Source organism: Rhinoraja longicauda, chromosome 4 (assembly GCF_053455715.1).
Source record: "Rhinoraja longicauda isolate Sanriku21f chromosome 4, sRhiLon1.1, whole genome shotgun sequence".
In the NCBI taxonomy this organism is placed as follows: Eukaryota; Metazoa; Chordata; class Chondrichthyes; order Rajiformes; family Arhynchobatidae; genus Rhinoraja; species Rhinoraja longicauda.
Window position 1 is genome coordinate 56028161 of NC_135956.1, and position 144179 is coordinate 56172339.

At 41.4% G+C, this 144179-nt stretch overlaps 1 protein-coding gene across 1 annotated transcript; it reads right to left on the reverse strand.

Annotated features, from left to right (window-relative positions):
• Nucleotides 1-20352: 20352 nt before the first annotated feature.
• On the reverse strand, nt 20353-110466 carry fer1l6 (fer-1 like family member 6). The gene is made up of 39 exons (XM_078398434.1): nt 110401-110466; nt 110166-110297; nt 108423-108485; nt 105737-105815; nt 100707-100866; nt 99588-99774; nt 98356-98548; nt 96896-97230; nt 94397-94505; nt 91054-91231; nt 90627-90710; nt 89125-89245; nt 88227-88327; nt 87115-87199; nt 85001-85117; nt 82485-82637; nt 79403-79583; nt 75526-75650; nt 69087-69221; nt 67549-67698; nt 65047-65157; nt 59976-60137; nt 57716-57890; nt 54254-54369; nt 52399-52515; nt 48588-48639; nt 47727-47842; nt 44363-44494; nt 43614-43727; nt 42769-42896; nt 40938-41108; nt 39890-40044; nt 36006-36148; nt 34913-35001; nt 33717-33815; nt 30327-30568; nt 28755-28918; nt 24346-24446; nt 20353-20608 (listed from the first exon to the last, which is right to left on the reverse strand). The coding sequence occupies exons 1-39, from the start codon at nt 110464-110466 to the stop codon at nt 20428-20430; spliced, it is 5322 nt and encodes a 1773-aa protein (XP_078254560.1). The 3' UTR covers nt 20353-20427.
• Nucleotides 110467-144179: the final 33713 nt, after the last annotated feature.

Consider the following 144179-nt stretch of genomic DNA (forward strand, 5'->3'; position numbering starts at 1 on the left):
ATTATTGTTGCTAGTTAGTTCTTTAGTGGTTGGATGTTCTTTTGTGATGCAGCTGGTTCTTGGCTGATCCACCTTGTATTGGGATGTTCAGTACTGGATGAATAATCTGCAGTCCAGAAGTGTTGGCTTTTATAACAGGATGTCAGAATAATCAGCTTCTGCAAAAACTTTTTGCCTGAGAAGGTGGTGCAGGCAGGTAGTTTCACAACATTTAAGAACCATCCAGACCAGCACCTGAATGAATCACTGAAGCTATGGACCTAGTGCTCATGAGGTGCTGACGAATGGAATTAGTATAAATGGCGACTTGATGCCCAGCAGGCACATGGTGGGCTGAAGGGCCTGTATCTTAGTTGTATCATTTTATGACTTTGTCTGCCCTTGAATGATAAAGACTCCCTGCCTCAACTGTTCACCATATGAAACAACTCCAATGCCATAAACACCCTGCTCACCACTTTCCCTGCTCACTGAATGGCATTTAAATTGAAGAACACGTCCCTTATTTCATCTACTTTCCCCAAACAGAGGGAATTACTTTGTTCTACTCAGTAAGCCATTCGTTATTGTAAAAGCCTCCATTAAATCTCCCGTGGACTTCACTTTCCTAGTGGAAACTTTGCTCTCCATTAACCTGTGTTTAATCAGATGTAGAATTGGACAATAAATTGGTTACAAATGTCTGATTCATAGCTTTACACACAGTCAAGCATTTGAGAGACCAGTGGGATGGATTTGCTTGCCGTTGTTGGACTGCAGGCTTCTTTTTGCTGTGTGTGAACTCTGTTCCTGGCATGTCTAAATGGTTGCGTTAAACACCTTGGTTTAACTACACGTTGCCCTTGCTTGGCCTATGTTTTTATTTAAATGCATTACTGGGATGCCGCATTTCCAATTTATGAACTGTTTGGGTTACCAGACATAACCTGGGTCGAGTCATAACCTTGGGAGGACCTGAACACTCATAATTTGATGCAGTTTCAAGGAGCAAATGTCTTCAGATAAGCATTAGACCCCACCCTCTGTTTTTTTATTGGACAGGTAGAAGATTGCAAAACCATGAGTTATTTTCATTATATGTGAGTGGTGTACTCTCTACAATTTTTCTTTCAATCAGTGATTTTCTTAACCCTTTTTGTAATGAAATGTTAAGCCTGGAGAAAATTGCAGACTGCAGATGCATAAAGCAGAAGGGAGACAGGTATTCAGCAGCGGAAGAAAATATCAATGTCTGCAATTAGATTAGAATATAATAAACTGTGAAAAAAAGCACTGTGGGGTAGGATTGGAAGCAAAGCTAACGAAAGGGGCAATGTTCTCTTCTTATGTTTGTCTCAAATGCTGGCTTGAAAGAATGTGCTTTGTAAAACTGAGTTTTAAAATGTGCATCATGTTCTGTCATTGAATACCATCCAGTATTTTCAACCATGCATCAGTGTTGATAAATGCCACACTTCGAAGACAACTATGTGTATTTTTTTTAAAGGGCATGTCTAGAATTCAGTACTCTCTAAAACTAAGATTGTGCATTTATCATCACATCTCCATCATCATTGGCCTATCTGCATTATTATCCAACAAAAAGGTATGTCGTTCTGGGTGTATACTTTGATGCCATGGTCACCTGAATGTTGCTATCCAACCTGCAGCAGAGATTTAAAAACAAATTAAAGTTGCACTGAATCTTCAGATGGAGTACAAGGACATCATCTCAATTGCATTGAGAGGGGCCATTGTGCCCAAATCAAATTGCCTACCTACAAGTTTACCCAGTAGCAGATCTTGGAAGATCTTTCAGCAGATTTACCCTATTGATTTGGAGACAGAGAACTCAGACAAAACGTGTGAGAATTTGAGAATTTGACCTCATTCTCCATGTGAAAAAAAATCAATTTGTCACTGATTGCCCTAATTATGACAACTTCAAGATACCTTGCCGGTTGATGACCACATGTTTTAATTTAATTTGCTGCGTTTACATTTAATTTTGAATATGTATATACTTCTGTTATATGTACATAAATGTTAAATCTAATTTTCACTGGCTTGGTTTCAGACATAATGTGTTAAAAATCTATCAAAAATGGAGCTTAATTTCAATTTCATCTCTTGTACATAGTCCTGTACATGGACTGATCTGGAAGGTTAGATCACATGTGATCCAGGGCGAGCTAGCCAAATGCATACAAAATTGACTTGAAATTAGGAAACAGAGTTGTAGTAAACTATAGTTTTTGATCTGGACACATTCCTCACTGTGATGGAAGGCGAAAAAAAGTTAAATCTCTTCCTTCTTTGTCCTCCAGCAGCCAGGAGCCTCTAACCTTCCGTTGACAGGACGATCTTGACTCCCTTAGCCGGCGGCGGGCCTTCCTCATCGGAGCGATCAAGCTCCTGCATCAAAAATGATTTGGATGTGAATCAATGATTTGGATGTGAATGTGGGTGGCATGGCTAGTAAGTTGGCAGATTACTAGTGCATGGGGTGATCGATGGTCGGCATGTACTGAGAGGCCTGTTACAACTGCATAAGACTATATCAAATTATGAGGGGCATAGATAAAGTGAATAGCCATCGTTTTGTTTCCAGGATTCAGGATTCAAGATCTCTGCCCTGGGAGTTACCCCGAACAATTTAAACAGTTTTACCCGAATAGACATTGAAAAGCAAAAAATGGAATATGATGGAAATTTGGAATAAGATCAGTGAATGCTAAAAACATCCATTAGGTCAGTCAGCATCTGTGAGAGAGAAAAGAAAAGTAGGAATAAAAAACAAACTGGACCAATATCATAAATAGGTGATGGATACAGGCCTGAGAAAGCAAATTACCTGTAGTTGTAGAATTCAATATTGACTTTCGACTTTTCGATTTAGAGATACAGCGAGGAAACAGGTCCCTCCGTACATGCCGACCAGCGATCATACCGTGCAATAGCACTAGGGACAATTTACAATTTATACTGAAGCCAATTAACCTACAAACCTGTAAATCTTTAGAGTGTGGGAGGAAACAAGGGCACCTGAAGAAAAAACATATCGGTCACAGGGAGAATGTACTAACACCATACACTCCACCCATAGTCAGGATCGAACATGGGCCTTGGGTGCTTTAAAGCAGTAACTCTACAGCTGTGCCACTGTGTTGCTCTGAAGATCACAGTGTGCCCAGATGGAAGATGCCATGCTGTTCTTCAAGCGTGTTTGGTCTCGTTGTAACAGTACAGGAGGTCAGAGACTGAGCTCAGTGGGGATGGGGTGAGAAATTAAAAATGCCTGCAATGGGATGCTCAGAATCTCCCTCACACACCAAGTACAGGTGTTCCACAACACTGTCACCCGGAATGTGTTTTGTTTCTCCAATGCAGGGCAGCCCACATTGTAAACACCAAACTGTGAATATCCGTCTTTAGAATTAGTCAGAACAGAATCGTGGTATCTGATTCTAATAAAAATGATTGAAAATTGATCTATTTTAATTGTCTTAAAATTGAGTGAATCACTAATTATAAAATGCTTTTAATACCATGTGCATTAAACTCAATCATTCAAAGATTTATTTAATCATGAAACTCTGAACTAAAAAAAATACTGAACTTTTTCTTTTTACAAGTATAAATGAATTTATTAGAACTTTTAAAATGAATTACATTGAGCTGGATCCTTTTCTTGATTCTGATGACATTTGAATCCTAGGTTAAATTCACTTTTGCTAGTTTTGCAACAAATATAAAACATGCATTGCTCATGTTAATGGCCACCTTGAATTGCTTGAGTTCTCTGTTCTATTTAATTATCAGCATTGTATCATCTTCCAACAATTGCCATTGGGGATTGATCAAAATAACACATCTGCAAAGGAATGTGATCTCTTCTCTTAGTCATCAGACGTTTCGACATCTCCTCCCACAAGTCGTGGGAAGACTTTTTTTTCCAGCTTTCTCCCCCCATTACAATCAGTCTGAAGAAGGGACCCGACCTGAAACATTGCCTGTCCATTCCCTCCACAGATGCAGTCTGACCCACACTGAGTTTCTTCAGAATTTAGGGTTTTGCATAAGTTATGGGAGTTGTGTAAATGATTACACCACACATTCACACTCAACAGTAGCAGCAAACGTGTTTATAAATAGAATCACTATGGACAGCTCACTAATGCCATAGAATTAACACATACGTCAGGCTGTTGTTCATAGACTACAGCTCAGCATTCAACACCATCATCCCCTCCAAATTGGTTACCAAGCTCACAGAACTGATCCTTTTGCATGCCTCTGCAACTGGATCCCTGACTTCCTCATCAACAGAACACAATCAGTATGAATTGTGTACTGATTCATACACAATCAGTACGAAACACTTCCTGTTTGGATAACCATTAGCATAGAGACACCTCAAGGCTGTGTGCTCAGCTCCCTACTCTACTCACTCTATACTCATTACTGTGTAGCTGGACACTTTTCCTGCTCCAAATTTGCTGAAGACACCATCGATGTTGGAAGCATTATGAATGATGACAAGTCTTAGTATATGAGGGAGATCGATCTATTGAGCAAATGGTGCCAGTACAACGGCCTTGCTCTCAAAGTCAATAAAACCAAGGAACTAATTGTTGACTGTAGAAGAGGAAGGATGAGGATCCACAAACCTGTCTTCTTGGACGGGATGGTGATGGAGAGAGTCAAAACCTTCAAATTCCCGGGTGTGCATATCTCTGAAGATCTGGACTTAGTACATTTATACAATCATAAAGAAAGCTCATTAATACCTCTACTCCCTAAGAAGATTGAGGAAATCCAGCATGTCAACAATACTCTCTTACAGGTGTGCAGTGGAGAGCATATTGACTGGTTGCATCATGGCCTGGTTTTCCCAGGAAGGACGAAAATTGCAAAAACGTGTTGAACGTTGCCCAGTCCATCATGGGTACTGACCTCCTCACCATCGAAGGAATCTACAGCAGTTACTGCATCAAAAAGGCATCATCATCAGAGATCCACACTACACTGGCCATGCTCTCATTTCACTCCTATCATTGGGAAGAGGGTATAGAAGACAGAAAACTGTAATGCCCAGGTTCAGGAGCAGCTTATTCCTGACAACCACCAGGCTATTAAACATTACAACCAACTAAGCTCTGAACCTCAGAGACTTGGGGGCATTATTTTTGTCTTTGCACTATTATTGGTTTTTTAAAAATATAGAGACTGTACTTCTTGTTGTTCATTATAGTGTTTTCAGAGTACTATGTTTACATATCTGCTGTGCTGCTGAAAGTCAGAATTTCATTGTTCTGTTTTGGAACATATGACAATAAAAACACTCTTGACTCTCTCTCGATCTCTTGTTTAAAAATCTCATACCCTCAGAATTCATAAGCCAGAGACAGTGGTGATCTGTCAAAGTGCATGTTGGAGATGAGACCTGACCATCTGAGGCCAACTTACATCTTGGAGTCTGGGCATGTCTTGGGTATGGAGGTCAGCTTGTTCAGCATCCAGAGAGGTACATCTGTTTAGGTGGGTGGTGGATGCAGCACAACTAGGCCTAGAGTCATATCAAGACCAAGTCAAGTGTGTCCAATTGTCATATGCACCGGGAATGAAACAATGACATTGTTACATGCTGCAACTGTACAGGCACATTAATGTAACAACAATTAAATATATAATGCACAATAATATAATGAATTATCAGTTATACTAGGTGACCAGATCATAACAGTGCAAGCCAAATAACATTGTGCAACTCTTATACGAAGTCCTTAGTAGGCGTACTGTGGTTCAAGAACCTAATGATTATGGGGAGAAGGCAGGAGAATGGGGTTGAGTGGAGTTGAGAGAGAAAGATGGATCAGCCATGTAGGCTCAATGGGCCGAATGGCCGACTTTAGGTCCTATAAACTTATGAATGGTTGATGGGAAGATGCTGTTCTTGAACCAGGAGGGCACTGTTTTTCCGACTCTTGTACCTTCTTCTTGATGGTAGCAGCAAGATGACAGAGTGGTTAGGGTGGTGTGGGTATTTGATGATATTGGCTGCATTTTTGAGGCAGCGTTTCCTGTAGATCTATTAGATTACTGCATTGCACTTAAATTGTAATAATTATAACACACTAACATTGAGAACTTGCAGAGCATGTTTAATTAATTTAAACATTACCTGATAAAATGATATATTAAACATCTAATTACTTATCCTAACTGAGCATGACTCCTAAAAGGAATTAGTGAGACTGTTTGCTCATGCAATGCAAACATGACTTTTTGTCTACTTCATATCCCCTACAGGTTTTGGATTGAGCTGTAACACAACTCATGACCGAGGAAGCTAATGAGCTTTCACTTGTGATTTTGTGGAGATCCCAGCTAATCGCAAATTGAGCACCCTGAAACCACAGTTGATGAAACTTCTCTCTAATTTTTACCCGAGAATCTTCAAATGTCTAAGAAGCATTCATGTCCAGAGACTGTACCCTCAGGAAGCTGCACAGAATTAGTGCCACTTATAACATGTGGTCAAATGTGGCTGTTTCACTACCAGAATATGCTGCATCTTCCAGAACAAGCTGAAATGAATGAAAGTAGTTCACTTTGTAAACAGCTCATAATATATTCAGTCATCCTTTACACCAGCAACCAGGCCATGTCTTATGTGATAATTTCCTCTTTTATTTGGCATTTTTCCTGACTTCTCGCCCCCATATCTCATGGGAAGAATGTCAATGATTGCTGCAAAATAGCACTCAACAGCAACTGCATATATAATTATAAATAGAACTAACACAGATACCCTGATATTCTCACGTCACTTGTCGTCAAGTCCTGGAATTGTTTTTTTTTTTAACTACTTCAAGAGTCAGCAGTGTTTATTATTACATGCACCACACAGGAACAAGCAACAACATGTGTAGGAAGGGAGCTGCAGATGCTGTTTTAAACTGAAGATAGATACAAAATGCTGGACAGGCAGCATCTCCGGAGAGAAGGAATGGGTGGTGCTTTGGGTCGAGACCCTTCCTCAGACTGATGTCAGGGGAAAGGGAGATACATGGATAAGGAAGTATGCAACAACATAATACACAATAAATTGTATATTTTGGCATTGTCAATAAATTGTGCCATTTAAGATTATTTTAGATAGGCACGTGGATATGTAAGTATTGGAGGAATATAGAAAATATCTAAGCAGATGAGATCAGTTTATCTTTGCATTATCATTTATTTTGACCAATAAAACAAACACAAACACAAGCATTGCACTGGATTGAAAAGCGAACTCTTTTCATTTATTTTGACATTGCACTGCATTGGGTCTCTTCAGGGACAAGGGCTTCAACCACACAGACCTGTTCTTGGGCTTCTTCTTCCCCATTCTTCTTGTCCTTCTGTCTTGCAGAATTTTAAGCATGAGGGCCGCTGCATGCAGCAGGGCTTGCATTTGATGTAAGAGCAATGCCATCATATGTTATTTCCTGGCAGTCATGATGCTGAATGATCGGAGACCCCCCCCCCCCAACCCATTTTTGCACAAAAAGTACGTGAAATAGCTACCCCCGTTGTCATCAGTTGTGACCTGACAGGGTCGTAGCTTGTCGAGGGTGGAGGTAGGTTGATTTCGGTTGTCGTAGCTTGTCGTAGTTGCTGTCGTAGGTGGACGTCTTAGGTCACGACGACTGAGTCGCCGGTTGTCCGTAACTTGCCGTCGCCTAAGTGGTAGGTTGTTGTAGCTTGTCGTTGGCATTGTTGTAGACATTGTCGTAGACATTGTCATAGGGTTAAAAAAATCGACGGTTTTTTCGGCGATCTGCTACGACTTTGACAGTCGCCGGCAGTCGCATTAAAAATCGCCGAAGTGGGACAGGCCCTTTAATGGAGGAGTGAGTAGTGGAGATATGCTGGGAGTGAAGTGCACGACATAGATTTGTGAAAACACTAGATGGCTAACAGATGCTGTGCGGACTAGATAAACATCCTGGAGGAGGTTTCAAAGGGACATGATATTTGCAGACAAGGTAAAGCCAAGAAGGTCAATGAGAACAGAAGTATTGGGGCAAGAGGACAATGTGAACATCTGCAGCAGAGGTGTGCCTGTGCTTGAGTATACAACAGAGAGTAGTACCTGGGGTTAATCAAAACATAAAAAAAGGATGTGGCGTGGATAAACTAGAGGGATCTGGCACACAGGAGGAGTTGAGGCATGGAGTCAAGCAGCCATGATGACATTAACTGGCCGGGCATGTTTGAGGAACCGGGTTGTCTCGTCCTGCTCCTATTTTCTTATAAAAACTACCTGAGTGAACAGATGCCAGAAATGAACCTGCAGATGGATGATGATTAATCTTTGAAAATACACCTAAAATCAGCTAGTCACGAAGAATTTGATACGTGTCACATTAAAATGATTTGGATTGTATGATACCACATGAACTTATGTTGACACAGAGCAAGGAACAAACCCTATTAGTCGCAGGATCATACATTTATGGCAACATATGCTCACCTGATTGGTTGTTTATGGTCATTACATTAACCTGAATCTGAGTTTTCTTGAAGGGACTGGTTGGTACTAAATGCCTTTATGGCATAATGGATGTGAAGGATCAGCAAGATCTCAGATCCAAAGCAAGAAGTCTGCGGACTTGGGTAAATCTGGAAGATTTTATTCATCGTTATATCTGTAGAGGACAAAAACATTAAAAAAAGGTGTGAAATGAAGAAATTGACAATGTCAAGAGGACTATGAAAACAAAATGCTTAAAACAGAATTTAAAGAGCATAAAGTTTGATACTTTGTGCTGTTACAGTTCACACTGAATGTGAGGGGGGAAGGTGTGGGAAGTTTTCTTTATGCGGTGGTACCATAGGTTCACTCTGGTAAAGCTTGTAAACACTGACAACACAAGGTTATTCTGGTCTCTAACTTCAAATGACTTTGATCACCTACATTGTGACGTGCGTGTGTGTGATTAGCAAGTTGCAGTTTACTACACGGAACAGAAGGCAAAAGAGTTCATTGTATCACTTGTGTGCAAAAGGAAGACATGCAACCCATTGTGCCTCTGACAACTCCACAAAATTGCTGGACAATCTCCTTCCCCACCGTCTTGCCAAATGCTCCTATTTTGTTCAGAGCTGCAACATGTATTATTCAGTGTCTATCATTGAAAGGCTGTGGCTAAGCTCATTGCTATCTTTTCCTCCTGTGAGCTCGGATGTAACTCAGACTGGATTATATTTAATAACTAGCCCTTAACCTTTTATTTTAACCAACTATTTTTGTAATATTACCTTATCCACCATGGCTGATGCTCTCTCCTTTGTTGTTCCAATACCAATACTTATCTCACTGATGTAACTGTACATACAACATCTCAGCCATCCAAGGCAATCTACCATAGACCCAAGTTCTCCCTGTAAATACCAGCACCAACCACCCCCCTCACAAATCTGGTCTCGGACTCTCTACTGTTCCTTTCTTATTTTCGTATAACCCTTGTAAACAAAGCTGTTGTAATGGTGACACCAGAGCATTTAAAATGCCAACAGGTTTAAGATTGCCTAGTAAAAATCATTGTGGCAAAATGCAAGAAATAATTAGATATTTCACGGTCATGGTTACTTTTAATATCATAAACTTATTTAAGAGCTTTTGAAATGAGGTGTTTTTAAAAAAGTCTTCCAGCTTTCAGATTGCATAAATTGCACGCTTCTGTGATACATTCTCAATGCTGTTTAAAAATAAGATACTATGGCGAGTCCGAAACTTGTTGGTTGTAGACGAAGTTTATTGCAGCCGCAATACACGAATACAGAGTTAAACAACAAGGTACAGGACAACCAATACAAACTTACTGTCTTCCTTGAAGACTTCGCCAAACTGACCAAAACGGGCGCCAAACGCGCACATGACATCGCTGGCCAATCAGCGATGTCGCTCCCTGGACCAATCCCCATGGTCGCATTCCCACGTGACCTCGCTGGCCAATCCGAGGGTTCGACGACCTGGACCATTCTCTATGGTCGCTACATGACCCCCCCCAGAACCCGAGGTGCGGAACCTAGCAGGGAGCCGGATTTCGCGACCATAACGAGTACGGAGAGGGACAGCCGGAACCACAGGAGCCGGAGGTTCCGGACTTGGTGGAACGGCCGGAACGAGAGGTTCTGGAGGAACTACCGGCACGGGGGGTCCTGGAGGAACTGCCGAAACGGGGGGTCCTGGAGGAACTGCCGGAACGGGGGGTCCTGGAGGAACTGCCGGAACGGGGGTTTCCGGACTGGGCGGAACTAACGGAGGTCGGCCTCTCCTAGGGGTTTGACCGACCAGGACTGGTTGATCCGGGTCCAAATGGGCCGGTTTGAGCCGGGACACCGAGACGAGTTCACTCTTGCCGCCCATGTCCAAGGTGAAAGTAGCCGTCCCCTTACGTAAAACCCGGAACGGAGTAATAGTTGCAGTTTTCTGTATGTCCTCCGGTCGCACCGGAATCTGATGGTATCCTCGCACCAAATCGATTTTGGAAAACACCACCGCTCCTTCCAGCCCAGATGAAAAGTCCTGTAGGTGCGGTATGGGGTAGCGATCAGCCGTGGTGACAGCATTGAGGCGCCGATAATCGCCACATGGCCTCCACCCCCCAGATGCCTTGGAGACCATGTGTAACGGCGAGGCCCACGGGCTGTCAGACTGACGGACAATTCCCATTTCCTCCATCTTCCTGAACTCCGCCCTTGCCACCACCAGTTTGTCTGGCGGTAGTCTCCTGGCCCGAGCGAAAACGGGAGGGCCTTCGGTGCGGATGTGATGGACCACACCGTGCTTAGCCGAAGGTGCGTCAAAACGTTGGACGAGCAGCTCTGGGAACTCTGCCAGAATCGCAGCATACGAGTCGGGGGCCGCGACGACGGCCTGGACAGTAGGGCTGGGCGAGGAGGCGATTGTCGGAGCGACGTGCTCATCTTCGGCAGAGGGTCGGAGGTCGTTACCGCGGACATCAGGAACCAGTGAAAAAGCCCAGAGAAAATCTGCGCCCAGGATCGCTTGTTTGACGTCGGCTATGATGAATGGCCATTCGTACGTGCGGAGGCCTAACACAAGGGACATCTTCCGTGTACCGAAAGTGCGAATTGGGCTGCCATTAACCGCGATGAGGGTGGGACCTGTCTTACCCGATCTGGTTTCGAGGTCGGTCGGCGGCACTATGCTGACGATGGCTCCCGTGTCTACCAAAAATTCTGTGTCCGTGAATCGATCATGGACATAGAGGCGCCGGTTCTGGCCAATCGTAACTGCCCCTATGTACGATCGGCCGAGGCATTTCCCGCGAAGGTACAAGGCAAACGACAGTTGCGGGATTCGTTACCCCATCGTAGGTGATAATAGCACCAGCCGCGCTTGTGCGGATCTTTTTGGCGGGCTTTCGAAGAATTGGCGGGAGACGTGGCGCCATCTTGCCGTCGCTGTGGCGTGGTCACCGATGTCGAGACTTTGTTGATTGAACCACTTGCCTTGTTTTTTGCCGCTATGAGCGCGTCCGCTTTCGCTGCATATGCTTCGGGGTCCTTAAAAGAACAATCCGTGAGCAGCAGTCGGACATCCTCGGGAAGTTTCTCGCGGAATGCCTGTTCAAACATCGGGCAATCCGTATGCTCACCGGCTAGCATCATCATTTCGGCCATGAGGACGGAAGGCAGTTGGTCTCCAAGATCCGGTAGGTGCAGAAGTTTTGCCGCACCACCATGCTTATTAAACCCGAAGGTTCGCAGTAATACCTTCTTCATGGCCTCGTACTTGTCTTCCGCAGGTGAATTTACGATGAACCGCATCACGCGCTTGGTTGTGTCCGGCGATAGAGCGCTGACGAGGTAGAAGTACTTTGTGGATTCGTCCGACACCTTCTTTATATGGAATTGAGCCTCGGCGTGGATAAACCAAGCTTGCGGTGCGTACGTCCAAAATAACGGAAGATGGACGCCCGCCGCGCTTGACTCCGGTGTGCCCTGCTCGGTCATCGTCAACGAGGCGTCGGGTTCCTGCTCAGTCGGTGATCGTCCAGATCACGTCGGGGTCACCAATATGGCGAGTCCGAAACTTGTTGGTTGTAGACGAAGTTTATTGCAGCCGCAATACACGAATACAGAGTTAAACAACAAGGTACAGGACAACCAATACAAACTTACTGTCTTCCTTGAAGACTTCGCCGAACTGACCAAAACGGGCGCCAAACGCGCACATGACATCGCTGGCCAATCAGCGATGTCGCTCCCTGGACCAATCCCCATGGTCGCGTTCCCACGTGACCTCGCTGGCCAATCCGAGGGTTCGACGACCTGGACCATTCTCTATGGTCGCTACAATACAAGGTTATTGACCCACACATTTCCAGATCTAAGGGTTCTATGCCTGCTCCAGTCTGGGTGCTTGGTGATCTCTGACTTAGATATTCTACCTTAATGCTTCAGGTGTAGGACTTAGCCTTGCAATATTGGTCATTAATGATTCCCATTTTTTATCTGAAAGGCAGTGGAAACTGTGACCAATTTCTACTTTATATATTTATTGGTTTTATGGTTATTTCACTAATTTAGTTAGGGCATATGGATCTTCCTGGCAAGGCCAATATTTGATGCCCTGATTATCCCTCGAATTGAATTACTTGCTAGTCCGTTTCAGGAAACAATTAAGAGTCAACCACATTTACTGGTCACCAAGTCAAATAAAGACCGGACTGGTCAGGGTGACAGAGTTTCTTCCCTAAAGGATGTTCATGAACTAGGTGGGGTTTCATGATAAGTAAGTAAATCTTATGGTTGATGTTACTGAGATTAATTTTATTCCAGGTTTATGTAATTCTGATTACCAGTTGTCATAGTCTCCTGATCAATAGCCCAGGATTGAAAGGACTAGCATTATAATTTGTACATGACCATAGCCTGTTGTTGATACTATTACCTCTATAGGGTATCAACTGACATGTCAAACAAGAGACTCTAAACCAAGGTTTAGTACAACTTAATCTTTATTAGCACTCAAGTAATTGAACACGCATGCAAACCATTGACTTTGAATAACTTCTCATTTACTTTACTATTTCAACTTATCATTTCTTAAACTAAATTATAAAAACATGACTTGCACTCAGATATTACCCATATGAATGAATTTGCCAGGCCAGAGAGTTCTTAATTGTGTTGCCTGTTCATATCTCCTTCTCATTATACAGTTATTTTGGAAAATATCCGTACCAGGCACCTTATCTTCTCAAGGCCACACTGCCTAGCCACGGTTACCTTCAGGTCTGCTCCCACCAGATATCAATCACATGGCTGTTTTCACTGTGTTCCTTTGTTCTCTTTGCTCCAGCATTTCGCTCTGTCTCTCTGTAGCTAGTAGCATCCTCCCAAAGCCCGTTGGGACACTTGACATCCAGTCTCTTGTGTACTGTGTACACAAGTATGCTATACTGTAAACCATAGTAAACCCTTGACTTATTAGGACTATCACGGACTACAAACCCCTACCACAGACCTGTGACAGTGACACCTCTCTCCTGAACGACCTCAACGGCTTCTTCGCACGCTTTGAAGCACAGAGCAACACACCTGCGCAGAAAACAACTCCCCCCCCCCCAACAACCAGGCTATTTGTCTGTCTCCAGGCAGTGTGAGGAGCACACTGTTAAGGATTAACACCCGAAAAGCTTCTGGACCTGACAACATTCCTGATCGTGTGCTAAAAGACTGCGCAGCTGAGCTCACAGATGTCCTCACAGACATCTTCAACATCTCCCTGAGCCAGGCTGTTGTTCCCTCATGCTTCAAAGAAACCACCATCATACCTGTGCCCAAGAAGTCCTCTCCATCCTGCTTCAACGACTCCCGCCCTGTAGCACTGACTTCAACCATCATGAAGTGCTTCGAGAGGCTGGTCATGAAGCAGATCAGATCCAACCTCCCCCCCTCCCTGGACCCGTTTCAGTTTGCATATCGAGCTAAGCGGTCCACTGAGGATGCCATCTCCTCTGCTCTACACCCAGCCCTCACCCACTTGGACACTAAAAACTCATATGTTAGGATGCTGTTCATAGACTTTAGCTCAGCATTCAACACCATCATCCCCCAGCAGCTGGTTTGTAAACTAACAAACCTGGGCCTCAGCCCCCTTCTCTGCAACTGGCTGCTGGACTTCCTCACTGCCAGACCCCAGTCTGTACGGGTCGGCAGCAACACATCGGACACCATCACGCTGAGTACGGGGGCCCCACAAGGATGTGTGCTAAGCCCCCTGCTCTTCACCTTGCTGACCCATGACTGCACACCCACTCACAGCTCCAACCACTTCGTCAAGTTTGCGGATGACACAACCGTGGTGGATCTCATCAGCAACAACGACGAGACCCACTACAGGAAGGAGGTGAACCAGCTGGCCGCGTGGTGCACAGACAACAATCTCTTCCTGAATGTGGAGAAAACAAAGGAGATTGTTGTCGACTTCAGGAGAACGCACACCCAACACCCCCACCCACTGACCATCAATGGTGCTGCTGTGGAGCAGGTGAGCAGCACCAAATTCCTGGGGGTGAACATCACCGAGGATCTCTCCTGGAGCAACAACACCACGTCCATCGCCAAGAAAGCCCAGCAGTGCCTCTACTTCCTCCGCAAACTGAAGAGAGCGGGAGCCCCCACACCCATCATGTACACTTTTTACCGAGGCGCCATTGAGAGCATCCTCAGCAGCTGCATCAATGTGTGGTTCGGAAGCTGCACAGCCTCCAGCCGTAAGACCCTGCAGCGCATAGTGAACACTGCTGAGAGGATCACTGGCGCCTCACTCCCAACACTCCTGGTCCTTTACACCACCCGCCTCACCCGCAAAGCACTGAGCATTGTGGCTGACCCCTCCCACCCGTCCAACAGCCTCTTCACCCTCCTGCCTTCAGGGAGAAGGTTTCGCAGCCTGAGGTCGAGCACCACCCGACTAAAGAACAGTTTTTTCCACCAGGCTGTCAGGATGCTGAACTCTCTCCCCTCCCTCCCTCCTCTCTCCCCTGCCCCCATTGGACCTGGACTTTTAACACCCCACACACACGCACATCCAGCACCAGACCCATTTTTAAGGCTGCTATGGACAGGCTTTGCACTATAGTTCATTATTTTTTATTGTAATATATTCATCTTCATCTTTTTTTCATTGAAGTGACTGTATTTTATTAAACTGTATATATTGACTGTTGTTTGCTGTGCCTTTTTAATTTTAACTTAATTTAATGCACTTTATTCCTCGGGATTGTGGGAAACGGTATTTCGATTTTCTGTCTGTGTAAACTAACTGAAAATTGACAATAAAGTTGACTTTGACTTTGACCCTCAACTTAAATGAAGCTTATTTGCTGGACGGTTTATTTCACAATATGTCCATTTACAGAGGCATGCCCAGCTTCAAGCCTCCCCATTGTCTGGTGTGAGGTACTATTTCCGAGGAACTAACCCTGGGAGAGGTTTTACTGGGGCTCTCTACTCAAGGAGAGCACAATTTATTTCTTCCTGAGCAGAAAGCAGAAGGGAAAGCAAGTGCCATGATTCCCAAGTTTTGCAAGTTTCACAGTGGGGCGAAGAGGTATCAGTTGCACCCAAATCATGTTGACAGGCAAAAATGGAATCTGGCGATGAATAGAACTACAGCGATCTGCAAATCCTGACAATGAGTGCCCGATATTGGGCAGTAGTCAGGATTCACTCATCCTGCAATTGTGCATGTGACACTCAATATCACGCATGCAGTGCAAGTATGAACAGTAATTGTTATTAGTCAGCAATAACGTGCACACGTTGATCCAAAGCTTCGGATGTCTCCAAGAGATTATTATTGATGGCACTAACTGTAATCTGTGAGTGATGCCTTTGAAGTGTTAATTAGGCAAACTCATTGCTGCATGATGTAGAATGAATGGTATTTTCGTCATTACCAGACCAATATATGGAGCGACTAGACTAGTATACACTGGAATTTAGAAGGATGAGAGGGAATCTTATCGAAACATATGATTATTAAGGGGTTGGACACGTTAGAGGCAGGAAACATGTTCCCAGTGTTGAGGGAGCCCAGAACCAGGGCCCATAGTTTAGGAATAAGGGGTAGGCCATTTAGAACGGAGATGAGGAAAAACTTTTTCAGTCAGAGAGTTGTAAATCTGTGGAATTCTCTGCCTCAGAAGGCAGTGGAGGCCAATTCTCTGAATGCATTCAAGAGAGAGATAAATAGAGCTCTTGAGGATAGCGGAGTCAGGGGGTATGGGGAGAAGGCAGGAACAGGGTACTGATTGAGAATGATCAGCCATGATCACATTGAATGGTGGTGCTGGCTCGAAGGGCCGAATGGCCTACTCCTGCACCTATTGTCTATTGTCTATTGTCATATTGGCTTTGCTTAGAACTATACACGTTCTGAGAGAAATACAATGAATATTATTTTAATGGAAATGTACTAACATAGCATACGACTACAGTTGGAAGCTCTATTTTCTGGTTCACAGAGGACCACCAACAACAGTGTACATGCCAGACCAGAGGATGATTACATAGAAGCAAGGAAAAATCTTTGAACAAAGATGACACATTACTCTTTAAACCTGTGCACCAGGTGCAATACTCCTGTGACAGGAACCATGCTGTCACCCAGAGCATTATGGGACAAGACATTGATGCCTGATACCAATGATTCCATGACATGGACCACAGGGCCACTGTCGTGCATTTGAAATATAAAAAAATGTTTTTATCTATGGAGCACTCCGCAACTTGGAAATTGTGTTAACTCATTGCTTACAGCATCTGAGAAGGAAGAGGAGTAAGGAGGGTGAGCAGCAGGACAAAGAAGGGAGGAAAGAGTCAACATTGAGAAAGAACAAAATCCTAATTCCATTTGAAACTCCTCACAAAGTTCAGCCCACCGAGTCTACACCAATCCATACACCACCTCTATCCTACACATTAAGGACAATTGGAAGTAGCCAAATAACCTACAAACCTGCATGTCTTTGGAATGTGTGAGGAAACCGGAGCATGCAGGGAAAACCCACATGGTCACAGGGAGAATGTACAAACTCAGCACACACAGCATCCATAGTCAGGATTGAACATAGGTCTTTGGCGCTGTAAGGCAGCAACTCTACCGCTGTGTCACTGTGCCACCATATCTGGGCCCCTTTTCCTGCACCCCTCCATCATGACTTGGAGAGGGCAGAGCAATAAGGTCAGCTTTGGATTGCTCAAACAAAGACCACCGTAGGCACGATGGACTGAACATATTGGAATTTGTGTAATTCTTTGGGTGTTGTGTTAATGTCCTTTGCTCTTGTCTTTACGCTCATTTTCATACCACTTTTGGACAGAATATTGAATGTTACTACTGAATTATTGCTATGAAACACTAATTTATTCAAGCTTGAGAGCAAAGATTTTGATCATATTCCACTTAGCCTTCAGAACTACATGTGAATGCATCGAGGATGCATAGATCAACTTGTCAACAAGATAATTTAAATTTCAATCTCTGGCAACCCCCAGACATCATAAAAATAAATGATTTCAAACAGTGTAATTGTGACCATGTTTGACCAAGAACTTAAGGCTTTGACACAAATGATGGATGAAATTTAATGAATGAATGAATAAGTTTATTGGCCAAGTATGTGCATATACAAGGAATGTGCCTTGGTGCTCAAGTGTCACCATCACTCACCACCACAACCCTTGAAAAGAATGCCCTGCAATTCATTTTAGAAGGCAATTAAGAGTTAACAATAAGAATGTGTTTCTGGAGTCATGTATTCCTCAGATGGGATAATAAAGGTAGATTTCTTTCGCCGAGGGACTTGATTGGTTTGGACAAAAATCTACCAATTTCATAGTCAACATTATTGACACAAGCTTCTATTTAATTTCCAATTTGTTGAACTAACTAAATAAAAAATTCTTCAGCTGCCATGATGAAATTTGAACTTATCCCTCTACTTGATACAACTAGGCAATTAGTAAAATAACCACATTGCCACCCTTCCCTAAATTTAATTGTGACGGTGTAATTTCACTTCTGTATTTCAGCAGTTGGTTTAACATTAGTAATTCATACGAAAATAATCCCATACCTGTAACTTTTGAATTTCATAACTGAAAATGAAATATTATCATTATTATCAAAGACCTGAAGAACACTTGTATACATGTCTGAATTTTAATGATTGAATACATGAACTAACCAGTAAAGTACCAAGCCACCATAAAGCTTTCTGATAAATATGCAAAATACAGTACGTACAAAACAAATTAGGAAGATGAACTTCATCATGAAAATCGCCATCTGCTTTATTTAAAGTCAGTATGCAAACAATACAAATAAAAACTTGCCAATGTTAGAAACTTTAAAAAAAAGGAAATTTGTTGGCAACACTCAGTGGGTCATGCAGCATTTGGGAAGAAGACAATTGGGCTAATGATTTGGGTACAAATTCTACAAGTTATTTGCACACATGACATTGTTTGGTCTGCAATCATGAATATACTTCTTGATAGGATGAGTAGCCCTAACATTTTCTCTGTAAACTTGAATCTCATTTGTTAATTAAAACTAACTTCTCCAGCATCTCTCAAAAAGACAGCCAATATCTACAAAGACCCACATCACCCTGGCCAGGCTCCCATTTCATTCCTACCATCGGGAAGAAGGGATAAGAGTATGAAAACTGTGACCATCAGGTTCAAGATAGTTTCTTCTCAACATCTATCGACTCTTGAACTCTACACAACTCTTAACCTTAACTATGAGCCTCTTTAGTCTCTCTTTGGTTGCACTAAGGACTATAATGAGGTGCATTCCTCCAGTTCGCATGCGGCCTCACACTGGCAATGGCAGTCACAGGAGGCTCAGAATAGAAAGGTCAAGATGGGAATGGGAGATCCAGCAGGCCTTGGTGGACAAAGCACGTGTTCAGCAAAACGGTAGTAGAGTCTACCCTTGGTCTCGCCAATGTACAAGATTAAGCTTAGTGAATGCACTCAGTTTCATCTGCGCAATCCAACTCTTTCACTTTAAACCCTCACAACAAGTTTGATCAAGTTACTACATGGAAAAGAGATTGCGTGTTTTTCAATTACATTATTACATGTTTTGTTTCATTCATTAAAAGCAAGAGAACACCTTAATGCCCTTTTATTGTCTCCTCTGGTATTCAGCCAGCTTCACTCAGGCTGAGAACCATTTTACATTTTGATTGTCAGCGCCCGTTAATGAGAGTAATTTAACAACTTCATTCCTGTTTATTGCTTTTCGATTTTAAATTTTCTAAATTTCTAGTATATATCTTGAGTTAATTATAATATTTTAAGCCTCAGTAGGTTCCTCAGCATATGCTCTTGTTTTCAATATTTCATAATTGCTTTTTGTTACATTTCTCTCAATGTTACACTTTCAACCCAATTTTGGCCAATACATTTGCTACTTCAGTCAAATGGTTCCTGTCAGGCCGATAGATGGTATTCACAGACAGGACAGACTTTAATACATAACTAGATTGGCCTCCTTGCAATGAAAGAGAGATACATCAGTCAGGTGGCACAATGCTACCATTGTGTCTTACAGCACTTACAGCGCCGGAGACCTGGGTTCGATCCTGACTACGGGTGCTGTCTGAACGGACAGCCGTCTGTTCGCCCCGTGACCACATGGGTTTTCTCCGACACTCCAAAGACGTACAAGTTTGTAGGCTAATTGGCTTGGTATAAATGTAAATAGTCCCTAGTGTGTGTAGGATGGTGTAATGTGCGGGGATCGCTGTTCAGTGCGGACTCAGTGGGCCGAAGGGCCTGTTTCCGCACTGTATCTCGAAACTAAACTAAAGTAAAAAATAAAGATGAGCTTAAGTCAAACTCAGAGTTGTTGTCACTGGAATTTTCCAATTATTTTGTTTTGCTAATTCTGAAATGCAGCAACTCCTGTACTTTGCTGATTCTTTTCCACAGTAATCTGTAAAATGTGGGATAATTTGAGTGACCTATTGTCAATGGTTCATCACTGAGCAATCACAAGTTGATGTGAGAACTAACAGCAAAATGAGTAGGTTGCTGCTCTGCTGTGCTTTGTGAACAGGCCTCTCAATAAGTTGCAGCTTTAAGCTTTCCCCTTGAAATTTAACAGACATAGCTAAGACCATAGCTGTATATCCATTTAGGCTCCTTCGTATAATTTAGTAAACTGGGAAGATTGCATCATAGTAAATCATCACATAAACCTTGCAAAGACAATTATAATTTAAACAGCCTTTTGATGATGTGAAACTAAAACAGAAAACAGTCTTAGTTTAATTTAAATAATATGTGGGTGAGTATTTTTGGGGTTCTGCAATTTCATTTCAAACAGTTTCCAATTCACCCATTCATTATCCGTGTGCTTATTGCAGCAGGCAGTGTGTAGATCAGCAATACAATAAACAAAGTTATAATGAGCAAAATGAGCCCAATAATGATGTACTTCTTGTAGTTCTTCCAAATGAAATAATAGACGAATTTCAACGGCTGCATAAACCAAGTGAAGGAAGTATCAGGACGGCTATGGAGAGAAAAAAATAGCTTAGTAAAACAGTTAAAACCATTGCAAGTACATTATTGAAGATCTTAAATTTAAGAAGCTGCCTATTACCAGAGCATTTGCTTATAGGAATAAAACAAGTAGCATTAAATCACCAAATATGAGGAAAGTGGAAAGATTTGCATTTGAGAGTATACAGTATTTCATATGGTTTTCAGGATGTCCCAAAGAACACTACTGACAAAGGAATATGCAGTTGCTGTTTTAATACAGGCAATCCAACAGCTAATTTATGCAGAGCAATCTCTCACAAAGAATTATATAGCAATGACCAGATCATTTGTTTGGGGAATGTTACTTGATAGATAAATATTGGCCACAAAAAGCTCCTTTACTTTTCGTTGAAATAGTGTAATGCACTCTTTTACATCCACCTGAACGGGTATGAAAGTCTTTGGTTTAATGTCTCATTCAATAAATGGCATCTCCAGCAAGGTTATTGATGCTCTGGAGTATCAGTCTAGATGTTGCTATCTGCATCTTTTCAAGCTGCAACCTTCTTACTTAAAGGTAATAAAGGTTCAACCAGAACAAAGCAGCAATAATTTTATAATCAAAGTCAACAATGCTTGAAAGTTCACAATGTTTGGATCCAGTTAAGTCGGCAGCATCATACACACTTAGAAAAATGCAGTGATATTTATTTGTTAAGAAATTCAATGGGTTAAAGTTGTAGCAAAGCCCACATGATGGTACTACATTTAATTTAGCCCAATCCAAGAGTTCATTTGACTTTGCCAAATTTGTTCCAGTATTCGGTATGGCACAGTGGCTCAGCAGTAGAGTTACAGCCACATAGCACCAGAGACACCGGTTCGATCCTGACTATGGGTGTTTGGCTTGACGGAGTTTGTACGTTCTCTCCGTGACATGTGTGGGTTTTCTCCGGGATCTCCAGTTTCCTCCCACACTCCTAAGATGTACATGTTTGTAGGTTAATTGGCTTGGTATAATTGTAAATTGTCCCTAGTGTGTGTTATGGTGCGGGGATCGCTGGTTGGCACGGACTTGGTGGGACGATGGGCTGTATCTCTAAACTAAACTAGACAAAACTATTCATTGTTAATACAATATTCTATGAAACCACATTAAACCTAAGCTAATGTAATATTCATTCTGGAACATCATATCAACAATGAATAGTGCAAGGTAAACACAAAATGCTGGAGTAACTCAGTGGGACATGTAGCATCTCTGGAGAGAAGGAATGGGTAATGTTTTGGGTCAAGATCCTTCTTTAGACCTTCTCTCAATCTGAAGAAGGGTCTCGACCTGAAACGTCACCCATTTCTTCTTTCCATAGATGCTGCCTGTCCCGCTGAGTTATTCCAGCATTTTGTGTCCATCTGCAGTTCCTTCTTACACAATGAATAGCAGGGAAGACGGTAGAACAGCAATGGCAGGTATTCCTGGGAATAATGCAGAGGTTGCAGGATCAATTTATTCCAAAGAGGTGGAAAGACTCTAAGGGGAGTAAGAGACACCTGTGGCTGACAAGGGAAGTCAGGGACAGCATAAAAATTAAGGAGAGGAAGTATAACATAGCAAAGAAGAGTGGGAAGACAGAGGATTGGGACTCTTTTAAAGAGCAACAAAAGTTAACTAAAAAGGCAATACGGGGAGAAAAGATGAGGTACGAGGGTAAACTAGCCAATAATATAAAGGAGGATAGCAAAAGTTTTTTTAGGTACGTGAAGAGGAAAAAAATAGTCAAGGCAAATGTGGGTCCCTTGAAGACAGAAGCAGGGGAATTTATTATGGGGAACAAAGAAATGGCAGACGAGTTAAACCGTTACTTTGGATCTGTCTTCACTGAGGAAGATACACACAATCTCCCAAATGTTCTAGGGGCCGGAGAACCTAGGGTGATGGAGGAACTGAAGGAAATCCACATTAGGCAGGAAATGGTTTTGGGTAGACTGATGGGACTGAAGGCTGATAAATCCCCAGGGCCTGATGGTCTGCATCCCAGAGTACTTAAGGAGGTGGCTCTAGAAATAGTGGAAGCATTGGAGATCATTTTTCAATGTTCTATAGATTCAGGATCAGTTCCTGTGGATTGGAGAATAGCAAATGTTATCCCACTTTTTAAGAAAGGAGGGAGAGAGAAAACGGGTAATTATAGACCAGTTAGTCAGACATCAGTGGTGGGGAAGATGCTGGAGTCAATTATAAAAGACGAAATTGCTGAGCATTTGGATAGCAATAACGGGATCATTCCGAGTCAGTATGGATTTACGAAGGGGAAATCATGCTTGACAAATTTACTGGAATTTTTTGAGGATGTAACTAGGAAAATTGACAAGGGAGAGTCAGTGGATGTGGTGTACCTCGACTTTCAGAAAGCCTTCGACAAGGTCCCACATAGGAGATTAGTGGGCAAAATTAGGGCACATGGTATTGGGGGTAGGGTACTGACATGGATAGAAAATTGGTTGACAGACAGAAAGCAAAGAGTGGGGATAAATGGGTCCCTTTTGGAATGGCAGGCAGTGACCAGTGGGGTACCGCAAGGTTCGGTGCTGGGACCCCAGCTATTTACGATATACATTAATGACTTAGACGAAGGGATTAAAAGTACCATTAGCAAATTTGCAGATGATACTAAGTTGGGGGGTAGTGTGAATTGTGAGGAAGATGCAATAAGGCTGCAGGGTGACTTGGACAGGTTGTGTGAGTGGGCGGATACATGGCAGATGCAGTTTAATGTAGATAAGTGTGAGGTTATTCACTTTGGAAGTAAGAATAGAAAGGCAGATTATTATCTGAATGGTGTCAAGTTAGGAGGAGGGGGGGTTCAACGAGATCTGGGTGTCCTAGTGCATCAGTCAATGAAAGAAAGCATGCAGGTTCAGCAGGCAGTGAAGAAAGCCAATGGAATGTTGGCCTTCGTAACAAGAGGAGTTGAGTATAGGAGCAAAGAGGTCCTTCTACAGTTGTACCGGGCCCTGGTGAGACCGCACCTGGAGTACTGTGTGCAGTTTTGGTCCCCAAATTTGAGGAAGGATATTCTTGCTATGGAGGGCGTGCAGCGTAGGTTCACTAGGTTAATTCCCGGAATGGCGGGACTGTCGTATGTTGAAAGGCTGGAGCGATTGGGCTTGTATACACTGGAATTTAGAAGGATGAGGGGGGATCTTATTGAAACATATAAGATAATTAGGGATTGGACACATTGGAGGCAGATAACATGTTCCCAATGTTGGTGGAGTCCAGAACAAGGGGCCACAGTTTGAGAATAAGGGGTAGGCCATTTAGAACGGAGATGAGGAAGAACTTTTTCAGTCAGAGGGTGGTGAAGGTGTGGAATTCTCTGCCTCAGAAGGCAGTGGAGGCCAGTTCGTTGGATGCTTTCAAGAGAGAGCTGGATAGAGCTCTTAAGGATAGCGGAGTGAGGGGGTATGGGGAGAAGGCAGGAACGGGGTACTGATTGAGAGTGATCAGCCATGATCGCATTGAATGGCGGTGCTGGCTTGAAGGGCTGAATGGCCTACTCCTGCACCTATTGTCTATTGTCTATTGTCTATATCATGATTGAAGAAGACAAATTCAATTGAATTTATGCCCACAGGTCAGAACATAAAATTGCCTGTCAGTATCTTAATAAGAAGTGAAAGATACAAGCAAGTTTGAAGTGCAGATGAGGTTACAGGAAATCCAGTAATCATGACACAGATCTGCAGTGAAATCAGACTTACTTGGGTTTTTCCAAAGGCTCTGGTTCTTTACGACCACTGCCAACTGGATTCTTCTCGGACTCTTTGGCAGTGAGCAGATGGAATTCAGCTTCAACCTTTCCCTAATTAGTGGGGTAGAGATTATGAATTCCACACATGAGCAAGGATAATCCATGGATAATAAAATAAAAACATTTTGATTGACCTTTGATCAGAGCAGGAGTTGTATTACAACAGGTTTTTTTTACAAAGATGCATTTCCAGCATCGCGCTGCTTGGCTGTTTAGTAACCCACTTCCACCATGCACTTATTAGAATCATAGTCATAGAGTTCATTTACAGTCCTCCTTTATTTCAATCAATTGCTCCCCAGTAATACCTTTGAACCATTACATCTGTCATTGTAAGTGTTCTTTCCCTTCCCTACATACTCACTGTATCAAATGTATCAGATTAATCTTTGGAGTAAAATTGTGCCAGGATTAGACAACAGAAACATCATTCAATTGAAAGGTGAGGAAGGGCCATAATTACAATGTTTGCAAAGTCTAGTGATCATAATGCCATTAGTTTCAATATCATTATGGAGAAGGTCAAATCTGGACCAAGGGTTGAGATTTTGGATTGGAGAAAGGCTAATTTTGAGGAGATGAGAAAGGATTTAAAAGGAGTGAAATGGAAATTGTTGTTTTATGAAAAGGATATAATAGAGAAATGGAGGATATTTAAAGGTGAAATTTTGGGAGTACAGAGTCTTTATGTCCCTGTTCGGTGGAAAGGAAAGAATAATAATTTGAAAGAGCCGTGGTTTTCCAGGGAAATTGGACACTTGGTTCGGAAAAAGAGGGAGATATACAATAAATATAAGCGGCAGGGAGTAAATGAGGTTCTTGAGGAATATAAAGAATGTAAAAGGAATCTTAAAAAGGAAATTAGAAAAGCGAAAAAAAGATATGAGGCTGCTTTGGCAAGTAATGTAAAAGTAAACCCCAAGGGGTTCTACAGATATGTCAATAGCAAAAGGATAGTGAGGGATAAAATTGGTCCATTAGAGAGTCAGAGTGGACAGCTATGTGCTGAGCCGGAAGAAATGGGGGAGATATTAAACTATTTCTTTTCTTCGGTATTTACCGAGGAGAAGGATATTGAATTATGTGAGGTAAGCGAAACAAGTAGAGTAGTGATGGAAATTAGGAGGATTAAAGAAGAGGAGGTATGGACACTTTTGAAGAATATAAAAGTGGATAAGTCTCCAGGTCCTGATAGGATATTCCCTAGGACATTGAGGGAAGTTAGTGCAGAAATAACAGGGGCTATGACGGAAATATTTCAAACGTCATTAGAAACAGGGATGGTGCCGGAAGATTGGCGCATTGCGCATGTTGTGCCTTTGTTTAAAAAAGGTTCTAAAAGTAAACCTAGCAATTATAGACCTATTAGTTTGACGTCTGTGGTGGGAAAATTAATGGAAAAGATACTTAGGGACAATATATATAATTATTTGGATAATCAAGGCCTGATTAGAAATAGTCAACATGGATTTGTGCCTGGAAGGTCATGTTTGACTAATCTTCTTGAATTTTTTGAAGAGGTTACCAGGGGAATTGATAAGGGCAAGGCTGTGGATGTTGTCTATATGGACTTCAGTAAGGCATTTGACAAGGTTCCACATGGAAGGTTGATTAAGAAGGTTAAATCGTTGGGTATTAATAGTGAGGTTGCAAGATGGATTCAACAATGGCTGAATGGGAGATACCAGAGGGTAACGGTTGACAATTGTATGTCAGGTTGGAGGCCAGTGTCTAGTGGAGTGCCCCAAGGATCTGTGTTGGGTCCACTGTTGTTTGTCATTTACATTAATGATCTGGATGATGGTGTGGCAAATTGGATTAGTAAATATGCAGATGATACTAAGATAGGTGGAGTAGTTGATAGTGAGGTAGATTTTCAAAGTCTACAGAGAGACTTGGGCCTTTTGGAAGGGTGGGCTGAAAGATGGCAGATGGAGTTTAATGCTGATAAGTGTGAGGTGCTGCATTTTGGTAGGACAAATCAAAATAGGACGTACAGGGTAAATGGTAGGGAATTGAGGAATGCAGTGGAACAGAGGGATCTGGGAATAACTGTGCATTGTTCCCTGAAGGTGGAATCTCATGTGGATAGGGTGGTGAAGAAGGCGTTTGGTATGCTTGCCTTTATAAATCAGAGCATCGAGTATAGAAGTTGGGATGTAATGTTGAGATTGTACAGGGCATTGGTGAGGCCGAATCTGGAGTATGGTGTGCAGTTCTGGTCGCCAAATTATAGGAAGGATGTCGACAAAATGGAGAGGGTACAGAGGAGATTTACTAGAATGTTGCCTGGGTTTCAGCACTTAGGCTACAGAGAGAGGTTGAACAGGTTGGGTCTTTATTCTTTGGAGCGTAGAAGGTTGAGGGGGGACTTGATAGAGGTTTTTAAAATTTTGAGAGGGACGGACAGAGTTGACGTGGGTAGGCTTTTCCCTTTGAGAGTGGGGAAGATTCCAACAAGGGGACATAGCTTCAGAATTGAGGGACAAAGGTTTAGGGGTAACATGAGGGGGAACTTCTTTACTCAGAGGGTTGTGGCTGTATGGAATGGGCTTCCGGTGGAAGTGGTGGAGGCTGGCTCGATTTTATTATTTAAGAGTAAATTGGATAGGTATATGGATAGGAGGGGATTGGAGGGTTATGGTCTGAGTGCAGGTAGATGAGACTAGGTCAGGGAGAATGGTCGGCGTGGACTGGTAGGGCCGGACAGGCCTGTTTCCATGCTGTAGTTGTTATATGTTATTGTTATATGTTATATGTTATATCTGAAACAGGGAATTCATAAAAAGGCAAGCTTCATGTACAACCATGTAGACCTGTGCCATGCTTTGAGATTTTTATGATTTCCTCTCCAACAGTCTTCACACCTATATCAATAACCCATACCCTTTCTTTGTAACCGTGACAACAACCTCGGCATAATTATTGGCTGAAGGTCATGAAATAAAAATGTACAGCTTTTAAGGAGGGTTTGTGATATCTCATTCAAGTTGCTTTCACCCTTCATGTGGATATTTAATTGGTGTCTGCTTTAAAGGGTGATGTCATTAAGGTTTGGATATGGTGAGATTTCATGTTTTATGGTTAAGGAAACCCCAATAATTCAGGAAAGAACTTACGAAGATTTTCTTAACGTAAATGACTGAATTTACATTGTTTTTGGCTGCTCTTTTATACCTATCACTTTGCTTTATTTCATAGTTAATTTTACACAATATTTTACCAGCGTATCTTGACCATAAAGAAGGTGCAGATAGATTTATCAGGATTGTATAAAAGCATGGTGATTCCAGCTGGTAGTGTAATCAGTCTTTCCAGGTGAGACAGAGGTTCACCTGCACCTCCTCCAACCTCATCTATTGCATACGCTGCTCTAGATGTCAACTTCTTTACATCGGCAAAACCAAACGCAGGCTCGGCGATCGTTTCGCTCAACACCTTCGCTCAGTCCGCCTTAACCAACCTGATCTTCCAGTGGCTGAGCACTTCAACTCCCCCTCCCACTCCCAGTCTGACCTTTCTGTCATGGGCCTCCTCCAGTGCCATAGTGAGGCCCACCGGAAATTGGAGGAACAGCACCTCATATTTCGCTTGGGCAGCTTGAAGCCCAGCGGTATGAACATTGACTTCTCCAACTTTAGGTAGTTCCTCTGTCCCTCTCTTCCCCTCTCCCTTCCCAGTTCTCCCTCTATCTTCCTGTCTCCACCTATATCCTTCCTTTGTCCCGCCCCCCTGACATCAGTCTAAAGAAGGGTCTCGACCCGAAACGTCACCCATTCCTTCTCTCCTGAGATGCTGCCTGACCTGCTGAGTTACTCCAGCATTTTGTGAATAAAGTGATTTCAGCTGGTAGTCAATGCACAGGAATTTTTTTTAATTGAGAAAATAAAACAAAGAAAATAATGTTTTTAACACCAGAGTTGTCATGATCTGAAATGCTTTGCATGAACAGTTGATGGAAACTGAGTATCATTTCCAAAAGGGAATTGGAGAAATGTTTGAAAGAGAAATGTTTGCAGTGTAGTAGCATGGGAGTGAGACTAATTGGATAGACTTGTCAAAGCTCAATGGGCCAAATGGCCTCCGGTGCCATAAAATTCTCTGCTGCGTGACTTGATATTCCTGAATTACTTGACATTTGCTTCCTTACTTCTGAGGTATCTGACTAGCATTTTCAGTATTAATATTAAGCCAAAACATTTTGTTCTTCACACTTTGTACTAACTGATGAGACTTTCTCTGCCTAAAATGAAGGAAAGGAATGTTGCCAACTGGCTGTTATTTCTCAGCCCTCTTTCTCTATTTCTTTATAAGTAGAACTTCAGCACCTTCATTATGTACAGAATGTAGAGTACTTACAGTGAGTTCTCCTGATTTTTCTAAAGGCCACCAACCTCGAAGACGCTTCTGCTGAAATATTGAGATAAGTTTAATCTGAGCACCCTCTTCAATCATGTGCAAACCACATTTCTTGGCAGATTTTTCACCACAAGGAAATCCATTGAGATCGAGCTCCACAGATCCTACAAAAAGAAGGCATGAGGGAAATGTAAGTGCACACAAAAAACTATTTATATTAAATAACTAGCTGATGCACAATACTACAAGTCAATCCTACTTTCCAAGCACCCCTTTGTTTTAAATCCTACTTCAATTGGCAGATACCCAGTTTTTCCACCAATAGAATAACTGGGTCAGGAAGTATCCGAACAAAAATGGAAAACAAGCAATAAACTTTTGAATTATAGGGCACAGCCACACGATACAGCACTGGCTATTTATTTTCCATATTGAAAGTGATGCAAACTTTTGAATATCTACAATAGGCTGTGGGTTGTCTGATAGTGAGTATGTCAAAAGCCAAGACGAAAAGTTACATTTAACATCAAAGAAATTATGGGAAAATTAGGCTTCAATATGAAAAATGATATGAGGTATTAAATTAATTATTGATTGGTTGAACATGCTCAAGGGACTAGATATTTGACTTCTTCAGGTTTTTTATATTCTTGTGGAAACATTTATATTTAGAATGTTTTGAAGGACTTAGTTCATCTCCAAGTAAATGGCATCTAATGATTTTAAAAATCTAGTCTCCTTGAATTGTACAGAATTCAGTTCTATATTTATATTATAAGGCATAACTACATTTATGTAGCACCTTCATACACAATATAATATCATTGAAATTCAAGGTATTCCTTGACTTTATAATGTTTTTACAAGTTTTCTCTATAATGGAATTGAATCTTTGGGGTACATGTCTTTGATTTAAAAAGCTATGTTTTGTTATAATGAATTACGTGCCACACATAATGTTCAGGAACACACGATACCAAAATCTGCCTGGATTCCCACCTAAAATTTGATAGGCCTCTTCGCCAAAAGAAAATTAAAGTGGTTAAATTATCATGACAAAATATCAGGTTTCAGGTTAATTTGTTGTTTTCCAATTCACAAATTGCCAAATTTATCACATTTAATCTGATAAAATGCATGGTCACTTTTTAAATCATCACTTCTGGGTTGCTGGACTGCTTCCTAATCATCAGTGCAATGTGTGGTCTCAGATCTGGACTTTTTTCAATTGAAAACATTTTCACAAACAGAGGTACATTGTTTGGACATTTGGGGGATCATCCATCATCAACCTACACTCAAAATCCAAGTGAATTTTCAAAATGACAATACTGCATAAAAGTAGCTCATATCTGGAAGAAACCTTTGTGATGGGTGCAAAGCTACAGAAGTTGCTAATAACTCTTCAAAAGTGGAAGTGGAAGTGGAACATTTAAACAATTTTCTTTTTATGTCCTGAGTGAATTTGAATTGGGACTCCACTAAAAGACAATGTTTCTGCAAAGTGAATTCCAAATGTTTTCTTCAACCTTGTGAAGGAACAATAGGTAACATTGCAAACCTCCAACTGACCTAGAAAGTCATTTGAAGAAAGCCTCTCAAAATCCCAGACCTGAAGTATAAGGATTGCAGGAACTTTGCGTTCAGTCTTATGCAAAGAGAACTTGGAATGTTTCTTGCTTATAACCATCAGTCTCTCCGCAGGTAAGTAGTCAAAGGGAAAAATAAAACGCCAATTGAAATTTCCCTCCCCAGTCAAAGAGTTGTAATGTACATCTGTTTCTTTCTTATCTTCTTCTTTTCCTTTCAGCCAACTGTGAAAGAAAGAGAAAGTTTAATATATTTGGTACAGGTGACCAACTTACACTAAGAAAGTAAACAGGGCTTTTGCATCTTGTCTCAAATCCAATACAATAAAACCTCAATAGCCCATTCACAGATCCCATTTGTCTGGCATCTAGCTCATCGGGTAAGGTTTACTGCATTCTCCCACTCACAGGGGCCCCAGTGCCTGCACTCCCTTCCACTCACACGCTCTCTTGAAACTTACCTTAAAATATTACTGTGAGACATACTTTTAAAAAGTGAATTAAAAGTATCAAAGTATTGATAATATAACATGTCACAGTTTGGAAAATCTGCTGGTTTGACAGAGTCAATGTGCAAGCATTAACCTATTCTAGTCCCCTTCCCCCCAAGAATCTTCTCTATTGCAATAAGATATCCTCTCATTCTTGAGAACCTCAATGAGTAGTCTCGACCTGTTTAACTTTTCCTAGTAGGACAATCCCTCCATACCTAGAATTGTCTCTGAACTGTCTCCAATCACTCCTTAAATAGGAGGACCAAAATTATTCACTGTACTCCTGAATGTACTCTCACAATGCTTTGTAGAGTTGTAGTAAGTCTTCTTCACTTTACAGTTCAGCACGGAGTACTCTGTCATCCAGCGGGCACTGAAGGCACAGCAGGGAGTTTCTCTCATGGTGACAGGTCTCTGCTGAAAGGGACAATGAGATCTGAAGAGAAGTAACTCATGGTCAAGGGAGTCCATGGCTCAGGGAGCTGGTTAAAGATGAGCAGGAAAAGAAAGAAACTCACACGTGGATTTTTATTTGGAGTTTATAAATTTGGACACCGACCAATGAGTGAGCAATGCCGGAGGTTTGAAATGGAATGCCACTTACCAGGAAGCTGAAACAAAAAAAAACTAGGAGGAACTTAACGTGTGTTGAGCGGAATGGATAGTAATGTTTCAGGTCACAAGCCTTCACCTGGACTGGATGAAGCAAGCTTAAGGTGGTTACGTTCACAGCACATTGTTTGCATCAGGTCTGAAACTATAAATCGTTTCTGAGCTGGGCTTGTGTGGTCCATGGACAGGCTATGATTTGATTTTGTACCCAAGCAAATCACTGTTTTGACTTATTTGCTGATTTGCAAGAGAAATATGAAAAGATTTATCAGAAACTCAGGAATATGGGTAGAGATGACTTGGGGGGAAATCATGGGATAGATTTTGACTTGGTCTGCGTGCACGAATGGGATGTCATCCATCTAAACATGGTCCATTGGTGCTCTCTGTGCCTCTTTTCAGCTGGTGCCCCTTGTGAAAGAGTCCAGTACTATCAAGTACACCAAGTGTCTGGCAGCCTCTGGCAACAGAATTTATTGAAATCTGTGCAGGAGTCTTAAGACCCAGCAACACTAATGAACCCACTGGGAAAACAGCATGCCTTGGGCAGTTTCTTGCCTACTGCTTAAAGTTTATACTTCAGACCTAATGTTAATCATTTTTTCATGTTAATGTATTCTTGATAACTGTACATATAACTGTACATATAACTGTACATATAACATTCAAATCGTACGAGACCTGTTAAAAACAAAATTGCCAAATTAAAATAATTTTTTTAATAGTTTCATCACATATATATGCGCACACACACACACACACACACACACACACACACACACACACACACACACACACACACACACACACACACACACACACACACTCTCAAGAATCTACCGAAGGTAGACACAAAATGATGGAGTAACTCAATGGGTCAAGCAGCATCTCTGGAGATAAGGATTGATCCTTCTTCAGACATCTCACCCAAAACATCACCCATTCCGTCTCTCTAGAGATGCTGCCTGACCCGCTGAGTTACTCCAGCATTTTGTGTCTACCTTCAGTGTAAACCAGCATCTGTTGTTCTTTCCTACACATATCTTAAGAATAATTAGGTTTAAATTTGGGATTATTATTGTCACGTATACTGAGTGCAAGGAAAGGCTTTGTTTTGCATGCTATCCAATCAGATCGAAAAAATAGCATTTCAACAAAACCTAAAAACTCAATGTAATATTTTCCTGACATAATTTTTCCCCCATTCATTTTAAGGAGTTCACAGGCACTCACCAGGAAAGCTGTATGTGTGGGTAGTTTTGTTTGCCTATACTGGGTGAAAGCTCAGAGAGCAGGCACCGGGCCTGAACTCTGGGATCTGCACATGTTTACTCTGTCCCCTTGACTCCACAGGCAATACACCTGTGCAGCATAGGATAACCAACAGCAGGGGAGTCAGAGTGGAAGATGCTACACCTGGTTTAAACCCACTGCAGGGCTGGACATTGAAACCTCCACAGAGATGTGTGCATAGAGCTAAGTGGCAGGTCTTCCCAAATATTGTTTAAAGCATAAAAGGACACAAAGTGCAGGAGTAACTCAGCAGGTCAGGCAGCATCTCTGGAGAATATTGATAGGTGGTGTTTCTGGTCAAGACACTTCCTGCAAGCATAGAGCATTTACAACTACATGCATGAGAGAGAAGCTCAAAGAGATAAGTCCAAATCTAATTAATTCTGGCATAACCAGAAAAATAGGGTACAATATTCAGGTACTCACAGTACTCATATACTTGTGCCATACTCAGATTCTCGTGTAGTACTCTGGTACTGAAAATACTCGGGTCCAATTCAATTACTCATTGCTTAAAACTTTGAGGTAGAATGTAGCTGCACCATGCTAAAATGACCTTAACGAAACTGTGTACATACTTCAGATATATATATAAAAGCACACTTCGTTGAACAGGGGGACGTTTAGTTTCCTTTTATACTGGGATTAGCAACACTCAACTATAAATGGTCTTTTACTAAAGCAGGAGTATGTGATGGTGCAATAATTTACTAATGAGATATTCATTAATGTCGGACAGGTTTTATTATGAAATATAATAATGCTGCCAGTTCTATTATGTTAATAGAACTGGCAGCATTAACCTTTCTTGTTGTAAAGAGCACGCTCCAGATATGGTATGGAAACCAATTCAATATTTCGGTTCGTTCCATTTTATAGAGTCTTGATAAAATTATAAATATAGTTAAATCTCAGTTTTCATAAAGCCATTCTTCTAATACAATAAATAAATGTCAATCACATGAAATTCTTACCCTTTGATATAGATGTCACTTGATTTTTGACCAGTAATAAAATTCTCATCTTCTAATACAACATCCTCAGTATTCCAAATAATTATTCTGAGTTCATACCTGTAATCAAATGCAGCACCTTATCAGCGACAACCTCAGCTTCATTCAAGGCAAGACATTTTGTGTAGACACCAAACTGGAGACAATCTAATTTTTTTCAGGCACTTGTGGTAAACCAAACAAACTGCACAACTGTAACCAGATCTCATTGGTGTGGATGACTAATGGACAGCACGGACAAAGAAAAATAAAAGGCATATAGGATCAATAAGCAGGCAAAGTCGATCGTCAGAGGGATTGTGGAAGTGAGATGAATTTAAGGTGAATTTTTAGGATGGGGAGATAAGAATGAATGAATGAATGAATGAATAAATGAATGAATATAACTTTATTGTCATTCAAAACGATACACCAGACGAGTGCATATTTGAACGAAATTCCGTTGCTGAGTAGCCACAGCCAAGGGAAAGTGTGCCACTGCTCATGAAACTGAAAGCAGGTGAAGGGACAGATGGCTGGTCATTTGGTAAAAACTAAACCATGGACAGAAAGGAAGTCAGGAATGAGTATCCCAATGACATTTTAAATAGGGTGTGATTAGACAATGATGTGGATTTTGGTCTTAAGTTGAATAGAAACAACGCGCACGCACACACACAAAATAATTTAAAAGTAATTAGGTTTTGATTTATTATTGGATGTTGGTTTTAAGTTGAATGGAAACATGCAGAAGACGGGCAATTTTGCAAAAGTAAAAGGAGAAATCTTGGTAATGAGTTTGAAAAAAACAGGGTTAGGCGAGAGAAAAAAAGCAGAATTCCTCACAACCAGTTTAGATAAAGCAGGAAAAGAACATGATGAAGTGGAGAAATGGAAACGTATTTGAGAATGGAGAGGCATTGAGCACAGGGGACTGCGTGGGAGGCCTTTGGCATCAATGCTGTGTTTCTTGCCTGATGTCCAGGAGCAAATCCATAAGAGAACATTGCCACAGAATGTCAACAATACACATTTGGGAGGGAATAATATTAAGGATTCGATCGCAGCAGAAATTATATTCAATTTTTTAAGAGAATAAATGACAGCACATCAGCTGCACTGTGTACTTTTAAAATTATATAATTCTCCCTGAAAGTCAGAGAGAAATATTCTCTTACCCTTTGGGCTTGCGAGGGGAGATGTCAACAGGTGGCCCAGGAGGAGGTATATCCAGTGGGAACATGTCCACCCACATCTGAACACGACCCTGGATAGATAATAAAAGCAGAAATATATTTACATTGATGTACTCACGTACATACAAGAGCCTATTTACAGCGACCAATTAACCTACCAGCCCGTCTCTGGGGTGTGGGAGGGAACACAATCAGGTACAACATGTAAAATTCATGCAGACAGCACCCTAGATCAAGATTGAAACTGGTTCTCTTGTGCTGTGAGACAATGGCTTTAGTGGCCGTGCCACTGTGCCATCAAAGCCCTGGATTGCCATATTCTTGGATACCTGTATTTCCATTCGATCTGTGTAAATCTTTCCGAGAAAGGGTGAGTGGCATCAATGTGGTTTGAAATATCTGCCCTCAACCTCATGCATCAGCTTGGCTCATTAGCAGAACTATTGCCTCTTAATAAGAGGGTTTCAGCTCCACCAGCAAATTAATACATAAGCAAAGCTTGTGTTCCAATACTGTACATTGGCTCTTGTATGTATGCGAGTGGTGGAATCTGGTGGGATTGATTAGAATGTAGAGGCAATAAAAAGAACGGGGTACTGATTAAGAATGATCAGCCATGATCACATTGAATGGCGGTGCTGGCTCAAAGGGCCGAATGGCCTCCTCCTGCACCTATTGTCTATTGTCTATTGTCTAAAATGGGATTGATATAGCATAGTTGATGGCTAGCGTGGAGACTCAGCGGTCCATAGGGCCCATTTTGATATTGTGTCACTTTGACACTTGGCTCTACAAAGCTATCTATTGCATTTCATCAAAATACCTAGAGCCACTTCTATTTTTGATCTATTCCGGTCCGATAAAATACCTAGAGCCACTTCTATTTTTGGTCTATTCCAGTCCTAAAAAATACCTGGAACCACTTCTATTTTTGTTCTAGTCAGATAGGTCACAACCATCATTGAACATATTATACTATTAACCGATGAAGTTACGCAAAAAGGTTATAAAATACAAAATGGTTGAAATGCAGCCAAGTATTAGAAACCAAGGACACTGCACACATTTACGTCACCTGTTCAATGCCTGGCCTGTCATTGTGGTAGAGGGGCCTTGACTCAATGTGTTCAGGAACCAGTTTAGATCCAGTCCCAGGAATCGTTGACCACTGATTTAACACCTTTAGAGCTAGGTGCTCATGGGACACCACCAGTTCTTCTAAAATAGAAGTGCAATGGAAATATGTTGAAATGGCAGAAATATTTGTTGCAGCTCAGTTGTGGATGAGTCACACACATTCTAACAAAATATAGATGATGAAAAACTTTTGCACTGCAAAAGTGACAAGAAACACCTAATGCTAATTGTACTCGTGTTTATTATAATTCTCTGTGTAGCATTGGGAACAGTTCCAAATAATTTAGCAAGATCTGATGCCTGAATGTGTCTTACCCGTTGTTAATTTCTCCTTCGTCTTCACATACTTTCAGGCACAGGGTTGCACCCTGTCACTCCCTTACACATAATGTTGTTACTTTGAGATTGGGTTCTTCTAGGCTGTACCACCTGACCTCCCGTTCTCCCACTCCTGAATCAACAGCTCATCTAAAACCCTGCTCATTATTGCAACTTTCCACTTGCTATTTGAAAGACCAAAATAGAAAACCTGTAGATGCTGAAAATCAGAAGTAAAAATAGCTTATGCCAGAAAAACTCACCTGCGAGAAGAGAAACAGAGCTAATGTTTCAGTTCAAGGGACCTGACCAAGGGCCTTCAACCTGAAAGGTTGACTCTGTTTTACTTCCCACCTATCTGGCTGACCTGCGAAGTATTTCCAAAATTTTCTTACCTTTTATTGCCCTTACTATCATCACTATTGCGCATTATTGATCGTTAAATTGATCATTTAATTGATCATTAAATGATTTAATTTAAACTTGCTGTGCTTTACGATGTTTAAATCCACTTGTGACCTTATCCTTGTCTGTCATTGTAGATTCCTCTGACCCTCTGTGTCCTCATGATTCCTGGTTGCATTTGTTTTTACCTGGCCTCCTCTTCCCCATTTTTATCCCACTAGAAATGCCTGTGTCTACAACTTATCATCCCCCTCTCAGATATCTTTTCAAAATTGCTTTGGTGTCTCCACTTCTTTAAGACCCTTCTTAACATCTATTTTCTGTGATTTAGTTACCCTTCCTAATTTCCTTTTTCCTCATGCCTCCATGAAGTTTGTGGAGTGTCTTCCCTTCAGAGGTACGACAAAAGTGGGGCAGAGCAGTGGCGGGCTTAATAAAGATGCCACCTCGCTGCACCAGAGATCTGGGTTCAATCCTGACGTTGGGTGCTGTCTGTGGGGAGTCTGCACATACTCCCTGTGACCAAGTGGATTTCCTCAGTGGTCTGGTTTTCTCCCATATCCCATAAAATGTATGGGTTGGAAGATTAATTTGTGTATTGATGAGTGGTAGCATCAGAGTGGAATTGACGGCAATGTGGAAAGAATAAAAGAGATTAAGGCAGGTTTAATGTAAATGGGTGGTTGGTGAGCAGCACAAAATCGGTGGGCCAAAGGACCTGTTTTCGTGCTGTATCGCTCCATAACTCTAACTGGTGATTATCGTATTGCACTGAAGCTGGGTTGGATGCTACAGATCCCTCTGCTGATGAACTCCAGCATTACATTCGATTCCCAGGGAGTGAAACGAGTGCTAATATACTTGAACAAGAAATGATGCTTGTGAGCGGAGCTGCAGATCAAGGGATTTAACTCCAGTGGGAGACCAGTTGTTCCATCAGGCGGAGAAGTGTGGGACAAGTAAATTCATTATTAGTCTCCCTGGTCTATTATTAGTCTTCCGGCAGTCTCCCTGTTTTTTGTTGTTGTTTTTTTGTCATTGTCGTCGTTAAATGTACGTTTTGTTTTATTTTTAACTCTGTGTATGTGGGGGGGTGGTGGGGGGGTTGGGGGAAACCTTTTTTCAAATCTCCTCCTCAACGGAGATGCGACCTTTACCGTGTCGTATCTCCGTTCGCGCTACGGCCTAACATCGTGGAGTCGGCGGCCTCCAGCTGGGATCGACCTCAAAGACTCCGGTCGCAGGGCCTGGACTTACCATCTCGGAGGCTTCGGCCGTGGGCCCTGCAGACCGCAACATCGGGAGCTCGCAGGTCCCTGGCTGGCGACCGGCTTTTGGGAGCTCCAGCCGTAGCAGCTTCGACCGCCCCGAAGCGCGAGGTACGATCGACCCACCCGCAGGCCCTTCATCGCCCTGCGTGGCCCGGCCGCAGCACTTTCCATCGCCCGGTGGGGGCTCAGAACTTTCATCGGCCTGCTCGGCTCGGCCCTGGGACTTTCCATCGCCCAGTGGGGGCTCAGGACTTTCATCGGCCTGCTCGGCTCGGCCCTGGGACTTTCCATCGCCCGGTGGGGGCTTCAAAAAGTTGAGAGCCTCGATCACCTCGTGGCACCACGGGAGAAGAATGAGGAGGAGATAAGACTTTGCCTTCCATCACAGTGAGGGTATGCCTAGAGCAATCACTGTGATGGCTGTTTGTGTAAAAAATTATATCTGTGTGTCCTGTGCTTTTTAATGTCTACTGCCGGACCCTGACGTGAGAGGACGCTGGCGTTGTTTATTCGCCGCTTTTCCGTCAGGATAGTTTGTCTGTTTGTTTCTATGTTAATTGTTTTTGTAAAGCGCTTTGAGCATGCGATAAGGCGCTATATAAAATGAATGAATTATTATTATTATTATTATTCCCACCCTGCTGGATAGCCAGGGTTTCCCGAATAAGACAGCTGGTCCCATAGGCAATTCTATGGGATCACCTGTAGCCCTTCATAGGCTAGAACCCTTCATAATTACTAATCCATACTCAGATCAGGAATATTGTTGTTACCCTATACCCCACAAAAATACAAAACCTTGCAGGAGACTAATTTGTGTCTTGTATCATAATCAGGGGTCTGTACATGAGAATAATAGATATGCAGTGAAACAGGATAATGCTTGGACTAATTTAAGCCAATTCTGTTTCATTACAATATAGCTACATTATGCAGGACTCTTCCATTCCTTTCTGCCAGCCTCAAGCATCACTGGAACCAAAGAAAATGTAATGGACAGTAAAGGAGGAAAGTAATTTCCTTTGGAAATTTTGCAGATTTTTTTTAAACGATGCATTCAGTACAATTATTAATTCTGGTATTTTTGCAACTTAAAACAAAGGCTCACCATTCATGAGTCTTGCAAATACATGTCTTTGCTTTAGAGATACAGTATGAAAATAGGCCCTTCAGCCCACCGAGTCTGCACGATCATCCCATACTAGCACTATCCTACACACTAGGGATAATTTAGAATTGTCTTTTACCTAAGCCAATTAACCTACAAACCTGTACATCTTTGAAATGTAGGAGGAAACCAGAGAAACTGGAGAAAACCCACATGGTCACAGGGAGAACGTACAAACTCCCTTCAGATAGCATCCATAGTCAGGATCAAAACCTGGCACTGTAAGGCAGCAACTCTACCATTGTGTCATTGTGTTGCCTGCGACTTGAGATGGACGGACACCAAAACTGATCTACCGGTGAATTTTAAGTTTATTTTTTTAAATTCTCAGATCTTGGGATAAAATTCCAACTATGTAACTCACCCGAGAAAGGAAACTACTTTTGAATCAGGTTAATTCAAAAGAATAGAAGATAGTTGTAAATTTGGTGAAATTGCTGTGGATGGTGAAACAGTGAGGTAAAGAATGTTCAGGTATAAAGTCAATGCCTGATATGTGATGAAGAATTATTGACCTGAAACATTAACTCGATGTCTCCACAGATACTGCACGAATACTTCCAGGACCTTGTCATCATACTTGAATAAAAACACCAGTTGCAACATTGTAGTAGAAAACTGCAGTTCCAAGTTCTTAATAATATAAACATTGATAATCACCATCTTCCATAAAGGTTGTTTTTCCGTGAAAGACTTTCCCTTGCACTTCAATCTCTGCTGTTTTATAGAAGGGTCCTTGGAAACCATTTTCCCTACACATCCTGTTCAGGATCTCTGTTGGTTTCATGGAATCACGCCAGGCATTGGAACCTTGTCTGTAATTGAAAAAGACTCTGTCACAAAAATAAATAAATTACAACCTTTTTGGAAGTATGTAAAATACACTAACTGTCGAATCTCTCAGAATACTATTGATGGTTTGAAAACCAGCACAGGTTCCAAGTAATCTTATGAGATGTTTCTAATCTCTCTCTCCCTCCTCCTTTGATTTAAGAAGCCAGATAATGTATGGTTTGAAGAAGGGTTCCGACCCAAAATGTCATATATTCCTTTTATCCAGAGATGTTACCTGACCTGCTGAGTTACTCCAGCATTTTGTGTTTATATTGGGGAAAATATGGAACAGCCCCACATCATAAATTATTGGCAGTCCACCATCATTTCATAATTAAACACTTTTGTCAAAGAAAGTTAAAAAACACAAATCTGTTTTGATCACACTGCTTGACCTCATGAAGCAGAATCTCTTGCCTCTGTTGTCATGATTTGTTTGTCGACTGTACCTTCAACACTTGGGTTGTACTCAAACAGTTGATTTGAGCTGAGGGTTTTGTAAGGAAACTCTAATAGGTTGACTGGAAGAGTAAACCCTCCCTGCCAGCAGTTTGCTGCCCTGATTACTTTGGATTGGCTCATGCTGGAATAATGGTACATCTTCACAATGGGCAAGGACTTGACTGGGACTGATTGAACTCCTCCCATGATGTTCACATACCTTAGAGCATCATAGAGTTATACAGTGTGGAAACAGGCATTTCGGCCCACCAAATTAGTGCCAATCATCAACAACCCATTTACACTAATCCCATTTTTTCCATTCATCCACTAAAATTATTTACAGCACCACTGGCTTACATGAAGAATATTTCTCAGTAAAATTATTTATTAAATTTCAGTGTAAAAGTGATTGATACTTCACCGTTCTTACATCTCGTATCTGTAGGGTAATCCGCAGGTGGCTCTATGCTTGCTGTAAAAGCGATTCTCCAGATCAATCCTGGTTTCTCCAATCACGTCATCTGTTCCAATCATGTCAAAGTCATAGATTCCTATTGTGAGCAGAGACTCCATTGGGAAGGTGGCCTCAATATCATAGGACCTGAGAGCAAAGTAAAGAATTACTGTATGGAAAATAACTTTCCCCAAACTAGTTAAAAGAAGAGTAAATAATCATTTCATGGAAGTATTATGCTTACAAAACCAAACGTTCAGACTTCAGAAATTACATTTGATGGGATCAGGCCATCGTCCTGCCATACCTTGCTGTGAATGGTAGCAGATCCTTTAGCAACTAAAAAGAGGCTCCAAGAACATGCCCAGGTTCAATAATGGGAAGTGAACATCAGGGATAAGGCAGAAGAATTTGCAACAAACTTCAGTCAAAAGTGCAATGTGTTGAACCATTTTGCATTTGATCCAGTGCAGTGTCAAGGAGTCACAAGAAAGCTAATTGGGCATCAAGGATGAAACAAAGCTGATATCTGGAATCATGACCTGCTCAAAGGAAGATGGCCATGGTTGTTAGAGGTGAATCACTCAAGGCCCAGTACACCACTGCAGGTGTCTGATCATCTTCTGCTACCATTAGTGATTTTCCTTTCATCATACAGTCAGATGGCAATAAGTCACTGATAGTTGCAATCAACAGTTCTATTTCAATTTCTCAAAAAATTAAACAGCCGATCCTCACACACACAGCTAAAGCTAAACAACAGTTAGGCTTGTTGTGATAAGTGACAAATAATATTTGCACCACACAACTGCTAAGCAATGTCCTCCAACAAGAAAGTCTAATCGCCTATCCTTCACAGGCAGTCATTACCATCATCGAGTGCCCCACCATCAATGGTCTTTGGGTGGGGCACTCGATGATAAGGTTATCTGATGGGTGATTCACCTCCTAAAATTACAAAGCCTTCTCACTATTTACAAAACACAAATGAGAATGTTGATGGAACACTCTCTATTAGTCTGGATGAGGGAAGCTCAATTCTCATCAAAAACGATTGCAACATCATTCGTAATATTAATTTCCTTGACCACGAGTGGCTGCAAATGACAAAATCTGTTTTTTCATGCCTAAGATTATCATGACAGACACTCCTTTGAAAGGAGAACAAGGATAAAGGGCCCATGGTTAGGCTTCTTTGTTCTCCAAGTTACATGTGCATCCTGACTTGAAAATCTATGGCATCCTTTCTTTGTCACTCAGTTTAAATGCTGGAACTCACTTCCAACATCAAGACACAAGAACGTTTAATAGTCATATGCACCAGGACTGGAGCAATGAAATTCTTTCTTACATCATCTTTACAAGCACATTAACACAACAAACAGCAAATAAATAAACAATATACAATAACTTATCAGTTATAGTAGGTAACCAAACCATGTTAGTGCAAGTCAAAGTACATAATGCAACTTAAAACAAAGTCCATAGTAAATTGTTGCTGAGAGAAGGTTGTGGTTAGGGTTGTGCAAGGTGGTTCAAGACCCTGATGTTCAATGGGAGAAAGTCATCCTTGAACCTGGAGGTAAAAATGCTCGGGCTCCTGTATCGTCTTCCTGAGAGTGCAGGCAGATGGTGTGAACCTGATGACATTAGCATCCTTCTTGAGGCAGAGCTTCATGTAGAGAAAATAGTAACACGTGACAGCAGACTATTTGACAGTCAATAAAAGAGAGACCCTAACCCTAATGCATGGTCAATATGAAATACACACAAAAACACACACAAACTCAAACACGCTTCTTCAAACCTTCCAAATTGTGGATGCAATTGTTTTGGGATATAATTGTCGCGATCCTTAATTTCAGTTTTCCCAAGCTTCAGTACAATGTATGGATCAGCTTTGCCATCAGGGTCTGCTGGATGTAGATTGGTAGCCTAATAAAAGCAAACATTTTGAAGTAGGACATAACAATAATCAAGTAAATAAACCAATATATTGGTTTTAACGTACGTTGATACAGCTTCACGATGATTTCACTGGACCAGCCATGCGGGGATATTCTACATGCAGTGTCATGTGTTTGGAATTCCCTTCCGCAAACAGTACAACACTAAATCAGTGGTTAATTTAAAATCTGAAACTGACTTTTTCAGAAGTGACAGGTGTTTGAAGCTAGTTGTAGATCAGCCACAATCACATTAAATACAGGACAGAAGGACTGAGATGTCTATTTCTGTTCCTATGAGAGAATATCCAGAATATAAAAGGGTAACTGAAGATGCCCTCTAAACTTCATTTGGAATTGATGCAGGAAACAAAGAATACACTCCTCAGTGAAATATTTATGGCTGAACATATGGAGGAAACTGATAGATAACGTTTCCTCTAAGGACCATTTTTCAGTGTCAGTACCACACCTGAAAATTAATCACCTCTCCTATCTACCAAAGCTGTCTGGTTTTCTGAGGGCTTCCAGCAGTTATTGATATAGTTTCAGATTTTCAACATCTGTGGGCTTTGCACTTTTTTTTAAAATCTCGTCGCTGTTTTTCAGAATTTTCAGTGAAAACGGAGGCTAGGGTGGGGAGCTGAGATTTATATATATACAGTACAGTATATATATATATGGAAGAAACACTGATGATACTTACTGCTACAATGTAGACTCGGATTAAAACTTTAACAGGAGTATTGGATGGCATTCCCTGCGGTATGTTGTATTGTCCTCCTATATCATCATTGTACTTCCACACAAAGAATGAACCCTGTAAGAGAGGAGAGCCCTTTATACTGTTATCCCATGGACACTGTTCATTTATGGAAGAAGCTGACCTTCTAATCGTTCAGCCTTTTATCCTGTATTGGCCAGGTACATTTGCAGATGCTCAGCCAAATCCCCACATCCACTTTTGATGGTGCTTGCACCTTGCAGTGAATTCAATTACCCCTCCATGGTCCTGCCTCCCACACCCAGCCCCCAATCTCTACAATAGGCTCCAGCTCAGGAACTAGTGTTTATAAGCCTCTTGTGTAAGCTCCACATACTTCCACTGGCAGCAGTCTCTGGCAATCTTGTCCATCAGATCTGGAATTCCTTTCCTTGCTCTCTCTTTCTTCATTTATCCATTTTTAGAAGTGGGCAAGACTGATACATAACACCCATCCCAAATTGTCCTTAACAAAGATGGTGTATCACCTCTTGAACCATCAATCTTTCTGGTGAAAGCACTTCCTTCTTACATTTGAGGAGGCCATTCCAGATTTAGACCAACGGTGATGAAGAAACGGTGCTATTTTTCATAGCCAGGAAGCTGGATAACGTGTTTAGAAGGTACTCGTGTTCCCATGTGTGTACCATGTTCCTATGTGCCAGCTTTTGATTCAATAGACTTAAACCCACCTTAAATTTTCCAACAATTCTTTCATCATCTGCACTGGTGTCATCTTCACTTGCTTTGCCACGAAAGAGGTCAAAAGTTTGCATCCAATCATTAAAGTTATCAAATGCTTCTTCTAGATCATTTTCATATATCTGGTGGGGAAAAAAAAAATCTGAAACCATTTAGTCTCTGACAATAGGGCAACCGATTTCCTCCAAGGTACAATTAGACGGTAGAAATGTAGCACAAACATCACTCACAAATATCCACAGGCTACGGGTGCTGCACTGTAAGGAGTTTGTACGTTCTCCCCGTGACCTGCGTGGGTTTTCTCCGAGATCTTCGGTTTCCTCCCACACTCCAAAGACGTACAGGTATGTAGGTTAATTGGCTGAGTAAAAATGTTTTTTTTTTAAATTGTCCCTAGTGGGTGTAGGATAGTGTTAATGTATGGGGATCGCTGGGCGGCACGGACTTGGTGGGCCGAAAAGGCCTGTTTCCGGCTGTAGATATATGATATGATATGATATGATATTTCAGGACAAGAATTTGTAAAGAATATCATAAATTTAAATTTGCAGTTTAGGTTTCTTTGCTGGGATATAATGTAAAAGAGCTGCATTGCAAGTAAAAACAGGCTACTTTAACCTTGTGCAATTCATTGACTACGCTACAACTGGTATATTATAGGCAGGCCTTTCCACAAAGATCGCCCTTGCACAGTGGGGAAAGTAGTAGATATGATTCTGGGACTTGAAACTTGTTAGGGGGAAGTAATTGCAGAACTGAATCCGTACTCTTCAATAAAGTACCAAGTTTTGTGGAACTTAACTGACATAGTAAGACTAACATGCCTCGGCCCCTGAGAAGGTGCACTGCTTAAGTCTGATGAGAGGATTAAAAATGCTGTAGCAGAGCGTGTATTTAAATTAAACGCTTCAACATGCAGCAGAGTGCACAAGCAGAAAACAAAGACTCGGCCTTCCCCAGAACATAAGTAGAACAGGTTTTGAACAGAGACACTTCCTGCCATATGAAGTAACTACCTGGAAATAAACACCAGTAAGCACGGAATTGGAGGCTAGGTGTTGAGCAGAGACACATAATCAGTGATTGAAGTGTAGAAATTAATGTGCATGCCACAAGATCTTAAGAATCTGGCTTCACAGATTACTTTGTTAGTTTTACTTCCACGATAATTATATAATTTATGGTAAAAAAAGGTGTTTGCCCAAATTCCCAATTATTGTGCCAGTATAAATGAGAATTATTGGACAGAGTTCAAAGAACCAGCATTGGTTCTTTCATGATCCAACTGTCCTTATGAGAATCCAAGGGGACCATTATTGACCCCAAGAAGAGATGAGTTTCAAACCCAAGTCCGACAACTACCCCATGTCTGGTATCAATGGATGCATATGGTGGGAGGTAGGGAGAAGGGAGAAGGTGGTACATTGCACTCTCAGATTGGAGCTATTGGAATTATTACAAAAACCATATCGACTTCCACATGACTTTTGCTATTAGTTTAGTTTAGAGATACAGCATGGAAACAAGCCCTTTGGCCCACTGAGGTCATGCTGACCATTGATGACCCGTTCACACTAGTTCTATGTTATCCCAATTTCTCATACACTCCCAACACACTAAGGGCAATTTACAGAAACAATTAACCAACAAACCCGCACGTCTTTGTGATGTCACTATATTCCTGATCCATGTTGGGTATTTGTACTGACATCCCATGGAATGTGTTCTAGCGCATGCGTGGTTGGGGCATTATGATAAGGATGCTGGAATGTGTGAGAGAGGCTTTGTTCACGGTCTCCGATTCTTATGGCTAATAAAGAACTTTATATGGAGTTAAACGACTTATCGTTATTACTACTTCATACACAGGGGGAACCACCTGGAGGTAACCCACATGGTCACAGGGAGAACGTACAAACTCCACACAGGCAGCAGCTGAAGCCAGGATCAAACTTGGGTCTCCAGTGCTATGAGTCAGCAGCTCTACCAGCTTCGCCACTGTGCCGCATATGCCAACTGCGATTTCCAGGGTAGGAAACCCATGAGATAAGCGGAGACTGAAAGCTGTATAACATACATTAATTTACAGCCCCACATACAAACTTTTTCATTGATCATCCAATCCCTATCTCACCTCCCATTACGTTGACCAAATACTGTACATGCTTCCTCCGTCTTCCCCCCAGCCTCCACTGTCTATTTTGTAGCAATCTCCACCATCACAGCCCAACTTGACCTATAAATTCCCATCCACCCTGATATCCTCCATCCGCTCACCATCCTGCTCTCTTTTCACCAACTGTGTCCCTATGCTTTCTGATTAAATGGGCAGTCTCCCAATCAACCCAATGACAGCCAAGAAACTCAAAGAAACATTTAAAAGATGCCTTTCTTTTAGGTCTTCCACATTTCCCACCCATAAATTATCCACAGACTGCTCACTCCATGCATCTGTGAAGGGAACTGGAATGTTGGTGTTTCAGGTCGAGACATTTCACCTGGACTGCTCAGCATTTTTGTAATTTCATTGACTGTAGATAAAGGATCTTGACCCGATTTCCCTCCACAGACGGTGGCTGACCTGCTGAGTTCCTTGAGCTGCTCTCCTTTTTTGGCTACAGATTCCATCATCTGCAGTCTCTTGTGCCTCCATTTTACTGATGCCCCATGCTCTGTAACTAGGGGAGTCTAAATTCTATGCAATGATATTTGGAATGCAACGATGCTGGAACCATAGCAATATCACCCACGCAATACAAATCCAAAACATATCAATTTGTGTACAAGAATAAAGTTGCAGGGGTAGGCCATTTGGCCCCTCCGGCCTGCTGCACCATTCAGTATGATCATGGCTGATGTACCTCAGGCCTCATCTCCTCTTCCACGCCATTTCCCATCACCTTCAATACCACAATCTTTCACATTGCCGTCTATCTCCTCTTTAAATATCTCCAATAGTCCACCCTGCAGGGCAGAGCATCTCAGGGCAGGAGAATGGGGTTAGGAGGGAGAGATAGATCAGCCATGATTGAATGGCGGTGTAGACTTGATGGGTCGAATGGTCTAATTCTGCTCCTATTACTTATGACCTCAGAGATTTCCACCCTCTGCAAGAAGTTAATATCAGGTTAGCTATAAAATTCTTGTACTCGTTTTGCAGAGAGTTTGTTGGACATTATGTTTAAGGTTTCACCATGGTGATTGTTTTTGGTTTTGCATATGGCTTGTCATCTCATTAGACATTTGAATGGATGATGTGCAGCAATGTCCAATTAGGCCTTAAGAATAAGGCTGATGGGCAGAACATATATATTTCTGTAGTGAACAAGAGGGTCACCCAGTTGTGAATCCTACCTCTAGAGTTGCTAACCAAGGAATCAGCATTTTCCTCAAATGGAGCATTTGATCGTTCCTTCTCTTCCCAACATTGTCATCATCGAAAGAGTGCAGAGCGTCATGCAAGGCCAACACTAGCAATAAAACAATCAGATTAAAATAAGCATTATTAATATACGCAACAAGCAGTGAAAAACACAGATCTTCATGTAAAGAATGGTCTACATTATCATAGAATATAGAATAGTACAGCACAGGACAGACCTTTCAGCTCACAATGTCCATGCCAAACATGTGATATTAAACTAATCTTCTCTGCTGGTATGTGATCTACAGGCATGCATTCCCTGCAAATCCATGTGCTTCTCTAAAGGCTTCATGAAATCCACTATCATATTTGCCCCCACAAGCACCCTTGGCAGTATGTTCCAGGCACCCACTACAGTGTATAAAACATGACCTCCAAATCTCCTTTAAACTTTGCCCCTCTCACCTCAAACTTATGCACTCTAGTCTGATGTTCCACCCTAGAAAAAGGTTTGGAATGTCCATCCTATCGAAACCTCTAATATTTTTATGTACAATGATCGTCTCCCCTCAGCCTCTGATGCTCCAGAGAAAATAATCCTCATTTGTCCAACTCCTCCTTAGAGCTAATACCCTCTAATCCAGGCAGGCTACTGGTAAATCTCTCCTACAATCTCTCCACATCCTTCCTGTAACGGGGCGATCAGCACTGCGCAGAATACTCCAAACGCAGCCTAAACAAAGTCCTATACATCTGCAGCATTACACCTATTGGTGATAGATGTAATGTGGACAATAACAGTGAAAGCTGCGAGGGTAGCGGAGTTTGTGTCATCAAATGTGTTCACTCACCATTCACATTTTCCTTGGTGTCTTGGCTGAACCTTGAATCTTTCAGTTTTATCTAATCAGAAAGGCAATGTTAAAAGTAGGCACAGAAGTATATAACATTTGTAAATAATAAGGACAGAATCCCCCTCGTTCTCACCTTCCACCCCACCAGCCAGCGGATCCAACAAATCATCCGCCAACATTTCCGTCATCTACAACGGGACCCCACCACTGGCCATATCTTCCCATCCCCTCCCCTCTCTGCGATCCGCAGAGACCATTCCCTCCGTAACTCCCTGGTCCACTCGTCCCTTCCTACCCAAACCACCCCATCCCCGGGCACTTTCCCCTGCAACCGCACGAGATGCAACACCTGTCCCTTTACCTCCCCCCTCAACTCCATCCAAGGACCCAAACAGTCTTTCCAGGTGAGACAAAGGTTCACCTGCACCTCCTCCAACCTCATCTATTGCATCCGCTGTTCTAGATGTCAACTTATTTACATCGACGAAACCAAGCGCAGGCTCGGCAATCGCTTTGCTCAACACCTGCGCTCGTTCCGCATTGACCAACCTGATCTCCCGGTGGCCGAGCACTTCAGCTCCCCCTCCCATTCCCAGTCTGACCTTTCTGTCATGGGCCTCCTCCAGTGCCATAGTGAGGCCCACCGGAAATTGGAGGAACAGCACCTCATATTTCGCCTGGCCAGCTTGCAGCCCAGTGGTATGAACATCGACTTCTCTGACTTTAGATAGTTCCTCTGTCCCTCTCTTCCCCTCCTCCTTCCCAGATCTCCCTCTATCTTCCTGTCTCCACCTATATCCTTCCTTTGTCCCGCCCCCCTGACATCAGTCTGAAGAAGGGTCTCGACCCGAAACGTCACCCATTCCTTCTCTCCTGAGATGCTGCCTGACCTGCTGAGTTACTCCAGCATTTTGTGAATAAATACCTTCGATTTGTACCAGCATCTGCAGTTATTTTCTTATAATACAACTCTGGCAGTACTTCCAGGTATTAAAATTAATGTAGCTCTTCAACAAATTAGGATTTTATTTTCCTTCCCTTACAAACAGATCTTAAAGCCATTTGAGGCTCATTTAACATTGCCCCAATGTCGGACACTAGACCCACTAACAAAGTGATTGGACTTTTTTCCATTGCTCATCTAGTGAATGGTTAACCAACTGGAGTGTTAGAACAATATATAAAAATCACACTTACACCCCGTATAAATAAACAGAAAAAGGCTGTTATTCTATTCATTTTAACATAATCAACAGAACTAAATCATTAATGGACCATATTGTCAACACAAGGAATAGTCAATAAAAAGCAACCTCATAGGAACTTAAGGGCCTGTCCCACTTAGGCGATTTTTTAGGCAATTGCTGGCGACTGTCAAAGTCGTAGCAGATCGCCAAAATTTTCTTTTACCCTACGTCAATGACCATGACAATGCCGAGTCAGGTCGAGATTACACCGTCTTCGGAAACATTGCGAAATTCCCATGCTGTCAATGCTTCTCCGGCGTCCTAATTTTCGCTGAAATCACTGACAAGTCGGTAATTACTTGAGAATTTTGAAATATAACATCTTGCCAGGGTTACTTGAAAACCAAGCTTCACGGTAACAGGGCATAAACTGGATTGACTTCCAGTTTACTAATAGCAGTATTAAGAAATTTAATTTTAAAAGTGGTTAAATGGATTTTTGTGCGGAGTGTGGGCATTCTTTGAAAATGTACGGGAGATGCATATCTGGTTTCTGGGTGCATATCTGGGTTGGGAACCTACTTTAAATGTAATCGCTGATGGCCATAAACATCGCAAAAATTCCCACGCTTACCTGACCGTCAAACTGTCGCCTCCAATCTACCTGTCAAATGTCCTGACGGTAAATAAATTGGTTAAACACAAGTATTTTATGGTATCTTCAAATGACTTTACTTAATTTAATATTATGTGCTTCTAAATGCATCTAAGAGAACCTAGCAAATCTGGGGACAGCATGCGACAGCGTCCGCAATGAGCAACGATACCTGGCGACAAGCCAGCTGTCGCCGAGAAATTTCATACCGGTTGATTTCTCAGCGACGCGCTGAGATCCACTACGATTCTTTGAAGACTCCTCACGATCATGTCCGCGACACCCCGGCAAACTGTCGGCGACAGCCTAGTCGCCGGCAGTCACCTTGAAGTCACCTAAGTGGGACAGGCCCTTTAGGCATACAGCCAGTAATTCCAACAGTATTACACCTGCATACATTACAGAACCTCTCAAACCTACAGCATGGTGATTACTGACAGAAAGGACAAGGACAGCAGCTCCTGGAAACTCTACTGAATACGTTCCCATCCAAGTTGTAAATCTAATAACTTGATCTAAATCGCAATCCTACAGCACAGTGAAAACCCCTCACTGGAAGTTTAAGTAGGTGGCTCACCACCAGTTTTTCCAAGAGCAACCATGGATTAGAACTAACAATTAGACAGCTTTCTGAATAAGTCAGGGACATTTTGCTTTTGTTGGGTAGCTTTTATTTTCTTATTGATTGTTTTTATTTAACCGTTTTGTTGTGCATACGGTATTGTGAACAAGATCTCAGAAGTACACTTTTTCTGACCTGTGATAATTCCTCTCGACCAATGTAAGCGGATGACAACATTGGAAATGTTCAGATTACAAACTTCCAAAATCCTCTTGAATCAGCACTGATCCTTTTGTTCGGAAAACTGCACACCAGTCAATTTTCCAACCGAAAATTGACTGGTGTGCAGTCCCTTTGTGTAGAGAGAAACTTGACTTGTGCAGTCGCTGGGGAGTTATAGACCAGTAAACTTAACAAGTAAAGTCAGAAAGTTAACATAATCAATGCAAAAATATCAGAAGACTTGAAAATGTTCAATTGATCAGAAAGAGCACCATGGATGCAACACCTGTCCCTTTACCTCCCCCCTCAACTCCATCCAAGGACCCAAACAGTCATTCCAGGTGAGACAGAGGTTCACCTGCACCTCCTCCAACCTCATCTATTGCATCCGCTGCTCTCAATGTCAACTTCTTTACATCGGCGAAACCAAACGCAGGCTCGGCGATCGTTTCACTCAACACCTTCGCTCAGTCCGCCTTAACCAACCTGATCTCCCGGTGGCTGAGCACTTCAACTCCCCCTCCCACTCCCAGTCTGACCTTTCTGTCATGGGCCTCCTCCAGTGCCATATTGAGGCCCACCGGAAATTGGAGGAACAGCACCTCATATTTCGCCTGGGCAGCTTGCAGCCCAGCGGTATGAACATTGACTTCTCCAACTTTAGGTAGTTCCTCTGTCCCTCCCTTCCCCTCCCCCTTCCCAGATCTCCCACTGTCTTCCTGTCTCCACCTATATCCTTCCTTTGTCCCGCCCCTCTGACATCAGTCTAAAGAAGGGTCTCGACCCAAAACGTCACCCATTCCTTCTCTCCTGAGATGCTGCCTGACCAGCTGAGTTACTCCAGCATTTTGTGAATGGATGTGTAAGAGGTCATTTATAACCAACAAACCAAACTGGATTTTTGAAGTTAGTGAAAAGCGTTCTGAAGAGTTTAAGTATTGGAGAGGAGATTGTCTATGGACTATACACAAATAGTCCAAAAGGAGCTCCCTTTTGGAATTTGCAGTTGATTCTTAATCATAGTTTTCAGTTAACCAAAGGCGAGTATATGGGATTAGGCCACAAATTACTCATAATCTCATTGAGTGGAAAAACAGTAAGTGTCTTTTCATTAAATGATGAAATGATATAAAAAGATACAATTAAAAAATATATATTGACAGACATATTCCCAAAAATTACCTTATGAACTTTTTCCACAGATTGATAATACCTTGACCACCAGTCCACAACCATTTCACTGTCATCGATCCTGGACTTTCTCCTCCGTGAAGTAAACTTTCGTGACAATTTCCTTTTCTGAAATAAAGCAAAGCCAGTAGAAGGCAGCTTCAGTGTGTATATAATTAACGTTTTAAATCATTTTTGCGCCTGTCGCATCATTACAAAGATGGACATTTTCAGCTTGGTGGATATATATCGTGGCTGATGAATGCATTAGAAATGCTACGAGGCATTTCCTGAATAACCTGAAAGACTGTCTAGATCTCTGGATAATGAGGAGATGAAGACCAATTCCAATTTACTTTGTGGCCTTAAAATGAAAGGAATGTATAAAGGGATAAGCTTGATAAGCTTGATTCATTTTGATGTTTCATGCATTTGCTAACTTTATTTGATTTCGACCGTTAACCTACATCTGACTTGGTCAGCTACTTGGCCAGCTCAGAGAGCCGATAACATTATCTTGACGGACATTCCAGCACAGTATCAAGTTTGATGTTTTGGATGAGGCCAAAATATCACATCTCGAGTGGATATGAAAAATCCGTGGGAAGTGAATTTTTCTCAGTGCTCAGGAAACAACTTACCTCGATCAACACCACTAAAACAGATGAATTGGTCTCTTATTTCCTTATAGTTTGCACAACTGTGTTTGCAAATTCTGACCCTTTGCAATGAAACTATAACCATGTTAATGTAGTGCATTGGCTGTGAAAAGCTTTGGACTTTTAAAGGCTATGAAAGAAACTATATGCATGCATGTTGTTTCGTTTTCTTTACTGTTTGGTTGGTACAATGGTGTTAGTGACCAGAAACCGATTTCATCCATCCTAGGGAGTGAATAAGTGCATTTTGAATGCAATTTAAAAGCTGTCCAATTACAATACTGTGTAGGAAGGAAATGCAGACGCTGGTTTACACCGAAGATAGACACGAAATGCTGGAGTAACTCAACGGTACAGGCAGCATCTCTGGGGAGAAGTAATGAGTGACGTTTCGGGTCGAGATCCTTCTTCAGACAGAAACCCTTCTTCAGTCTGAAGAAGGTTCTCTACCTGAAATGTCACCCCTTCCTTCTCTTCAGAGATGCAGCCTGTCCCACTGAGTTACTCCAGCATTTCGTGTCTAATTACAATACTGGCTGTGGATAAAAATTCTGTTCAAACAGAGATCAGAAATTATGATTGCCCATATAGATTCCACAAATTTTCATCCATGGGCAGCAGCATTTCAAAATATTCAATGGAGATTATTTTAATTATTCAACCTCTTGATATGAATTGAGAGTCGTTATTTGGCTGGTGAATCAAATTAAACTTGAAACTTCAAAAGAAAAGATGTAAATAGAATATTCCCTGCATGGTGGGATACTGTTTTGCTCCAAGTACCAGTTGAAGCAGAGACAACTACTTATTCAAAGATTAAATAAGTTGGCATCATTTTATTTATTTCACTTTCTATTCTAATTTTAATATAACCCAAGGATAAGACTTATGGGATTGATATTCATTGCTGTCAATCGGCTACCACAATGTAGATTCGGCCAATTGTACAACTTACAATGCATGATCCTTAGGACAATCCAAAGTCACAGATAATGAACTACTTATGAAGTACAGAAACTGGGAGATGCATGACTTTGACACTTTAACCAAACATGGTCTTGGGCCAAATCAAGAAGGAAAAATCTCAAGAATCATTATTCTACCACAAAAAACATAAGCTAATATTCAATGTCTCATCACCATAATCTAACAACCATTTATCTATTAGAGTACAAACTAAAATATAGAAGCGTTCAAGTCTTACTGACCGTGGAATTTGAGATGTTTCTTGACTTTGTTGATCCATGAGGATTTTCTACATCAATGTTTACATACACACTGCTTTCCAGTTTCACTGATTCTCTTTGCATTGCATTAGCACTGTCTGTTTTTTAATTAAAAAAACACTTCAATAATTCATACAAATATGATTTAATCAATAACATGTCAGCAAATAGTAACTGGTGGTTTAGGTTGAATGGCAAATCAATCTTTTTATTCTCCTTGCGCTTATTTTCCTGAGTCTGAATCCATGAAATTTGCGTCTTTTCAGTTAGATTTTAAGACTTTCAATAGACAATAGACAATAGGTGCAGGAGTAGGCCATTCAGCCCTTCGAGCCAGCACCGCCATTCAATGCGATCATGGCTGATCACTCTCAATCAGTACCTCGTTCCTGCCTTCTCCCCATACCCCCTCACTCCGCTATCCTTAAGAGCTCTATCCAGCTCTCTCTTGAAAGCATCCAACGAACTGGCCTCCACTGCCTTCTGAGGCAGAGAATTCCACACCTTCACCACTCTCTGACTGAAAAAGTTCTTCCTCATCTCCGTTCTAAATGGCCTACCCCTTATTCTTAAACTGTGGCCCCTTGTTCTGGACTCCCCCAACATTGGGAACATGTTTCCTGCCTCTAATGTGTCCAATCCCCTAATTATCTTATATGTTTCAATAAGATCCCCCCTCATCCTTCTAAATTCCAGTGTATACAAGCCTAATTGCTCCAGCCTTTCAACATATGACAGTCCCGCCATTCCGGGAATTAACCTAGTGAACCTACGCTGCACGCCCTCAATAGCAAGAATATCCTTCCTCAAATTTGGAGACCAAAACTGCACACAGTACTCCAGGTGCGGTCTCACTAGGGCCCTGTACAACTGCAGAAGGACCTCTTTGCTCCTATACTCAACTCCTCTTGTTATGAAGGCCAACATTCCATTGGCTTACTTCACTGCCTGCTGTACCTGCATGCTTCCTTTCAGTGACTGATGCACTAGGACACCCAGATCTCGTTGAACATCCCCTCTTCCTAACTTGACACCATTCAGATAATAATCTGCCTTTCTATTCTTACTTCCAAAGTGAATAACCTCACACTTATCTACATTAAACTGCATCTGCCATGTATCCGCCCACTCACACAACCTGTCCAAGTCACCCTGCAGCCTTATTGCATCTTCCTCACAATTCACACTACCCCCCAGCTTAGTATCATCTGCAAATTTGCTAATGGTACTTTTAATCCCTTCATCTAAGTCATTAATGTATATCGTAAATAGCTGGGGTCCCAGCACCGAACCTTGCGGTACCCCACTGGTCACTGCCTGCCATTCCGAAAGGGACCCATTTATCCCCATTCTTTGCTTTCTGTCTGTCAACCAATTTTCTATCCATGTCAGTACCCTACCCTCATCAGATGTCCAGATGTAATTTCCGAGCATTACAGGTGGATATCATCAGCTCCCTTCTATCTGGGCCACAACCAGACTATCATTCTTTGCTGAAGATATTTGTAATTGTAATTGTAATTAATTTATTAGCCAAGTATGTAAAAACAAAGTGCTGGAGTAACTCAGGTCGGGCAGCATCTCTGGAGAAAAAGGATGGGTGATGTTTCGGGTCGGGACCTTTCTTCAGACTGAAAGTAGAGGGATGGAACTAGAGGTAAGAAAAGGCCAGAACAAAGCAGGACTGGCAACAGATGACCAAAGAAGGGTGGGCAACAAATTAAAATACATCAGCTTGTCTCATCAGATGGTATTCCTCCTTTCAATTTCAATAGGTCTAGTGTTTAAGCTGTTCTAAGGCTAGGTTATATTCTCTAGCCTGACACTTCAGAAGATTAATGGAGATGTGCGGGTTTGGTAAAGTGCTCGCCAGAAAAATCATCCTCAGATGTAGAGCTAAATATATTCTCTGGTGGGGTCAGTAAGTCGTATTCTCCCACTGAAATTCACTCCATCAATGTCAAGCCTTTAAAAGACCTTTAAAAACAGCAAGAAAGAAAATGAGAGATAAAGGCATATTCACAAGATAAATATCCTGTTGGAAACGAGGAGGGGGATGGAAAGAAATTAAAACAAAATAGACTGAATAATATAAACAAGTGCAGGGAAAATCAGGAAACAAAGAGAAATAGATAGGAGGAAAAGCTAAAAGACAGTTTGGAGTGAAATCGGGTGAAAGGAGATCAAATAAACAAAAATACTTTTTCAACAGACCACGGTACTGTATTGACCCCATAGCAGAAGCATCCATATCGCAGGGCTGGAAACTGGAAGTGTCTTGAGCTAATTCTGCTATCATCACCATCTATTGTACAAGTGTTGGCACCCACTGATTGTCGCCGGAAGCTTGCACCCTTTTCAGGATGGACGATGACAGTGATGTAACATTTGAAACATGGATGATGGACATGAAAGAAATGGAAGGTACTGTAATCATGCATGTCAGATTGTGTTTTTGGTTTCCTAACATATACTATGTGAATATGGAATAAACCTTCTCATTACTCCAACACTCTCCCAGCATTGTACCATTGGTAACCTGTGAGTGAATTAATGAGTGCATGTTGCACTGAAATAATTACCTCTACACCAATCAGCCATACAATTTTCTACTAAATTACATATCCATTATCAGGCATCAGCACTGAAGGCGCGTTTAAATAATTTACACTCAAATCACCAAATCTGTTTCAAAGCTTTGAGACACACAAAGGAATTATAATGATAAGAAGAATATACTTACATTATACTTTTAATAGATTTCATGTCTTACAGTACTTGAAAATAAATAAACTTGTTTTGTAGAATAATCACTGCATTAGTTGCAAATTTAGAAAAATGACTAATATGTGCACAACACCATCTCATAAATAGCAATGAGGTATATGACAATTTGAGGGATAAATGTTGGCCAAAAATTGTAAAGAATTCCCATTCCATGTTCAATCATCCAATGGGACAGCAGAGAAGGCCTCCACTTAAAACACAATTCAAAAGACACTGGCTCTGACAGTGCAACACACACTGGAATCCCCACCTCGATCACTGCTCAAAACTCTGGAGTGGGCTTGAACTCACAAACGTCTGACTCAGAAGCAAATATGCCACCAAAACATTGTTGGAGTTAAAGATATTCTTTCAAATTTCTGTTATGATACTCACATAATGGAATCAGAATATATTTGCTCTGCCCATCCTTCTTACATGTTCTTTGCACTTAAAAACAAACATATTTTCTCTCTTTCCCAGTGTTGAAAAAGGGTCTCGGACCTAAAGTGTTTAAATATTTCTCTTTCCAAATATTGCTGCCTGACCTGCTGAGTATTTACAGCATTTTTTGTTTTTATTTCAGATTTCTAGAAGATGTTGATTTTTAGGAGAATCGGATTATTTCCCCCTGTTAATTTTTCAGAGCTTTTGAAATATCAGTCCACAGATTCTCACCAGTGGCATTTCTTGTCCTGTTTTGTTTTGTTGGGTGATGTCGAGAAGGTTTGCAGATATACTGCTTCAGTGAGTTGATTGTGTGCGTCCCTACAAAAGTGCTTCGGCCAAATGCCCTCCAATCCACAATGGAAATGCAGAGTGATGAGTGTAGGTGTTCATTCTCAGGCAATTCCTAGCAAAGTAAACAGGGACATTTCTCTTTTACATTACCTTTTTTTGCCATAATACTCAAAAATTACTGCTGTGCAACACTATGATTACAGGGAAGAAACATGGAATTTAATGAACAAGCTCAACAACAACAGACAAGAACTTCTTGCCAGCTTGAACCATAGCTAATCTTTGTACTAATTATGGAAATATATTTTCCTGATGGCCCAAATGTGAACGAGCCAATTGCAAGACAAAACCAAGCAAGTCAAGGGCAGGTAAAAGATCCACATACAGAACAATTGGAAAAAACTATAAAGCCAGGTGTTGCTGGATGTCAAAATTGTCAAAGATTTTAAATAATTCTGAAATATTGAAAACATAGTAAAATCAATTAAATTATTGAAAACTATAACATGCAATATAAAATTAAGCATGTCTAAAAATTAAACCACTTTCAAAACATTGAAACAAAGTAATGAGTTTAAAAACTGTAAATAGATTTATTTGAACTCTTGCTCCTCAGGATGTTCTCATTCTTGAAATGAGTGGGATTATTCTTCCTCTGCCAAAACTAATGATGCAGATTAGAAACATCGAAACATAGAAAATAGGTGCAGTAGGCCATTCGGCCCTTCGAGCCAGCACCGCCATTCAATATGATCATGGCTGATCATCTAAAATCAGTACCCCGTTCCTGCTTTTTCCCCATATCCCTTGATTCTTTTAGCCCTAAGAGCTAAGTCTAAGTCTCTCTCTTCAACAGGAATATTCCCCAGCTCTGGAAACATTTCAGCTTCACCCCTGGATTTCATATGGAGACCAACAGCAGAAAATCACTCGGAGAACTCAGCCAGCAAGTTTGAGTCTTCTCTGTTCTCCCAGACGCCTCAAGCTTACCAAGTCTTGCAGAAAACCAATGCCAGATTCAGCATCACACTGCTGACATTTCACAGCAAGTGTCGGTCCCAATTGTATTTGCTTTTTTTTTCTGTCTGCTGGTTGGAGCACCCTGACTCCATGCATTTGAAGGGGGATGGACAAAAGTTTCAGAGTCTTTAGCCGAACCTTGGACTAGGTGTATTAGGGCAGGGTTTCTTGCTGCTATTGCCTGCTGCACCGTCACAGAGATCAGATCATTCAACTGATCATGGCTACATATCCCCAACGGTACATTGGTCCAGCAGTACAGTCAGCTCAAAGCAAATTGGAGAGATACATTGCCACTCTAAAGAAGAAGACATGACATTTCAAAGGGCGAAATTGCAAACATATATGTTGAACCAATTTCTTTAAAGTCATAGTCATACAGCATGTAAACAGGCCCTTTGGACCAACTTTCCCATGCCAACTAAGCTGCCCCATCTACATTAGTCCCACGTGCTCGCATTTGGCCCATATCCCTCTAAACCTATCCAATCCATTCATCTGTCCAAATGTCTTTTAAATGTTGTTATATTAACTGCCTCAAGTACCCCCTCTGGCAACTCATTCCATATACCCACCATCCTCTGTGTGGAAAAGATCCCCTCAGAATCCTATTAAATCTTTCTCCTCTCACCTGAAACCTACGTTCTCTGATCCTTGATTCTCCTACTCTGGGTAAAATAATCTGTGTATCTACTCTATCTATTCTCCTCATGATCATATACACCACCTAAAAGATCACCCTTCATCCTCCTATGCTCCAAGAAATAAAGTCCTAGTCTGTTCAACCTCTTTCTCAGACCCTCAAATCCTGGCAACATCCTTGTAAATCTTCTCTGCACTCTTCCCAGTTTAATAACATCTTTCCGATAGCAGGGTGACCAAAACAGAGCACAATAGTCCACATGGGGCCTCACCAACATAACATAACATAACATAACATACTCCATTCTTTAGGATAAATCCGTTTTACTTCTTAGCATATCTGGTCTTTGGACATATCTGGGGCATCTTCGTGACATATTCTGTTAATTCTTGACAGATCACAGATATCCTGCCTTTTTCAGTTGGTTTAATGTCTCCTGGGCTCAAAGGAATTGGTAAAATTCCTGGGACAGCCCAACAATTTTGCACCACTGAAACTAATACAAGTACTGAATTCAGTTGATTGTCCACTTACCACGATGAAACTCTCCGTTTGCACTGTAAAATTGGGATTTTTCTTGTAACTCTGGATGATGGAAGATTTGATGAGTGTCCCGGCACATTCAATGAAAACTTGGGGTCGATCCACATTGAGGAGCTGCACTCGTTTGAGCTCACGAAGACCCCAGAAAAACACCTGCAGAAAAAAACAGATCCCATGAAGAACAACTTCAACCTTTAAAATATAAGCGCGAAATTCAGGCAACAGCGAATAGGGATCTTTGGAATGTGTGTACAAATATGTTAGGTATAGATCTGTGAAAGACAAGAGGATCTGGAAGATGTTGAACATATTATTGGCAGGGTTTAGTGCGTTTTTACATCGAATGGAGCAAAATTCTGAGAACTCTGCTAATATTTATTGTTCAACCATAATCCGTATATTTAAACATATACGGATTATATTACACATTAATTCATGTGAAGTAATTCATGTTGTCTGAAGGACATGCAGCATACCATCTTTTAAAATGTCTTTAGATGTTATTTCAGTGCTCAGCCCCACTCAATATAAGGGGTGGTTCTGTCCAGGGGCTTCTATGTTGCATTCACTCCACAATTCTAGGGAGGAGACTGGAATTATTAATGATTGTTTATATTTCTTCAGCAAGAGTGTTAGGGTATAATTGACTAATGATCAGGTACCATTTACCAAAATGAAATGTTTTTCTATTTAAAAAAGACAAAAATAAAATGGTCATTTGAGGGTATGCAATGTTGGCAAGTAATATCAGTGAAAATCAAAAAAATATTTCATAATTATATAAAGAGCAAAGGATTAAGAGCCCTGGGACCATTATTAGGAATCAAAAAGGTGTTTTGTTTGTACAGGGTAATGATGTGGGTAGGATCCATGTTTTACAACTCTCTTCAGAGAATGGAATAATGTAAATGTTGTAATTAAGGTAAACAAGATATATTGGATGAGATAAATATAACAAAATAAAAGCATTATGGAGATCTTTAGGAAACAGGGGTTCCCCTCTTCCATTATAGATGAGGCTCTCACTAGGGTCTCCTCGATATCCCACAGCTCCGCTCTTGCTCCCCCTCTCCCCATTTGCAACAAGGACAGTGCCCCTTGTCCTCACCTTCCACCCCATCAGCCGTCGCATACAGCATATAATCCTCCAACACTTTTGCCACCTCCAATGGGATCGCACTATTGGCCACATCTTCCCATCTCCACCCCTTTCTGCTTTCCGCAGAGACCATTCCCTCTGCAACTCCCAGGTCAACTCGTCCCTTCCCACCCAAACCAACCCCTCCCCAGATACTTTCCCCTGCAACCCCAGGAGATGCAGCACCTGTCCTTTTACCTCCACCCTCGACTCCATCCAAGGACCCCAACAGTCTTTTCAGGTGAGGCAGAGGTTCACCTGCACCTCCTCCAACCTCATCTATTGAATCCGCTGTTCCATGTGTCAACTTCTGTACCTCAGCGAGACCAAGCGCAGGCTCGGCGATTTTTTTGCTGAACATCTGCGCTCAGTCCGCCTTAACCTACCTGATATCCCGGTTGCTCAGCACTTTAAGTTCCCCTCCCATTCCCAATCTGGCCTTTCTGTCCTGGGCCTCCTCCACTGTCAGGGTGAAGCCCAGCACAAATTGGAGGAACAGCACCTCATATTTCGCTTGGGCAGCGGTATGAACATTGACTTCTCTAACTTCAAATAGCCCTTGCTTTCCCTCTCTCTCCATCCCCTCCCCCTTTCCAGTTCTCCCACCAGTCTTACTGTCTCTGACTACATTCTATCTTTGTCCCACCCACTCCCCTGACATCAGTCTGAAGAAGGGATTCGACCCAAAGTGTTACCCATTCCTTCTCTCCAGAAATGCTGCCTGTCCCGCTGAGTTCTCCAGCATTTTGTGTCTACCTTCGATTTAAACCTGCATCTGCAGTTCTTTTAGTGTAGGAAAATAACTGCAGATGCAGGTACAAATCGAAAGTATCACAAAAAAATTTGAGGATGTAACTAGGAAAATTGACAGGGGAGAGTCAGTGGATGTGGTGTACCTCGACTTTCAGAAAGCCTTCGACAAGGTCCCACATAGGAGATTAGTGGGCAAAATTAGAGCACATGGTATTGGGGGTAGGGTACTGAAATGGATAGAAAATTGGTTGACAGACAGAAAGCAAAGAGTGGGGATAAATGGGTCCCTTTCGGAATGGCAGGCAGTGACCAGTGACCAGTGGGGTACAGCAAGGTTCGGTGCTGGGACCCCAGCTATTTACGATATACATTAATGACTTAGATGAAGGGATTAAAAGTACCATTAGCAAATTTGCAGATGATACTAAGCTGGGGGGTAGTGTGAATTGTGAGGAAGATGCAATAAGGCTGCAGGGTGACTTGGACAGGTTGTGTGAGTGGGCGGATACATGGCAGATGCAGTTTAATGTAGATAAGTGTGAGGTTATTCACTTTGGAAGTAAGAATAGAAAGGCAGATTATTATCTGAATGGTGTCGAGTTAGGAAGAGGGGATGTTCAATGAGATCTAGGTGTCCTAGTGCATCAGTCACTGAAAGGAAGCATGCAGGTACAGCAGGCAGTGAAGAAAGCCAATGGAATGTTGGCCTTCATAACAAGAGGAGTTGAGTATAGGAGCAAAGAGGTCCTTCTACAGTTGTACAGGGCCCTGGTGAGACCGCACCTGGAGTACTGTGTGCAGTTTTGGTCTCCAAATTTGAGGAAGGATATTCTTGCTATTGAGGGCGTGCAGCGTAGGTTCACTAGGTTAATTCCCGGAATGGCGGGACTGTCGTATGTTGAAAGACTGGAGCAATTAGGCTTGTATACACTGGAATTTAGAAGGATGAGGGGGGGATCTTATTGAAACATGTAAGATAATTAGGGGATTGGACACATTAGAGGCAGGAAACATGTTCCCAATGTTGGGGGAGTCCAGAACAAGGGGCCACAGTTTAAGAATAAGGGGTAGGCCATTTAGAATGGAGATGAGGAAGAACTTTTTCAGTCAGAGAGTGGTGAAGGTGTGGAATTCTCTGCCTCAGAAGGCAGTGGATGCCAGTTCGTTGGATGCTTTCAAGAGAGAGCTGGATAGAGCTCTTAAGGATAGCGGAGTGAGGGGGTATGGGGAGAAGGCAGGAACGGGGTACTGATTGAGAGTGACCAGCCATGATCGCATTGAATGGTGGTGCTGGCTCGAAGGGCTGAATGGCCTACTCCTGCACCTATTGTAAAAAAATAAATATATATTTTTTTTAAATGCTGGAGTAACTCAGCAAGTCAGGCAGCATCTCAGGAGAGTAGGAATGGGTGATATTTTGGGTCGAGACCCTTCTTCAGACCTTCTGCAGTTCTTTCCTGCACACATGGAGTTAATCATCTCTGAAACTGGATAATTATCTCAAGTGTTTAAAGAAGCAAGGGAGGGAAGTATAGAGGCTCTGACTACAATATTTATAATCCTCAGAAATAGTACCTGTAGATTGGAGTCTTTCAATGTTCTTTAAAAAGAGAGGAAGGACTTAACTAAATGGCACAAAGGTGGTACAGTGGTGCAGCAGTAGAGTTGCTGCCTTAAGCACCATAGACCCCGGTTCGATCCTGACTATGGGTGCAGTCTGTATGGAATTTATACATTCTCCCTGTGACCGAGTTGGGTTTTCTCCGGGTGCTCTGGTTTCCTCCCACATTCCAAAGACATACAAGTTTGTAGGTTAATTGGCTTCTTTAAAGAGTAAATTGTCCCCGGTGAGTAGGATAGTGCTCGTGTATGGGGTGATTTGCAGGTCGGGGCGGACTCGGTGGGCCGAAGGGGCTGTTTCCATGCTGCATGCCTCAAGCCTAAAGTGATTAAAGGCCAGTTAGTCAACGTTAGTGACTAAAGTTATTGAAATATTTTCTATGGCACAGTATAAATGTTTCTTCTGAAAGGCACAGATTGATAAAGGACAATCGGCATGGATGTGATCAGGGAAAGTCCAATCTAACTGACTTAATCAGAATTTTTAAGGAGGTAACAAGGAGGGTCAATGAGGGCAGTGTTCTTGATGTAATCAACATGGATCTTAGCATACCTATTAGCAAGGTGCCTCAAAAACATAAAAGTCTATGAAATCCAAGGAAAAATAGCAAACCATATCCAAAACGGCTCAGTGACAGAGAGCAGTAGCTAATTATTGTGACACTTTTTTTTATGCCTGGAAGCTTCTTACCTGTGGACATACATTGGGTTCAGTATTCAACTGTTTGCATTTTGTTCTATGTGTTAACGTGTTAAGATACCCCATAAGGATACATTCTCAGCCCCTTACTATACTCATTATACACTAATGACTATCTGGCCTAATTCTGCTCTAACTCCTTTTAGAAGTTTCTAGATGATACCACTATCGTGGACCAGATTTCAAATACTGATGAGATGGAGTACAGGAATGAGATAGCGAGTTTAGTAACCTGGTGTCAAGACAACAGCCTTTACTTCAATGTCAACAAGATGAAGGAGCTAGTTATTAACTTCTGGAAATGGGTTGATGTACACATCCCAGTCAGCATCGATGTTGCCAAAGTGGAGATGATCAGGAGTTTAAAGTTCCTTGGTACAAATATCACCAACAATTTGTCCTAAACCAACCATATCAATGTTACAGCCAAGAAAGCTCTCTAACGCCTCTACTTTCACTGAAGATTAAGAAAGTTTGACATGTCTCCAATGAGTCTTACCAACTTCTACAGACGCATCATAGAATTAGGGTGGAGATGAGCAAGAAATGTTTTTACCCAAGTTGATTGGGATCTGGAACTCTCTTCCTGTAAAGGTGATAGAGGCAGAAACTCTTACACATCTAAACGGTAGTTGGATTGAAGAGATGTGACATGTAGGACTATGGACTGAGCGCTGGAGGTGAGATTATGAATGAGCAGCACTTTTTTAACTGGCATGGACATAATGAGCCAAATGGTTTCTATTACATTGTAAATTCTCTACGATTCTGAAGGTCTGGACTGACAGCAAACAGAGTACACATAGACTCAGGACCACTGCAATCTCCAAAATCTCTATTGTACAACATACCTCCACCTTGTATTTGCTCAAGATTGGACGGATGTTGACAGGCACTGGCAAAACCTGACTTGCATCTGGTTCATCCACAGGAGGAAGATCCTTACCTTCTGGATCAGAGAGCTGCGGACCAGTAATTTATAGAACAAATGGTGATCATTCCATGTATTACAATAATGAATATCATCCACTCCCACATTCCTTCCCCAGCTAAAACCTTTTGAAATAAACACCATACAATGACCTGTTTTCATCACATTTACCTTTTTAGAGTGTTTATCTTGTGAACATTTTTAAGTAAATCATGTTGAAAGGGAAATTGAAAACTCTGCATTCAATTCAACCTTCGAAATCACAGGTTGAATCTTAACTAACAATGAAAGGGAGGGGGACTTTAAAACTTGACTCCAAACAGTCTTCAACACAGGTGCCTTTCACAGAGGCAAGGCAAGGGGCAAAAGCCACTCCCTATTTCAGTTGAGATCAGTAAACACAACTTTTTTACTGTTTTGTGAGTTAAATGCTGATGAGCATGCAGGCCACAGGGAAACGTGGTAGGTGAAAGAATGTAACAACTTCAGGGAGAAGGTGCAATTCAGTCCTCCTGGTCTACAATTGTTTTCCTATCTATCAGATTAATTCCCCCATTTTGGAAATTGTCTCCTTCCTCCATGCCAGGGTGCCTGCATCAAAAGCTTATCTCTTTGTTGCGGCCTCTCAGCCATGGTGACTCCCTAACAGAGAACCACATGCATGAACACAGTGGAGGCAAACCTTGAGAGCATGACAGTTAAACAACAGCCAGCCTATCATGATTCAACCCCATCTCTTCCCAATACTGAATCCATGGGTTAATATCATAATAGAGCACTTTCCATAAATTCCTCATGGTTTAACAATTGCATTATAATTCAAATATTTAATTTTAAAATGTTGCTTTAAAATCCTGGACCTTTAAAACGACCTCTTTTTTCGTAGAAATGTTTGAGGGGTTGACTTTATATTTTGGCAATAAATTTAAAATCACAATTCAAATTCTACATTTCATACATTCGACAGAACATCAGTAAATATTTGTTTCTAACTGCCTTGGTTCAGTCTATAAAATGCTTCCATTTCAAATTACTATTGTACACGAATATTGTACAAGATTATGAGGGACCCCTATCACCCCAGCAACGGACGGTTCCAGCTGCTACGGTCAGGCAAACGCCTCCACTGTCATGCTGTGAAAACGGAGAGGATGAGACGGAGTTTCTTCCCACAGGCCATCAGGACTGTTAACTATTATAACTCCAGGGACTAAATTTTCTTTGCTGTATTAATTTTAATTTATATGCTGTAATTGTAACTTTTTTTTTGCACAATCCGCAGGCATTGCCATTTTCATTTCATTGCACATCGTGTATGTGTATGTGACAAATAAACTTGACTTGACTTGACTTGACTTTTACTCTATTCTTAGGGGCAGATTTTCTTTGAAGCTTTCGTTTTTTATGCCTTATGCACCCATGAAAATGATTTAAGGTTAATGTGCCATTGAGGATCAATGCTGAGCCTTCAGTATTTGGCGTTGTAGATTGATGTTAATTGCCCTTTATTACAGAGTATCATTTAATTCTACACTGAGATTCTGTACAAATCATCTGCAAAGTAGGAGCTGAGTTTTTCACAAGCCATGAGACTAATATTATTACCTGATTTGTGGACATAACGGGGGAAGGGCAGCATTTACTATTGCTGTTGCTGTGTGGTTACCATTGGTGACCAATGACCTTGCAGGTTGTCATTGGGCACGTTGGTATTGGATCAGGGACTTTCATGGTTAAATGTCATGAGGGACCTGGAAACACTTGGAGATGAAGGTTGGAACTCTTTTTAGTATTTAGCTTGGAAGTATTTTAAAGGTATTTTTTAAGGATTTTTCCCCCATAATGCTGAGATGTCTTTTCAAATTTTCTTGAAATTTAATGCATTTCTTAATATATTGATTTATATTGTTTTTAAACATTGTGGAATAGGCCTCAGTTATCACAGGAAGTTCTTTTAAACTGCCATTTATCGTCCTGTCATTAGAAGGCCGATTAAAAAGGCACCATAGACACAACAGACAGTAAAACCATACAGATTCCTTCAGCAAAGCTTAAGATTACTGCACCTCATCTGGATGTTACCAGATACTTACGTCATTAGAAAGACCTAAAGTTAACTGAGCACACTGCCAGATGTGTCTTCTGATGTTATCAGGACACACATTCTCTAAATGCTCCTCCTCTATCGTCTAGTTTGATATAACCAAGCTCATGTGTGAAGTATCAGCAGATTTAGTTATAAAAGTGACCGCTATTCTTTTCTATTATTTAAGCTTTAATGTACCTTTATTGAGCATCATACAATGGTGTGTTTCCACTATATTGGCTTTGACAGCTATAACAAGCACTGTGTTCAAAGAAGCATTTTAAGCGGAGGCATTGAACGAGGTGGAATTATATTTGAATACTAATACATACATACCTGCAGGAGTTCAAAAGCCACAAGAAGCTCACCCCCAGGTATACTGCCACAGTACATTGGGTAATATTGAAGTACAGGGGGAGTATAAGCCTGCCCAACCAGTTGCACAACTGGAAAAGCCACTGTGCTGCCAAGGTACTCTGCTTTACCCTGCAATAAAGGGAGCATACAAGAACATCCAGTATTTATAACGCTGTAACATAGGTTTCAATCAATATAATCCATTAGGTTGGAAATGAGCTGATAAAAGTTGGTAGCCAGTTTACGTGCTGTCCAGAGACACAAATGAACTGACAATGCTAAATAATTGTTGGAAATACAAATTTGAAGGTCTTTCTCAGCAGAATAATAAATCTGAAGAACCTGAAACGTCACCCATCCATGATGCTGCCTGACTTGGTGCGTTACTCCAGCACCTTGTGTCCTTTTTTATAATAAATCCAATAATCGTGTGCGCATGCAAATGCATTGTTGAATGACTTGATCAATAAATTCTTCTATTTTACAATCATATATTAATAATGAAAAAAGCACGCAAATACTTGACCAGATGATGATTGGATTTGTGCTATGAGGAGAGACAATACTCGATATCCCATGCATAATTATCCATGTCAAAGGTAAGGAAAGAAGAAGGACTTTAATTTATATCAGAACACAAGAGCAGGAAGAGCTCAGCGGGCCAGGCAGCATCTGGAGGTCACAGTGGCGCAGCTGGTAGAGCTGCTGCCCCACACCTCCAGCAACCCTGCTTCTATCCTGATCTTGGGTGCTGTCTGTAGGGAATTTGCACATTCTCCCTACGATTGTGTGGATTTCTTCCTGGTGTTCTGGCTTCCTCCCACATCCCAAAGACGTGTAGATTTATAGATTAATTGGCCTTTGAAAATTGCTCCTAGCATCTAGGGAGTGGATGTGAAAGTGGGAGAACAAAGAACTCCTGTGTCTCAGGTGATCAATTGTTGACGTGGATGCAGTGGGCCGAGGTGGCCGTTTCTATGCTGTATCTTTCAATCAATCAATCCAGTGGGAATGGACAGGTCACTTGAGTCTGAAGAAGGGTCCTGAACCAAAACTTTGCTTGTCCATTTCCTCCCTAGATGTTGCCTGACCCGCTGAGTTCCTCCAGCACTTTGAGTTTTGCTAAAGATGCCAGCATCTGTAGTTCTTTGTGTCTGAATGTATATCGTTTATGCCCTCATGAACACTTTATATACTTTGTGAATATAAATACTTTGTGATAACCTGGCAGCCAATTTTTGCACAGCAAACTCCTAACAATATCTCATTTGACAGCAAGCACCTCCTCTTGGATGTGGGAGAGAGAGTATTGTACAGGATACTGCGTGATCAGCTAAAGAATGGAACCAGTGTTGGCTGCTTGTAAGGAGGCCAGTAAATGGTTTGGGGTTCGAAGCAATAGACAATAGACAATAGAATTATGAATTGATAAAGAAGTAAGATCAACAAAATGTAAACAACAAAAGCCGTGAGGTTTGTTTCACTATGATACTGGCAGATTAACACTTTATACTCACAACAGCATCTTGATCATAAACCTCAATAACCACAAGTGGAGGATCTTCACTGATTTCCATTGCTTCACCATAAAGATGGATGTTATTGAATAAGAGCATCTGGTTCCATGTAGGTGATAAAGTCTGAGTGATAACCTATGAAGAATCAACAAGGCAAAGATACCATGGGAGATTTTTGATCTTGGCTTCTTAAAATAAACATTACCACAATTCATTCAGTTTTTTTTCATTCGTTCATGAGATCCGAACATCACTGGCACTCCCAAGAGTTAAGAGTCATTCAAATTGGTGAATTCAGAGTCACATGTAGATCCGTTCAGTTTAGAAGAGCAGATTCCCTCCCTGAAATTTATAAGTGAACCACACGACTTATTAGGATGATTTACGAGTATTGTATTTATTGTCATATTTTCATCTAACAAAGTTCGGTTACTGATTTTTAATATAGAAATGATAATTGAGCTATTTTGCTCATTGGCTTAGCCTTCTCATCACAATGAAAATTTCTCAATACCAAGTCACATCAATTGAAAGGCATTGCCAGATCAATGACTTTAAAAAGAAGCAGAGTAGAAAAGCAAGGAATCTGAGTTAAACCTTATGTAAATATTGAGCAAACATCTGACAAATGTTAATACTCAATTTCATGAAATGTTTTGATAAGTAATTAAGGGGAAACTATGTCAGGGGCAGCAGAATCAATAGCTAATGGACAAAAAAATTAAATTAATTGCCAGTTTGGAAAGGTTCTGAAGCATGGTGGAAAGAACAGGAGAATGAGATTATATAGCTAATTATTTAAATGGCTAGCACAACTGTGATGGCCTGAATGGACATCTGTGCTTTATCATTCCATGGTTCGGTGAACAGAATATAAACTGAACCTCCCTGGACTTCAGTGGTGCTGACTGATCTGGTAGGTGAAGAACTGATGCCCCTCTATACTTCTTTGCCTGACACGATAAACTCTTTAACATTGGACAGCAATTTGTCTTAAAAAGCCAAGAGCAGGGAAACCTAAATCAATGGGCCACATTGGAGGAACAGTCATGTGTACAAAATGTAGAGGGCAATTGATAGGGTGAATGTACAGTCTTTAACCCAGGGTAAGGGAATCAAGAACCAGGGGATGTAGGTATAAAATGAGAGGGAAAGGATTTAATAGGAACCTGAGGGGCAGCTTTTTCACTCAGAGAGTGGTGGGTATACGGAATGATCTGCCAGAGGAGATTGTTCAGTGAGATAAAACATTCATCTGTCCCAAACATCACCTTTTCAAAAGCAGAATTCCAATTTTTGTACTGCTTTTGCTGTTCATGTTGTCCTGCGTTGCAGCTTTACCAGGTCGGCAGCTCATTGTTAGTTGCACCTAGTGCTGCTCTGAGCAGATGCTGGTTTACAAAAAAGAACACAGTGCTGGAGGAACTCAACAGGCCAGGCAGCATCTATGGAGAACATGGATAGGTGACATTTCCTGTCAGGACCCTTATTCAGACTGGGTATTGATGGAGGAAGTGGCGGCGCTGCGCAGCAGCTGTGGCTCACCTGCAGTCCGTTTGTCTTTTGTGTTTTTTGTTGTTTTTTGTCTTAATTGTAGTGTTTAGATGTGATGTAGTGTTTTTTGTGGTTGTGTACTATGTGTGGGGGGGGGGGGGGGACTGTAAAATTGTCTCTTCCGTACTGAAACGCGACCTTTTTTCTGGGTCGTGTCTCCCTTCACGCTGCGGCCTACCATCGGCCAAACACCTGGAGCTGGCGGCCTCCGGTTGGGACCAACTGGGGCTCTGGTTCGCAGAGCCCGTGGATTGGACTTACCATCTGCGGAGCTGGCTATCTTTGGAGGCTGTGGTGGCGCTGCGAGTGCAGCTGCGACTCGCCTTTGGAGGCTCCGGAGGCTTCAGCCGCGGGCCGCGTGGACGTCGGAAGCTCGCAGGTCCCAGGTGGGGGCCGACATCGGGAGCTCCGGCAGCGGCAGCGTCTTCGCCCGCCCCGACTCGCGGGGCTTGGGTCAGCCCGCTGCGGACCTTGGGTCAGCCCGCTACGGACCTTTCACCGTCCAGCGCGGCCTGGAATAGGCCGCGGGATTTTCTCCACCCGACGGGGGCTTCAATGTCGGGAGCCCCGACCGCCCCAGCATGGCAACTTCACCAGCCTGACCGCGGGAGAAGACGGCAGGGAAGAGAAAAGACATTCTGGCCTTCCATCACAGTGAGGAGGTGACTGGAGGAGACTCACTGTGATGGATGTTTCTTTTATTTTTTGTGTTGGTTTTGTGATTGTGGGTGTTATTGCTTATTTTTTATTGCTTCTTATTGTTGGACTGTGGGTAACGGAATTTTGTCCAAAAGACACATTTTTTGGATGACAATAAAGGCTATTCTGATTCTGGTTCAGCCCATTATCTTTCCTTCCTGAACTCTTCGCAATATTCAGGCCACATCCATTTGCCCTCCCACTGAGGTATTCATTGTCAACCAACAATGGTCTGCGTGGATGAGAGATCGAGACAAAGCAGAGGGGGAAATTAATCCCTAAATTCAACAGACCTTATAGTGGCCAGCTATTTGATTAATCAATGAAAAAAAGATGGCAAGCATAAAATGAACGATAAGCCATGTCTCTTATTTGTTCTTATTGCTCTTCAATAAGTGGAAGTCCTCTGAGTTCTGCATGCTTGTCTGAATCAGTACACTCCTCCTGTGAGTAAAATCCAATCTGTTCATCGGTATCGCAAGTCAATAACCTTAACCAGCGTGGTAGTGGCCTTTCCAAACATAATATTGAAACCATTTCCCTCAGTGGAACACATCTGTCCAATACAAGATAACCTATCAATTCCTGTTAATGCACCAGTCTACTGGTTTTCTAGGCCATTCACATTTGTACCATTAGAACTGACTTCCATAAGCTTTGCAATATAAATGGAACTGTAGCTACATTCAGAAAAATCCATTTGCGTAGACCTGGGAATTAGTTTGAATGTCTGACAGTAAAACATCTCAAGCTACTTGTAGTATTCTACAGTTTTTCCAAAGTTCAATGAAGTACAGTAAAGACACATTAAAGGCTACTCCAAACTCCTGCAATATTAGTCACCACACATGACGACAGTTGCATCATATCTGGATGGCTCATCGTAACAAATCTAGCTGCCAATTATTTCTATTTCATCTTGCCTCCAGCGCAATGTTTCAATGCATCTTTTCCATTTGGGATTGATGTGAAACTCACCCATCAACACCACAAGAAACCATCTCAGGCACTTTCTATGATGACATATCATGCTCAGCAGGTGTTCTGGGGACCCTTGGAGAAATCAGCGATGAACAGATTGGGTTTTACTCACAGGAGGTGTGTACAGATTCAGACATGCATGCAGAACTCAGAAGAACATTTACCAAGTTTTCACTGATTTTTGAAGCATGTCAAAAAGTTTCTATGAAGAAATTAAGAGTTAAATTGAACTTGGCCAAATCAAATTCACCTCGAAAGAATTCCCTGGCTCCAAAAACTTTTAAATCAGATACTCAACTAATCTATTTCTGCAGGGAATAAAGCATAGTTGCCAACACTCATCTTTACTAATCTGTTGGATAATTGCAAATATATCGTGAGATAAAGGATTGGAGCAGATAACCTAAAACCGATTTATTGACAGACCTGTCAAGCCAATAGAATGTGTTCTAATTATTGTTTAAAAGAGTGTGATGAGCGGCTAAGAATGATACTCGGGCACTGCACATCAAGAGAGAAGCTCTAAAGCACGTTAGAAGACACAAGGAACATTTGTCCCCCTAGATGTTCTTGTCCACAGTGTTGGGCACAGACACTATGGACCGAAGGGGCTGTTCTTGTGTTGTACTGTTTTATGTTCTTTGTTAATGCTGTTTTAGACTTGTTATGGCATGGTCCTGTATTGTATTAATTTATCTTGCATTAATGAAGCAGATAAGAAAGCAAGCAGCAGCCTTTTCTGCTGTCTAGCTCAATCCTGAAGGAATTTAATATTCACTGGAATCCCACCCCTGCATCTTCCCAACCAATCTCAAGGTACAGATAGAAACATAGAAACATAGAAACATAGAAAATAGGTGCAGGAGTACACAGAGAGTGGTGAATCTGTGAAATTCTCTGCCACAGAAGGTAGTTGAGGCCAGTTCATTGGCTATATTTAAGAGGGAGTTAGATGTGGCCCTTGTGGCTAAAGGGATCAGGGGGTATGGAGAGAAGGCAGGTACGGGATACTGAGTTGGATGATCAGCCATGATCATATTGAATGTCGCTGCAGGCTCGAACGGCCGAATGGCCTACTCCTGCACCTATTTTCTATGTTTCTATGTTTCTATCTGTACCTTGAGATTGGTTGGGAAGATGCAGGGGTGGGATTCCAGTGAATATTAAATTCCTTCAGGATTGAGCTAGGCAGCAGAAAAGGCTGCTGTTTGCTTTCTTATCTGCTTCATTAATGCAAGATAAATTAATACAATACAGGACCATGCCATAACAAGTCTAAAACAGCATTAACAAAGAACATAAAACAGTACAACACAAGAACAGCCCCTTCGGTCCATAGTGTCTGTGCCCAACACTGTGGACAAGAACATCTGTCGTCTACCTGCATATAATCCATATCCCTTCATTCCCTACATATCCATATGCCAATCCAAAAGTCTCTTAAATGCCACTCTCATATCTGCCTCAACCACCAACCCTGGCAGCGGGTTCCAGGCACTCTGAGCTCTTGATACAAAAGTAAAAGATTGCCCGATTCATGCAAAAAAATCCAGGAGAACCAACAAATGAGGTGCACTGAAGGTAATTAAGGAAATAATGAAATCAAGACTCTCACTATCCTGGATGAAGAATCAGCCTCAGAGTCTGTATGCCTCTGTGCCAAAGCTCCTCGGAGGTAAACTCCAAGATGTTACCAGGAGACTCCGAATAGGTTAAAATAGCCCAAGGTAAATAATGCTTCAATATTTAATGTTGAGTTAAGAAATGCTAGAGAGCAAAATTCTATGATGTTGGAAGCAATTTCAGTGAGTAAATGGATACTGGGGAAATATAAATATATTAAAAGTAATCTAAAATGTAAATGATGTAAAAATATTGACAAAGCAAGGCACACGGTTGTTTCCTACATTATAAGATAACCTATATTTGAAAGCTATTTTACTGAATGTAAAACACTTAGGGAGGTCAGAGGCCTTGAAAGACACTCAATAAACACAAGTGTTTCTTTCTAGTTCAAGAAGATAAATTCAACTATTACAAAATTACCTGACACTAACAACCAACAAATCACAATCAACATGGACGAAGATAAGACAGATATAGGCTGGGGCACCTTTGAGGAAGTATATAACTTTTCAAAGACTCGTGCTAAGCATCCACACAAACTGAATGCAATACTATGGATTCAGTGTGATTACTGGCAATGAAGAGAAATGGTAGGAAACAATGAACTGTAAAATAACTAGATTGGAATAAAGTGGCATACTTGGCATTGAAGAGAATGTCAGGTTGCTCGGTATTCACTGATTGGATCACGATCTCTGCTCATTTATCTGAAAAGCCTTGAAATCAGACAAGCAATGGAAATGGGATACACAAGTAGGAAGGATACTGGAATGGCAAGAAGCTACACCAACATTGCAGAATACATTGAACAAAACAGTCAAAAGGACAGAAATAACTGCAGTTCATATTTAGTGCTAGAACATAAGGGAATTGCACATTGACATGAAAAGTTTTCAGGCTTACTCTAGGAATGAAGCAGAGAGGCAAAGAGGTTAGTATGAAGACTAATTAATAAGCAGGTCCTAGGAAAGGAAAGATGACAAAATATTAACAGATACTGGAGTTCTAAGGCACAACATAATACCATGAAGGACCATGTTCCATAAAAATATTGCTTTCCTCAAATATGATGTGTTTCTGGATAAAAACTGCGATTATGTTTCCCAGACCATGGTTTTAGCCTGCAGTTTTGAAGGCACTGTTGTATAGATGTGTAACATTATCTCCACTGTTATCAAGGACAAAGCCAATGCTCGTTTTATGGATAAACAATAGACTCACCCATACCATAGATTCAAAAACCCATACAAAATGCAGCCAGTAAGTGGATTATTTAAAATGGCTGGCAGCCAATTTGAGGAAATGATTTACATGGTGTGTTGTGCTCAAACAGTGGGGTATATACAGTCAGACTCATACAGCACAAAAACAGGCTCTTTGGCCCAATACATCCATGCTGACCAAGAAGCCTACCTGAACGACTCTTACTTACCTGAATTTGGGCCATATCCCTTTCAACCTTTCCCATTCATGTACCTGTCTAAATGTCTTTTAAACATTGTAATTGTAGCAATAGAAGGCTTTATCAAAGATGGCAATCGTTGGAACTACTGGAATATTATTAGCACATCATATTTACCTTGGTTGTCTGACATTGTGAAACAAACGTTACTTTAGCAAAAGGATCTGAAAGACCACTACTGTCAGCAGGCAGAAGTCCTCTCGCCTGATACATGTGGCATCTTAGCTGAAACATATGCTCATCTGTTCAATACAAGAAATTCAAAGCACAGCCGTTATAAATTTTGCTACTATGATTGCAGCATCTTATTAGTTAATAATCAGTTATTACCAATACTAATTATAGCTGGTGAAAAGAAATAGGTACATATACCAAACTTAGTGGAAAATTATTTTATTCAATCATTCCCTTTCATTTGTATTTAATTTAAAGTGTTTGTGTCTTAAATATTCCCAAGTCCTTTTAAAGGAAGTAATCTTGCTTTCTCTCTCTTAGTGTTTTGTTTATGGTAGCAATTTCTTTTATGGAAATATTATTCACTTTGCAATAATTTTGTGGTTAGATATCACCTTTTCAACACCCATTTCCGGTCCGAAACAAGCCCTTGAATTTGCGAGATAAAACATTCATGAACAAGGCAAGGTGCTGTTCAATTGATCAGATTGTGCTTCAGTTTGTACAGAGCTTTCATCTATCTTTAACCACTCTCTGGCCTCATCTTACCCACAATATTAACATCCTCTTTTTTTTTTTTTTTTTTTTTTTCTTTTTTTTAAAAATTTTTTGAAAAGCATATGTACAAATAGAAATAAAAAAACACATTTGTTACAGAGTTCTTACATAGCTTCAATTTTTAAATTTTTGAAGAGAGAAAGTAAAAAAAAACAAAAAAAAACTATAAACTTGGGGAGAGAGAATAAGAGGGTTAAAAAAAAAAAAAAAAGGATCTAACTATAAAAATTAAAGGGAGTAGATCCGGGAGACAATAACCACAGTTGTACATCCAACCCCTAACTCAAGTTTCAACTTTTAATTTAATTTTTTTATTTTAGTCCTGTGCTAAACCCATTTACTTTTCTAAAAATTCAATAAATGGAGACCATATTTTTAAAAATAACTCAGGTTTGTCGATTAAGGCAAATCTTATTTTTTCCAAATGCAGGGTCTCTGTCATTTCCGTAGTCCACATTTTAATTGTGGGGGTTATTGGTTTTTTCCAAAATTTAAGTATTAATTTTTTCGCAGTTATTAGACTGTAATCAAGAAAATGTACCTGACTTGCTGTAAAATTTGTAGTATGTTCTGATAATCCTAATATAATTAATTTTGGATCCATATCTAATTTTTTGTTAATAACTTTAGAAACTATTTTAAAAATCTCCAACCAGAAGTTTTGCATTTTTATACAAGTTACGAAAATATGAGTTAAATTAGCTTCTTAAAATTGACATTTATCACAAATAGGAGAGATACTAGGAAAAATCCTATTTAATTTCGTCTTCGAATAATGTAATCTATGTATTATTTTAAATTGTATTAAGGAATGTCTAGTATTTAATGAACATTGATGTATATGTTGTAAACTTTCATCCCATATATCTTGCATTATAAGTTCATTCAATTCGTCCTCCCATGCTCGTCTATAAGATTCTGATGACGGAATGTCAGTGTCAAGGAGAGTATTATAAATAAAGGATATTAATTTATTTGAATTATAATGTCGATTCAGGCATACATCAAGTGTTTCTGGACCTCTAAACTTATATTCTTGCATGTGTGATTTTACATAATCTCTAAGTTGTAAATATCTAAAATAATTATTAACATGTAATCCGTACTTCTGCTGTAAATCCTGAAAAGAAAGAAAAGTTCCCTTATGATAAAGATCTCCCACCCTTTTAATTCCATAACTTTTCCATTGAGCAAATCCTCTATCTAAGACAGACGGTTTAAAAGAAGGGTTATTCGCAATAGGAAGGAAAACAGATAATTTACTCAATTTTAACGTAAGCTTTAATTGTTTCCAGGTACGGATAACACTGTGTATAATGGGATTACCTCCATATGTTTTTTTATTTAAATTTATTGGAGCTAAGAGGATCGCACCAATATCAAATGGTAAACAATCCTCTTTCTCCATCTTTAACCAATCCGGTTGTTGATCAGAATCATCCAACCAGCAGGTTATATTTTTAATATTAACCGCCCAATAATAAAATAAAAAGTTAGGTAAAGCAATTCCTCCATTAATTTTAGACTTACATAGATGTCTTTTATTTATTCTATGAGTCTTGTAGTCCCAAATAAAATTAGTAACAATTGAATCAATTTTTAAAAAAAACTTTTTTGGAAGATAGATCGGAATTGCTTGAAATAAGTATAGTAGCTGTGGAAGAAAGATCATCTTTATAGCATTACTACGACCAACTAATGATATAGGAAGTGTTTTCCAAAATTGGATATTTCTGTGTAATTTAGTGAGTAAAGGAGGAAAATTTAATTTAAATAAAGAAGTATATTTCCTAGTCACGTAAATTCCAAGATATTTAAACTTTTCATAGGCAATTTTAAAAGGAAATTGTTGAAGTATGGCCGGATTATGCTCCATTATTGGCATAATTTCACTTTTGTACCAGTTAATTCTATAACCTGAAAATGAACCAAATTGAGTTATGAGATTTAATAAATTCGGAATGCTAATTTCTGGCTTTGTAATATATATTAATACATCATCCGCATATAAAGAAATTTTATTGGTTGTATGTTTAGTGTTATAGCCATAAATATCTGAATTTGATCTAATACTCTCAGCAAGTGGTTCTATAATAAGGGCAAATAGAAGCGGTGATAGTGGACATCTTTGTTACACCCTCAAGATACAATCAAATTAATGAATCGAGATTTCCCCCACAGAAAGCCTTGCTGATTATCCGTGATCAGTCTTTGCCCTTTCAAATGTATATAATCCTGCCCCTTAAGATTTTCTCCAGTAACATCACTAGCACTGACACTTAGCATTAGTGACAGAACCAAATGCCTGGCTTCATTCTGCAGAAAGACCATTTCAATACAATTGTGTTTGTTCAAGATATTTCATTCAAGTTTGCATGCATGTAGATTTCAATGAAATAGAAAGCCATTGAACTTACTGTCATCATCACTACTTGATTAGGTTTGGCTTAAAGGTTTCACTGCTATGTGTCCCAGGGATGGGGCAATTAGAATTGATTTTCTCTCCACTCTCTTCAGACTAATTCTAAATGCAACCGGCCCTACAGAGTGTGTTCCATCAAACCAGGTCTTGCTCAATTATTGGTCCAGGTCGTGCAAATGGCATGGTGCAAGCTGAGCACAAGCCTGATCCTTGCATAAACCTTTGGGGTAAAACCAGTCGCTACTCAAGGTTTGACAAGGACCTCCTAGCCATATAGACTTCGGTTTGTGGCCCGAAAACAGCAGCCATCAATCCAGGCCTGCACTAAACCTGTTTAATGCAAATCCAAAGCCAGGATTCCATTGAGAAACACAGACATCAGGAGGGCTGCAATCGAGGTCGAAGGCCAACATCTGCCTGCATCAATGCCCCCCACCCGCCCCCTTCCTACCCATGCCGAACTTCCCAAAGCGACATCCACCAGAGAGCAATGAGGCAGGAAGCACTGTGAAATGTTTCCACACGTAATAATTTCCCAGAAAATATCATTCAAATTATTTTAATGCTTGCACTTCATCAGGCCAAATATTTAGCACGCAAACAAAAGCTGCATAGTCTGTAGTTAAACTGGAGACCGGGCATTAATGCTTCGTTCCACACCCAGAATGTCTGCACTTCCGTGTGAAATATAGGAAGCATGGCACACACAGGCTGGAAGAAGGAATCATTGGCGCAGTCCACACTTTAAAAATATCATGTCTCTATTCTAACCACATCTTACTATAATAGAGATTAGAAAATGGAATGACCTGTAACAGCATAGATCAGCATCACACTCACCTTTATAAAGAATGCTAAGGGGTGGGGAAAGCTGATGGTCAGTGCTTGGTGCTGGAATTTCTGCTTCAAATCCATTGGGTAAGTTTGCCAACATAGCATTCACATGTCTCATCAAACCCAACCAAAGGTAAAAATCCACTTTTGCTTGTACGTTCCAGCCCGTAACATGTTTGCCTGGCAACTTAAAAAATATTCATTTTTTAAATTACTTTGACAACTGTTATTATTTCTAATGAAAATAGATCAGATTATGCAAACCGCAGGCAATCAGAGAAGTTAATGCCCTTATGGTTGGGTCATTTGGATTTCCTTTAAATATTTCTCCTTTCACCTTAAACCTGTGTTCTCTAGTTTTAGACTCCTCTATGCTTGGGAAAGTATTGAGACTACTTACCATTAATAATTTTATAAATCATTATCATTTCATCCCTCAGCCTCCTATGCTCATTTGAGAATAATCCTAACATGCATGGTTCACATTTAATCATGTCCCAGGTCTATGGCAACTTGCTGTCTTATACATTTTTTTCATTAAGTGATTTTCCATTGGAATTCCTGATGGACATGGATCTGGGATACAATGCAGCTTGCAATATAAAGCAGATAAGTAAAGCTGCTCTAAGATACCAAAAGGATCTGGCTGAAAATTATTTTTCATAAAATACAGAGGAGAAATACCAGAAATACTAGAGAACAGTCCTGAGCTACAATCTACCTCATTGGAGAGCCTTGGACTATGTTTATTCTGACTTTACTGGACTTTATCTTGCACTAAACATTATTCACATTATGCTCTTTATCATGTATTTGTACACTGTGGATGACTCAATTGTAATCATATTGTCTTTCCGCTGACTGGTTAGCAGGTGACAAAAGCTTTTCACTGTACCTCGATACTCATGACAATAATCTAAACTAAACTGAGCCAGTTACAGTTTAGGCACGAATACAGAATACAGGCACGAATAGAAATCAGATGGGACTACATGTCCACAATTCCTCCTACAAAATACAATAGAAATTACAAACACTCTTCCCCAACAGGCTCTTGATTTGAGTCAACAGAAATCGTTTAAACCAAGATTGACTAATATTTGAGAGTAAAGTCAGATATGACACTAATAAGGGGAAATTGGTCATGAACCACTACATTGGTGGGACCAGTTCAAGGGGCTGAATGGCCCTCTCCTGTTCCTATGAGCCCAGGCCCACCTTGGACTGCCACAAAACCTCCCAGGTGGTGGTCAGCCATCTTCCAACAAGGAACAGCAAATTATTAGCAAGCTTTGTCTTCTAACATAAGTACACTTCCAACTGAAATGGTCATGGCTATTTTATAGATTGTTGGCGTGACTCATCCACGCTGTCCGAGATGTTCATCTACACTAATCTCATCTGTCTACATTTGGCCCAGATACCTTTATTCCATCCCTATCCATGTACTTGTCCAAATGCTTTTTCACCACCTTTTCTATCTCTTCTGGCAGCTTGTGCCACACACCCACACTTGTGTGAAAGACACGCCATTTGGATTTCCTTTAAATATTTCTCCTTTCACCTTAAACCTGTTTTCTCTAGTTTTGGACTCCTCTATGCTTGGGAAAGTACTGACTACTTACCGTTAATAATTTTATAAACTACTATCAGTTCATCCTTCAGCCTCCTATGCTCCTTTGAGAACAATCTTAACCTATCCAATCTTACCTAAAAATGAAAGCTCTTTGAGTCTCTTCTTAACTTTTTCTAGCACTATCACATTGTTTCTCTAGTGTGGGGACCAGAACTGTACACAATATGTCAAGCGCAGCCCAACCAATATCTGGTACAGCTGCAATATGACTTCCCAATTATTATGTGTAGGAAGGAACATGTGTAGGAAGCGGTATGAACATTGACATCTCTAAAGTCAAGTAACCCTTGCTTCCACTCTCTCTCCATCCTTCCCCCTTCCCAGTTCTCTGACCAGTCTTACTGTCTCCGACTACATTTTATCTCTGTTTGCATTGTTGTTATCTTCTCACAGCTAACAATGATCCATTCTACATTTTCCTTGATCTTCATTCCCTTTTTCACTCCTGACACTTCCTTATCTATGTATCTCCCTCTCCTCTGACATCAGTCTGAAGAAGGGTCTTGACCCGAAATGTCACCCATTCCTTCTATCCAGAGATGCTGCCTGTCCCGCTGAGTTACTCCAGCGTTTTGTGTCTATTCTCAATTATTATAATCAATACCCCTACCTATGAAGGCAACCTTCACGACCCTATCCACCTGCATTGTCAGGGAGCTTTGAACTTGCACTCCAAATCCTTCTGTACATCATGCTTCTGAGGTCCCTGCCGTTTATTGGATATATCCTGACAGAATTAGATGACCTAAACTGCATTACCTCACACACTTGTCTGGATTAAATTTCACCTGCCACTATTCTGGCCGAACCCTTCCATCTGTCCCTCTTTATCCTTGGGCATCAATCCTCACCATCTACAACTCCACCAATCTTCATGTCATTAACAAACTTACTGATCAGACCACAGACATCCCAACACCAAGCCTTGTGGTACCTCACGGGATACAGACATTTAGTCAGGAAAACCACTCTCCACCACCACTGTCTGTCACATGCCAATCTTGGATACAGTTTGTCATAACACTTTGGATCCCAGGTGCCCCATCTCTCTGACCAGTCCATCATGAGGGACCTTGTCAAAAGTCTTGCTACAGTCCATATATATCACAATCACCACCTTATCATTATAAATTGCCTCAGTAACCTCCTCAAAATGTCCAGTCAGATATGTGAGACTGAATTTCCCATGTACAAAACCTTGCTGAGTCCACATTAGAAATAACTTAAATAGAAGTTATTTATTCACAAAATGCTGGAGTAACTCAGCAGGTCAGGCATCTCACCCTGACCTGCTGAGTTACTCCAGCATTTTGTGAATAAATACCTTCGATTTGTACCAGCATCTGCAGTTATTTTCTTATAAATAGAAGTTATGTGCAACTGGCAAGGAATAAAATGAATCTCCTATAATTCAATGTTTGAGACATGTGAGAACAAAATAAAATTATATACTTTCAGAAAGAATGTTTTAATTTTTCCACAGTCCTTTCCTTTCTCGTTTGTTTTCTCAGAAAACAGGATGTCTTTAGCCGGAATCCGTGCATATGCAATTCTCTTGTTACTGCTGAGCATCCAAATAAACACGTCCGGAATGGTATGCTGTGGCTGAAAATATTTTTTTTAAAGATGTTAAAATGATATTTAAACACCGGGCCCAATTTTTAAATGTTCCTGCTGCGATTTTCTCAGTATCTACAGTTTGGTTCTGCAATAACATATTAATACAAGTTTGTGTTTTGTATTTTGATCTATTTATAGCTCAAATTTTTCCTTCTCATTGGCTATTTTTGGACTGCATACCCACTGAATCAGAGAGAAGAGTGGAACATGTTGCCATGGATACCTCAATGGCCCCCAGCATTGACGTTGACACAAATTACAAGGACTGAAGTCCCGATTCAAACCAGCAGGGTTCCTTATTATTAATGGAAGTCGGTGCAAATCCCTGGTCTCGCAGGACAAAGATAGCATTTTCAAGCTGCATTGCTCAATATCATGATTGTCTAGGCCATTGTGTTTTATTACCCCTGTGATGAAAATGCCAATGAGTTGAAGTGATGTAATTGTACTGCAGTCATGTTTTGATTTGTCATGTAGTCATCAGTGACCATGATTATGTATCTAGGGGTGTTTGATTTATCAAAATTAGATCCTTTAAGTGTAAAAAATAACTTCATTATGTATCGCTGTCAGACTTTGGGAGAAAATAAACTATTCTCTTGAGTAAATACTAAAAGAGAAAAAAAAATACTGAACTACAGGGAGAAAGTGTGTAGGGGACTAATTGGATAAATCTATCAAAGAGCTAGCACACCAAAAAGGGACAAATCTGGCTTTGGTTTAATAACCAATGATTGGGGTATCAGTTATGCTTATGTTTTCTCTGATGTTATCTGTGGTCAAGAAGGTGTATAGGTAGTAAAGAAGGTGTACATGTGGTAAAGAAGGTGTACAGGTGATTTTTTTAAAAGGTGTAAAGTATGCTTGTCTTCATTGTTCAGGGCATTGAGTACAAGAGCCAGGAAGACATGTTGCAGCTTTATAGAACTTTGATGAGGTTACTTCTGGAAATTGTGTGAATTTTTGATCACTCCATTACAGGAATGATTACAGGCTTTGGAGGGGGTGCAGAAGAGGTTTACCATGATGCTGCCTGGATTAGGTTTAGGCTAAAAGGAGAGACTGGGATATTTTGGATTGGGGTTTTTTTCTGAAGCATCGGAGGCTGAGGGGAGACCTGATGGAAGTTTTTCAAATGAAGAGAGGCATAGATTGGGTAGACAGTCAGAACCAGGATGGAAATGTCAAATACTAGAGGCATAGATACAGGGAAAGAAGGGAAAAGTTTAAAGGAAATGTGCAGAGCAAGTTTTGTTTTTTACACAGGGTGTGTTAGATACCACAAATGCATGGGCAGAGGTTATGGTGGAAGCACATACAATAGTGGTGTTTAAGAGGCTTTTAGATAGGCACATGGATTTGCAAGAAATGGAGGGAGATGGAGCACATGCTGGCAGTAGGGATGTTTAAGTAGGCATCATATTCAGTGTGGACATTGAGGGATGAAAGGCTTGTTCCCATGCTGCACTGTTGCATGGTCTATGTTCTACAAAGCGCACTCTACAAAGTGTAATAAGAAAGTTCAAGGATATGGCGTTAATGCAAGAATAGGTATGAAGGTAAAAGATTAGTCATGATCTTATCAAATCTTATTAAATTTGTGGCAGTAAAAGGGACTGTATTGTCTGCTTCTGACTGTTTCTTATGTTTTACGATGGTGGGCCTTGGAATCAGAGGGTGGAGTGGTGGTCAGGTGGTGTCACTGGGCTTGAGATTGGACTGGATCAGTAGTCAGTTGTGGGGCTACGGAACATAAACTGTTTCTGGACAGAAAGTGGAATGTTCTGTGGGCTGGAGTTACTGGGGTGGATGTGATAATGGTGGTGGAGATGGAGTGGGGTTGGCAAAGGGGTGTTGGATCGCACAAGTGGATCCAAAGACGTAAAGGATTTTAGCTTAATTGGCTTTGGAAAGATTGTAAATTGTTCCTAGTGTGGAGGATAGTGCGAATGTACAGGGATCACTGGTCATTATGGACACAGTGGGCTGAAGGGTCGGTTTCTGTGCTGTATGTCTAAACTAAACTAAACAAAAAAAAAACTAAGTGTATGAACTCGGGGTATGGATCGTTATCAGAGGGGAGAGGTCTGAGGGGGGTTTCTGTGGCTGGCTGCTTGTGATGTTAAATCAGGCTTCACAAGTTAAGAATTGTTTCTTCATGAGTCCAAAGGTCACAAAAAAAAGGCATATGAAGAACCCTGAAGGAAAATCAAAAGCCTATGTCCCTCTCACAACTAGTCTTCGATTTTCCATTATATTTTGTTGTTTGTTGATAATGAATTGCATGATCCGATGCTTTGCTCTCCGGTTCCTGAGCAAAAAAAATATTTTTCTATCCTTCACCATACCTCATCCACAAGGAATCGCAGTCTCTGAATGCAGCTCTGGATTGCACGTAGCTGTTCGTTCACAGACATCTTCTTCTTTCCCTGGACGATATCCTTGGCTTCATGGGACATTAACTCCTAGAAGACAGATGAAGAATTAGGTGATAACAACAAAAATACAAATACATTTTTAATTTTGCTTTTTCATTTTCTATCCAGAGGTCATATTGAAAGACAAGCCGGCACGGAGGTGCAGCTACAAGAGCTGCAACATACAACTCCAGTGACCAGATTCAATCCTGACCTCCGGTGCTGTCTATGTGGAGCTTGCATATTCTCCCTGTGATCCTCCATGTGCTCCGGTTTCTTCCCACATCCCAAAGAAGTGGGAGGTGGTAGGTTATGTTGACCACTGTAAATTGTTTCTAGTATGTGGGGGAGTGGTAGAGTGTGGGGAGAGTTGATGGGAGTGAGGGGAGAACAAAATGGATTCAGTGTAAATGTGTATTTGATGGTTAGCACTAACTCAATGGGCCAAAGGGCTTCTTTCCATGTTATTTGACTCTAAGACAAAGTTGTGCATTGCTGAACACATACCAACAATCCAGCGAGAGGAACATAAATTATATTTGTCAATCTTCCATAGCTCAGTAATACGGACCAGACTTCACCCAAAGACTGAGTGAGTCTGGCTCCCATTCTTGATTGATGGGCTAAACGTCTCCTCTTTCCTCTGGCTGTAATATTTCTGGAACAACCAAATTCCAGCAGTCTGCTATGAATTCCTCATAAACTTCAACCCCCAGGTGGAAAAAGTCCATGGTTTGCCACAAGATGTCAATGATCCTCAAAAACCAAGAGGAGGGGCAAGTAGATGGGCAGTGGAACATGTAAAGGTGTTTGAAGCTTCATCTGATTACCGTTGACATTGAGTGCCTACCATGGTCCATTCCTACTGTTCATTTTTCAAGCTTGTCATGGGCGAGAGAGGGAAGATTGGAAGCAGAGTTGGATATGAAAGGGCCGTTTTAGGAAGGTGCAGTGAATCAGGTTGTTGTCCCTTTCCTTCACATAGAACATGCATAGACTCGTTCACAAGGCAATCTGTTCACCCTCCCCCCACTACCGTTACTGCCTAAACATTCACTTGCCTCACTGAAGCTCCACGCTGGTGATATGCACCAGCTACCTAATAACAACTCGCCAAGTAGTTAGTAGCTAGCCTTTATACAATACAATACAATACAATACAATATATCTTTATTGTCATTGTACCCAGGGGTACAACGAGATTGGGAATGCACCTCCCATACGATGCAATAATTTAGGTAATTTAGACAGCAGCAACCCAACGAAACGAAACAGTTGTAACAGTTTTGGACAGGGTAAAGTGCAAGTTGATCTATGCGTTGTGGCCATCCGGCTCAGCAGGACCGGTTCATAGCAGCTATGGCCCTGGGGATGAAGCTGTTCCTGAGTCTGGAGGTGCGGGCATAGAAGGCCTTGTATCGTCTGCCCGATGGAAGGAGTTCGAACAGACTGTTGCAGGGGTGTGAAGAGTCTTTGTTACACCTGGCACAAAATGTAACTTTCCCTGGAGTAAAATCTAAATCGAAGACCATGATTGAAGCTTTGGTTGTTAAATGCCAAAGGATGTGGATGGACACAGAAAAAATATATATTTGAAGAATGTCACAGTTTACATTGAACTATGTTCTAAGCTATCTGGAGGTATAGTTATAATTTTTTTAACTTGCACAGTGAGTGAGAGATGATAAGTTGTCATACTGATAACATTTGGCAAGCATTCATATTTATTTTGATGTCTTATTTGTGGTAGGTATTTGCACTTATTGAGAATTCAAATTTAAAACTGGTTTGATGGGTCTAAATGTATTTTTCCAGACTTCTAGTGACTAGGCAGGGGCAGTCTTGAGGAAATTCTGGCTTTTATGCCAATTGCATTCTTCCAATATCATATAATCATAGAGTGATACAATGTGGAAACAGGCCCTTCGGCCCAACTTGCTCACACTGGCCAACATGTCCCAGCTACACTAGTCCCACCTGCCTGTATTTGGTCCCTATCCCTCCAAACCTGTCCTATCCATGTATCATGTACTGGTGTATCCTACCAGTTCCAGCCGGCACATGGTGACTCGTTTCTTATCAAGCACTGTCTGGTGAAATCCATCCATCTGTCCAAAGCTGGCAAAATGTCTAAGGCACAGGGAAATTAGAGAAAAAAAAGGTGAATATTTGACCATCTCAAATGTGAGTTTTCATATTTGACTGAGTTACAAGGTAACAATTTCATCAAGAAGAGTCCATTTGGACAATTACACAGGTATTGAAAATGTTAGCCACTTAATTCCTTTGCTCCACCCTTTATCAATGAACTCAATTTCATATTTAAATATTTATCAATGCTAGAGGATCAATCCACCCATTCGACTAACTTGTCTGCCTGAGTTTACCAGCAGTCCAGCTCAAGGTTAACCTCTTGTTCACTGTTTTTGTACCTTTTTATGGGGCACTGCTTTAATGAGTAAGGTGCTGACAAAAACAGCTGGGCATATGATATGAACCGCAGCAGATCTCCCTACTGGGTGACATTGACAGGTGACACCCACACTGAACAAGGCAAACCAGCTGTCTTCTCAATCATTTGTTTTAATGGAGACACAAGGGACTGCAGATGCTGAAATCTTGAGTAAAAACAAAGTGCTGGAGGAACTCAGCAGGTCAGTCAGCATCTATGGAGGGAATGGACAGACGATGTCTTGGGTTGGGACACTTTTTCAGACTAATGGAGTTACAGTGGGGGAAAGCTGGAAAAGAGAGGTGAAGATGGGGCAAAGCCTGGCAAGTGATAGGCGAATACAGATAGTGGGGGGGGGGTGATTGGTAGATGGGTGAGGAAAGCTGGCAAAATCTGGAAATCAAATAGCATCAGGGTACTTAAGTTTCAGGAATCCATTATACCATGGTTTTATACTTTTATACTTGATACAGTGAATTAAATATAAATAACAGGTCAGGTTGTGGTATGCATTTTTAGCCCTTTTATCTTCACTATTGATGATTATATTTTGAAGATGATACGAAAATGCTCAGTTTAACACAAGAAACATAAAAGGGAAGTAAAGAACAAGAACAGAAAGGCTGTGATGCGATTGAGAAATATTGTACCTGTAAGAATAAATGATAACTCTTTGGAATGTTTAACATATCAGGACTATTTTACCTGCATTTGACTATAAATTCATTCAGAACATCTTTCGTCTTCTTCTCCATTCGGGAATCAGAAACCTTCATGCATTCTTTGATCGCTTCCAATCCTTCTTCCTAAGTATAAAGTTGAGACAATGAGTAAAGTTGCTAAGGTTCCTGCAAACTTTCTGCAATGTTAAGCGCATGATACAAAGTTTTGTTAGGTTCCAGGGCACTCGATCTTGCATGACCAAGTGTGCAACTCACTCAGGGAATTTATTAAATGGTACAAGTATTCATCCTGTTTTTAACTGACTCCGTTCTGGCTGACTTGTTTTCATTATAGTCCTGTGGGTTCTGAAGTGACCTTTGAGGTCACTGTGAGTCCCATAGACACCGCCAGAGATGGAGGGAGATGTCTGATGGAACAGGCAGATGCATAACATGTGGGGTAGAATGCTTCTTTGGTGGCATATTGTGTGGTAATGCATGGACTCAAATCTTTCTCTACTTTGATGGGCATAGGTTATGGATTACCACAATTTAGCAGAATTACTGTATTTCTTCAAGGAGGTTTTGTGAACATCCTTTAATCTTTTCCTCTGTCTGGTAATCTCTTCCCATAAAAAAAGCAGGGGCTACCAAGAAAACCAAGGAAATCCTTGAATCTTATGGGTGTGTGGATGTGCTTATTAACAACAGCAGCCTGAAAGTTAAAGGAGGTGCTCTCAATACCCCTTTTGAAATGGACAAGATAATAGATGCTAATGGGGTGTTTTGGGAGTCTGTTATCTTTCCAATGGAGCAGACCATGTGTAACTAAACTCTCAATATTGGGAACTTTTGCCTGGAAGAGGACTGGCTTTAATCTGTGAAAGGGGAGGAGTGAGCTGGCAGCTCCAATGCAGATAGTTATGAAATAAAACACGAACAAGCCTGTCAGCGATTTTGTCCAGGAAGTTAGAAATATACAATCGAAAAATTTGGTCCTCCCAGCAACTCTTGACAAAGACGCATGGTTTCTTGCTAAGAAATGGCAAGTAGTAGTAATTCCTGCAGACAAAGGAACAAATTCAGTCCGAATAGTCATCCATTTATTACTGTTGTCATGATAATATAACAGCCAAAGGTTTTAAGGGAGGGGAAAGGCCTGGAGGACTCAAGATAAGGTATGAAATAACTTTAAATTCTAGTTAATGTCTCTTTTTAAATGTTTACAGCTAGATCAATTTGCATTTAAATAGCCTGTAGGTCAGATAGCATTTGTGCAGGAAGAACAGCTGAAGTGGCGAGACTTCTCTCTTTCCACACTCTTTGCCCGGCCTGCTTGGTATTTCACTGTTCTTTGCTTTTATTCGAAGTTTCCAGCAGTTGCAATGTTTATTTTTCTTTCCCAACTAATTGGAGATCTCTTCAGGCTCCAGTGTAGCCCAAATCACATTACTCCAATATTGGCAACCATGATCTAAGCTGCCTACAACCTACACTCTGGAATCCTTTCCTTAAACCACTCTACCCTCTCCCTCTCAAAACACTCTCTTCAACCAAATGTTTGATTTTAATACTTCCTGCATCCAGTGCCAATCATTACATGATGAACACTTGGGTGAAGCATGTTAGGATCTTTTTAAAGGCCTTTTATAAATTGTTAATCTGGAAAAAAAATGGCCAAATGCACAACACAGTGGTATTGGCAGTTAGATGGATACCAAGTCAAGGATGGAAATATGAGGAGAAACAACTAAAATTTAGTTAAAGGGATGGGTTTTAAGAAAGAATACAGTGCACTGGAAGGGAATATCAGAACCTGAGTGCTTGGTCATGAAGGGAGAGGTGTGAGGAGGAAACAGGGATGAAGTCAGTTACAGAGAAAGTGAAGGTGCAGGCAGGGACAATTGATGAAGAGAGTTCACCACAAAGTAAGTAACTTAATTCTGGGCACTGAATGATCAATAGGCAATACTAATCAGCAGATTTAAGGTGATGAGTGAATTGGATTAGGTAATATTGGATACAATGAGCAGAGTTGTGTATGAACTGAACTTCAAAAAATGTGGAAGACTTATCAAAAGTATTCGAGTTTGTTTTTCCAGATCCATTATGCAAACCATGATATTACAGTATGGACAACATTGGTGGACTTTGAAGGAGGTATTTTGTGATTAGAGTGGTTTCCTGATATCATTCTGAATTGTTTTGGAGAAGAGACTTCCCAAATTCTTTCCCCTGAATCATCATAGTAATCATCTCTCTGGCCATTCATCCTCTGCCAGGAATTTGCAAGTCTTCTGATAGTTTACAACATGACTCCATGGATCACCCTGTCTTTCTCTGTTCACCATTGTCATATTTTCGGACAAAGGAGGTAGATGTTCCATGTTGGAAGGAACTCTCTGCAGCCATTAATAGACTAGCCATTGGCTATCACACTCACTGGTGAGCAGTGTTGTAACTAACAGCCTTTAACTGAGAAAGAGAACTCAGGATGGAATTTTCTCTCTTGTCCATCTGGCTCCATCTAGTGTCAGCAAAAAGAAATTTGAATACAATGCCAGCAAAATATGACTGCCATGAGCAGAGCTTTCAATTTTGCTGAGAGACTAATATATGAACTTAATTGGTTCCCAAGTTGGCAGAACCATCTTCTCACCATTCTACCACAATTATCTATTTGAATAGTAGCCCCGAATGTCTCTTATATAAAGCACTGGAAAGATGCAACCTATGTTGTGGTGCAATTAATGTTTCATCAATCAGACATTCACCACAAAAGTCAGCAATTACGCCATTTGAATTAGAATTAATTACGTCCCAAGTTACATTTTTTTGGGGGGTTAGTACGGTAGAATATTTACAGTTACCTATTGCCCTCAGTTAGCAGGGGCTTCACAGGTTTGGTAGCTGGATTGTCAGACTCAAGGATTTGATCTGACCCAGTGGCTTGCAGCAAAGATGTTGCTTCTTCCTCATGTGTATCTAGTCCTCGCTTTTTGCTTGGCGTAATTGGAATAACTCTCGCCATAACATCTCCGTAATTCCCTGTCAGACAAAAAGCAACATTTAGCTTCCTGTTCTCCTTCTGGCTCACTGTTCACTATAGTTTCACATATTTATTTGACCTAAATCTTACTCCATTTGTTCTTCAGCTTGCTTCTTCAAAGATCTTTCTTATGTTTTACTCTTGGGACCTTGGGATGCAGGCTATCCAAGTGGAATATGAAGTGTTGTTCTTCCATGTAGCCTGTGGCCTCACTCTGGCAAAGAAAGAGGCCAAGAACAGAAGGGTTGATATGGAAATGCGAAGAGAAGTTAAAAGGGTTAGCAACTGGGAGTTGCAGCAGGTTTTGGAGGACAAAGCACAAGCATTTGATGAAACGATTGCCTCGTCTATGCTCGATTTTGCTGATGTAAAGGAGGATACATCGAGAGTACCAAATGCAATGGACAAGGTTGGAAAAGGTGCACATGAATCTCTATCTCACTTGAAAGGGCTGCTGGGGTCTCAGGATGGAAGTGGGAGAAGGGGCAGAGGGACAGGTGTTACATCTCCTGTGGTTGCAAGGGAAGGGGCCTGGGGAGGTGGCAGGTTTACTGAGAAGGGACGAGCGAACCAATGAGTTTTGCTGAGGGTGATCCGTTTTGAAAAGGATGAAAAATGTGACTGGTGTTGGGATCATGTTGAAGATGGGAGATGTGAAAGAAAATGATATGTTGGATGTGGAAACTGGTGGAGAGAAAGATGAGGACCAGGGAAATTCTATCCTCATTCCGCTTGGGGGGAGAGAGAGGGCAACAAGAGCATAACTGCAGGGTACTGACGAGACACATGTGGGGGATCCAACCACAACATCAGGGAGGATACTACGTTTACTGAAGAAAGAGGGCAACTTGGACATTCTCAAGTAGAAAGCCTCATCTTAGGTGTAGATTCCTTGGAGACAGAGAATTGGCGAGTAGTGGATGGCGTTCCACTACCCTGGCCACCTCCTCTGTACTCCTCCATTGTCAGAGTGAGACCACAGACAAATTGAAGGAACAACACCACACATTATACTGGGGTAGCTTACACCCCAATGGCATGAAAATTAAATTCTCCAATTTCAAGTAATACACTCCCTATCTACCCTCCCTTTTCCTACCCTACCACCCTGTTATACACATGTTCCCACCATCCTCCACTAGTCACCCTGCTCTATTTCCCTTCTCTGAACACTCATCTCCCATCCCAGTCCCATATTTCCCTTTTACTCTCCCTCTTTTCTCACCTCAACACATCCCTGTCGCCCACCCCTTCCATCTACATCCCTCCATCTAGCTTTACATTTTACTCCTCCTCTTCTTTACTTATCTGACATCTTTCTGCCTCTAGCCTTTGTCTTCTTTCTGCCTCTAGCCTTTGTCACTCACTCCGCCCATCAGCCAATCATCCCCCCTCATCTGCCTCCACCTACCAATTGCCAGGCTTTGCCTCACCCCACCGCCCCCCCCCCCCCCTCTCTTTTCTAGATTTCTTTCCACTGCATCATGGTGGCGCAGCGGTATAGTTGCTGCCTTACAGCGCTTTCAACGCCAGAGACCTGGGTTCGATCCTAACTACGGGTGCTGTCTGTACCCATTCTCCACGTGACCGCATGGGTTTTCTCCGAAATCTTCGGCTTCCTCCCACACTCCAAAAATGAGCAGGTTTGTAGGCTAATTGGCTTGATATATGTAAATGTAAATTTCCATCGTGTGTGTATGATAGTGTTAATATGCGGGGATCACTGGTTGGTGCAGTCTCGGTCGGCCGAAAGGCCTATTTCCACGCTGTGTCTCTAAACTAAACTAAAAAATCAGTCTGGAGAAAGTTCCTGGCCCGAAATGTCATCTGTCCATTCCCTCCTCAGATGCTGCCTGATCCATTGTGTTCCTCCAGCAATACAGTATATATTTTGCTCTCGGCTCCACAATCTGCAGTTTCTTGTGTCTACCACTAGATGGACATAATCATATTGAAACATATAAGATTATTAAGGGATTGGACACATTAGAGGCAGGAAACATGTTCCCAATGTTGGGGGAGTCCAGAACCAGGGGCGACAGTTTAAGAATAAGGGGTAGGCAATTTAGAACGGAGATGAGGAAAAACTTTTTCAGTCAGAGAGTTGTAAATCCGTGGAATTCTCTGCCTCAGTGGAGGCCAATTCTCTGGATGCTTTCAAGAGAAAGCTAGTTAGAGCTCTTAAAGATAGCAGAGTCAGGGAGTAGGGGGAGAAGGCAGGAACGGGGTACTGATTGTGAATGATCAGCCATGATCACATTGAATGGTGGTGCTGGCTCGTAGGGCCGAATGGCCTCCTCCTGCACCTATTGTCTATTGTCTATTCATGTGTGGTTTTTCACTGAGAACATTAGAAATCCAAAGCAGGATGACATTGTATGCTATTGGTTTTAATGCAGAGCCTTCTTGGTGAAATACTATCATAGTAGGAATTGTGGCAGAGCGAAGAAACTTCAATGCCCAGAAGATGCTAATGAATTACTTATACCTGATATGTACAACTGAGAAACCCATTGAGGGAATGATGTGGAAAGATTCAAATCCATTACATTTGAAAGCATTTGCTTCCAATGATTTATATTCAATTCTAATTGTTTCCACAAGCATTTGCTATTCTCCCACCATTGATCCTCCCCTTCCGTTAATCGCCCAACCCACAATTTTTCAGGCACCAAATGCAAAGATGGATAATGGTAGGTGAGGGGACAATATATTGGAATCCATTAGCCAATAATGGTCTTGAAAGCCCATCCAATTGTACCAACGTGGTAGCCTCACCTGCTCCAAGGGGATTGTGCTTTATTGCCTGTGGATCTCACGTGGGTCTTAGTGGGAGGGGGTGCAAGGTTTTCCAAGGCTACAGAGGGATTTTCCAAATTTTATTGCATTGTAAGTCAGTGAGGCAGGGCAATCTGGCCTCACCACTTTCCTCTGCAGGAGAGAGTGCAATGAGAGAGATATTGCAGATCAGTAATTACAATATGGTTCAATGGTTCTTTGTTGTCACGGATGCACAGCACAGTGAAATTCTTTTGCACAACCTAGAAATGCACAGTGCACTTAATGATTGCACATTGTGGACTTAGTGCCCGGTGATGTGTCTGAACATATTGATCTGGCGAGATGGTCAGTGTGAACATGTGAAATGACCTGCGAATCCTTACCCAAGGATACCTCAAAACTGATTGGCTTTTCACCAAGTTTCCTGTCGATCATTGTTGCCTCAAATAAGGTGCCGAACAGAAGAAACCCCTGAACACTTTCTTCATCAATCTGAAAAAAGACACAGCAAGTAATACTGAGAACATAAATTATAGATAACATTTCAGATGAAAAACCTTTACTTCTTTGAGATTTTTCAAAAGGCAACATCCAAGAGAAAATTGAAAATAATTTTCAAATTCATTCAACACTCAAATGACATCTTGATATTTATTTAACTTTTTTTTCCCAGAACATTCTTTTATATAGAATAAAAGCTACTTTGTGATCCCAGATGTTGTGACATTTAGGTGTTGGAATACATTTAATTTGATTTTTGAGATGTAGTGTGAGCACATATTCAGGTAATGTTAAGGCCTAAGACTAATCTGTAAAGTTGTTGATCCATCTGCTAAATTAATGGTATTTTCTAGTGTCCTGGAGGCAGGCTCATGTGGGTGCTGAATAGTCTTAGGTCCATCATAAGCACCAAGAATATGTTTGTGATGGGCCTATGACCTCTTGAAAGATCCCTCTATAAAATTTGTAACCGTGAACAGAACAGACACTGCAATGGTCATCAAGGGGATTCTTCAGTAATCGAATAAAAGTAAATAAGTTTTAGTAAAAGTTTCCAGGAGGACCCTTGGATGGTTTCTAAAAAAATCTCCATCCATCCATCCCTCCATCCCATAACCCATCGCCTCACTCTTACATTCAATTAGCTCCATTAGAATGGGAAAGTGTTCATTGAATTTTCCATAAAGTTGTTTCATGTTTCATTTTGAATTTACCCACTAGCAGTTTTGATGGTCACAGCAGTTGCTCATCCCAAAGTGTTAATATTGTAGGCTGTCCTCCATTGTGAACCTTTCAACCGCCATTGTAAAGATTGATTTATTTTTTTAAATACGTTTTTTTAGATAGTCATGTTTAAGAGGCTTTTACATAGGCATATGGATATGCAGAGAATTGAGGGATATAGATCATGAGATTAGTTCAAGATGAGATTAGTTCATCTTGGCATTACGTTCAGCACAGACATTGTGGGCTGAATGGCATGTTCCTATTCTATTGGCTGACTAGGCACAGGGTTAAAGCCAGAGTCATCAGCTGCATTGAAATAGTGACTGAGTCTAAAAGATGTGAAGCAATTCCTAGCAATATCAGAGTGCTTCTGAGAAAAATGAACTTGGAACATTGAATTTATCACAAAATGCTGAAGTAACTCAGCAGGTCAGGCAGCATCTCTGGAGAGAAGGAATGGATGACATTTCGGGTCGAGATCCTTCTTCATTCATGGAACATTGAATTGATTATCCGAGAAATTCTTTCCAATTACACTGTGTTTTAAAGAGCAAGGTAACTTATTTTTAATAAAACCTCATCTCTAAACACTTTGGGGTACATTGTGCACCTGTAGCACATTTCCAGGTATTTATTCCAGATCCACTGTGGAGAGATGGGGTTAAGGTGAGAGGCGGGGTTTACTCAGGAGATAATGAGGGGTATATTGTGGGTGTACCTGCCAAAAGTATTGGAGACTGAGTTGATGAGAAATCCCAGTGATCATATTTACACAGTCATGGAAGGTTGGAGGGTAATGTGGAGCAATTGATCACAAGGGAAAGGAGCGTAAATGGAGGAAAATAAACAACTCTGATCCCACGGCAATGGCTTAGGCAGAGTCAGGTTCATCAATTAACACTGCAATAGGCCACAATCCGCCAACTGAAGCTTACTTCAATGTTCGATATCTGTGCTATTCAAACACAATCACATAGAGCATAAAATAATGGCTTTAGAGAATATTGTGAGACAGCCCGTGTACATTTTAACAACTTTCTCACTTTCTCCTGCCCTTTTTAAACTTCAATCATATTAAAGGGTCCAGTGTTCAGAGAATCACCGAGTAGGTGACCTTGACATTGGCCTCCAGGAGGACATCACTATCTGTCCCATTTCTGTACTCCTTCCCTGTAGGTTTGCAACTTCTTTCCAATATTTAAGGAAACAAGTAGTTGCAGGAAAAAGAGATGGCTAAAAAAAAAACACATTTCATTTCCAATTTGGACGAAGTTAGTGAAAATTAATCAATCTTTCTGTGCGGCACATCATTGTGTTGCTTGTGGAGTAAATTCTATGTTTTCTAATAATGGGAAATACTTAAATCTCAATGATTAAGTTGACATGCAATGGATCTTTGATACTTTCAAATATATTTCATATCAGACCACAGTTACAATTGAGCTGCATAAGATCTTGATACTGAAATTGAGAAATAAACTAATTAACCTTCCCACTTTCTTCCCCAAAATTCTGTCTGAAATTGTAATCAACTTTGAGAATAATTAATGGTAATACATTTTAAGGAATAAGCAGAAACCCAAAGCATCCCTTCTCAGTTGGATACACCCTTTTCCCAGGATTAACATGAAAGAAATATTGATTGTAATACAAACCCATGTGCAAGGCTCTACTGATTCCACTTCAACTTCAGTTGAGTTTGTCTTTTCAGAAGAACTGGATAAATTGGGATCTTGCATTGCTGACTTGGAATCTTTTCCCAATTTCAACTCTTTGGGTGCAATCTTCAAATCTTTTGTCGGCTTTGAAAATGTGGTATCCAAAATGCCGGCTGACAGAATCTCCACCGCAATTTCAATCAGGAGACGTCCCCTGAATGACACGCCTTCTCCAAAGCCCTCGTTGAGCTCCTGATTGTCATCCATAAGTGTGTAGTTGCGGGAGGAGCCGTACAGATTGATCCATGCTGGCCCAAACGTGGGCAAAAATCCTTAAAGGGTTTGAAATATTAATGTTTTACTTAGTGTTCTTGTTCTCTGTATTTCATAACCAGCCTCAATGGGGTTCTCCATCTAAATTCTACTCCTTTACATTTTTCACTAATTAATGTAAAGTAAGAGGAGGTTCAATATCCAGACAGTTGTCTGGATCTTATTGCAATTCCTTGGTCAACTTCAAGGAGTCTCACAAGTAATCGATTAATGTTCATTATATTTTTAATCATTCGTTAGAATGAAAGGCTTGCTTAAATCTATTTTATTAGTTCCACTTAATCCCAATGTCCTTCCTCAACTCACAGAAAAAAAAACCAATTTCTAACCCATGCCATTACTTATATTTCTCATCTTAGGATGTAGGAGTTGACCATCGAGTCAATTGTGCCCAATCCCATCAGTTCCATCTGCTCACTTAATTCCCTGTAACCTAGTCTTTCACTATACCCATAAACGTCCTTCAATTTTCTTGCCATCCAACTACATTTAGACTTACTGTAACACTTTTATTCTATTAGCACATCTTTGAGATGTGAGAAGCAACCAGGGCACTCGGCAGAAACTCAAACATTGAAGGGGACAACAAACAAATTCCATCAAAGCAGAGGTCAGGATCAAACCCAGGTCACTGGAACTGTGCAGTAACTGCTGTGGATCAGGATAGCACACCCAAGATTAGTCCTTGCTTTTCCTGCACATCCTCTCCCCCCAGCGTAATAAAACCTTCCAATGATGTGAAAACGGGAAACAGTATCCGGGATCCCCAGTAAAGCTTTATATAACGATATCGGGGTCACTTTCTGGAGCCATACATGTGACACTGAACCCCTCACACCTGAAGCACAGATCTGAAATTCCTCAAACATTTGAGAAAATTCTACTTATTAAATTAAATTGTCAATGAATTGCGATATACTTAAATGTGAATTGAGGACAAAAAGTAGGGTCTTATGAGATAAAGGGGCAAGTAGATTTGAGAGAAAAAGTCCACAAATCGCTGGAAGTTTCAATAAAAATCAAAGTGACACCAGCAGAAGTAGAAAAAGGGCATTCAAAACTGACACATTTTCTTGGAAGGGATCAATTTTTCTGCTCAGAAATGCATTTATTATTTAGTTTACCTTTATCTCCATCCTGATCATTTGATATTTTCCGCAAGTCAATATAATGAGTTCCAATGACAACGTCATTGACATTTCCTTCATCCCACACCTGAATTTTGACTCGACGGCAGAGCGGGGGAAACATTTCCTTGAAAATTATTTGTTCATTCCATACGGGGTCCGCACGGCTTTTCTGCACAGATGTTCGACCCTGAAGACCAGAAGGGAACAGTAGTATTTCCATCATCGGGAGGATGAAATGAAGAAACATTCAAAGAGCAACTCACAACTCAAGGGTCCTCGGAGATTTTTTAATCAGCTGGATTCAGATGCCTGGGTGTGAACTGTACTGCGATCACATTGAGATGATTGCATGAATTCCCTCCGAGGCACTCTCCAACACCTTGTCAGATCATATTTTTCAAATGTATTGAGGAAGTACAGGGAGAAACACATTAAGTGCCTTACAGTAAAGGGCAATTGATCCTCGGGTCATTTCAACAAAAATCAAGGTTTGGGAACTGGAGCATGAGAATTTTTATAATTGGTGCTCAATGGTAGGTGTCAAATTTTGCGCTTTTTAAAAATATTACCCTGGAGAATGTTTTGTGTTGGAAATATTCAGTAGGTCAAGCAGCATTATTGGAGGGAGGAATAGAGCTAGTGGATCAGATCATTGACCTTTCAGCAAGACTGCTGTCCTGTGTTCTGCTCTCACATTTGTGTGGCACAGACGGTCTGCCAGGGTTCAAGTTGGCAGCTCACCAGCACCTACTCAGTGGCAATTAAGAACAGGAAATAAATCCTGGAATTGATGGTCTCCCTATTTACGTTCCTAAACTATAATGTCCTCACTATGTAGGCATTTCTGTTAAACTAAAAGACGGCTCTGCTTTTCACCACCACAGCCCATAGTACATAATTATGAAGAAATGCCTTGCTCTTTTCCAGTGGTTGATTCCAGATCTCAAACCCAGAGGGGCAGAATACATTGCAACCTGCCCATTGGGTTGAATGCATTCAGTGCAGCCTAAACACTCCATTTCCAGCAACCAAACGGGGCTAAAATGCTACAACATGAAAGTCAACCTGCTTTATTGTCTGGCCAACAACTGTTCTGTTCAGGACTAAGTAATAAACTAATGAACCATCTGTCTCCAATAATGTGTTTAAAGTCTTTAATAAGGCAAAGTTCCAGAAAGACACAATGAAGTCGACAAGAAATAGAGAAATAATTTTAAAGGAAATACCCTTTGACCAAAAAAGGTGATTGTGACATAAGGGTCCACGAAATCCTTGTTGTCTCCCATGAATGCTTTTGTTACATTTGCCACAAGGCTCGAGTTCATCTTCGGCAGTCCCTGGGCTTTGTAAATTTTGACAAAAAAGCGTGCCCACGGCCTCTCTGTTGGAAACCCCACTGGATTGAGAATGTTCCTATTACAGATCAAAAATTACACTGTAAATGTAAATTTACATTTAACTTTTATTTTTCCTTTAATAAATTTCGAACAACAAATTTCAAATTAAAAACTGTTAAAAAACAATGGTTGTTTGGATCTTCAAAACCACTGAACCAGCATTTACCAATGCAAGTAGAATATTTAGTTCCTCTTTTCCTGGTGGAAGTTTGCCAGTTTGTTGGAGATCTATGACAATTACCAAGCAGGGCCAACCTGTTATAGTTTTAACCCAAACTATCACTGATAAACTGAGCACCTTGCCACACCTTTTGGTGTTTAATCCCTCGCACAATGCCAGCAGGTAATCTTGGCACAAGTACCAGTGAAGAGGGTGGGGGGATTTCAGGGCCAATCAGTCTCAATGATGGGAGGTGGTGGGGAAGCGAGCAGAATTGAGAAGTTTAATGAACCATAATTAAAGGAGATCTGAGGGGTATGTTTTTCACACTCCAAAGACGTACAGGTACAGTATGTAGGTTAATTTGGCTTCAGTAAAGATGGTAAATTGCCCCTAGTGTGTAGGATAATGCTAGTGTACGGGGATCACTGGTGCGTGCGGACTTGTTAGGCTGAAGAGCCTGTTTCTGCACAGTCTCTCTAAACTGAACTAAACTAAATTTGCAGTTGTTTGGATTCCACATCCTGTCTCTTTTCTTCACCTATACCTGATCGGACTTTAGTTAGTTTAAGCACTCCAGACTTCCAACCTATCACAACTTTTATCCTGTACTGACCTTCTCGTTACCCTTCCCTCAATGCTTATCGCCTTTGCAACACAAAGCATTAATTTTACTTCTTGCTCCACAGATGCTGCCTCATTGTGACCATTCCCAACATTTTCTATTATTACAATGGAATATTTTTTGTTCAGTTTGCTCAGAAGGTAAAACAAGAGCATCTTCATACATTTCAACTTCTTCCTCGGCTCCCTGACTGGTTTTCTGAAACATTTGGATTCCGTCGCCTTTCCCAGTCACAGAAATGTCACATTTAAGGTAACCTTTCACCCCTGTCTTAATATCACTGGGATTAATAAGAGGTGCCCACTTTTTGCTGAAAAGATGACCTGCAGAATAACAAGAGAAAATGTTAGAAACATAGAAACATAGAAAATAAGTGCAGGAGGAGGCCATTTGGCCCTTTGAGCCAGCACCACCATTCATTGTGATCATGGCTGATCATCCACAATCAGTAACCTGTGCCTACCTTCTCCCCCATATCCCTTGATTCCACTAGCCCCTAGAGCTCTAGGAGCTCTGTTGAACCAGAAAGATCACTCAAATGCAATTTTTAAATCGTAGATAACTACTCAAAGGTACTTGCATTTATATAGCAGCTTTTACAATCTCAGGATGCCCTAAGTAGTTTACAATGTTGCAAGGTGACTGTCAAGTTGTGACAGCGAGTTTCCACAATGTAAACATTACCGGTTTGCTAACAATCACTGGGAGATATTCTTGAGATTATTATTAAATTATTAAAGATTATTTTCATGTTTTCCTTCAAAATGGTAGGCACAGCTGAAGTGTTGAATCCAAAAGATGAAACTCTAAGCGAGCAGCTCCTCAGCACAGTCTAGGAGAGTCTGCCTGAACACTTCCCGTGGAAACCGCTACTTTCTGACTCAAACAAAAGTGTTGTCAACTGAGCCACAGTTGGCTCCAAGTCTGAATGACGTGAGTCTAAATCAGAGTCTGTTGGAATTGCTATGCTTTCCATGGTGACCCTGGTTCAATGCTGACTTCAAATGCTGACCGTGTACAGTTAGCATGCTCTAACTGTGACTGCAAGGCATTCCCTCAGGGGCTTCACATCCCAAAGATATGTTGGTAGATTAATTAACTGCTGTAAGTTACCCTGGTGTAGGTGGGTGGCAGAGAATCAGGAGGGATTAATGGGGGCATGTGAGAAAGTACAGATTACAGCAAAATAACACTATTGAGGGGAATGTTCTGAGAGCCATCATTGACTTGATGGGCCAAATGACCGCCTTTCACTTTTAGAATAAGACTGTTCTTAATAAGTTTTGTATAACAAAGATTTTATAGGGCTATGGCAAATGATGAGGAATTGGTCATCAGTGTTATTAAAGTGGCTCTTGTAAGATTTAAAACACATTTTAGGAATTGAACTTTAGGTAGGTTCACAGCAACAGAGGGTCAGAATAATGTGTTCCAAGAATTAATCAGTTCCGGCTCCCCTGCGAGACTGGAAAAAAACATTGCATTTTCTGAATTTAAGTGGGACAATATCCTTCAAAAGGCAATCTTTTCAATTTTACAAATATAAATTGATCTTTCCAAGAGAAGGATAAACCACAGGATAAGGCTACCAAGTAAAATCTGCCATCATGGGCATTAGTGTTATTTATTTTTTGTCAAGTTCTTTGGATGTGGATGGCTTAACTTTATGATGGGAATTATGCAGCCTAATGGGCCAAGAAAATAAACATTGCTCGATAACATTCCACAAGCAAGATAGCGAAGTTTCCATGGCCAAACAGATGTAGTGCAATAACGGAACCCCATCAGACTTTATCATGCCAGACAGCCGGCCAAACCTAGCACCACGCAACAAGAAACATGTACATAAGTCACAGCACATAGAAACATAGAAACATAGAAACAAAGGTACAGGAGCAGGCCATTTGGCCCTTTGAGCTGATCACCCAAAATCAGTTCTCCGTTCCTGCTTCCTCCCCATATCCCTTGATTCCTTTAGCCCTGAGCTATATCTAACTCTCTCTTGAAAACATCCAGTGAATTGGCCTCCACTGCCTTCAGTGGCAGAGAATTCCACAGATTCACAACTCTCTGGGTGAAGACGTTTTTCCTCATCTCAGTCCTAAATGGCCTACCCCTTATTCTTAAACTGTGACTCCCCCAACATCGGGAACATATATCCTGCATTTGGCCTGTCCAATCCTTTAAGAATTTTATATATTTCTATAAGATCCCCTCTCATCCTTCTAAATTCTAGTGAATACAAGCCCAGTCGACCCATTCTTTCATCATATGTCAGTCCCGCCATCCCGAAAATTAACCTGGTGAACCTATGCTGCACTCCTTCAATAGCAATAATGTCCTTCCTCAAATTAGGAGACCAAAACTGCACACAATACTCCAGGTGCGGCCTCACCAGGGCCCTGTACAACCTCAGAAGGACCTCCCTGCTCCTAAACTTAAATGCTCTCTCAAAGAAGGCCAACATGCCATTAGCCTTCTTCACTGCCTGCTGTACCTGCATACTTATTTTCAGTGACTGATATACAAGCACACCCAGGCCTCGTTGCACCTCCCCTTTTCCCAAATCTGACACCATTCAGATAATAATCTGCCTTCCTGTTCTTGCTACTAAAGCGGATAACCTCACATTTATCCAAATTATACTGCATCTGCCATGCATCTGCCCACTCACCCAATCTATCTAAGTCACCCTGCAGCCTCATAGCATCCTCATTGCAGCACACACTGCCACCCAGCTTTGTGTCATCTGCAAACTTGAAGATGTTACATTTAATTCCCTCTTCTAAATCGTTAATCTATATTTTAAACAACTGGGGTCCCAGCACCGAGCCTTGCGGCACTCTACTAGTCACTGCCTGCCATTCTGAAAAGGACCCGTTAATTCCTACTCTTTGCTTCCTGTCTGTGAACCAGTTCTCTATCCATGTCAGTACCCTACCCCCAATACCTTGTGCTCTAATTTCACACACTATCTCTTGTGTAGAACCTTGTCAAAGGCTTTTTGAAAGTCCAGATACACCACATCCACTGGCTTTCCCTTATCCATTCTACTTGTTACACCCTCAAATAATTCCAGAAGATTAGTCAAGCATGATTATCCCTTCCTAAATCCATGCTGACTTTGACCAATCTCGTCAGTGTTTTCCATATGCGCTGCTATAACATCTTTAATAATCGACTCAAGCATCTTTCCCACTACCGATGTGAGGCTAACTGGTCTATAATTTCCTGTTTTCTCTCTCCCTCCTTTTTTTAAAAGTGGAGTTACATTGGCTACCCTCCAGTCTACAGGAACTGGTCCAGAGTCAAGAGAACATTGGAAAATGATCACCAATGCATCCATGATTTCTAGGGCCACCTCCTTGAGGACTGGGATGCAGACCATCAGTCCCTGGGGATATATCTGCCTTCAGTCCCAACAGTTTACCTAACACCATTTCCTGACTAATGTGGATAACATGAATGACAATGTGCTTATCGTAAGTTGTTAATTGATAAGTGACATTTCCTAGTCGTTTTTTTTAATTTCCCAAGATCAAGGAATTACTTATTCACTAATTAACTTAGTTTCTTATTTTCCTAGACAGTTCCTCACATTTGTCTGGCTTCCACTCTGGTTCTGTGAGACCTTCCTCCTGAATCAGCAATCAGGCAAGACGCCAGGTAAGGATTAACAATAACTTTAATGCAGCATCAGAACATCCACTCTCTTCAGTCTCCCGCATGAGTAAACTCTCACCCCTTCAGGCAAACCCCATAGCACCAGACCCCACTACAGCCCTGTCCACTCAGTGCCGAGGGGGATGACCCAGGGAGTGGCCTAACCCCCGGGCACCACCACATTATTGAGATAAATCCTTCTGTTGGCCTTATCATTACCAAGACATCATTGGCCAGGAGTTCCAGCCATCACTTGAACTCCTGCTTATTTTCTAGGCTGGGACGATGAATCTGGGTGCCACTAAGGAAGATGCTTACTCTTAATAGGAAGCAAACCTAAACAGTGGCAAGATCGGCACCTTGGCCGCGAGACAGAAGAGAAGAAATAAAAGGGCCAGAAGAACCCAAAATATTTGATTTTTAAATCCTGTTAAAAGATCTGACTGAGCCAAAGGGCATTAAAAGGAAGAAACTCTCCTCTAAAAGACATGGGCAGATACAGGACTTAAAAATCACTGATTGGTCATTATTTATATTGACTATCACTCTCACAACTGTCCCAGAATGACAGAGAAACCGATTAGACAAGGCCCTTTTTCCCTACCATTCATGGGAATGCTTTTCCCCGGGAGGGAGGACACAGCATTACATTTGCAAATCAAAGTGGAGATACAGTGAGTTGGTCCTTCATTTACACACTGGTAATTTTACTTCATTTATCATGCTAATTTCAAGTAATAATATTGAGGAAAACATTGTCTTTCATCTAATTGTTGCATGTTTGCCTATGTAAACATCATAGAAAAGACAAAATTCACAGCAGGTTAAACTACATTATGTGAATAAATATAGATAAATGTAATTGTATTTTTCTTCATAAATTCCACTAGGTAATCCGAAAGATATTGCCGAGTTTACTGTTTCTTCAACAAATCCTAGCCCAATGAGATGAATCCAACCATGGAATTAAGGCGTTGCATTGAAAACAAGAGGCAAATTATTCCATTGCAACATAGAAACCAACATCTTAGAAGGAATCAAAGAGCTTGAAAATGCAGAAAGATGAGATGGTGGGTGAAAGTATATGGTGAGCTTTGATTACAATATTTGAGGCAAAATGCCAAGAAAAAGTTTTTTTTTAAAGAAAGCCAAGTCTTACAATAAACTTACATTTAATTAACTAATTTATAACATTTAAAATGATCTATTTTACTGATTCTAATTTTAAATACACCACTTCAAAATTCTGAAGAAATAATGAAATACATTATGGAAAAACTTAGAAACATTAATACTGAATGTAATACAGAAAATAAAATTCTCCTGGACCTGGCACTAGATTAAACCACAGAGTAGACTTTGAAACATCAGGTGAGCCAAACATGATCTCAGTCTCGAACCAACCCAAATTTACTCCAGGTGTGTGGTGCAATGCATCCATGTTTCCAACATTTTAAGGAATTCAGGTGCTCAGAGACAAACCAATGGACACCTTGTAGTTTATGTTGAGCCAATAGCCATTGTACCTACCTGGTTCATTGTAAACTGTTCCAACATCCAGTTTAAAAGCTCCAATCAGCGTTCCACGGATCAATTTGGAATGCCAGACCTGCAGGATTGGACCAGTGTTGAGAGCAATAGTACATGGATGCAAAGGTTCACTGAAAATCTCCACATTTCCTAATGAATATTAAGATAAAAATGGGACAAACTCGCCTGTAAATAATAATATAATAAAAGGGAAATGCAGATGTTGGTTTATACCAGAGATAGACACAAAATGCTGGAGTAACTCAACGGGTCAGGCAGTATCTCTGGAGAAAATGAATAGGTGAAGTTTCGGTTCAGGGCCTTTCTTCAGATGGTAAATAATAGCCTTTAAATAAAATATACAAATCAGAAAAGGGGGTGTCTCGGGTGCATGATGAAGATGAAACTAACAAGAGTTTGATCTAGGAGATGTACAGGTGAACATGTAGAGGTTATCGAGGGAGTTTTCTTCCTCCAGTTGAGGGGGTGACAGTCTGGGCTGGGGGTTATACAAAGCTGCCTTGTGACAATCTTCTGGCCCTCAAGGTGAGCAGAAATATTCAGTTCCAAATAGGTTTTCCCACAGAACGTTAGAGGAAAGTTATTGGTTCAAATCCTGATAACATTGTCAATGTGATTAGCATATGTTAGAGATGGGATCTCATTTTTTAAATCACACCAACACTTAACCCTATCCCACCACACAAACATCTCATCCCATTCCCATCCCCATCCACTCCACCACCAAAAACCCATCTCACCCCACCAACACCTCATCTCATCCCCATCCACTTCACCACCACCTCACCCCCATCTCACTCCATCACCATTCAACCCATCCCATTCCACCACCATTCAATCAATCTGACCATGACCTCACCTCATCCAACCCCACCACCACCTCACCCCACAAATAGGCTTCCTCCAAATCTGTTTTTTTAGTTGAAGGAGAAATAGTTTCTGCATAGGAAAGAACTGCAGAAACTGGTTTAAATTGATGACGACACAAAATCCTGGGGTAACTCAGCGGGACAGGCAGCATCTCTGGAGAGAAGGAATGCATGACGTTTCCAGTCAAACTGTCAAACCAGTTTGACAGACTGGTTTCTGTCAAAGAACTGGTTTCTGTCAGAAATAGATTCTGTCAGAATACAGACCAGGAAACCAAAACATTTCTACTTCAATCATAGGTTTGTACTAAGTAAGCTTAACCTTAAAAGAGTTTGCAGTGAGAAAAATATCATATTTTTAAACTAAAATTCAGTTCAAAAATGGATGTATGCTGATAAGAATCAATCAAGCACTTGATGACATCCTGAAGAACCAGCAACTCTAAAAGAACAACAGACTCGAAGCAAAGTTATTAGCTAATTGCAACAGAAAATAGTCATTCTTGGCCTGAGCATCTTGACATCATGTTTGTTAAGGAGGTGTCCAAAATACTTCTACTATTCCCCACCACAGAGTGTTCAGATCTACAGCACTAGAATGACTTATAGCTCTTTTAAAGAGAGCTTTGTGTTGGCCATAATATAGAGCGTGAGTCATACAGTAAGGAAACAACCTGTCCGCCCCCGATGTCCATGACAGCTATCAAGTACCTATCAAGTTATCCAGCACCTACCTATGCCATGTGTTAAAGGTGTTGTTCTGAGACCCCCTGCCTTCACCAACCCCTCTCGCAATGCATTGCAGATTCAAACTGAAAATATTGTTCCTCCTGTCCTGTCTAAATAGCCTACCTCTTACCCTAAACATGTAGCATCCATTGTAGACACAACCGCTAAGGGAAATGTTTCTTGCTACTTACACTATCGATGCCCTCTTAATTTTATATGGTTCAATCAGGTCTCCCTTTAGTCTCCCCCGCTCCTTACGAAACAGACCCAGCCTATACAGCCTCATGTTTGAAATGATCCATCTCAAGAAACACCTTGACGAATCTCCCCTCCAGTCCAATCACATCCTTTATCAACTATGGTGATTCCTAGCATCCCAAGGTATCACAAAATCCTGGAGTAACTCAGCAGGTCAGGCCGCATCGAGGAGAGAGGGAATGGGTGACGTTTCGTGTCGAGACCCTTCTTCAGACTGATGTCAGGGGGGCGGGACAAAGAAAGGACATAACCTATAGAGAGGAGGATGATGGCAAAACTAACATCGCTGCTGAGTTGAGCTGCTCAGTCACTGCTGAGTCGCTGCTTAGTCGTGACTAACACCACCTGCACTGAGTCGAGGGGGCAACCCAGGACAGAGCTGGCCTTCCTGACCAGGGGGAGGGGGGAGGGGGAGGAGGGGGGAGGGGGGGGAGAGGGGAGGGGGGGGGGGAGGAGAGGGTGCTGTACCAAAGCAGAAGTTTGAGCCTAACGGGTCCACTTTTATTTTATATCCTGTGCTTTTGGCCACACTGAATAATGTAAGACTGATTATTTGAATTGGCATTTGTTTTTATATATTCATGGGCTTCAATAGAGATAATAATTGGGTGTGTGTATAAAAAGGTGAACCTTGCTACCATATCTTTTACTCAGTTTAATGACAATGAGCACATTTCTACTTTTGAATGGTCAACCTTTTCCGAAATGTTAATGATATTCATTATTAACATTCATTAAATATTAATGAAAACAATTTGATCATCTTTAAAATGCAATTTAAAATTGTGTTTAAGAATATGATTTCTCACCGAAAGTTTAATGATTCTGTCAAACAGTATCTCTGCTGGACCAATGTAATCAAAGACAAAGTACTGCAACAAAAGAATAAAAAATAAAGGTTTACAAAGGTCCACTGAACAGTCCACAGCAACACAGAGACAGAAGAATCACAAGTGTTGCTGGGTATTAATCAATAATAATAATAACACATCAAGCACCAGAGGAAGAAGCTTCAATGAACTTAATTTAAGGAAGTTACATTATTAGGTTTGAATCTTCCTTTTCATAAAAATGTACACTTCTAAAAAGATGCAGAAACGTTTGCAATGTGATGAAAGTGATGGCACATTTCACTCTGTTGTCAATCCTTGGAAATGACAATCTATCGAAATGACTTCAATAGGTTTTCATTGCATCACTTAAAAGTGCACAAGGGGTAAATTTTACTTTGTATACTAAAAGGTTAAATCAACAATGACTGAAACAGCAAAAGAAATTGCAATTTACACGTGTCCAAATGTAGCTAATTTCTATTTGGAGTGATCTATGTGATTGTAGACTTTTTCTATAAAATGAAACTAAGTTCAGCCATAAATTTTGTGAGAATGATTTTCTTCTGTCCCTTCTGTACCTTATTCTTGGCAAAGGACATGGGATGGGACAAAGGACATATCACAACATGGGTCTGATGGATAGCCCACGTCCTTCGCAGTATTAGTCGGTCGCTATGAGGAGCAGGATTTTCCAGAGGTTCCTCGGCAATATCCTTTCTCTATCCCTGTGGGAGAAGTCCTATTCTCCACTGACAAATCCCCACAGTCAGGGAATGAGTCAACATGCAAAACTGCTCCAGAGAAAATCCAATGTCTTCCATTCTGAGCAAATTGCCTGAGAGTCCTCAGATAGATGCAGCATATTTAGGATTCCTAGATAGAGAGGTCTGTCGCGGGTATGGTCGGTTCAGCCCGGAATAAGACTAGACGCTAAGTTAATCCAGTCAGGAAGGCTTTATTTAGACGGCAAACCACGAACACCAAAGTTCTCCCTCTCCTCTCTCTCCCTCAAGACCGCACATCCAGAGGCCCGGTCAGTCACCTGACCCTGCCAGTCTCAGTGCCGAGGGTTCGCTCAGGGAGTGGCCTAATTCTCAGGTGGCGCCACAGGTCAGAGGATTTATGGCTTGCATTTCCAGGTCTCCCCATATGGTGCAAACTGGGTGGCAGCTAAATAAAAATAAAGTGCAAAGACATAGCGCCATCGCCATTTTGACTGGGACCCTCAGAGTAGGCTCAAGCGGCTGCCTGAACTGGATGGCTAGCCAGTGACTCAATTTAACTTGAGATACAGTGACATTAACTGCAAACTCATTTGGAACATAGCTAGATGTGCTTAAAGCTACACATACTCTGCCAACTGTTAGCCTGTGGCTGGACAAACTCTCCTGACACCCATAGGCCTGAGGTTTCCTCTGAGCTGAGAAGCCCAGACTTCTGCCTCTCTGGCTCATACCCTCACCTACAGTGTCAGGTCCCCAACAAATACTCATCAGGCTGCTACTGTGCAGCTCTGCGTCCAGCAGACTGCTTGTTTAACCCTCCTGCTGGTACCAACCAGCAGACAACCAGCTCGCCAGAACATGCACATTCAGAATGACATTTTCGGAATAACCAATTTTACTTTGGGAATTCATTTGATCTTTTCAAAACTAACATCTAAATATCAGCATGCCGAACCATCACCCATTAATGACACAAGAGATTCGCTACATTTACCTCATTGTAAAAAGGGAAATTTGTTCCTTCTTTCACTGTTGTTTGTTTTTTCTCATCTCCAACTTCAATTATCACCATAGGGTCGATATTTTCCCCAGCTAACTGTCGTCCCTCAGTGATTGTAATGGCAATCTGTCAGACACATGAAACAACAATTCTCTGGAGAATAGTTTTCAAGTCATATGTCACCAATATTAGTTGATTGACCGAATACCTTTGCAGTAAATGTTCTTACCTGATAGTGTTGAGACCTGCTTTCAGTTGATTGTATTTTGGACACTGGTTTTGATCTGTACAACATAGTTTGTTAAAGATGTGTGATTCAAATATTTATGGTTTCGAATTTCATAAATACAATTATTTAATGAACTCTATACTTAACACCTGTCCTCTTAAATTTAAAAAGAATTATTGGGAAAAAATAGCTTAATGGTCTATTTGGTTTGATAACAGCTAAAATGTTTTCAAACTTTTCACCAGATGACCTGAAACATTAATTTGGTTTCTCTCTCCTCAGATGCTGCCTGATCTGCTGAATATTTATTTCTGATTTTATTTGGAGATATTAGGAGAGGAAGCCAAAAGGTTGATCAAAAGGCAGGATTTCAGGAGTACCTTAAAGCTGTGGTAGAGACATGGATAGTTTAGAGCTTTGGGGTAGATAGCTATAGACTTGGCTGTCGGTGTGAAGAAATTTAATTGAGCAAGGAACAAGAGGCCAGATTCGGAGGGGGACAGTGATTTGGAGAGCGTTTGGACTTGAAAAGGTTGTAGAAACAGAGAGCCTCAAGCACATGGAAGGAGAGTTAAGCCCATGAAGGGAGAGTTAAGAACATGGAACGAGAGTCAAGTCTCTGGAGAAAGAGTCAAGTCCATGGAGGGTGAGTTATGTCCTAGGAGAAGGAATCAAGTCAATGCAATGAAAGTTAAGTCCACAAAGGTTCAGTTAAGTCGATTCCAAGGAGGAAGAGTCTGTTGAGGAATCTGTTGAAGAATATGAAAACAAATATGGGAATTTTTAAATCCAGGCTTTGCCATATTAAAAGACAACATAGGATGTTAAGTACAGGAGTGGGTAAAAAGGATTTGGTGTAAATGGGATTACAAGTAACAGATATTTGGATGTTGATGTTAATGCAGAGTAGATGCTGGGAGGCTGAATATTATGATGTTGGAATAGGCAAGTAGAGAGGCATTAAAGGAATGTTGTGGGTTTCACTACCCATGTGAGCTGGGTAGTGGACAGGTGATGTAATTGAGGTAAACAGCCAATCTTACCGTGCCTGCTACCTTATCTCTGAATTAAATAGGTCACAGCAGTTAATAACATTTATTTCAGCCACAGATTCTGCAATAAGTTCTGCAGTTTCTGAAATGTGAATGGAAAATTTATCCAATGGCTCTTATTGTCCGATGGGAATCACGCACCTTTTCCTGTGGGAAATATTACTGCTGAAACTGCTGGATAGAATGTCAATACTGGCTCCATAAGCATCTGTACCAGCGATTTCTGGGCTGCACGGCTGAGTGTCAAAGTCATCTTGTTCATCTGGGAATCAATCATAGTGAAAGAACTGATAACTAGTGGTTTCAAATTCTTAATTTATCATTTTTGAGACGCAGGGAAATGACTAACTCATGCTGGAGAATGGGTGGTGTTACTGTTTCTATAGCCTTTCGTACCACTAAGTTCTCTGAGGTAAGTATTGTATATTTCAGGTACTCAGCTGTCATTTATTATTCCCAACTTCAAAAGATTATCCTAGATTGAATTTCTCTGTTTACCAGCAGCCAATTCTCATGACCTCCATAAAAGGAAATGGCAAATTACAGGCATTGGCTTTGCGCTATTAATTCACTACAAATCATATAGAAATTCTCCATATAATGAAGCAACATCATCTGACACACTCCCACTCTCAGCTAGTAATAGGCAAAATAGCGCAGCTGGTAGAGCTGCTGCCTCACAGAGCCAGAGATTTGGGTTTGACCTGGCCTCGGGTGCTTCTGTGTGGAGTTTGAACATTCTCCCTATGACTGCATGGGTTTCCTCTGGGTGCTCCAGTTTCCTCCCATGTCCCGAAGGCATGTGGGTAAGTAGGTTATTTGGCACTGTAAATTGCCTCTGATGTGGAGGGAATGGTTGCGAAAGAGGGATAACATAGAACTAGGGTGACCACGTGATAGATGATCGGCATGGACTCGTTGAGCTGAAGGGCCTGTTTTCATGTTATATCTTCCAGTCGATCAATCATATTATGATCAATTCTGATGCAACCATCCAATCAACTCATGTAAATGTGAATAATGAATGCGTTCCAACACAGAGTCTCGGACCTGCTATATTAATTGTTTCTCTCTCTCTACAGATGCTGCCTGAGTTGTTAATTTTATTCTTTTGCAAAATTGAAAATATAAACTTAGTGTTAATTTTTAATGACAAACTGTGGGTCGCAGAGTAGTGCAGCCAGTAGCGCTGCTGACCGAAACTTGGGTTCAATCCTGACCACAGGTGCTGTTTGTGTTTGTATGTTCTCCATGTTTCCTTAGGGATCTCCACCTTCCTCCCACATCACAAAGAATGATGGGTTTGGAGGTTAATTAGAAACTGCAAATTGCCTCTGGTGTGTAGCTGAGTGGTAGAATCTGCTGGTGGTTGATGAAAATGTAGGGAGAATAAAAACAGTGGGAATAATGTAAAATTAATTCACGTGAATGCGTGATTGATGGTTTGTTCGGACTTAATGAGCTGAAGAGTCTCCTTCAGTTGGTACCTCTACATGATGATGACTCAAAAGAATAATATTACATGGTGCATTGCAAAATTATTTCCAAAATCTGCTGTTGTGTTGATTGCATTGGAAAATATTTTCTGCTCATGTGAATGTCAGGAATTTGCTGGTCCCAGCTCTGGTTATGTGGCTGCATTTTGCTGCCCTTCAAATTCTCCCTGTATTTGAATCTTCCTGTAAAGCAATTCTATAAATTGACAGAATTACTGCAGCCAAGTATACGTCAGGAAAGGACGTTAGTCTTTCATTGTTATATAAGAAAATAACTGCAGATGCTGGTAGTCTTTCATTGTTGCTGGGTCAGGGTCCTGGAATCCCCTCCCCAGCAGCACCATGGAAGACCTTTCAACAGACGGACAGCAGCAATTCAAGCTAGTATCACACCATTACCTCATCGGGGGAATTAGGGACGGGCAATAGATGATGCCCCTCTCAGTAACACCCAGATCCCAAAAAGTAAATATATCCAATTACAACCAACAAACACCTTCAAAGAGTCAGTATAAGAAAATAACTGCAGATGCTGGTACAAATCGATTTATTTACAAAATGCTGGAGTAACTCAGCAGGTCAGGCAGCATCTCGGGAGAGAAGGAATGGGTGACGTTTCGGGTCGAGACCCTTCTTCAGACTGATGTCAGGGGGGCGGGACAAAGGAAGGATATAGGTGGAGACAGGAAGATGGAGGGAGATCTGGGAAGGAGGAGGGGAAGGGAGGGACAGAGGAACTATCTAAAGTTGGAGAAGTCGATGTTCATACCACTGGGCTGCAAACTGCCCAGGCGAAATATGAGGTGCTGTTCCTCCAATTTCCGGTGGGTCTCACTATGGCACTGGAGGAGGCCCATGACAGAAAGGTCAGACTGGGAATGGGAGGGGGAGTTGAAGTGCTCGGCCACCGGGAGACCAGTTTGGCCAACGCGGACCGACCCCAGGTGTTCAGCGAAGCGATCGCCGAGCCTGCGCTTGGTTTCGCCGATGTAAATAAGTTGACATCTAGAGCAGCGGATACAATAGATGAGGTTGGAGGAGGTGCAGGTGAACCTTTGTCTCACCTGGAAAGACTGTTTGGGTCCTTGGATGGAGTTGAGGGGGGAGGTAAAGGGACAGGTGTTGCATCTCGTGCGGTTGCAGGGGAAAGTGCCCGGGGTTGGGGTGGTTTGGGTAGGAAGGGACGAGTGGACCAGGGAGTTACGGATGGAACGGTCTCTGCGGAACGCAGAGAGGGGAGGGGATGGGAAGATATGGCCAGTAGTGGGGTCCCGTTGTAGGTGACGGAAATGTTGGTGGATGATATGTTGGATCCGCTGGCTGGTGGGGTGGAAGGTGAGAACGAGGGGTATTCTGTCCTTGTTGCGAGTGGGGGGAGGGGGAGCAAGAGCGGAGCTGCGGGATGTAGAAGAGACCCTAGTGAGAGCCTCATCTATAATGGAGGAGGGGAATCCCCGTTTCTTGAAGAACAAGGACATCTCGGAAGCCCTAGTGTGAAACACCTCATCCCGGGCGCAGATGTGGCGTAGACGGAGGAATTGGGAGTAGGGGATAGACTTTTTGCAGGGGACCGGGTGGGAAGAAGTGTAGTCCAGATAGCTGTGCGAGTCAGTGGGTTTATAGTAAATGTCCGTCATTAGTCTGTCTCCTGTGATGGAGATGGTGAGGTCCAGAAACGGGAGGGAGATGTCAGAGATGGTCCAGGTATATTTAAGGGCAGGATGGAAATTGAAGGTGAAGTGTATGAAGTCAGTGAGTTCTGCATGGGTACAAGATGTAGCACCAATGCAGTCGTCGATGTAGCGGAGGTAGAGTTCGGGGATGGGGCCAGTGTACGTCTGGAACAGGGATTGTTCGACGTACCCGACAAAGAGGCAGGCGTAGCTAGGGCCCATGCGAGTGCCCATAGCTACGCCTCTGGTTTGGAGGAAGTGGGAGGAGTCAAAGGAGAAGTTGTTGAGGGTAAGAACCAGCTCTGCTAGGCGGAGGAGAGTGTTGGTAGATGGGGATTGGCTGGTTCTACGGTCGAGGAAGAAACGGAGGGCTTCGAGACCATCCTTGTGGGGGATGGAAGTGTAGAGTGACTGGACATCCATGGTAAAGATGAGGGAGTGGGGGCCTGGGAACCAAAAGTTATTGAGGAGATGGAGAGCGTGTGAGGTGTCTTGGATGTAGGTGGGGAGGGATTTAACCAGGGGGGATAGGATGGAGTCGAGGTAGGTGGAGATAAGTTCGGTGGGGCATGAGCAGGCAGAGACAATGGGTCTGCCGGGACAGTTCTGCTTGTGGATTTTGGGTAGGAGGTAGAATCGGGCCGTGCGGGGCTGGGGAACTATGAGTTTGGAGGCACTGGGGGGTAGATCGCCGGAGATGATGAGGTCCGTGATGGTGCTGCTGATTAAGGTCTGGTGTTTATCGGTGGGGTCATGGTCCAGGGATAGGTAGGAAGAGGCGTCTGAGAGTTGTCGTCTGGCCTCGGTCCGGTAGAGGTCAGCACACCAGACTACCACAGCACCTCCCTTGTCAGCGGGTTTGATGATTAGGTCCGGGTTGTTGCGGAGTGAATGGAGGGCTGCACGTTCAGGAGGGGAGAGGTTGGTGTTAGTCAGGGGAGTGGAGAATTTGAGGCGGTTAATGTCACGCCGGCAGTTGGAGATAAAAAGTTCTAGTGAGGGTAGTTGGCCAAACGGGGGGGTCCAAGAGGAGGGGGTCCATTGGAGACGGGCGAAGGGGTCATCAGTGGGGGGTGAGGACTCCTTCCCATGGAAAAAGGCTCGGAGGCGGAGGCGGCGGAAGAAAAGCTCCACGTCATGGCGGACGCGGAACTCGTTGATGTGGGGGCGGAGGGGAACAAAGGTAAGGCCTCTTCTGAGAGGCCTTCAACGAGTTCAAAGAGTCTTATTCTTCAGTCATATTGCCTCCCATTAGTGTAAAGGCAAGAAGATTCCACATCCCAGCAAAACCAAGAGAGATCACCTACATTGTGGGCAAACCACTCTGCCAACCTTCTGACCAGAAGTGAGGGCGGGACTGGGCATTTCAGTTTAGGTTTATTATTGTCATGTGTCCCAAGGCACAGTGAAAAGTTTTGTTTTGCATGCTATCCAAACACATCAGATATATCATATTTAAATATAATCAAGTCAAACTCTTATAATGGAAAGTGCAAACGGTGCAGAAAATAGTTCTCAGCATTGTAGTGCATCAGTTTCATAGACAAACTCCAATGTCCACAATGGGGTAGAACTGAATTGGACAGTACCCTAACTTATGGAAGAACTGTTCAGAAACCTGATTACAGAGGGGAAGAAGCTGTTCCTGAGTCTGGTGGTGCACACTGTCACTGTACCTTCTGCCAGATGGGAGCTGGGAGAAGGAGGAATGACCATGGTGGGACACCGTAGTCCAAAATAGCGTGAAACATAGATAGAGTCATTGATGGGAAATTTGATCTGTGTGATAGACTATATCTATCTATCCATCTGTGTGATGGGCTATATCTACAACTCTGCGATTTCTTGTACTTGGGCAGAGCTGTTCCTAAACCAAACTGTGATGCAATCCATTAGTATGCTTTCTGTGGTGCATCAGTAGAAGTTAGTAAGTGTTTACAGTAGTATCTGCTGGTTTAAGGATTGCACAATATATCCATAATCCAACAGATGCCAATGTCTGGAACAAGGTACTTAAAGGATATCAAGTTTGCTGCAGTATGCTTTGTATTTAGATTCTTATTTGTTGTTGAAAGAATTGAATCACGAGGAAAAATTTGCATGAAACAATCACTCACAAGCTATTTATTTTGGGGGTTGGGACAATGGTGTATCGTCAGTATTTTTCCTGAAACTGGATAAAAGTAAGCAATGAGTTGGTAAACAAGTTTTTTTTATAACTTCATTTCAGATCTTGAGCTATTGGATATCTAATCCAAATTTGACAAGCATTTCTATTATATTGGAGTGTATGAGGTGCTTGGGTAGGAGTAGTACCTCTGGTTGGGGAGCCGTTTGACAAGCTCCTTGCAGGCTCCTCATCCACCATTAGTCCCCACCTGACACTTGGCTCTCACCTGTGGCTTCAAGCTGCAGTTGCACATGGCAGTGGCCACAGCCCAGTAAATGGCTTCATCATGCCGGCTAAACAAGGTGAGAGCGTGTCTCAAACTCTTGGTGAGATGGGGGGTTGCTCACCCCAACATTAGAGACTATTGAATCAAGAATCAAGATGGTTTAATTATCTTATGCATCAGGACCATCACAACAAGTTTCTTACTTGCTGAAGCTTTAGAGTCACATTCAACACACCAATGCAACAAATAAATATACAATAAATTGTTAGTTATGCTGGGTAACCAGGCTATAATGGTGCAAACTAAAGTAAGCAACGCAACCGAAACAAAGTCCATAGTAGATCGTTGCTGAGGTTGGATTGTGGTTAGAGTTGTGCAGTGTGGTTCAAGAGATTGATGATTGATGGGAAGAAGCTGGAGGTAATTATTCTCAGTTTCTTGTACTTACTTCCCCATGGTAGCAGGAAGATGCGAGCATGGCCACAGTGGTGTGAGTCTTTGATGCTATTAGCTGCCTTCTTGGGGTAGCACTTCCTGTCCATCCCTTCGATGGTGGTGAGATTAATATCTGTGATGGACCGGGCAATGCCCACCACTTCCTGCAGCCTTCTTTATCCTTGGGCATTTGAAATACCGAACCAGGCTACGATGCGACCTATTAGAATGCTTTCCACTGTATGCCCGTCGAAGTTTGATAGAGTATTCGGGGACTTGCTAAATCTCCTGAGGAAGTAGACTGTTCCACCAGACTATGTGAAGGAAATCAATCATATGATTTAACAACCAGAAAGGTGGTCCAGCAATGCACTGTAGAGTGCATAGGGCACATCGGTGCTTGGAGGAAGGTCAGTCCATTCATTGCATGCAAATAAGTCCCAATGATAATGTCTCATCATGCCACATTACCCTCTGGGCCGAGAGGGTAGGATTGCTCCGTTGCAACAACATCCCCACTTCAATCTCCTTCAAGCACATGTTTGTGCAACTCTTTACTTCAACTCATGGACTCACCAACAAAGATTGCACAACTGACATCATCAACTCGATGGTGAACTGATGATAAATATTATGTTCCAGGAAAATTGTAAGAAAAATCAACAATGCCAGATAAGGAACCTATTTGGTCCATTGCAATTATTAAAATTCTAGATTGCCTTTATCTGGCACTAAATGATTCTAGGGTGTTCTTCTCCACCATTCTACTTTCCCAGATATTAACAACTTACTGCATGAGTAAGGAGTGGGGGAGGGTGTCGGGGGAAACTTTTTTTCAATCTTTTACCTTGCCGGAGATGCGATTGTTTTCTGGATCGTATCTCCGGTCGCTCTGCGGCCTAACATCATGGAGCTGGCGGCCTTGCTCGAGACTGACTTTGAGCCCCACTGCGGGGTCATGGACTTATCATCGGAACCTGCGATCCCTTGCTTGGGATCGACGCTCCAATTGCAGCCTGCGAATTTCGACATCGAGGAGCACACAGTCTTGGGTCGAGACTGATGTCGGGAAGCTCTAAAGTCGCAGGAGGTTCGACCAGCCCCGACCCAGAGTCCACTCGCCCGGCGTGGGTGAGCTGAGATCCCCCGATGCAGGAGCTTGAACGCCCCGACGCAGAGGGCTCGACCGCCAGTTGCGGGAGACAACATCGCCCCGACAACGGAAGGTTCGAGGGCCCCGACCGCAGGAGAACAAGGAAGGGAAGAAGCTTTAACTTTTTTTGCCTTCCATCACAGTGAGGAATGTGGGGGAGTCGTTGTGGTGGATGTTCATATTAAAGGTTTATTTGGATGTCTTGGTGCTCTTTATTGGTATGACTGTATGGCAAATCAAATTGACTAATAAAGTACTATTCTGATTATGATTATGATTATGATGAGGAATCACCTGAATGATGTCAAGTTAGGAAAAGGGGACGTATAATGAGATATCGGTGTCTTAGTGCATCAGTCACTGAAAGGAAGCATGCAGGTATAGCAGGCAGTGAAGAACGCCAATGGAATGTAGGCCTTCATAACAAGAGGAGATGAGTATAGGAGCAAAGAGGTCCTTCTGCAGTTGTGCAGGGCCCTAGTGAGACCGCACCTGGAGTACTGTGTGCAGTTTTGGTCTCCAAATTCGAGGAAGGATATTCTTGCTATTGAGGGTGTGCAGCGTAGGTTCACTAGGTTTAATTCCTGGAATAGCAGGACTGTCTGTACGTTGAAAGACTGGAGCGACCAGGCTTGTATACACTGGAATTTAAAAGGATGAGAGGGGATCTTATTGAAACATATAAGATTATTAAGGGAATGGACACGTTAGAGGCAGGAAACATGTTCCTAATGTTGGGGGAGTCCAGAACCAGGGGCCCCAGTTTAAGAATAAGGGGTAGGCCATTTAGAACGGAGATGAGGAAAAACCTTTTCAGTCAGAGAGTTGTAAATCTGTGGAATTCTCTGCCTCAGAATGCAGTGAAGGCCAATTCTCTGGATGCTTTCAAGAGAGAGCTAGATAGAACTCTTAAAGATAGCGGAGTCGGGGTATGGGGAGAAGGCAGGAACGGGGTACTGATTGTGAATGATCAACTGTGATCACATTGAATGGTGGTCTGAAGAAGGGTCTCGACCTAAAACGTCGCCCATTCCTTCTCTCCCAAGATGCTGCCCGACCTGCTGAGTTACTCCAGCATTTTGTGAATAAATACCTTCGATTTGTACCAGCATCTGCAGTTATTTTCTTATACTACATTGAATGGTGGTGCCGGCTCGAAGGGCTTAATGGCCTACTCCTGCGTCTATTGTCTATTGATTGCCGCTCTGTATTGATTGGACATGTTGAGCATTGAATCTACGATGACAATTACACTTGTGTGTATTACAACTCCGTTTGTTAAGAATGTGTGTTACCCCTTCCTTTCACATCTGTAGCACGTTGTTTAATTGTTATATTAGTTTTCATCTACAAAATATTTTTAATTTCTGTTTCAAGATGAACAGAGACAAAAGGAACTGCGGATACTAGAATATTATGCTGAACACAAAGTGCTAAATTAACTCAGCGGATCAGGCAGCTTTCAGACACCCTTATCCATTGAACTATTCCAAGACTTTGTGATCTACACAAAATGAACAGATTGCTGGCAAAACTAGAATTATTGCCATCTCTAATCTTCCTTGATAAGCTTGCAGACAAAATCAGAAATTTACAACACATGAGAGGGCCAATGGCCCCACTATATCCATGTTGGGCAAACATAGACCTTACAAGGGGACTGGCACATCCAGTTTGTATTGTAAATGGTATACACTGCAGATGTAATACATCTCTGGTGGAGGAAGTGGGATATTTCATTCTGGTATCAAGGTTTTAACGTGCTGTTGGAACAGCAATCAAACAGACACGTAGAAACTATTTAATTACACTCCTAACTAGAATCTTGTAATGCTATGGGGTGTCAGGAGACACCACACCCACCACAGGTACCCCCAACATTAACCGGCACTTGTACTGATAATATTTATGTGGTTGGTCCATTTGACTTACTGGTCATTGCTGGTCCTCAGGATGTTAATGGTGAAGGATAGTAATGCCACTGAAAGTCAAGGATAGTTAGGCACTCTCTTGTAGAAACAAAGAACTGTGGATACTGGTTAATATACAAAAGGACACAACGTGCTGGAGTAACTCAGCAGGTCAGGCAGCATCTCTGGAGATCATAAATAAGTGATGTTTCAGGTCGGGGCCCTTCTTCAGAATGAAGAAGGGTCTCAACCTGAAACGACACCTATCCAGATTCTCCAGAGATGCTGCCTGACTTGATGAGTTACTCATGCACTTTGTGTCCTTTTAGACACTCTCTTGTTGGTGATTGTCATTGCTTAAATATGTTTTAATCTCTCAACAATTGACGTGTTGCTCCCAATGTCTGTTGATTGCATTATAATACCATCAATTATTTTCAGTCAAAATACTACAGTTGCTAGAAATGTAAAATACCACAGAAATAAAGTAAAAATATTAGGAGGTCAGGCAACATTTGAAGGGACAAAAGCAAAGATAATGTTTTAGGTCAGTGATTATCTGTCGACAGATGCTGCCTGACCTGTTAAGTATATCTGTGGGAAAATGCTGACAGATATACAAAAGGACACAACGTGCTGGAGTAACTCAGCAGGTCAGGCTGGTCACAGGGAAAATGTGCAAACTCCACGCAGACAGCACCTGAGGTGAAGATCAAACCCGAGATTCTGGCGTGTGAGACAGCATCTTTACCAGTGGCGCTACTTTGCCGCACAATGTAGCGATCTTCCAATAAACAGAGTGCAAAAGTATTTTTGATTTTCATTTACCTTCCATTTTTAAACATATTGTTGTTTGAATAACATTATGTTTAATAATATCTGTTCAAGGCTGAAATTACATTTGACACATTCCCACTCAATGCTGACCTCTCAATATTCCCTTGCAACCTAAGTCATTTCAAATAATAATGTGATATCTACGTTCACAAAGTGCAAGCAAGATTTAACATTCATGTTTTAACCATTTGCATGCTATTGCATCCAATCATGACTTTTATTTCTTATTCTCTTCCTATAATTATTTCCAAAGAGATTACAACAGTGGGACTTTAGAACCTCTGGCATTTTCTTCAATCAGCTGCTATTTTCATTGAAGCCCAGCTTGGTATATGAGCATTGAAACAAGTTCGTTGGCTTGTAATTAATGGCATGGGACTAAGGTCTGCTGAAAAAATGATTGTCCACTGAAGATTACGTAACTAATCTTGTTATTGAAACATAGCAATCGATTGTCTTACCTTCTAACACAAAAGCAAGCCAAGACATGTTACAGCAGAAGGTAATTAAGATCTACAGGAGCTGGTGGAAAGCAGTAGAAATAGCAGGGGAGTTGATGCCTTTTCTTCTAACACCAATAGAACCATATTACCATATACTTGTGGGGAAGGATAACCATTTGATTCATTTTAGAATACAGCTACCTGAGTGTGAGCCTAACAATCTCTTGTTACATTCTAAATCACAGAGTTCACTTTATATTGGTAACAGATATTTACTTTTGTTGTCTTACCTAGTGCGTCTTTGTTTGCTATAAATAAACCTTTCTCTTCCTTTTTCTTCTTTCTTAGTTTTATACCAGCAAACGCCTTCTTTCTAAAAAAATAAAACATACTCTGTGATTATAAGCTAATGGTATAACTTTAAAGTAAAAAGAGAAAAAAATGATGTGAATGTCTTTATGAGCAATGTAACAAATGGATGATTTTACATTGAGATACCAGATGGAAAGAACCCAAAGGAAATAGACATGCAGACATCCTTAAATATCCTTCCACACATCTCCCACTCTCTTACCTCAATTAGTCAACTGACCTGTCAGGCAAACGACAACAAACAGAGACAGCAGAAGCAGAAGCAGCTTCATAACCTGTTGCCTCAAATGCAAGAAGAAGAAGAAGGAGAATAAGGGGTAGGCCATTTAGAACGGAGATGAGGAAGAACTTTTTCAGTCAGAGAGTGGTGAAGGTGTGGAATTCTCTGCCTCAGAAGGCAGTGGAGGCCAGTTCGTTGGATGCTTTCAAGAGAGAGCTGGATAGAGCTCTTAAGGATAGCGGAGTGAGGGGGTATGGGGAGAAGGCAGGAACGGGGTACTGATTGAGAGTGATCAGCCATGATCGCATTGAATGGCGGTGCTGGCTCGAAGGGCTGAATGGCCTACTCCTGCACCTATTGTCTATTGTCTATTGTCTATTGAGAATAAAGAATCAGAGGACATAAGTTTAAGGTTAGCACGGAAAGTTAATAGGAACCTGAGGGGCAAAGTTTTCACACAGAGATTGGTGGTTACATGGAATGAGCTGCCAGATGAGGTAGTTGAGGCAGGTACAATAATAATTTTAAAAGATATTTGGATAGGTACATGGATAGGGATATAGGCCAAATGCAGGCAAATAGTACTAGCATGGGTGGGGCATCTTGGTCAGTTTGGCCAAAGGGAATGTTTCTGTGCTGTGTGATTCTATTCCAAGTAGTAAATCACTAATTATGGAAGTTCCAGTATCTTTGTGATTTTCAAGCATGATAAAATATAATGTGAGAGAGAACTTCCCAGTTCATCCACCTTCCGCCTGTAGTCACTGAGGTCCCTGAATCCACTGTGTTAGCTTCCCATGTTGGCATCCCCCTCCTTATTGCTCCATATTCTATGCTGGCATCTCCCCCTTATTACTCCATATTATTCCTTATCTGTGCAGCCATTTGAAGTTGTTAACATATAACATATAACATATAACAACTACAGCATGGAAACAGGCCTGTCCGGCCCTACCAGTCCACGCCGACCATTCTCCCTGACCTAGTCTCATCTACCTGCACTCAGACCATAACCCTCCAATCCCCTCCTATCCATATACCTATCCAATTTACTCTTAAATAATAAAATCGAGCCAGCCTCCACCACTTCCACCGGAAGCCCATTCCATACAGCCACAACACTCTGAATAAAGAAGTTCCCCCTCATGTTACCCCTAAACCTTTGTCCCTCAATTCTGAAGCTATGTCCCCTTGTTGGAATCTTCCCCACTCTCAAAGGGAAAAGCCTACCACGTCAACTCTGTCCGTCCCTCTCATAATTTTAAAAACCTCTATCAAGTCCCCCCTCAACCTTCTACGCTCCAAAGAATAAAGACCCAACCTGTTCAACCTCTCTCTGTAGCCTAAGTGCTGAAACCCAGGCAACATTCTAGTAAATCTCCTCTGTACCCTCTCCATTTTGTCGACATCCTTCCTATAATTTGGCGACCAGAACTGCACACCATACTCCAGATTCGGCCTCACCAATGCCCTGTACAATTTCAACATTACATCCCAACTTCTATACTCGATGCTCTGATTTATAAAGGCAAGCATACCAAACGCCTTCTTCACCACCCTATCCACATGAGATTCCACCTTCAGGGAACAATGCACAGTTATTCCCAGATCCCTCTGTTCCACTGCATTCCTCAATTCCCTACCATTTACCCTGTACGTCCTATTTTGATTTGTCCTACCAAAATGCAGCACCTCACACTTATCAGCATTAAACTCCATCTTCCATCTTTCAGCCCACCCTTCCAAAAGGCCCAAGTCTCTCTGTAGACTTTGAAAATCTACCTCACTATCAACTACTCCACCTATCTTAGTATCATCTGCATATTTACTAATCCAATTTGCCACACCATCATCCAGATCATTAATGTAAATGACAAACAACAGTGGACCCAACACAGATCCTTGGGGCACTCCACTAGACACTGGCCTCCAACCTGACATACAATTGTCAACCGTTACCCTCTGGTATCTCCCATTCAGCCATTGTTGAATCCATCTTGCAACCTCACTATTAATACCCAACGATTTAACCTTCTTAATCAACCTTCCATGTGGAACCTTGTCAAATGCCTTACTGAAGTCCATATAGACAACATCCACAGCCTTGCCCTTATCAATTTCCCTGGTAACCTCTTCAAAAAATTCAAGAAGTTTAGTCAAACATGACCTTCCAGGCACAAATCCATGTTGACTGTTTCTAATCAGGCCTTGATTATCCAAATAATTATATATATTGTCCCTAAGTATCTTTTCCATTAATTTTCCCACCACAGACGTCAAACTAATAGGTCTATAATTGCTAGGTTTACTTTTAGAACCTTTTTTAAACAAAGGCACAACATGCGCAATGCGCCAATCTTCCGGCACCATCCCTGTTTCTAATGACGTTTGAAATATTTCCGTCATAGCCCCTGCTATTTCTGCACTAACTTCCCTCAATGTCCTAGGGAATATCCTATCAGGACCTGGAGACTTATCCACTTTTATATTCTTCAAAAGTGTCCGTACCTCCTCTTCTTTAATCCTCCTAATTTCCATCACTACTCTACTTGTTTCGCTTACCTCACATAATTCAATATCCTTCTCCTCGGTAAATACCGAAGAAAAGAAATTGTTTAATATCTCCCCCATTTCTTCCGGCTCAGCACATAGCTGTCCACTCTGACTCTCTAATGGACCAATTTTATCCCTCACTATCCTTTTGCTATTGACATATCTGTAGAACCCCTTGTTGATAAATATCTGCAATGGCCTCCAGAGTCCGTATACGACAAAAATCTTTAGTTAGGATAGGAACAAGGTTAAGAGCTGTCACTATTTCCAGTTCAGAAGCAATGAGCAAACTAGCCTTCTTTGTTGTAAATCTGTACGATAGTGTGACCACCATATCCAGCCTCAGCAGCTCTCAGATGGAGGCAGAAACAGAAAAGGGCTTGGACTGACCTAAATATCAAAATAACTGATGAGTTTAACAAATAGAATAAAGTGAACCTCTGACATTTTTGTCAATTTGGTCAGTATTCTAAACTATTACTACAGCTATCAGCAACTAGTCCACACACAGCATCACAGTAATTCTCACTTTCCGTTGATCCCATAATTCAGAATGCCTGTTGCATTGCCAGTTAATTTGTTTTTTAGCCTTTTGTTCACCTTTTGGAGTGCTATTCAGTGCTAAAATTTTCAAAAACAATCCTGTACTCATTTAGTTGCTCCATTATGCCTACAAGGTCAGAAATTTATCGCAGCTATCCACTGAAGTGTCCTTGTGTCAACCATGCTCCATTGCAGTGCAGTCTGTTCGAGTGCAGTGTTGCGATGGGCAGCAGCAGCACGCTCAGCTCCTGCTAGTCTGATACGCTGTACAGATCTTGCAAAAGGATATCACTTTTTATTTTAAGCAGCAAAAATGTGTTTAAATAATACCAGGAAAGGCGCATTATAGTTCTGAAGAAAGCCTGCAAAATTTGCAGATTATTTATTGGAAAGGGAAAAATGAGCAGCATTGTGACACAGCCAGTAGAGACGCTCCCTCATAGCTCCAGAGACATCGGTTTAATCATGTCTGGTGCTATTTTTGTGGAGTTACCTTCTTCTCTGTGGTCCTATGAATTTCCTCTGGGTACTCTGTTTAGTTTAGTTTTTAGTTTAGAGTTACAGCGCGGAAACAGGCCCACCGAGTCCGCTCCAGGCCAGCGATCGCCGCACATTAACATTATTCTACACACTCTAGGGACATTTTACACCTATACCAAGTCAATTTACTTACAAACCTGTTGTCTTTGGCATGTGATAGAAAACTGAAGACCTCGGAGAAAACACTCGCGGTCACGGGAGAACATACAAACTCCGCAGGCAGCCCCACTAATCAGGATTGAACCCGGATCTCCGGCGCTGCAAGCGCTGTAAGGCAGCAACTCTACCGCTGCGCCACCTCTGGTTGCCTCCCACTTCTCAAAAACAGGTTAGTAGGTTCATTGCCCCTGGTGTGTAAAGGAGTGGTAGAATCTGGGTGGGAGTTGATGATAATGTGGGGAGGACAAAATGCATTTGTGTAAGATAATGTAAAAATGGGTCTTTGATAGTCAATATGGTCTCAATGGGCCAAGTGGCAGATTTCCATAAAACTATGAGAGAGACAAGTGGAGAAATTCACCTTCAGTCCCCAGCACTATGCAAAACTCCCTTCTCCTCCAATTGTGGTGGAGTTGCGAAGTCAATACTTTTTGCACCGACAAATTTTCCTCGGCACTACTTTGAGATAAGATGCATGATGTTTGCATTATAAACCTTGTTTAAAACTGACTGGAATAACTAATTGTAAAAGAGTAGAAAGGGATATGGCAAAGAATGAGGAAAAGGGATTTGAATTCTGGAACTGGAGGGGTAAGGCTGCATATTATATGATTCCGTGCAGAATACAGGTTTACTGAATAAGAGGTCTTTAAAGTGGAATTACTTATTGGGCAACTTTACCTCATGGGACAGAAATGGAATCATTCTCAAAGCTCTTCTCATATTTCTCCTCAGAGCAATCCCATCAACTTCTGTTACCCTTTCCCTCACACATGCCCATCAACTGCAGCCTGCCTCCTATCACCCTCCAATACTGGGGGTAACATGATTGTGATGAAGGAGAAAACCAGAGCACCCAGGAAATACCAGCACAATATGGGGTGATCAAGCCAACTCCATACAGGCAGCAACTAGGATCAAGCCCAGGTCGCTGGATTTGTGAGGCAGCAACATTAATTCCTGATGATAGTTAATTTGGGAAATCTAGTTTAAAATTATTAAGAACCAATTAAGAATCCCATTTATCATCACATAAGCAAAATAAAATACTGTATTACATCTGGCTGCAGTTCAGACACTATCGAGAAACAAGTTCCACTAAGTTCCATTAAGCATTGTAAACTATGAAAACTATAAAACATAGAGTCATGCAGCATGGAAACAGGTCATTCAGCCCAACGCATCCATGACTAGTAAGTTAGTCTCCTTTTCCAGTGTTTGACTCAGATCCTGCAAAATGCTTCCTATCCAGGTACCTATCCAAATGTTTTTTTTAAATGTTGTTATTGCACCTGTCTTAACCGCTTCCACTGGCAGCTCATTCCATATACACACCATCCTCTGTGTGAAGAAGTTACCCCTCAGGTTCCTATTAAATCTTTCTCCTCTCAGCATACATACCCTGTATGTTAATTCCAAGCAAGACAGAAGTAAAGTTTGCAAGTGTTTCTCTCTGGTTATTATTGCTGGGTGTATATAAGTGGAACACCATGCAAAAAGGGATTTTGTTTTGATGATGCTAAAGCCCATGGTATCTATTATCCTCACATTTTCTAATGTAGTATATTGAGTAAATCATGTGAAGACAGATATTTCTGTGCATTTCAACTTACGGGCAAAGATTGTATAGGAATAAAAAGTAAAAAGAAAACCTAGAGAAAGTAAGTGATGTTTTGTACAACTTTCTAATCATCAATTTTACAAGATTTAAAAATTAAAATGTAATATTATATAGAAAACAAGAGAGAATTCTGAGGAAATATGTGGAGGATTGGTGGATTTCTGTAAGGGCTAACATAGACATAATGGGGTGAATGGACTCTTTCTAGGTCATAAGGAAACGCAGGAAAATATCAGAGGGAGAGGATTCCTCCTAAGAAATTGGGACACCCAGTAAAATTATGAACACACTGATATTGTTTTATTTGGAAACTGTCTTTCATGTGTCACATTTAGAAAAATGCTTCTCACAATTATTAACTTTCATCACAGTTTATCAATCTTATTTGAGTGATAATCAAGGAGAGAATTGAACATTACCAATCCGCCACTTGTCATTGTACAAACATTATGCAGAATTTCTTAAAAAGCAAACTAATAAAAACATGCAATATCAATATATTACCTTGCACATTTATAATTATTTAATTTAGACCCCGTTAAAAAGTAACATACGCAGGAGCTTAAAGGTAGGCCATCTCCATATTTAGAAAATGTTGCAAATATAATTTAATTTCTGTTTTTACACACTGCAAGGAACTCAAATGTTATTTGATTTTTCTCTCTTAATCACAGTTTGAATTAAATTCACTTGTTCCTGATATAATTTGTAATTAGAATGTAATGCACCACTCACATCGGTAGCTGTTACTTACTTCTGTTGGGTGCTATGATCCATCAGTGCAAAATACTTTTTTCTCCAATTGCAAGAGGTGCAGAGGATGGATGGCACTAATTTGCCAAATTAAAATGGCAATGTTTTTTCATCAACTCGACGCCAGCTTGGTTGTTCAGCCCTACAACATCGAAGCAACTAAGCACTTACTTCTATGTTTGAGTTTTGAATAGTAATCATATTGTAATAAAAGAGGGAGGTACAAAATTTGTGACGGGTCGCTCACACATTGCATTCAATTTGATTACATGGAAATAACTTTCCTGATAAGTCTCAAAATTGAACGTTAAGGTTTTAAACAGAACTGGTGCCATGGAGCTGCTTCTCCCAAAGCTTTTTGACCTTGTGACCTGAAGTGGAATGTCAGGTGTGTTGTGCACAATTGAGGATGATTAAACTTAAGAGAAGGGAATATAATAAATAACTATACCCCTTTATCTTGGGTTTTCTGTTACTTATTTGGATGGGTTGAACTTCACTATCAATACTTCCTGCAAGGGAACAGGGATGAATCAGTGATAAAGGAGTCACAATGCAGGTGACTCATGTTGCCTGGAATAATCCTTTGCATTTGATCCAGCATAGATATACCCCTGTAAACACTTGGTAGACAAAACACAGAGCGTTTGATAAGGCTGATCCATGCACTTCAGACTTGTACTCATGATATGAAGATTAGATATCTGAGTGGGGTCAGATCTGCACTTTGGGCTTGCATGTTCTGGGGTTCTTGGTGATAAGCAGCAAGAAGTTGTAGGTCCCTCAGTGTTCCTGTGGGGAGTTAAAGTTCAATACATTCGCTTGCTGCTTCAACCCAGAAGGGGCATTGGGGCTCAACCATCGGACACTGATGTTCCCACCCACTTCATGAATTACTTACACTGGATAAATGCATGCAAAAGAAATCTTAGGGCATCATAATGAGTAAAGAAATAATATATTTTCCTCTGAGTTTCCTGAAACACAATAATTGAAAACCTCAAGTCAACTTTTCATCCCGCCAAAAGAATGTCTCTAACCAAAGTCGCAGATGACCAGTCCTGTGTATTACCTCTGCTGTTTCTGATATGCCAACCAAGGCATCTTCCTTTTGATTGGACTAAATTTGTGACAGCCTGAAGGAGCTTGAAAGGTCAGGAGAAGTCCAGGCAAATTATTTAAATTCTATTAAAAAATTTCTGCATCACTTCAGACTCAAAATTCCGGGCAATTGCCCAATATTGTCGAACTGTATTGAGTATGGCTGTGTGCCAGTTATAACAATATTTAATAAGCAGATGATATGGTTAATTTACTATCAGGCCAACCATACTCATTTGTAAACTAGATTTTACATTTTCACGAAAGCACTGTCACGCAACATCCCAGTTGTATGTTTACCAAGGGTTGATTTAAGAACAGATGTAAAATGAGTCCTTGGGAGTGTGGTTAAGTGGAAGACCATGTGATACTTACTGTGTACAGTTGTAAACTATACATGGTGATTGCGTTGACGGTTGTTTTTGCTGTGTAATTTTGAATTTGGAATGAGAAGTAGATGAAATCTTAAAGAATTGCTCACGGGAGTTTAAACCCAAATTAAAGTAAGCTGGTGATCAGTTTTTCCTATTTCTTGGTTTCGACAAAAGCATCTTTTGTTTTTACAGTGCTCTTAATATGTAGAAAAATATCTTGAGGTACAATCATGTGAAAGTGGACTCTGATCAAGAAAGATACAATAGCTGGGATGATCGAAATGCAATGTGTGAGTGATCGATTGCAAACACTTGTCAGGGCTGTTGGAAGAATTTCAAGACAAAGATCAAAAGGACATTGAGATAATATATAGAGTCCTATTGGGGATGGGATTGTACTGGACCTTGCGAAATGAAACTGGGCAGGTGGTGGAAGTGTCAGTGGGGATCATTTTGGGAATGGTAACTATAATACTGTAAGTTTCAATAACTTGTTAAGATTTTGAGTTGGGAGAAGTTGACTTCAATAGCATAAGAATGAAACTTGGGAAAGTAGATAGGAAGCAAGGGAGGAAATACCTGAGGCCCTAAGGATGATTGTTGCATCTTTGTTAGCTATAGTTAAGGTGTCAGAGGATTGGAGAATAGTTAATGTTCCTTTTTTTAAGAGGGACAGCAATATTTCAGGAAACTACAAGCTCATGAGATTACATTAGCGGTAGAGAAATTATTGGAGAAAATCCTTAGGGATGTTGGTATTTATGTATATTTGAAAAGGTATGGGCTTGGCAGAGAAAGTCAGCATGACTTTGTGCAGCAGCAATCCTGCCTCACTAATTGGATCGAAGAGGTAACTAAAAAGATGGATGAAGACCGGACAACAAATGTTGTCCGAAATGGACTACAGTCTGGGATTTAACAAGGTCCCACTTGGTAGACAGGTCCATAACGTTAAGGCGCATGAGATCCAAGGTGAGCTGCTGATTAATTAGATCCAATATTACCTTTGTGATAGGAGGCAGAGGCAAAGTAGAAGAATACTTTTCTAATTGAAAATCTATGACCAGTGATGTATGGCATTGATGTTGGAACCCTTATTTTTTATGAAATATATTATCGACTTGGATGTGAATGCAGAAGCAATGATTACTAAAGATGAGAACATCACAAAGGTTGGTGGTATTGTGGATAGTGAGGAAGGCTGTCTAAGATCACGTTAGGTGTAGATCAGATGGAAAGACAGACAAAGGTTTGGCAGGTGGAAGTTAATCCCAACAACTATATGGTGATGCATTTTGGGAAGTCAAATAGGGTTAGTACAGGCACTGTAAATGGTAGATCACTAAGGAATGTTGATGAACAGAGGGACCTTGGGATTCAAGTCCATAGTTCCCTGTAATTGGTAAAACACAGGTAGATAAGGTGGTGAAGAAGGCAAGTGGCATGCTTGCATTTATAGGTCAGGGCATAGAATATAAAAGTTGGGAAGTAATGCTGTAACATTGATAAACACTCGTTAGACTACACATAGAGTATTGTGTGCAGTTCCTATCACGGCACAACAGGAAGGATAGGATTACGTTGGAGGGAGTGCAGAGGAGAACCACCACGATGTTGCTTGGAATGGAGAACTTTTGTTATGGGGAGTGATTACATGGCTGGGTTATTTTTCCTGGAGCAAAGGAGGCTGAGGGGTGACCTGACCAAGATATATAGAAAATATAGAAACATAGAAAATAGGTGCAGGAGGTGGCCATTTGGCCCTTCCAGCCAGCACCACCATTCATTGTGATCATGGCTGGTCATCCACAATCAGTAACCCGTGCCTGCCCTCTCCCCATATCCCTTGATTCCACTAGCCCCTAGAGCTCTATCTAACTCTCTCTTAAATTCATCCAATGAATTGACCTCTGCTGCCTTCTGTGACAGAGAATTGTACAAATTCACAACTCTCTGGGTGAAAAAGTTTTTTCTCATCTCAGTTTTAAATGTCCCCCCCCCCGTCCCCCCCCACCTTTATTCTTAGACTGTGGCCCCTGGTTCTGGACTCCCCCAACATTGGGAACATTTTTCTTGCATCTAGCTTATCCAGTCCTTTTATAATTTTATATGTTTCTATAAGATTCTCTCTCATCCTTCTAAATTCCAGTGAATACAAGCCTAGTCTTTCCAATCTTTCCTCATATGACAGTCCCGCCATCCTGGGGATTAACCTCGTGAACCTACGCTGCACTACCTCAATAGCAAGGATGTCCTTCCTCAAATTAGGAGACCAAAACTGCACACAATACTCCAGATGTGGTCTCACCAGGGCCCTGCACAACTACAGAAGGACCTCTTTACTCCTATACTCAAATCCTCTCATTATGAAGGCCAATATTCCATTAGCTTTCTTCACTGCCTGCTGCCTGAGAGGCATGAATAGAGTAGACAGAATCTTTTCTTCCCTGGTATGGTTGTGAAAAAGCAAGAGGGCATCGGTTCATGGGATGTCACAAAGGTATCCAAGGATAAAGCAACAAAAAGATTTTAATACCTGAGATTATCAGAAGGAAACCTCTGTTACGTCAGTGGGAGTAGGGGCTAGAAGTGATATGGGCACCAGACCCTTATCAAACTGACGTTTATAGAGTATGGAAAGTGGATGTCAGCTGGGGGAGCATTTCAATTGGAATGAGCATTTAAATTGGTATTTGAGTGAAGGAAAATGTAATGGAGGGTCTTTAATGGAGAGTCTATGGGTCACACAGAATATCAAGCTAATAATTCACCTGAGACATTTGCTGAGGAATATAATAGGGGCATGAAGGTGTGATGGGGATTGACAGCAATGAGGTCAGGATCTCCATTGTTTAATTGAAAGGATATGTTGCTCAGCCCAGACCGAATATACAACAAAAAAATAGTGAGGACAGACACAAAAAGCTGGAGTAACTCAGCGCGTCAGACAGCATCTCTGGAGAAAAGGAATAGGTGTAATTACGGGTTGATACTCTTCTTCAGACTAAGAGTCCGTGGAAAGGGAAATGAGAGAAAGTAGATGATGATCAAGGGAACAAATGAATGAAAGATACAAGAGAGAATTCTGAGGGATAGATTATACAGGCATTTGGATGGGCAAGGGCTGATTAGGGATAGCCAGCATGGTTTTGTACATGGGAGGTCATGTCTCACAAATCCGACTGATTTTTTTGAAGACGTGAATAAAAATGTCGATGAAGGCAGAGTTGTAGACGTTGTGTACATGGATTTCAGTAAGGCATTCGACAAGGTTCCGCATGGTAGGTTGCTCTGGAAGGTTAGATCGCATGGGACCCAAGGAGAGATAGCTGAATGGATAACAAATTGGCTCCATGGAAGCAAGCAGAGGGTGGTGGTGGAAGGTTGCTTCTCGGACTGGAGGTTTGTGACTACTGTTGTGCCTCAGGGTTCGGTGCTGGGCCCGTTACTGTTTGTCATCTACATCAATGATGAGAACATTCAGCGCAAGACTAGTAGGTCTGCTGAGTGGTTTTGCAGATAGTGAAGATGGTTGTGAAAGATTGCAGCAGGACCTGGATCAATTGGCCAAGTGGGCTGAGGAATGGTTGTTGGAATTTAATACAGAGAAGTGTGAGGTGTTTCATTTTGAGACTTCTAACAAGAGCAGGATCAACACAGTGAATGGTAGGCCTCTGGGGAGTATTGTAGAGCAGATGGATCTAGGAGTGCAGGTGCATTGTTCTTTGAAGGTCGAGTCACAGGTAGATAAGGTCAAAAAGGCTTTTGGCACATTGGCCATTAATCAGAGTATTAAGTATAGAAGTTGGGAGGTCACGTTGACGTTGTATAAGACGTTGGTGAGACCGCATTTAGAATATTGTGTTCAGTTCTTGGCACCATGTTATAGGAAAGATCTTGTCAAGCTTGAAAGGCTTCAGAAAAGATTTTCAAGGATGTTGCCAGGACTAAAGGGTGTGAGCTATAGGTAGAAGTTGAGTAGGCTGGGTCGCTATCCCTTGGAGCGCAGGAGGATGAGGGGTGATCTTACAGTGTACAAAATCATGAGAGGAATAGATCGGGTAGATGCACAGTCTCTTGCCCAGAGGAGGGGAATCGAGGACCAGAAGACATAGGTTCAAGGTGAAGGGAAAAATATTTAATAGGAATCTGAGGGGTAACTTTTTCACACAAAGGGTGTTGGGTGTATCGAACAAGCTACCAGAGGAGGTAGTTGAAGCTGGGACTATCCCATTGTTTAAGAAACAGTTAGACAGGTACATGGATAGGACAGGTTTGGAGGGATATGGACCAAGAGGCAGGCAAGTGGGACTAGTGTAGCTGGCACATTGTTGGCCGGTGTGGGCAAGTTGGGCCGAAGGGCCTGTTTTCACACCGTACCACTCTATGACTCTATGAGCAAAAAACTAACAATGATAAAGGAAACAGGCCATTGTTAGCTGTGGGCTAGGTGAAAACGAGTTACAGGCAATGAGACTCAACAAGACGACTTTGAAACTAGAGAAGGACGGAGAGTGAGGAGGTCCAAGGTTTTCTTGAAGTTAGAGAAATCAATATTCATACTGCTGTATTTGTAAAATATGAGATGCTGTTCCTCCAATTTGTGATTAGCCTCACTGACAATGGAGGAGGCCTAGGACAGAAAGGTTAGTGTGGGAATGGGAAAGGGAATTAAAGTGATTGGGAAACCGGAAATCACGTAGGCCCAGGGGGACTGAGCGAAGGTGTCCAGCAAAGCGATCACCCAGTCTACATTTGGTCTCGTCGATTTATAAGAGTCCACACCTTGAACAACAGATACAGTGGATGACGTTGGAGGAGGTGCAAGTGAACCTCTGCCTAACCTGAAAGGACTGTTGGGGTTTCTGGACAGAGTTGAGGGAGGAGGTATAGGGACAGGTGTTGCATCTCCTGCGATTGCTGGGAAAGGCACCTGGGGAAGGGGTAGTTAGGGTGGGAAGGGTTATGGAAGGGATGAGTCCCTCTGCAACTCCCTGGTTAACTCATCACTTCCCATCCAAACCACCCCTTTGCAGGTACACCTCAGAAGAGATGGCAAGTACTGGTTTAACCAGCTTTTCAAATTGAGCAACAATTAATAGAAATAAATATTGTGAGAACTTTCCAATGGATATACTGGTATAAGGACACCATCACTGAGCTTAGAAATTGAAAAAAGGATCCACTTCTTTTAAACATTCCCTTCAAATATCTGGTTATGCAATATTGATCGAATAGTATTCTAGGTTCTCTTCCACAGGATAAAAAGAACTGTCACAGATCTGAAAACTAATGGGAAGAAACCTGAAATGGCAGCTAACAGGAAAGCAACTCTCAACTTTACATAACTCAGCTGTTCATGATTGTGGAGTTTAAACATTCATTCTGAGTCAGATTCTCATATTTCCTTTTGTAATGCAAGAGCAACTTTTTCCCATTATGTTAAGAACATCCTTGTATGTGGTTTGGCAAGTCCTGTTCCTGAAATTTACTTTGCATTGAACTCACCTTGTTACTGTCAAAACTTTTCTTTCAACACATGTATTTTCAACACATGTATTTCAACACATCAAAATTATACCTGTCTCTCCCACTTCCTCAGGCAGCTCGTTCCATGTACACACCATCTTTTGTGTAAAAAGTAGCACCTCAGGTCCCCTCTAAACTTAAACCTATTCCCTTTAGCTTTTCATTCTCCTACCCTGGGGAAAAGGCTGTGGCTATTTGCCTTTTCTGTCCATCCTCATGGTTTTAAATACCTCTATAAAGTCAATCCTCAGCCTTGTACGTTATAAGGAAAAGAGAGACAGCCTATGCAACCTCTCATAACTCAAACATTCCAGACCTGGCAACAACCTTATGGGGTTTTTTGCACCCTTTCCAGTTTAATGACATTCTTTCTTTAACAAAGTGACCAGTACTGTATAAAGTACTCCAACTGTAGACTTACCTATGTCCTTGACATCTGTAACATGAAGTCCCAACTACTGTACTCAATACATTGACCAATGAAGGCAAGCATACCAAAAGCCTTCTTCACCAACCTGTCCATCTGTGTTGCTACCTCAATGAAATTATGTACTTGCACCCTGTGTCATCTCGGTTCTACAACACTCCCCAGAGTCCTATCATTTACTGTGTCAGATCTGTCCTGGTTGTCCAACCAAAATGCAACACCTCGCATTTATCTGAATTAAACTCCATCTGCCATTCCTTGGCCTATTGAGCCAGTTGATCAACATCCTGTAATCGTAGATCCATGTAATCGTAGATAACCTTCTGCACTGTCCACTTAACACTAACTTTAGTGTCCTCCACAAAATTACTAACCATGCCAGTTGCATTTATGTTCAAATTGTTAACATAACTAACAAACAAAGGCATAGTGATGCCGTTGCCTCACAGCACAGGAGACCTGTGTCCAATCCTGACCTCGGGTGCTGTTTGTGTGGAGTTTGCAGATTCTCCCTGTGACTGTAGGTTTCCTCTGGTGCTCCAGTTTCCTCTCTGCTCCCAATGAGATGAGCATTTACCTGAGCAGAATGTTTCACTTGTTCAAAAAAATACAAAACCATGGAGCTTGAGTTAAAGAATCTCATCAAATCTAATGAGTTTTGGAAAACAGAAACAGGAAACACGTCCAATTTTCAAAGATTCATCTATGAAAAGCTTTAATGGTTAGTTTGAATTTATTTATTCTCATGCACATTAACATGCACATCTGAAGCTAGTAATTACATGGAAATCATTTTCAGATCACTTTCCTAAAGCAACCATAATTTGTGCCGCAATTTAAAAAACAGGACACCCTCACATTCTTTTTCAAATGAACTTCAGTGGCATCAACACAGATCACCAGCAGTCTTACTTATCAAGTTGTCATCTGTGAATAATTTGGAGAATCAAGAGGAATTATTAACCTCATAGCAATTAAACAAATTAAAACAATGCAAATGATGTGGTTTGTTCGCAGCTTAGCCATGCTTTCCATAATGATTCTTTGTTCAATGCGAGATTATGAGATTATTAGAGCAGAATGAGAGAGGTTACACTGATGAATGAAATCGATGGTGCAGTTGGGGAGAAATCGTCGATGTTCATACCACTGGGCTATTGGGGAAATCAGTAACACCATTTGCAGGCATCGTGCCAGTGTTCACCAAGCCAGTGTCAGTTTCGATAGGAACTTTGTTGATTCCCTGCTTTAGCTCCTGATGCCTTTCAAAACCTTCATTGTCTTGAAGCTGTCAGACTTTCCAACTACTGATAACACAAAGTTATCATCACCAAACCCACCTATCCCCACCTCCATAACGTCACCTTGCAGTAGCTCGTGAGCTGCTGACTCTGCCATGCCAATTATTACCTTGGGATATGACTAATTCATGTTGGTCTAGTGGTTCTCCTACTCTCTGTTAGCATGAGGCATACAAACACTGTTACCTTTGTCCAAACTCTCACCAAGTCTTTATCACCCATTGTCACCATGCTAGCTAACCTTCATTGGCTGCTGGTTAAGCCAGGGCTCAAATTGAAAATTATCAATGTTATTTTCCAATTTCATCATGTCAACATTCTTTCTTTAGCTCTGATGTCCTCCAGCCGTAAAACAAAATCATAAAGTTACTATGGAAAGAGGACATTCAGGCCATTGAGTTAATGGTGATTTCTCACCATTGTCTGTCCTATTTCTCTGTATTTCACGTTCACAATTTATTGGAGTAGAATTAGGCCATTCAGCCCATCGAGTCTACTCCACCATTCAATCATGGTTGATCTCTACCTCACAATCCCATTTTCCTGCCTTCTCCCCATAACCCTTAACTCCTATTCTAATCAAGAAATTGCCTATCTCTGCCTGAAAAATATCCACTGACTTGGCCTCCACAGCCCTCTGTGGCAATGAGTTCCACAGATTAACTACCCTCTGATTAAAGAAGTTCCTCCTCACCTCTTTTCTAAAAGAGCACCCTTTAATTCTGAGGCTATGACCCCTAGTCCTAGACTCTCCCACCAGTGAAAACATCCTTTCCACATCCACTCTATCTATGCCTTTCATTATTCTGTATTTTTCAATGAGGTTATTTCTTCCATAACCATGTAAACTATTCCCTCAAAAGTGCCTTTCCAATTCTTCCTATGAAAATCTTAACAGTTCTCAGTCCTCTGCACTAAGCTGGAACTCCCGGCGGGCTGCACGAGGCAGGGAAACACCTGGCGGGCCATGGCCATACTCTTGCAGCAGGTCTGGCTCACCCATCACGGAACCGGGAAGCCTGCCTGGAGTAGGAGCCTCACCCAAGGCTGGTCTCCTGCTCATAGCCGAGGACTGAGAACCAGAGAGGAGGGTGAGGGAGTCAGCAATGGTGGTGGACACTTTAAAAGGGCCATTAAGAAGAACCGGGCGTCTTACCTTCTGCGCACTCAAGGTCGGCTGCAGGAGGCGTAAAGGCTGAAGGTGGCCAGGCGAGGAGAGGGACGTCGATTTGCGGAAAGAGTGGATCCGGATCGTGGCAATGTCTGTAAAAGGCCTTTATGGCCAACTGCAGCTGGGACTTTAAAAATGGCACCAGAACCTGATGACTCTTGCATACGAACTCAATGAGCTGTTGCTCTGCATTCTGTACTTAATCGGGATTCATACTTATGTATGACAATAATCTTACTGATCTGCATGTAAAAAGGAATTTCACTGTACCTTGGTATATATAATAAAGAACCATTGCAGTGAGCGTCAGATCATAACTGCACATATTCACATGACCCTATAGTATTATTTTGCCAAAATTGTTAAATGTGTCCACATATTTCCAAGTCATTTGCCAATGAGAACAATGTGCCCCTCTCTTCTCTGTCTAAACCATTCGTTATTTTATACACCTCTATCACATCTCCCTTCAATCTTTTTAACCCCAAAGAGTGTAACACTAGTTGCTTCAATCTAAACTTATAGTTGAAACTCTGGCTAACCAGTGGATAACTACTGGGATGTCTCATTCCATTTTGACCTACACTGTTGCCAAGTGTGTCTTTAGTTGCTACTGCCCTGGCTCTGCAATTTCCTCCCTAAACCTATTTGCCTTACATTCCCCCTTCAGGACATGTTTTAGAATTTATTTCAATGACTAAGCTCACCATTTAGTAATTTGGACTTTTACAACCAAAGATGTCTCAATATCAAATTTTGTTTGCCAAAACTCAGAGGGACATTTCTGAATGTAATAATAATGTTACAACATTTGCTAATGTTCTAGATATGCTGCTACAATACTGTTACCAAGGAGGCAGACCACATTTGCAGCGCAATGCGGCAATGCACATGATTTTTTATTTTTACAATTCCAAGATTGTTTCCTTGGTAACTGAATTTCCATACTAAGATAAGTCGACAATATAATATGTCAATAGAACAGTGAGAGGTGATTTGGTGACTGTCATTTTAAGTGCATCATTAAACTAAAGTTTACCACTGCCTAAAAAAAAACTGCAAAGTTCTGAAAGATAATAAATGCTGATTGGTTCAAAATCTGAAAAAAATGTGATTGTTCAAATAACATATCTTTCTATTTGTTTTGAACCCTCCCATTGAATGGAATCATGATTGTAAATCTGCTTTAAAGCTGAAATTAGTGCATAAATTATTGCCATACCAACCAATTTTGAAGATCAGTTTTAACACAATGTAAACTAATGGATAAGATCAGGGTCTTAAATACAGACAAGACAGCATTAAAACCACTTTGGATTAGTAAATTAGTAAATAATTCACTATTTAAAAGTGAGAAGTACAGTCATGATGTTTGAGATAGTATTCATATTGTTTGCATTTAAGGTACTTTTTCTTACTTTCTTATTCATTTAAAAGAAATTTAACTTTTGTCATCTGATTGTGTGTAACCACTGAAATATCTGCCCTCATATAATTTTGGCCTCGTGAATATTCCCAAATCAAATTGTTATGTTATTGAAGGTTGGCTTTAGCAGTTAGTGCTACTGCAGCTCAGCTCCAGCAATCCAGGTTCAGTCCGAACCTTGTCTGTCTGGAGTGTGCACATTCTTCCTGTGACTGCAATTTCCCATAGGACTTCCAATTTCCACCCTCATCCCATAGACATGCTGGTTGGTTGGCTGATTGGTCACTGTAAATTACCCATGTTGTAGCTGAATCAGGGAAGGAGTTTATGGGTATATGTGAATATGTAACAGGGAAATAATTGAGGAAATGAGACAGATGAAAGAGCTCCAGGAGTCAATATAAGCTTGTGTAGGAAAGAACTACAAATACTGGTTTTAATCAAAGATAGACATGGAGTCTATGCTGGAGTAACTGGAGTAACTCGGTGGGACAGGCAGCATCTCTGGAGAAAAGGAATGGGTAACGTTTCGGGTCGTCTGAAGAAGGGTCTCGACCCGAAACATCAACCATTCCTTCTCTCCAGAGATGCTGCTGTCCCGCTGAGTTACTCCAGCATCTTCTGTCAATATGAGCTCGATGAGCTGAATGCTCTCCGATTTTGTTAGAAAATATGACAAATCAAAATAGATCACTGACTTTCATTGTCTTTTAGCCAGACCATTGTGCATTTTGGAATATATTAGAGATGGGAACATAACATAATTAAACATGATATGATAAAAGGACACAAAGTGCTGGAGTAACTCAACAAGTCAGACAGCATCTTTGGAAAACATGGATAGGTGATGTTTTGGGTCGGGACCCTTCTAGTATGAAGAAGGATCTTGACTCGAAAAGCCACCTACCATGTTCTCCAGAGATGCTGCCTGACCTCTGGAGTTACTCCAGCACTTTGTGTCCTTTTGTGTATTAACCAGCATCTGCAGTTCTTTGTTTCTAAACATGATATGATACTCATTGAACATCAAATATTGTTCTTCCAACAAAAATAAAGAAACAGGAAACATTTGAAATATGCATCGACTTTAGAAGATGTTAAAAACTCTTTAATAATCATCAAGAAACCATAGCTCAGTCCGCCTTAACCAACCTGATCTCCCAGTGGCTGAGCACTTCAACTCCCCCTCCCACTCCCAGTCTAACCTTTCTCTCATGGGCCTCCTCCAGTGCCATAGTGAGGCCCACTGGAAATTGGAGGAACAGCACCTCATATTTCGCTTGGGCAGTTTACAGCCCAGCAGTATGAACAATGACTTCTCCAACTTTAGATAGTTCCTCTGCCCCTCTCTTCCCCTCCCCTTTCCCAGTTCTCCCACTGTCTTCCTGTCTCCACCTATATCCTTTCTTTGTCCCGCCCCCTGACATCAGTCTGAAGAAGGGTCTCAACCCGAAACGTCACCCATTCCCTCTCTCCTAGATGCTGCCTGACCTGCTGAGTTACTCCAGCATTTTGTGATACCATAAAGAAACCATCTGACACTTATAACCTCGTTCATATTCTCCTATCCTCTCCTGGCTAATTGAGATTCTTGTGTTATGTTTGACTACAAATTAAAATCTTGCTTTGTACCCAATACCAAATATTGTTTCAGCTTGAAAAATATTTTCACATGTTTAACCATGTAAAATATATAAATTCCTTCAGATTCCTGAGTCCAGAATTGAGCCAAACGAACTGCGGATGCTGGTTAAGGTGCATCTACTACTTCAAGTACCTCATCTACTGCATCCGTTGTTCAAGATGTGGACTCTTATATATCGGGGAGACCAAACGCAGACTGGGCAATCATTTCGCTGAACACCTTCGCTCAGTCCGCCTGAACCTACCTGATCTCCCGGTTGCTAAACACTTTAATTCTCCTTCCCATTCCCACACAGACCTTTCTGTCCTATGTCTCCTCCATTGTCAGAGTGAGGCTAATTGGAGGAACAGCATTTCATATTTCACTTGGACAGCTTACAGTTCAGTGGTATGAATATTGATTTCTCTAACTTCTAGTAACCCCGGCATTCCCTCACTCTCTATCCCCCCACCCAAGTCCTACTAGCTTCTCTTTTTCACTCAACAAACAGCTGACAATGGCCTGGTTCCTTTATCATTGTTACTTTTTTGCATATCTTTCATTCATGGTTCTTTATCTCTCCACATCACCATCTATATCTCTCGTTTCTCTTATCCCTAACCAGTCTGAAGAAGGGTCTCGACCCGAAACGTCACCCATTCCTTCTCTCCAGTGATGCTGTCTGTCCTGCTGAGTTACTCCAGCTTTTTGAGTCTATCTTCGGTTTAAACCAGCATCTGCAGTTCCTTCCTACATAACTGCTACTTCAAGGTGAGTTCCAGAGATGCAACAGTTAAATAGAACAGAAAAAAATCAGAATCAATTCATCCAAATTCCATCAATGAACTATCAATCTATGTAACTTATGTTTTCAAAGATGCTTTTGAATTTGGATTCTGTTAAATCCCAAACAAAAGAATACAAAGAACAGTTTGTCATCTGATATTCTAGCTGGACTATTTGAATATCTGAGTTGCAAATGATGCGCCCTTCCTTTGAAAAGGGATGATTTGAATTATCAAGAGAATTTGGTTTAGTATAATTATAACCGCATTGATTAGTTATCTGGCTGGTATCATTAGCCCTCTCCAAAAAAACAAGACTGATATTTCTCTACTACTTAGGCTGATCCAAACGAGAAACTTTAAAATAATGCCCAAAGTATGAGAAATGAAAAGGTTAGTTGTTTATTTAATAGCATGCTGTGCATGCTGTTAAATATTCAGGCTAAATTATGCTTCATTTATGCAGCCCATTTCTTGTTCTTTGATAATATTTCCAAGAATCACTGAGAAATAATTGATGGTGATGATGATGTGAGTGCCAAATTGGAATTTCTGGGCTCTATTTAAATTTTATCAATCTATATCATGATACACTGGAATCATTATATCTTTGACACTGCTCCAATCCTTAAATCTGCAGGTTGGCTGCAAGAAGTACTTTCTCAATCAAATATCAATGCAATTGTTTCTATGGGTCTTAGAAGTCTTTATCTATGATATACGGACATTTTCTGCCTGCAACTTAATTTTTTCCCATTGATTTCCACTTCCACCAGAGCCCCGAGAGTTTATTTTTGTTGCTTTCTCCTGAGATAAGAACATCCTTCACAAATGTGGATGCATATGGAAAATTATCATACTTTCCCATCTGCTATATGATAGCATGCAAACCATGATCTCCCTCGATGGATCCAGAACAGATCTAATCACTGTGCCGATGAGTATCAAGCAAGGCCATGTTATCCCCCAAACTCATGACCACTCTGCACCTTGCCTCAGACAAGCCACCAACTGGAGTAGAACTAATGAAGAGGATAAATGGAAAACCATTCAACATACATCGCTCATGTACTATAATCAATATTTAACCACTTTGATGCTGCGGCCAAGGACACACATTATCACCTCTACTTCCTCAGAACACTATGGAAATTCAGCATGTCTCCAATGATATTTACAAATTTCTACAGGTGCATTATCAAAAGCATCCTTTTGGGATACATCACAGCTTGGTTTGGCAATAGCTCTGACCAAGACTGCAAGAAACTGCAGAGAGCTCTGCCTTTTAACATGTTTTATTTGCAAAGCAAACTACAGAATGTTAACCGAAACCACAAAGATTCAATGGAGATTCTGCCATTACAACGCAAGAGCGATAACCATTGCAAGATGCAGGTAAGTGTCACGTGAGCAGACCTCAGGTATACACTCCACAAGAATTACAACGCTAAATGCTTAATAATATATTCCTTTATTCATCCAACACCGGGGAAATTTACAGGAATAGGTGCAGGAATATCCATTTAGTAACTTAAGCATCATTCAAATGTCATTCAATTAGGTCATATCTGTTCAGTATCTCACTCATCTACTTGATTTAATTCCCCATCTCTTATTACTTGTCTGAAAGAATAGTGTACGCTGGATATACAGATTATGGTGTTTGGGTAAAATACAGATGTGGGAAAAATCTTTTCTATTCAGTAATTAGGATCTGGAATTTGCTGCTCAATAAGGCTGTGAAAACACATGCAATCAATGACCTCAATAGGGAATTCGGCGGGTACTTTAGAGAAATTAATTTACAAAGTTATGGGTAAGGGAATGGGAGAAGTGGGACTACCAGGATCAGTTTATTCATGGTCAGCAGAGACTTGATAGACTG

Coding starts and splice junctions, on each gene's coding strand:
- fer1l6 (XM_078398434.1), bottom strand. CDS start 110,466: ATGTTGTACAGATCAAAACCAGTGTCCAAAATACAATCAACTGAAAGC. Junction 94,506..96,895: donor CAGTAGAGCCTTGCACATGG/GTTTGTATTACA, acceptor GTCTTTTTTCAG/ATTGATGAAGAAAGTGTTCA. Junction 41,109..42,768: donor TTGCATCCACAATTTGGAAG/GTTTGAAGAAGC, acceptor CTTTGCTCTCAG/GTCCTATGATATTGAGGCCA.